The following is a 132,776-nucleotide window of genomic DNA, read 5'->3' on the forward strand; positions in this document are numbered from 1 at the left end:
AAAGAAACAATTTGAAAAAAACTCCTATCACCTGAGACCATTATTTTGATTTTCTCTTCAAGATGAAATTAGTCCATTAGGAAATTAGAGAGGTGCGCATCATTACAAGTACTCTCAAGGCCCCTTTGTCATTAAAATGAAATTGAAGCCAACGAATGTTTCAAGGTGACGACTTTCTCCTTTCATATGCCATTAAAAAAGTGATTTCTATTCGTTCCTAGTTTCTTAAGTATTCCATAATTCTTATTATGATTAACCGGATGTTTTACTTCTTTAGACCCACTAATGAGTCCTCACTAATATTCTAATGAAAAGAATTCTCCGAGGACTTCAATGAGCATATACCCGGATTTTGTTGGCTTATTATTTTCAATTTGTGTAGACAGCATAAAAAAGTTTAGCTCTAAAATATATTTTTTAAATATGCCTCCTTTAAACTCAATCTTAGCCATTGATTAACAAAAAGATATCTTTACTAATGGATTATTTCACAGACTCAATACCTGAGGCCCATTAATAATTTCTCAAAAAACACTATCTCTGAGTCTAATCTGAGTCTGAATCTAAGGCCTAATCATACCCAAATAAAACAGGCTCACCTACATGAACAGAGAAAAAGACAGAAAATAAAGATTTTATTCAAGTTTACTTACGATCATTGCGCTTCTCCGCTGACGTAGACCCCACAAGAGACCCATGAGCAGCAGGGTGGACGTAGTAGCCAATGAATAGTGCAAGCAAACGGCATCTCCAGGAACAACCAAAGGGATGAAAAACGACGAGTCATCGTAGGGTGTCATCCGGTAGAATTCGATCTAAAGAGTAATACTTTAGCAAAAATCAACAGCCACGCAATCGCCCACGAATGGTAATATGCGGGGAAGATTCATGGTTCAAGCCTGCAAAATAATAAAAATGAGACATTCAAATCTACATCCATAGATAATAGTGGTAAGAAAATCTGTGCGTCTCAAATTTCTCTGTTTGACTTTAAACTAAGTGATATCCTGTAATGTCCTTGTTCTCAAACACAAACAAAGGCTTAAAATTCGGCGACCTCCATGTACGCAAAAAATATTAGAGAACAGCAAAACACAGAAAATGAAAACAAAGAGCAGTGTAACGATTTCCACTTTGACGGCTGATGAGGACGACTTTCATTGTAGGAATTCAAATCCCATTTCCCAAAAAAGTAAAACTCGCAAAAAAATTCTTTTACATTATTTGAATATTACGGCAGCAATCAATGCGGATGAAAACACACATCTCTCGATTCACGGCTTCCAAAATTCAATTTCACTTTTAGCATTCTCAAATACTTTCATAAATGGAAACAATTTCCTACGACTATTCCTTAAGTGTGCCTTTCACTAACGTTAGGGATGTAATATTATTATTAAACGTTAGGGATGTATATTAATTTTGGCGACGAAAAGATGGAATTTCTAGCCGTTATGACGGTTGGCTTGACATTATGCCCTCAGACGGAGCGAAAGTGGCTGGGAGAAGGGAGAGCATGCCATTAATATATTCATGTGGAAATATCTGACAACGACAGCTTCAACGGTTACGAGGGAATCCGGCAGGACCTTGAGTTTCTACGCTACTGCCCGCGATTGCTTTTTTTACCGCCAAGATTGCAATACAAGTGGCCTCTTAAAACTTGACGTCATTATCCCACCGACGACAGACAATCGGTCTCCTCTCACATAGGCTAGAATACATAATCTTCGGCGTTGGTGTTTATTTAATTCATCCAAATAAGACGTGTTTGAAAATACATTTATGTATTTACAAATTTAATGCCATTCAGATATTTCTTTCCCTGGAGAGATTCATTCAAAGGCAATTCCCTATAACCTGAATTCATATAAGAGGCTGAAGTTCTTTACAAGGGTTTTTTCTTAATTTTTTGTGGGATTATCAGGTGACGCGTTTACATCTATCCGGGTTCTCACCACGTTGCTGACTTTGACTCCTAACAATTTCTTTGAATATTCTTACAGACAAAATTTCACTCAGCACTGAGTAATATATCATTTTCGACTTGAGTTTTTTGATTGGGATTACAAGTCTCCCATTTAATGGAATGCGCTTATTTTGAGGGCGTGTTGATCACATTTCGTCAACCACTTACTACTAAAAATAACTCGTTAAAAATATCAGAAAGAATAACACTAATAAGCAATTAGGATCCACGTTTGCCAGTTTGAAGATAAAACAGCGAATAGTAAATATACTTAGGAGTTGGCAGTAGCATCCGATGCCGAAATTCGATCGCGAGATATTATTTCCAATTTTTAACGCAACATCAATAGCGGCGGAGCAAAATGAAAAGTTGTCACCCAGTCGCCTTTTTATGACGCGTATTGTCGTTAAGAGGATACCAAGCGCAAAGCCATGAAAGGTAACCGACCTCATGAACACTGAAGTTTGTCTTAATCGGTCGGTTGTAAGCTCATTCGGTCCTAACGAGGGGAAAAATTGAAGAGATATGAGGAAATAGGGGTAGCGTCAATTGTAATGCATGTGCTTCGCTTCACTGACTCGTCGTTGACGGCAGCTGGCCCTGAGGTTATTTCAAAAACTCTGAAACTACCTCGAAGCCCGCTTCACCGCTGAATAAACTTTAATTTAATTAATCGAAGCCCGTTTCTACTCTAAGCACTGCACTGTTCGCCGGCAATGTTTAGCGCTTCCTGAACAAGGCTTCTAACGCACTCACCGGTAGGAGATGCAAAAGGCAAACGCTTTGATTGCATCACCGTGGCAACGTACACAGCTCTCTAGAGCCCTAAAACAGGCACTCCCGTCAAGTCTTGCTTCCATTTAGGAACACAGTAGGGAGTGAGACAGAAGGGAGGAAGAGGTCCAGCGCGTGAATCAATGGCGCATGAATTTTGGGCACCCTGCGAACCGAACGAACGCCGGATGATCATTAGATGTGCACGGATGTCGGAGCAGGAAATTACGCTCGAAATGCACGCCGAGTTTAGGTGTGTGCTGCCGTCGCGGTCATGAGTCTGCGTGAGCCTATGATTTCGACGGGAAATGCAGCCGAGAATCCACTCTACAGGGGAAAGATGCATTGAGAGGTTACGATAAGGGAATTTATTTCCTCACACTGCAAATCTAGACTATCCCTCGTTACGCGCTCACTCCGCCACCGCCTTTACTCCCAGCTGAATTCATTGCTGGATATTATTGATCCGTTTTTTTCTGCTCTTAAACTCATTTGTCAATCTCGCCATGTACCATTCCCCGACGAATAAATAAACCCCTTTCTCTACCTCCCTTTCCACGTGTCTTTTACTTGCATTATTTCACATTTTTAGCCTGTACTCTTGTTTTCATTGTTTACGTTTATATTTTCTTTTTGCTAATGCATCACTGTAAATTTTCATAAATTCTGAATGTGAGCAATTACTTAAGTAAAAAATAAATACTTTGGATTATCAGCTTTGACTCAAAGGTTAACACTCTGAAAATCAAAATGGGTACAACCTTTATTCAACGTGTTACGGATATGTCGACTTTATTCTCTAATAAAGAAACGAATAAAGTCAACTGATGCAAAATCAAGATTCATTGATCAATAACATCTCACTCACGATGCAATTAGCACTATTCAGTCTACTGTTTCCTGAGAGAATTCGTGGAACAGCATATAAAATGATATCGAACAGTGAACTTAATTTATTAAAAATTTTATTTCACATCTTTATTATATGTTTTTCGATTGACTTGCAACCATTACCTGGCACCTGATGACGATTGCAAGCTAATCGAAAATTGTGTAGTTTAGTTGTGAAATAATTTAAGTGGGATATCTTTGTTTATCATTTAGCACTATTTAGGCCTGGATGGAACCTGTGAATGAAAAAGTATATATTTAAAATGGTAATGAAAGTGGAAGATGACCTGAAAATTACGATGTTCATAAATATTGCTCGGTAGGGTATAGAGGTAATGAATTCTTTCGAAAAAGTTATTTCTACTCATTCAAACTGCAAATCAATTGAAGACCCAGTACTGAGTGAAAGTCATCGGTCAAAAAATTGAGAAGAGTATCAAGTTGCTTAGCTAATTTCTGTACCAATAAAAAAAATTCAAATAAATATGCCTTTCAAATAAAAATAACCTCGTAGCTAGTAATTTTAAATATTTATAATATAAGAAGTGGTTATTTAACACTTTAGAAAATGTTGAATTGATTTGACTTGGATGATGCAAGTAAACTTTATTAAATAAATATTTTAAATGCGTCATAAGAGGATGGCTCTATGAAAAATACGATGTTTTAATCATCATCACACATTGAAAATCGTTATTTAAACGTTTATTATCACTACTGTGTATAAATAAAAGTGAAGGTGGAACATGGTTTCATAAAAATTTTATTTTTTAGTGTTAACTACCAAGAAATACGACTAAGGTTTCACAAAGAGACAGCATAATGAAGTATATATGTTGCCATTTACACTGATATCATTATACACATGCAGCAGAGGCAGATATAAATGCATCATATCCTCTCAGCCATCCAGTCAGCAAACATCTCATCTATCACCATATATTTCCTTTAAGTTCGATGTAGGGACTTTACGCCTTACTCATTCATCTCCAGGACTTTTCCTCCAACGTCACCCAATAACCTTCTTACAAAAATGGTTTCAGAAAGACCCATCATCCCTAATAGTTCAATCTGCCTACCTGTCCTTAGATCTAATTCCCTATGGCAATCACTACCAAGTCCACTTCTCGTTCATTGAGAACGAGAAGTGGACTTGGTTTCGGCTTTGGTCTATTTTATTTATTCCTACATCTATTTAAGAGATTAAAAATATCTTTCATTTCCGCCAACCGCGTCATATTATGTCACCAAGGCACTCAAATTACACCGACGATTGCTGGCATGCCTCATCTGCTGCAATGCGGGTAAGGAATAAATTAGTCGAACACTACAAACACGAGCGGACCTGCGTCTTTTACCTTGGAATACAGTTTTTCGCATGAAATGAACATAGCAGTGTATTTAGCCTGAAAAAACACACTTAATACCCATTATGAATGTATTTAGTAACTTAAGTACGTAAATGGAGCTGATCATTGTTCCTACATCAAGGAGGATCATCGGCCGTGAAGTGCACCTCAAGTCACGAGATCCTTCACGTTAACAAAGTGGGACTTGAAAAGGTCTCGGCAACTAATTACTGAGAAAATAATCAAAGACGTGAAGTTCGTGATGACCTGGCTCGTTTTAGCTACGTCATCATGAGCTAAAGTAATTTTAACGTCTTTCGCCAGGAATTTCATCTAGAGCACCAAATTCTTCAGCTAGAAGCAATTACTTTCAACTCCACGGGAAAAAATGTGCCGCGAGAGAGGTAAAACGATGAGGGACGAATTTTAGATATTTCAGAATATTACAGCTTCAGGCATAAAAGGATGGGGAATGGGAGTTTTGAGACCTAGCTTATGAGTAAATGTCCTTACTTTCACGAAAGTCATTCTTATCATCATTCCTTACTAGACAACTTTATTGGCGACCGAAAATATTTTCGTGTGCAATTTTCTCGTCATCTTAATCTAGTGAGATTCTCAGGAAAAATCCGTGCTGCTCTCAATTGAGAATGTCACTCTTTAATCGTTAACCACAGGGTGCACTATGCCGGGTTTATCCCATAATAACGGAGTCGGTACGTATTTATTTAGTTTAAAATACTCAAATGTCAGAAAATGTTTTTGAAAATTATGTAAAAAATATCCAAGAAACCGATGAAACCAGGCGAGACTTGCTGAAAGACTATGTTCATTCATGATAACAAAGACACAGGAGCAAATTCCACAATTTCATATTTATTGTACGACCGGTTAATAGCATCATGGCCCCATCTTGCCTTCCTATTTAAGCCTTTGGACACCTTGTGTAACGCCATTTGTAACCCTCTTACAACTACCCAAGCTAAATCTCAGAACCCAAAAGACGAGGGTAGTACCGCGTTACATAAATTTGCTCGCGACTAGCTAACAGTGGAGAAATCATTTAATTAAAACTAAAAGAACCACGAGGATTCGTCCGGGACACCTCACGCAAGGGATCAATAAACCAAAAAAAAGAGAATCATTTCTATAAAACAAATCGTACCACAACTTGGGCATTTATTTGACAATTGCACCTTTTGGGTTTTCTACAAAATGACAATTGCATTAAACAAAATAAGAGTTTCCCTGGTCCACACTAACGACTCCAATCCACTGACCCCCAAAACATCACAAATACCCCTGCACTCGACGAACCTCACACACATGAATAAATAAATTGGAGACAAATGTCCACTGAATAGTCCCAAATATGGGTGCCCCCAAAATTACGACAATAAATTGATCTTTCCCCTTAAACCAAAATAGAACCAACAGCCACATACCTTACGCTAACACACACACAATCATACAACCCACATACTCCGAAGTCCATGCTTCAACTCTGAGAATTATTTCAAGTCAGGAGAGTTCAAGTTAGGTGCGTCCAGCGGGAAGGTTGCAGGCCGAGAGAGCGGTCTCCTTCGCCACGCTGACTACCTAGCACCCACAGTGTTGCCGTTTTTCCCAACACCGCGTAGCAGACGACACAATTTGTTGTCTGTTCGGCCCGCGCGCGCTCTTCTCCATACGCGCGGGTCTTTAAACTGGCATCGCAGTTGGACCGCTGGCCGCCCGTCGACCAAGTTACTCCGCCGTGGTCAGCCGCGGAAGTAAAGTGGCGATCTTCTTCAAGACTGCCCTCAGAGAGGACCAATCTCTTCGCTGCAGTCCTGCGGCATGCCTGTAAACTTCCAATTCATCTCCCTCTCCTCTCAACATTCATGCTCCACAAACACATAAAAGAAAACAAAGAAAACACATTAACACACATCACACACGTAACGTAAGTGGCTATCTGGCCTCAATGCTCCCCCCTTTTGGGACACGCGAGACGATACCGAAGAACAAAAGAAACAAAGTTGGTGGATTGAAGTCCCAAAAAGAACATACATATACATAGTTACAATTAATAATCTCTTTACATTATTTCAATACAATATATACATATATATATTTTTTTTATACATTAACTTCTCCCACCTGCTCTTCGACCTCCAACCTTCCCGGACGCACTTTACACATTACACTTGTTATATGTACCTGATGATACTATATGCTAAACCGGTCGTGCAATAATTATAAACCTGTGCAAATTGCTCCTGATTCTTTGTTATATTCCGTTTCCACTCCATCTCGCCTGAAACTCAGATTATATTTATTAATGATAACTAAAAAACACTGTTTACAATACTGATAAATTGTGACAATCTTGGGTCGAGTTTATCCATTAAAAAGATACGATGTAGGTCGTCAGTCCGCGTGATTAAAAAAATCAATCTCTGCCAACGTTTCGGAATTCAATGAATTCCATCTTCAGGGCTACATCGAAAAAAGCACGAGGGTTCAACATCTACATAAAATAACTACATTATGTAACTAACTTATTTTCTTTATTTTTTTATTGTATTAATCACTAGTCGAGAAGATACGGTAATCAACTTTATCTTCCGTAAAAATCGTAAAATTGAACAGCCAAAAAGTAACCAAAAACTTTTGATTAATTAAGCAAGGTACAATATAAAAGATAGGATGAAATAACGCTGGCTGTTTCGAGCCATTTACTCTATCATCCCCTTCCGAATTCGTCCATCACTAATCTCCGCTAATCCTCCTCACTGAGTAGCTTCGGATACCTCAGTAATCTCCTAGGCGTTACGTGAAATACATTTGCTGATTTTTGGAACTTAGCCTGAGGCAGTTCCGAGCCCTTGCATACCTATGCACTCCCTGTGATGAATAGGATGGTAATAGCTTGATATTCAGTCATTCTCGAGAATTTAATGAGTGAACAGCTTTTCACCAACAACATTTTTTTTATGAGAATTTAATTAATATTAATCTATGATTATTTTTGAACTACAAATTAGAGCTTGAACTGTGGAATGAAAAATGATGTAAAAACAAATAAAACTTAAATTAAATATTTTTACACACAAAATCATACTGTCATTCTTCAATATATCTCACATTCAGAGTTTCAAATTGAAATTTCATTGGAAAACCGTACATTCAATAGATGTAATGTCTGTTTTTCCCGGCGAACAACGACAGTGAAGATTTCTCAAGTCTCGCATCGGATCATCGATATCTCCTTCCGATGTTTAGATATGCAACTCGCCCATTGTCCTCAAGGATTCAGGAATTCACTCCATTTAATTGGATTTCTGAATCCCTGAAGACGATGGGCGAGTTGCCCATCGAAATGTCGAATGTAGATATGGAGACCTAACCCCGAGTAATATTTAATGCGCACATTCCACTACTTATGCAGCCATTTAAAGAGCTCAATGACGATATCATGTTCCTTCAACCTGAAATCAGTTTTTCCTGCCAGTCGATCTTCTCCTCCCACTATTCCCTCGATTCATGCAACAGTCAACTCATGAAGTCCTTCCTTTTACTTAACCTTCAATTTTGATAGCTTTTCGGAACCGTTCCCACATGTTGTATGAGCAATCTCCACTCCTTCGTTATCCTTTTTCTCGTTTTCCGGACCCGAATGCATCGACAGCCAAAATAAATTCTATATGTGATCGTGCGCCCGAGTAGCTTAGCAGGCCAACATACACAGCACTTGATTGGGGGATGTTAGGCCGCTATCCAATTAGCCCAGTTCCTCCTCCTTCTCTTGCTCCCGTTCGAGTCCATATGCTCTCCACCGAATTGCAATGTATCAATGGTAGGTGAATGGAACCAAAAGGATATAGTTAAAAAATAAAATCGTTAGGATAGAAGCGTAGTAAGAATAACTTTCAACTTCGATTAAGTTTCCCGTTTGCGTTTTATTTCTTTCGACCTTGATTGATTTGGCCGCTCCCCTTGAAATAAGGCTTTTGCAAGTAGACGGCGAAAATATTTCCTGCATTGATGGTCTAGAACTGACAATTTTACAAACGACTATGAAACCGAATGAATAGTACCAGTAGAATGCACCAGTGCAATGAATTCGCATACCCGTTTGGCTGGTCTACATGCGAAAAATACGTTTCCTTTTTTTCTATTCACTTTTTCACATAAAATCGCAAATTTTAAATTGAGTTCTGGGTCAGTGATGTGAAATACTTATAATGAAATTGCAAATTATTTACTGAACTTCATCTACACGTGTTGCTACCCGTTATACAGTTCTTGAGGTTGAGTGAGCATGGAAATCAATTCTGACGGAATTGGATATGGTGACAAAGCAATTTTACGAACCTATTTATTGCAAAGCGTTGGAGCAAACGACTTCCAACTTCCCCGTTGGAAGATTGATAGAGTATTCGCAAATTTGTCTCCAATCATCATAAAGACCATAAAAGTTTTGCGAATCGTTCTGGTAATAACTAGCAAGTGTTACTAAAAGGAGTGTTACAATATAGTCGATACTCCGACGGTACATCGAGCAGTAATAAAGAACGGCCAATAAACCTTTAATTGAAGACACATAATTATTGAAAAATCAACAATTATTGTTCTTTTAGGCATATTTGCATCCATACTTAATACAAAAGAGTCCCTTGCCACGAAATAAAAGTAATCGTACTCCACAAAGGTCTGAACCAAAACTGTAAACCGCAAGCATCGATCACACTAAATGACCATGAATTTCAATGGATGACTATTACAGCTATGGATGACCTAGGCTAGGAAAGCTCCCACGCTACTTGAAACTAGTTAAATTTGATCAATCAATATGAGGTCCAATACTTTAAAAAGCAATGTCTTGCTTGAAATCGATTTTGCATCGACAATGGAAAATTAAATTATAACACCTGTCTAATTGGTAAAAAAAACAATTAAATTAGGTTAGGCAATATTGGAAGCAAATAAATTAAAAATATCTTGGATACCTTCGTTTCACGTCATTATATTGCGCCGTTAATATCATTTCCTCCACAGATTACGCCAGGGACAATCATTCCAACTGTCTACTTCATTGGATGAAAAGTTCTCGGGCTTTTCACCGGGTAATAAAATCCTTCTCCGCCGACGTTTCGATGTCCATCAGGGGCATCATCCTCAGGGCAACTGAGTGTCGATACATAAATTCGAACTCCATTTATAGGGACGGCCAGGTGGTCAGGTGCCGTGTGATTGGTCGGCGTCGCCGCGTCGGGTCATCGTGCGCTCCCATTGGTTCTTGGCCGGTCTTCAACACAGGTTTCCACGGGCTGCTTAGGTTGAAACCAATATCGCGATTGAAATTGTCTACTTCATTTATTCTACCTTTCCCTTGCTCATCTCTGCCTCGAATGCTCTCTAAGTGATAACACAAAGCCACCCTCCATTATCCCCAACCCACCAACAGAAACACGATTTACGTTAAGTTTTTCAATTTTCTTCAGAGGTGCTTCGACTCGTCCCTTCCTCGGTTGTTTGAATATCTGCAAGCTGCAACGCCCAGAACACTGACAATGACCAGGGTCAAATACTATAATTCTGAGAGTGTAACACTAACTACTACTCTTACTATCTGGTAGGCTATTCAGGATACCAAGTTCAGATCCCGGTCAAATGTAATAGATATTTATAGTGATTCTTTGACATTTTTGTAGCATATATCGGCTTTTGCACACTCGTTCATTGTTTAACTTGAATTATATTCCGTAGCCTCGTGCCATTTAAAAAGGATTTCCCAACATTAAACTAGCTACACAAGTCTATTTCCCTTTGAGGAATAAAGTATGAATGTAAAAAAATATCAAAATGGAAAGAAACCTGCTTCCCCAACGGAGGCAAAATCTATCTTTTTCAAACAAAGAAGACCGGCGAACGGCTTCAGCGTCTACTCCGTCGAGGGAAATTTGTCATCCCTGTAAACGCTGTTCCACGAAGGTAGTAGACTTTCCAGATTGACACAGCGCATGCGTTCCTATAGCCCCGCCACAATCGTCCTCTCTCTACATTGAGAATTGTAGTCGATATGTGTAGGAGAATAAACTTACTGCAATTTTTAAGCAAAAGATGTGATTTTAGACTGCTGTTTTATTTGCAGCAGGACGGATTACAACAGCGGCCACCATAAAACTGGATATACCCAAGCTACCTCTCTCCATTTCTCTCTGCTGAATCCTCTCAGCTCACTTCTTTCCATGGACTTCCCTCTGCAGACTACCTACGGAAACATTTGTGGAGTATTTCCCTTCCCTTCCTGAGGATAGCTGGCGTAAAAGTCTCGGACTTAGTCAGTAATGGATACAGGAAAAACTGAAGGGGAGGGCGCGAAAGATATTTTGAGCTACCTATACTTTTATCTTAATTAAAAATAATCAAGTTACACGCAAAATTTAAAATAGTTTTACTTAAACTGATTATACGCATATTCTGGACAATGCTGTCTTATGATATAAAACAGTTGTAATTATTGTTCGGCAATGTGGGCAGCCTCGCAAGGGTGCTCGCACGCCGCCTGCGCCCCCAAATGTATCCGCCACTGGACTTGGTTCCCGGAACTCAGGAGTGTAGCCCCGCGAGCCCGCCCTGAGTGCTCGATCCAACTGCCCTCTGCTGATTACTCTCAGGTGACCCCTCTCCAAAGACTGGTCTCAGCTGATTCCTCGATCGAGGGTGAATTTCGCCTCCGCCGCCCCACCAACGACAACCGCCGGAACTAAAAACTCCTGCGGCGCAAGAAGAGCTAACCATATGAAAATATTACCTCGTTGAAATTTGGTCAATGTTTAATATTTTTTCGTAGAGATTTTTCAGATGCTTAAATCCTGATGTCGGGTAAGGAGAAACATAATTTCCTTACTTTTTCAATTCGTCTCAACCCTGCTCATCTCTTTTCCTCCCCCAACAGCCGCAGCAGCCCTCGGAGCCGACGACGGAAGACCCCGTCGCGTCGGACGTCGTCCCCAAGGACCCGGGCGCCGTGCTCTTCGAGTTCATCACCAACGGCGTGCTGCTGTGTACGGTGTGCGCCCTGGGCCTCGTGGGCAACGCCCTCTCCGTCTTCATTCTCTCGCGGCCCGCCATGCGGTCCTCCACCAACCTGCTGCTGGGCGGACTGGCCCGCTGCGACGCCGCGCTCCTCACCACCTCGCTGTTCCTCTTCGGTCTGCCCTCTCTGCACGAGTACCAGCAGCACCTCCGGGCCACCCGCAGGGAGGCGCAGCTGGTGGCCACTCCGCACCCGGCCCCGCCGCATCTCCTAACGCCGCCTCCAGACCCTCCGGACCCTCCACCGGGACCCACCGTCTCACCCGACCTCGAGTACCACGCGCAGCAGGGCGGGATCCTATTCGACTACTACTACCGCCTCTACCCCTTGCTGGCGCCCGTGCTGTACCCGCTCGCGCTCACCGCTCAGACGGCCTCCGCCTACCTCACGCTGACCGTGACGCTCGAAAGGTTGGTGCACATTTCTTTTGCCTACGCAAGTATCATCATTATCATAACTGGTTAACAATCCTGAAGCCTGATTGACACGATCATTTTTTTCGTCCCTCTTTATGCTTACTCGAGCGATCGCTTTTCGGGACCGGAAAAGTTATCTCCCGATACATCACCTTTTCTGTGGAGATTTTTCTGTGGAGAGAGTGAATTTGACAGTAGCTGAATTCTTTTTGTGGAAATTATGCGTAGTAATGATAAAAGGCACTTAGTACTTTCTACACTGGTTTAATTATTGGCACCCGGTTTCGACATATTCTACTCGTCATTCTCAAGTACAACTGCATCTTCATACAAGCCATAGCTCTACTTGAGAACTTTGGCTTGAATGGAGATGCAATAGAATATGTCGAAACTGGTTGCCGAGTATTAAATCAGTGTGGAAATTATGAAGTGTCTCTTATTGTAACTATCACTTTTTTGAATTACACGGTCATTATTTCCGCCACTATATCCATCACTCCTTCTGACACTTTTCGACGTTCTCACAGCTAGACGTTCACGTTTACCTATGTCGTTCTCACGGTTTTCAAACGTTACACTGCAATCGCTACATACGGCCATACGTTCTGATTGGCTGATATGCGATTACAGTAACGGTTTCAGCGACGGGCCAAGAGATGAAAAAAGTGATGGGAATCCTTTTCATTGGAGCCATCGGTAATAGCAATTGCGCGAAACTTACATTTCCGAGTGATGACTACATGCATTGATCGCTCGAGTGAGCACTCGACAGTGACGAAAAAAATGATCGTGTGATTCAGGCTTAAGACTGGTTTGACGCTGCTCTCCTCTCAATTCTCCTATCTTTTCACACCTACACATTTAGTATCTTTCAAATCCTTCTATACCTGTTCCATACAATTTGTTCGAGGTCCTCCTAATCCGTTCTTGCCCCTCGACGATTGTCTTCATCACGTCATAATGTCTCAAGATATGGTAATTTAAGTTGTACCGTCTTCTTATCAATGTTTTCTTGAGGTTTCTCTTCTCTTCTACTCTCCATCGGACCTCCTCACTACTAACTCGGTTGATCCATTTGATTCTCATTCTTATGCACAAAAGACCAGGCTTCATTACAGCGTTTTGCATCGCCAGTTGACGGTGATGACTCTTATGGATACGAGTTATTCAGGTCCTTATATTCTTCAAGTCCTTATATGTCCGTAAGCCGTCTGAGGCGTTGTTGAAAAATCAAGATATAGAGAAATTTCCGCTAATCAATGTATTAATATTTCTTTCTATTCAGAAAGAGACGTCTCATTACTGGACGAAATATATTTTCCATAAAGCATATAAAAAATTTATTTAAAAAAATATCTTTATCTTACGCTGCAAACGCGGAAGTTTTCACTCAATCTTCATCATTCAATTTCCGCCAACTAGTTCTCTGCGCTGACTTAAAGCTTAGAGAAAAAGTTTTTTTTACAGAAGAAGAGCACGTTGATCTCAGCGAAGGTGATTAAAATACGAATTAAAATCGCAGTGGTACCACTGAACAGAAAATAGTAAATTTTATTTTCAAGAACAATTTTTCTGAGATAAGAAAGGCAGTTAATTTTTGTAGCAGTTCTATTAATAACATTTTCCAGTATCATGTAAGCATTTTTGGTACCACGAAGCTGATTTAAAGCATATGGCTTCAAATGTTTTTAAATTCGTTTAAAAAATATTGGAAGATATTTTCCGAATTTTGCTTTGTTTTGTTTGACTAGACATCACATTAATTAAATTCTTGGTCTCAACGACATTACCTTTTCATGAGAATATCGAGAGATAAGTTGATTTCAACAGATTTAGCACACATAATAAATGATCGTAGAATTTGTATCCAAGACTTTAATTTCTTTAAATTATGTTGCTCACAGTATATTTTTAGTAAATATTTATGCGTGGGACTTAATTTTCAAGGAAAAATTTCGCAAAAAGTTTTTTAGGCCATAAATGTCATTTTTTATACAACTAAAAGATTTCAAGAATAGTTTTACCACAAAATAAGCCGCAAACATTAGGCCTAAGAAATATTCTTTGAAGTACATACATCCATATGAAACCATGGCGCAAAATTACATTAGAAACCACTAAATATGATGATCTAAGGAGAAATACCTCAATTCAATTTTCAATTCACGGACCCCGTGCTTAACGTTGATTTCTAGCGAAAAATCCGGTCACGAGCGAGCGCTTTAAAAGTATAAAGTATACGTTAGGCGTGATAGTATCCAGCTGCCATGGGAACCGACAGCATAAGGTATTGTCTATATCAAACCTATGACGTATATTTTCGAAGGTTAGACACATGAAAGCATACAGTTATTATTGCATGTATCATTATTATAAAACAAGTGCTTATTGTTCCGATATGAATTTTATCATTGCCACAACACCAATCCCTTTACTTTCAATAGTACTATTAGTGACTCCCTCGAATATCTTTTTTAAAGTGTAGAATACACTAACGGGAAATCCTATTCAAGATATGCTTACGTTCTGCCACGCCGCAGTGGTGCTACGTGTGGCTTGTTTCCTTGATCAAAAAATCTACAGGATTCCAAACCATATTTCAACAGTTTTTTTCCTAATCCTCTCATTGGAATAAGATTCTAAGATGGTAACTACAATACTCCCTGCCTTTAAGTGGACATACTGCTAAAAAATAAATACCAGTTCAGGAGAAAATCAGAATCTTCGCCCAGTGCTCTTTCGAAGTTCGAAATCCGAAAATGCCCTTCTGCTACAACCGAACCTACCCTTTAACCAATTCAAGCAATATATTTTCTTGAGCCTTTCCATAGTTTTTCTATGAAGTTAACACCGATAATAAATTTACAAGCGAATAAATATATGGAAAACTGTCCATTTCTATAACGATCTCCAAATAAATAAGCATCTGTTCAAAATTCTTTACTCGTTCTGAGATATATAATTACCGAGCTCCATATGCTCGCAGCAACCCTAACAGTCTTCCTGCTTGTATAATAAGCTCTCCCATAAGTATCCAATACAATTACTTTTATTATTACATAATCTACTTTTATTACATAATACATTACTACTATTATTACATAATACATTACTACTATTATTACATAATACATTACTACTATTATTACATAATACATTACTACTATTATTACATAATACCTTTAGGACTTAATAAGAACCGCCATATACACTTTCCTTCCTAATCGTTCGAAAGCACATTCTTATTCATTTCCATCCATCTGAACTTAGCATCATCACCTACTGCCGCACCCCATGGACTTAAGTGAATGAGGACGATTAATAAATTAAAGATGAAATTTAGAAATAAAAACATTTTAGGCCAGTTTTATTAAATAACTTAAATCAAATTAAAACTTAAGTCAATGAATTCTTCCATATCTGACTAAATATTATTTCAGGCTGCTTTGATTTACATTAGGTGTCAAAATTTTAAATTTCGTGAACGACTGCATCACATTCCGATAAACGCTAGCCAGACATTATAAAACTGACCACTAGTTTATTATTTGGGGATGAAAAAATAAAGACCTTAGAATGAGGACTTGGTTCATTTGATGTGAGCCATAAAAGGAGTATAAACACAGAAAGAGGCTATAATATCCCTTCTCGTCGCCATCAATAAGTCTTAAATAGGACAATCACTATACAACGATATTCAAGGAACACAAAATCCCGCTGACACTCGCTGTGCCCCAATGGACGGTAGTCTAAAATCCATTGAGTGATTTAAAAGAGTAATAAATTCGTCGAAGAGCAGTAACCTTACAGACGAGTTTGAATAAAATGGTGGAAAACGTCCATTTATTCGGTACCTTTGGAGGCAACAGCATAAAAGCGATTGAGTCAATACAACGCCGAAGTAATAGAACCCGAACTCCCTGTTTGGTAGCTTTTGGGGGTAATTCGATTAGAAATCTTCTATTCGTGGACGGAATTGTATCGGTGAATCCGACAAGAGACGAAGTAAAAGAGACACAAAAATACGCCAAAACGTTTTACGTGTGATTGGATTGTGCCCTTTAAAGTAGTTTTCAACTGTCATTGATTAGAAAGGGACCTGAATAAGGAGTAAATTCCAGCAATGAGTGTCTTTAGCTGAATTTCCTTTCAACAAGAGATCAAAAGAGCTATCACAATAAGTGCTACTGTTGATGCGTTGGTAACTATATCGACAATAATTGCATAGAGAACAATTCTAGACTACAGCAAAATTTCAAAACATCTAATGTCATAATTCAGCCAAATTCCCTAAGAATATATATAAATCGTGGTTAAAAAAAAACAAAAAAACGAGATTATGCATAGAAGTATGTCCGCCATTCAACAAAACGTAATTTCATTCCGCAAAATGATTTTAAAATTCTAAATTTACTAAATTATGACGTAATTTAAGCTGAAATTTTTCAGTGTGCTTGAAATGACACAATCTGAATGCTTTCCATGTGAGTTACGCAGAGGAAACGCTTTAACTTGCCAAAAGGGCGACTTCCCTCGCTGAAGCCAGGGTTCGAAGACTGTCCGTCGGGCGGATTTATCTGTAGAAGGCATAATCCCATTTGAAAGAAATATGGGGAAAACGATACCAGAATTCATTCCAACGAAGAGGATATTAAAACCGTAAATCCCGAAAACTTTCCATATCTATGGTTTTTGCTATTACAGGCCCTTATTTTCTTCTCTCATTGTGAGATCATCGAGTATGAATAAGCTCCAACCCATAGTAAATTACGAGATTTGCCAGTTTCTTGATTTGAATTACACAGTGATGGTTAATTCGACTCGCAATACAATAATTACGTCTAGTAAACGCTATTTCACCAATAAAAGTAATGGATTAACATTTTTCAGCTGATTTAAATTATTTTGAGGCTTAAATATTTTTTTTATCGCAAGGGCTCACTATTACTGAAAAAGACAAAGAAACCTTATTGAAAATTAAATCAACTCTGGCATTGTGTTTTAGTCTTTCCCACTCCAAATTGAAAGCAATGTTTAAATTAAACGTGAACAATTTATCGAATACAATATTAATAATTGACATTATTTAAAATTAACTGCGGTACCATGAAGGTGGACCATCGACTTTCACAAGAATATTTAATTAATTTCAGCAATTAATATCACACTACAACAAACACTATGAAGACCTATAGAGCCGATATTTTGAAATGCGTGTACCTACATTATCAACGGCTTCATGGGTCCACTTTTGGCGGGATCACATAAACGCATGGTGATTTTTCCAGCCAGAAACTACTTCATACAGATTAATTTCCCATAGAAGCCACAGAATTGGCGTCAATTTCCCCACTCCAAATCAAGCGTTTCCCTCGTAATGATTAATTAAAGTAAGTAGAGGTCAAGCGGAACATAAGAGCATAGAGGAACTAATTAGCACTGCCAAACCTTCCCCGCAAGGGAAAAGCGAACAGTTAGCGGCAATGACACATGACTAGACATAATACGTCATTGGCATTAATCAGTTAATTCAATTGAACCATTCTAATGATAATTTTCCCGCAGCACCAATAATACTAAATTGAAACTTTCAATTACTAAGTATTAACTACATGCTTCTAGCAATGGTTTTAAAAATTATATTTCATGTTAAAACATGACAATAGCATAATTGGGGATAAATGCTCCATAGAAACGATTTATAATCAATAATTACTTGATTGGAAGCTTCCTGACTCCTGTATGCTTTATTTAGGATTATCCTTAGTAGCCAAATCTGCTACCATTTATGAGGACTTCATTGAGGTAATACTTCAACACGGCACCAGAGAGCAACAATATTCAATATGTCATTGTGCGGACTAAAATACTTATTAATTTCTTTTCCCCCAGCGTGCATAGCATCATTAAGATCACCCTTCTAGCATCTCATTCAGGAGCCCTAAATTCTTTCCTCTTTTCTCGAATCCTAGCTATCGTGTAAATAACTATAAACCTAATTACTTCAACTTTCTTAACACTTATTAAATAAATTGCAACAAAAAAGAGTCTTTACAATTTTAAATAAAATTCGAAGATTCAAGCGTGATGGAGTGGAATTTTTCCATTTTGAAATAAACATCAAAACGTAATGAAATTACGAAAAGTAATGAACTACAGTAAACTAAATTTTAATTGATAATTTCATTGTTGATAATATAGGTCGTCTTACTGAGGGAATGGAAAAAGTTGTTTCTTTTCCACAGAAATGAACTGATAAGTCATTGAATGCATGATGCATACCAACTGTATTCTTTACGCATTATGCTCTCGCATACGCTTGAAGACGCGATCAGTGTACAAACCACCTAACAATGGTGATTGTTTTTCGGGTTCACTCCGCGTTGACTCATATTTTGCGGACGACAGTTTCGGGCTCGAAAAACCCGAATGAACCCGAACCCGAAAAACAATCACCAATCAACTCACCGCGGAAGCTTCCGTAATAGTGTACAAGCAATGCTTGATCACCAATATTAACCGAGGAATACCCTGAATGAATCGTCTCTTCCACGTACCTAACACTATCGTGACCACGCGGGCTTTTGAAATTAAATAAAAATATGCGGGAAAGTTCCCGATTCCGTATTCAAATATTAAAGTTATTAAATCCAGTAAACACTCCACGGCGACAATAGCAATAACAACATTTCAGAAGCTAAATTGAGTAGTTTGGGAGCCAAGGGTACAAGTGATATCTTTTTTTTCTATACACAGTTGGGTACAGAAATTAGGTATAGAAAACAAACGAGATAAATTAAATACTTGATATTGTGCATTTGATTTTCCACTAGATGTCAGCACAGAACTGAAACTCACTCGTTTCCCTTGGCAACCAATTTTTGTGTCTTTCTTCTAACAATTAACTTGACCTAACTCTGTTGAGAAAAAAATCAATTGTACCCCTTGGCTTCTCACCACCTCCATTGTCGATACAAATCCGAAATGACCTGGCCGCGTATCAATTCGATTAAAAGTTAATGAGTTCAGATTCTCACCTTTCACAGATCATGAAAGGTATTTTCGTATATTTTATCTTAATTTATAAAATCGTTGAAGTGATAAGTCGTTCTCGACGCTTGCAAACAGCACATCTTCGTCAATATAATCAGAAGACTACTAGGTCAATTCAATATCCGGTCAAGGTTGAAGGTCATGCGGCACCCAACAGGTGATGCGAGAATGGAATACTGATTCCACAGCCACGGGTCAAGTTCACCACCAATACGAGGGACTCTCTGAGTCATGATCTCATTCATACCTAGTTTCAGTCCCATATCTCTTCCAATTCAAACGCTCCAGTGCTAAGAATTCATCCTCACTTTATTGCAGAAAATGCAGCCAAAGAAAAGATTGCATTCCCTACAAAATCCCAAAGAAATACATGAATTGCAAATAAACCGCTGCGCTGTATATTGCTTCTTGCAATCATTAGATTTCATTTTCACTTTGACCAATTTTATAAGTTTTTCTTTTTTTAATTAAAAACTTAATGAGCCAATCCACCTAAATTCAATAAAATTTTCTATTTGGGGCATAGGACTTGGATGAAAACCTTTGTTTGGGTCCATATCCACCTCAAACTAAATATAGGTATAAAAATTTGATCAAAATTTCTGGTGATATTGGGGAAACAGAGAAATAATTTTCCTTTAGTTTCAGCTAACGTTTCGGTAGCTACCGAAATAAAACACTTCGAAACCGGGTATCTCGGCCATTTGCAAAGACAGTAATGATGATTAACGCCTCGGAGCATAGGTCTGAGAATGATATGAAAAATTGTTTGCCAGCGTTTCGATATATTTCTTAAACTTTCTTCAGGGATTATTTGCAGAAATATGCTTATTTGATTTTCTTTCTGATTGTTATGAGCCCTGAAGAAGATATAAGAAATATATCGAAACGTTGGCAAAAATGTTGCATATCATTCACAGACTTATACTCCGAGACTTTAAACATCATTGAATAACCGGGGTCAAGAGAAAGAAATCGTTTTAAGGACAGCAATCCATTGAGTGTATGAAAGTGAGTGCTAATGCTCCCTTAAGCCTGAATCACACGATCATTTTTTTTTCGTCACGAAAGTAATCACTGTCGCGATCACTTTTCCCGTCGCGAAAAGCGATCGCTCTAGTGATCATTTTTCTGAATCACACGGTCACTTCCGCCGTCGCTTTTCGCATCATTTCCGATATCACAGCTCATTGTCATAGGACCCACATCACTAAATTATATAGCGTGTTTGCTTATCTACGTCTTTCCCACAATTGTCAAACGTTGCGCTGCAATCGCTCCATACTGGAATGCGTTCCGATTGGCTGATATGGCGTTTTAGGGACGGTTTTAGCGACGGAAAAAACGACCGGACGAGTGATGAAAAATAGCGATGGGAATCCTCATCGCGATCGCGAACGCGAAAAACAATTGCCGGCGACGATCATTTCGCCTAGTGATCGCGATAGTGATCACTTTCGCGACGAAAAAAAATGATCGTGTGATTCAGGCTTTACAAACATTGGGAAAAACGCACTGATCTGCGCTCATATCCGCGCTGCGAGAATTTTTTAAACAACTTTCACAATCACTGTGTATGTCTTCCGCAGGTGGGTGGCGGTGTGTCATCCGCTCAAGGCAAGGTCCCTCTGCACCCTGAGGAGGGCCCGCATCCACGTGGCCATCGCCATGGCCTTCTCGCTCCTCTACAACCTGCCGCGCTTCTGGGAGGTGCACATGGTCAAGCAGACCCTTTTCCTCACGGGCCCGCCACCCTCCAACATCACCATCTACGAGCTCAAGGCCTCGCCACTCAGGGCCGACAAAACGTACATATCCGTGTACGTCAACTGGTCGTACCTGATCGTCATGTACGTGCTGCCTTTCGGCGGACTCGCCTTCCTCAACGCAGCCATCTATCGACAGGTAAGATGAATGAGGCTGGTTAGAGAAATTTACTGGTATGGTATTTGGAGGAGACGACCGACAGCTAAGGTCATTTGCGCCATGAGGGAGGGGTAGGTGGGGAAGGGTGGATAGAAACCCGGCGTCGGCATTTGCCTGCTCTTAACGAAAGGCACCAAGGGGAGCACGACTTAATGACCCATCCGACGGACGAAGTGTTGCGCTTGAAATGTCCTCCACGCAACATTCAAGCAGAGATCTGCCAGGGCAGAGAGGGCAGTCTCTGAAAATTCTCTTCCGCTGCCAGGATTTGAACCCGGGCCCACCGGGTGGGAAGCCAACACTCTAGCCACCACACCAACCCGATCCCCGAGAAACTTACTACGAAGTAATTTCATGAGAACTTCAAACACTCTATTCTAATGGGCTCGTTCGCTTATTTTATTTTCAATTGTGATATAGTTTTAAAAATGAATAGACCCATACGTGAGATCTTAGATTCCCAGTTCATCAGGTGCAGAAAGGGATCTCGGGTTCTCCGCCGGGTAATTGGCTGAATTCCTTCAGACGTTTCGATCTTCACCCTCAAGGGATCTTCTGAATGCCGTCTCTCCATGTGGTCCGGACTTTATTTTATACACGCCGTCCACGAATTTGATGTAATCTGACTGGCTCCGGCGAGTTCTGCTTTTCTCGCCTTTTTTATACATAATGGACGTCATGATGGGCTCCAAGCATTGCTGACATGGAATCTGCAGTCTCGGTTGACGATGTAAGGATTTACAAGGATCTCAACGTCTTCCTTGACAAGGCGGTCCATATATCTATGTGCACGACAGAGCAGTTTTGCCGCCTTCCATTTTATGGCATGGTCCTCGTTGATGCTGAGCTCCGCTACTGCAGACTTTGGGCTCGCTGGAAATGCCTTTGATGTTCTTTTAACCGAGATCTAGCCCTCTTTTCGAGCTATTCGTGACAAAAAATCAATAGCCTTAACCATTCCGCAGAAGTTGATGACGTCATGAATTAATGCCGGGCATGTCGCCGCTTCTTCGGTAGTCCTCGGTCTGTTGTACGATAGATTTTCTTTCCTTATCTTGATTGATTAACTTCTTCTTGGAAGGTGACAGAAATACTAGACACATCATTCAACTTAAGGAGAATATGTGAAGCGGTGAAGTGCCTAGAGATCACACAGAGGAAGCAATAGTTTTTAGAGAAGATGATAACTAAAAAGGCGAGCTACAGTTGAAAGAACTGCTGATTAAAATATGGGATAAGATGGCGAGTAAAATGAAGCGTTATTCTCAAGGGATTCTCCCTATTGCGGAATGATATTTAATATAAAATATTTGCCCATTTGGCCTTCCTTCTACGAAACGAAAAACCCAAAACGATTTTTCAAGACCATCGTTAAAATCCAGATCCAAGTTAGCGATAATGTAATTTTAAATGAGATAAAAAAGCTACTGTAATAGCTGCGGAAGATGGATTCAAGGTAGCCGTCAGGGACTGAGAGAAATCAACATCAAATGCCAATACAATTAAATATGCAGCAAATACTCATAATTTTCCAGGATTAAAAAAAATATTTATCTGGAAGTGATATCCGAAGAAAGTTAAGGGCACAAAGGTTAAGAAAAGACTTAGCTGTTTCACAAAATAAAATAATACTTATTTTATGAAACAGCTAAGTCTTTTCTTAACCTTTGTGCATCATGAAGGAGTTTCACCATATTACGCCAATCACCATCGCATTTATTCAAAGTTAAGGGCTAAAAATGTAATTTTCAAGCGTTTTTTGTCATGAGTCGGTTAATACCAAGAGCCAAAAATACATTCATAACGGACTGACACAAGTAGAAATGGGTAATTTAATCAGATGGAAGCAAAATTAGCGGTCGCTTTCTTGAATGGAAAATTATTTTGCAGCAGAAGAGCTATACCCTCCCATAAATACCGTTACAATATAAATAATCCCTAATTTTAATATGAGGATGATCGATGTGAGATAAAGATATCCCTACGTTCCAGAAAATAGTATATTTGGCTATGAAAACTTAAGCCATTAACAGAACTAGATATGATTATACTTTAGGTAAGTAGTTAACTCTCACATATAAAATTTAATATAATTGTACATGCAGTACCATTTTGATGCTTGATATCGTATCCCCATAGAGCTTGTCAACTTTCATACATTACGTCAACAGTTATAACTTTTCTAACCCCAGTATCAAAAACAAATTAAAGGAAATATAAATTTAAGGCCAATTAAAACATGAAATCGACAAAATCGATAGATAGAGTCTGTCGACATAAAATCTGCAAACACATATGAAACGATAGCTGAATCAAGACGTCAACTAAAACCTTCCGGGCGAGATATAAATTTACTTTGGATCCCGGGCTAAAATCCAAACCTCTCTCTCCACGTGAAATACTGTCGCATATTCGATATTGCGTTACGTTGCACAGTCATCAGTTAATAATTACACGCAACTCATGACATCCATGACACAGAACGAAAAATGTCTCTTCAATCGCATTCAGTAATCCAGCAGTATTAACGTTCGACCTGCAAACGCATCTACCACTGTATTTCAATTTTAGAGAATTCAATATTCAGAATTTTAGGATGAATTGTAGATATTGCAAAAAATAGGCTGAAATCCTGAAATTTTTCCGAATTTAAATATTTTTTGGATATTTACATCTCGAAGATATGATAATACTGTAGTCCTCTTTGTAGCACCTTCAGTTAGAACTTCCTTTGAATTCAAATGTACGACGAATCCTCATTTTCCTGCGAAATTCTTTCCACTTCAAAAATTTTGATCGATCATGAATGCTTATCTTGATACTTCACGTCCATTTCGCATTGCCGAACTTATATTTGAAGCCACCCGCGACAAAGGGATATTTTCAATAATGGGGAACATGCATGAAATTTGTTCATCATGCTAGTAAGTCTCATTGAATAGAAAATTTTCTCGTGATTCCAAATATATAAGCCAAAACTCTCCTGGTACTCCACAAACGTCAATAAATGCTAATTAAAAATGCTCAAATATCGCTTGAAGTCACGTGACCTGAATCGCCTTCTGACGTCATCGCACGGTACACCATGCACTTCGCTAAGAGAGAAGAGTGGTAGAGCTTTCAATGCAAGATATCGAAGTAAAAATCTTCGTCAAGCTTTGTTGTAGTTCCTAAAAGGACAAATTGACTTAAGAGGGATTTAAGAAAGCAAAATACCTTAGTTTACTTTTGGTTGATTTCCTTATGGCGGCTGCTTTTCTGAAAAACAGTGATTGCTTCGTCACTAGCGCGATGCGGGAGTAAAATAAGGCAGGTAAATAATTATGCTATCAATGAAAATTATTTTACGAACGTTTTTACATATTTATTTATTGTCCATTAAGACTTAATATATCCATTTCTAGCTGAAAATCTATGTTATGTATTTACTTAGTTACCTACCATACGGAACTAAGATATTCTTCCCTAATCGGCCGGAGTTGAGACCTTAATGATCGTGAAAAGGTAAAAAAAATTATTTGACAGTCACAGAAATAAGTTTTAAATACTATTTACTCTGTACTCAAGTTCCTGTTTTTGAACAGAAACCCACTGTATAAACGAGACGAAATTTTAGATTTTGCGTTGACATGCAGCGAACTTTATGGGCATCACAGAGGCAAATACTTAGTTTACCTTACCAAAACCCACATATTTCTCGTATACTCCTTATTTTACCCGTGGTTTAATCGTTATCAGTATTTATTCTTATGAATAGCCACCTTCCTTTATATGTATAATGCTACAATCGGTGGACTATTAGGTACATTTCTAGGGTTGTTTACAAGGTGAAATGAGTGATACATCCTAAGTTTGGTGACCATCCGAGAAATACTGGCGATTTGATAAAACCCTACGGTAACCCTGATTCAAGAGTGTACTTACGTTGAGAAATATCCCGTTGACAATGTAAATAAAGTATTTAACTCCATTCCGTAGGTCATCAACCACTTTCTTCTCTTATTTTTGTCCTTTGGGGCACCAGCAAAAATCTTTTCCGGCGAGAAAATAGAGGTACTAGTGCGGCGGACCACTAAATGCGATACATATGGTTTTCTCACGTTTGTCTATTGAATATCCATGCTACAATACACTTATTCCACCAACCAAATGATGTGAGTGTCCAACGTAGATCACAATCTGCAACCAACTTTTTCTCATTTAATCTTTCCAAATCTTCCCAAACAATCCCCTTTATTTGTTTAAACAAAGCCTTGGCAACCTAAAATATTCACAGTCTGCATTTTAACGTTAAAACAGCAATTATTTTCGCCTAATTTGCATTTGAGCTCTCGATTTTCTATACACTTCCTCAGTCTGTCATCAGTGGATACCGAGCCGTGACGTCAGGCCCCGATGACGTCGTGTTTTCAAGCAGCCGATGAAGGTCTATTTTTAATGACTCATAACTCTGCTAAAATGCATTATTCGTCCGCGAAATTTTCGGCGAGTACATTTGAGGCAGGGAGCATCTTATTCAAGTACTTTAAAAAAATTTTGCATGTTGCCCATTAATGCTGCTTTAGGCATCTAGAAACTTTAATTAGGGAACTCGTTAAATTGCGAATCTAATTTACTAAGACCATGCTTTGCAATACATATGCTGCAGGTAGGTCTCGAATTTAGGAGGGAACTCTGGGAGTTTCACGTGTTGTTTAATTAGATTCCGCGAAGTGTAAGAGCTGCACACCCTCCGCCCGAGTAGTTAGCTGGGTGTAGGTGATTTAGCCGAATTTCCCACAGTGAAAAAATCCTTTTTTGATTGAGGCGGAGTGCAAAGAGTTCCAAAAGTTGTTCAGTAAATTACTTAAAGACTACAAGGTCAACTGCAAAGTCGCACCCTTTCGGTTTGGCCGCGGATTGATAAAATTATTAATAGTAACATGGGTTTTTCCCTCTCTTCTTGACCTCTTATTTAATAGCATATGAGAATTTTCTTTGAGTGCAGTCTTTTGTTGAATAAATAAATTTTTTTGCCAGTGTTTCGGAAAATTTATTTTACTACGTCAGGGGTGGAAATGAAAATGGATATAATTTTGAGGTATGTATAAAAAATTAAGGGTTGTAACAAAGTTTTGCAAATGATTTAGAATACTTATTTATCTTATTTTTATTGTTTATATTATTCTCTAATTTTGTTTAAAATATTGTTGTAAGCCAAAATTTTCTTTGTACCTCGATTTTGTATCCATTTTCATTTCAACCCCTGACGAAGGAAAATAAATTTTCCGAAACGAAAAATTGCATTTTTTGGTTCAATACAAAATTTCATGTAAGTGCTAACTGTTGTTTACAGTAGGAATAAGATTCTTCTCGTATGTATCTCAGAGCGCTAAAATTCCTAATTTACGCCATAAATTCTCATCAAACAATGTTAATCATGAGAAATATCCATGACAAATATTATTCCTTCAGGTTTCCACAATGAATAGAAATCAACCAAATAATTAGAAATCTCCTGAAGACTCGCGATTATTTGACGCTAAATATTAACCACATTAAAGGTCAGCCAATAAAATAAGGAAAAGGTAGAAATTTTAGCATAAATACGATGTCAAGAGTTTCTTGATTGAAGAAGGAGCACGAAGCCACCGGACATGCAATCGACTTCGAAAAATCAAGAGTCATCGCGAGGATAAACATTTTAAAGCTCGACTCATCCGCGAGGCCATAGGAATAAAGGAGAACAAGAACAACTATAATAGAGATACCGGATTAAGAATCAGCAGTACTTGGAACCCAGTCATCCGCAACTTTTCGTAATCTTCCCCCTCCAGGCCTAACTCCTCACATCCTCCGCCCACCCCTCCCACCTGAAATATAAAAAAGGCAGCAAAAACCAATCCCAGCATTATTCCCTTGAAAAAGTGACCAGCAGTCGGTCGCGAAACGTCGGGGCAATCTCTAGTACGACAGGCGGCTTACACCTGCATGTGACTTATTTTTAATCAAGATATCCTATAGATTCTGGAGTTTGCGGATTTACCTTAACAGATCGAGTGACGGTGCATATATTGATTTAAATTTATAACTGAATTTGGGTAGCGTGAAATCGCAATCATATCGGTCCCCAACCACACTTCACCTTTAATCATGAGCGTTTTTGCCACATTGTTTGACGCCCCGAAATTTCTGATTCCATATCAACTAAATTCTACAAATTTTTAATCACCCCACGCCAGGGGCTTTCAGACTGTATAACGATCGTCTTTCAATGTTTCATACGTCACGTAGGCGAGTTCATATTTCTCTAAACACACTCATAAGCATTATCGACTCACAAAGATACGACAATTCCCTTATTCCCGACAATTCCCAAAGGCTTATTGTAGAGGGCGTAACTGCATTGCGAGATGAAGGAAGGATTTCAGGGCTCTTGATATCTATCTTAAGAATCAATTACAACAGTACGAGTCGACGCTATTATTTTATATACGCCGCGAAGTTATCCCAAAATGAAATATTATCCTTACTGTAAGGAGACTGGTTTCTCCCAAGAGAGGCTTAGCATCATCCGAAGTTTTGAATCTTATCTCCCTTCAACATTTGGAGATCTGAATCTATAAAACACACATATTTAATTGACGTTGATTTACATTCTTACGAATAATTGAATACCCTACTCATTCAAAGTCATTTATTTACTTTTACTAAATTGTCATTTACAACGAATCACAGTCTGAAGGCAGCTTTTTTCTCAATCAGAAAAGAAAATTCAAATATTTTCGTCTAGCTCAAAAGTCGCAAATACAGGTCTTCAGGTATTCAAAGGAACGCCAATTCTTAACAAAATATCAATATCTAAATATGCTCAGAATTGAGCAGCGAAGAATTTAGAAAAGAACAATTTATATTTGCGGCTTCGACTTCCAATAGACCATGGTCATCAAAACAGAGTGCTTAGTTACCATACTAAAATACTTGCGACCCTTTCCAGTAGATCCAATGAGTTTTAAAAATCCTCAAAATTGGAATATTCGCTTAGAATACCATGAATCTAAGTGATCGTTCATTTTCTCCAAGCTTTTGAAGAATATAGCCGCATTCAAAGGTGAAAGTCTGCGTGGCAAATATTAATGTTCATCCATGATAATTTGATGAGCTATGTATTTCCTCCACACTGATTACCGATATTTCTTGAGGAAAAGTTCCCTGCTAAAAAAGGAAAGAATTCCGCCTTCAGGGTTTAATGCCATGAAACTTTGAAAACTCCTACCGCCACATACCATAAGGAAAGTTTCTTTCGGAAGATGCGTGGGTCTCTTGCGCTCCAAGCCGTTGATAGCAGCAAAACTTTAGCAGAGACAGGCATTTTATTTGTTCGGATAAATTTTCTGGCTGAGGAGGAAGGACAGGGATTTTATTCCCTAAAATCCTGAGATTACTTTCTAGATAGAATTTGGCGAATCCCACATCATTAGGGTAAAAATTGTTATTCTAGAGGAGTTTTGAATTCCCATTAAATAAAGCGAACACATACATGGATTGAGCTAAAATAATTATCACAATGTACTATAGCGCTAAATTATATTCTACAAAATTTTTTCTCATTCGCAATTTTTGCAAAGGACAAATAACATAGTGGACACATTTAAAGACAAAAAAATACTTAAATGCAAAGGTTGCGTAAACTAATAGCGCACAATACTTGTTGCAGTCATAGAATGTTTAAAAAATCAAATGCAATACCAACACAGTTAAATGAAATCAATGCGACATTTTAGGCTGAATCCTCTTTACTCTGATTATTTACATGATTGTGCAATCCCGGGCAGAAAAATCTATCCTACCAACAGGCGAACATTTACGAATTGACGCCGATTTGACGAATGGAACGAGACTCCTACGGTGGGCTCGCAAGGATACACTCCTGGGGCAGGGCCTATAAGCGCGAGCTTTTCACCTCTGCACCGCAGGAGGGGGAGGACGGGAAGGAGAAAGGAAGGAGGCGCCGCCGCGATAGGAGCCCGACGACGCCTCCTGGGACGGGATAGGGAAGGAAGGGATGGGACGAGGAATCCCGCACCGTCACAAAGGCGGGCGCGTCCTACCACCAGCGAAACCAGGCAACAGCCATTGCTATTCTAACGATTTTGGAGGATTATCCTATGAGAAAGAATAATCCAATGATCAAATCGTTAGAGACCATCGCCGATTTGACAATGTCGCTGAGCCACACGACCCCGTTGAACAAAATATCAAATACTCCGAGCATCAAGCGACGGCCTTCATTCCCACCCCTTTTCCCCCCGCTCAAAAAGTTTAGAAGCCCATAGAGACGTTTGGATCCGTGATTTTCATGGCGATGCATCCCCGAGGTGGTGAGCCCTCACCTCTAACCCCTTACATCCCCTTCGCCTATCATCCGAACATAACTCTTTAAATCCTGTACGTCAAAGGAAAGGGCCTGGAAAGGAAAAAAGGGAGTGGTTTGCCGACGCATTAATTTTCAAGGACTGCATTAGTGAATCAATACTATTCTCAAATTGCTTTAGCATAAATGAGATGTTGAAGTTTGTCAAGCTACCAGCAATTTCAAAATTCTTCAATATGTCGGAAAACTGGATGCCTCTCCCGGGAGGCCGCTACAATAGAGCTTATTTACTTTTTTCAATGTGTACTAAATTGCTTTCGCTATACAATGAGAGATACCGATATTCAGTTATGAATGGCAATTAAGATACGTGTCCGATGAGTCATAGTTAAACAGCTCTACGATTAACAAAATACTGAGCATATGTCTGTGCTATTAATATTTTTCATACATTTACTTGGTGCTATACAAGTAGCAAATACATAATATCCACCCAGTTATGATAAGAAGCAAAATAGACTACATACCGCACTCCGAAGCAATAAATTAAAAGGCAAGGAAGTAATTTCCACCGATTCAATCATAATATCAAGTTTTAGAGACTCTGAAAAGTGACTTATTTCTTCTATGAGCTACTGCTATGTTGCTCGAATATGTAAATATATAGTTAAATTTAATGCATAGGTGTCGAATGCATCTTCTTCTTGAATTTCCTCCAGAGATTCTCATTTGCAATGACAAGGTTTCAAAGCCTGCATTGGTATCCGAAACGCTCAAAGTAATTTTGACCCTCTCCCGGTGAAATACCCGAGAGAAATTCACTTGTGATACTCATGTACCCAGGCTCAGTATTTGCTGGAGCATGCATAAAAATAACCCGTATGAATATTTGGCAATGTCGCTGAACCATTGCCCAGCTGCAAAGAACAAGAGTCTTTACGATAATCTGAGAAACTGAGTTCACCAAATGATTGAAGTAACAATTTAGTATGCATATTAGCGTATTGATAAATTCATCTTTCCTAGAGAGCAGGTCACAGCGATATTTTACCCAACTTCCCACGCAGCGCTTTGCTGTGAATGGATGGAAGCTTTAGAGTCGAACTGACTTTATATTTCTATATGAATGAATGAGCAAATCCCACTTTTCAGCCGCCCAGGATACACTATCACTGTAATGAATCGCTAATTATTTCATGATCCTCATCATGAAAACGTACATACTGTTTTAGGGCAATGGGCAATAATACTCCTCAGATATTCCTTCGTCTTCGACAATGGAACAAATAGACACTTTGGCATGTGAAACTAATATTTTTCCGAGCTAAATTTTTTTGTGAATTACCGAGATTGCCTTCGAATACCAGTTTATAAATTTTAGATTTTTACCACTTCGTTTCTCAACTCCGTTGAGACTTCCCACACACACTAGAAGTGAAAGTTCCGACCAGTCGCAGGTCAAAATGACTTTCTCGTTGGGCTTCAAAACTCTTTTTGATTGGCAAGGAAGAAGGCCTTCGCTTACTACACGGAGTGTTTTGATGACCCAAGAGAGAGAGTTGAGAGTTCATCAAATTTTTGTGTCCGGAAGTGTTCTCGCACAAGTACCTCAGCGGGTAAGCACATTATAAGGACTGTTACGTTGTTATTACACGAATTCATTCGCATCAGATGCATAAAAATACGTAAATAATATCGAAAATTCGTTAAATAAAAATACGTTTCAAACATATGACGCCAGCAAAGGAAAAAATACAGTAACAATGGAATCAATGAGTTAGTCACGGGCAATTGTGACTCACATCTTGCTTCCTACACGTTTTGAATAGCTAATGAAATAAAAAGCTCATATGAGTATTAATATTCCAAGAAAAAAACGGTAACACTGGAAAAAGTATGAAAAGGAAATCAAACAAGACCTCCGACTGCAAGTCATTTCTCGAATGAGTTTATCCCTCAAGTTAGGCAAATAGCAATGATTATGAACCACGGTAGGTTGCATACCTATCAAAATTACGGGAGATACATGAAATTTACACACCGAATTGGAAATACGCATAAAACAAGAAGTCACCATTCCTACCGAACAATTTTTATACAAATCAATTATCAATCGATAGAGAATAAGTTTTGGAAAACTTTTCTTTCCCAGGGCATATCACTTGTGCGAGAATATTGACGCGAAATGCTATTTCTCATTGCCATGTGTACGATAATATGCGAGAGTTTTCATCCAATTACAATTTAATTACACACAAATCTGAGGCGAATAGGTTAGTTTAGGGGTTCCAACCTCCTCGAAATTAATCCAACCTGAAATTTACCCCATCCAAATAAAACCCCCTACCAAATTTTTCCTGCCTACGTCATTGATTAGACAGCCAATTATATAACAAGGATTAAGTGTTAACTACTGTTAGGTCACACGTAAAAGCAAGATCTTTTTCATGCTCTCACTTATTTGGGAAATACTTTCTTGATGCTCAGCACTTAATTAGCTTAAACGACTATGGATATCCACCAATTAGACATTTGATAAAATAAAACTTTTTACTCAAAATGATCCACGGCATAATTTTTTTAAAGACGAACTTTCCTCCTGAAGTTATGACCGCAACAACGTAGGAAATATCAGGTGGTATAAATATTTAAGAGCCCCATATTCCTCCATCTGAAAATTCCGAAGAAATGCAAAATATTTTCATTCGAATCGCCTTCTGATTCCCACATGAGATGCGGCGGTCCTGAGGGACAGGGAAAGGAGTCACAGATCTCTAGTCGTACGACTCTTGATCCTATTTATCCTTTCACGCTAAGTCGCGGGATTCAATCGGATCGCCGACAACGAGGTCCGCGTGTGCCCGTGACAACATGGCCTACCGCACTGCGATCGCTAGATGCATCCATCACGGTCCTCGCCTCGCCGCCTACAACAACCGTCACGAAGAAGCCGATTCAATTTCCGGTATTCGCAAGGCTTCCGAACTTAGCGCGCTGCTTCGAGGCTTATTGGGCTCAACGTCATGATTTCAAGCGTATCTGTCGGCTGAAGGACAAGAGGATTTCTCATTCAATGAGCACGTACGTTTCAATAATCCACTGTTTACCCGTCCGTAATAAGACCGCGTACTGAATTATTTTATGATAAAGGATGAGCTCGGTATTGGGCAATCATTTTGCTCGTATTCTCACGAATAGCTCATCTTCCCAGTGAGAGATTTCCCTCTTAAATAAGACGATAGTGAATCCTTCTAATTCAAAAATTCATTAAAAATTGAAAATCTGGAGTTCATTTTCAGCTTCATTTTCATCCCAAGTTTCCAATGTCACGTAACTCTACCCACGCTAAATGTCTTTTACATCCGCTTTTCAAATCGCAGATAGAATGATTTCGTGCCATTTTTCCTTCAACTTCTCATTCTCAAAAAACTTGTATTTATATTTAGAACGTATACTATATGCACCAATAATTGCAAAAAAAGTGGGAGCGCTTTGATTTGGCCTACATTCTATAAAACATGTCTATTCCCGTTTTTATCCACTATTAAAGTCACTTGAAACGGCATAGGTATTCCATGTAACATCACAATCACTTTTAAAACTTCTTTCTACAAGTTTTCCCTCTGTCGGATAATTCACTCCATGATGAATTAATGGATATTAAACTGATAAAAATTATTTTTCTAACCAAGAGAGGCTGGTTCCTAGAAAACACCAAGGAAAATCTTTGCCCTGCTTGCAAAAATGCTTCATCACCACTCCCATGGCACTTATAAATCGCAGCCATGAAAAACTGCCAGCATCCACCAATAATACGTACCAAGTCGAGAGTTTGGAAACATGTAGTTTCGCTGGAGTTTTTCCGTATTTTCTGAGAAAAGAGAAGCTATTTTTTGAGGAAAAAAGTGACAAATGCTTTGCAAAGGGAGTTCCCATGTTTGCGCTCCAGTTACGTCACACTTTTCATGTGTTTTTTTTTCAAAACTCTCGGAAAATAAAGGACTAGTGAAGAGCGAAGGATTCACGGAAACATTCCACACAACAAGTGCACACCTTCTTCAGCAATCCTTTCGACAGCGCTTTGCAACTTTTGTATAGTGCCGAGAAATTATGGGGTAGTGTTACTCCAGCAAGGTGCTACACAGTAAATATCACCGATTCCATGGCAAACATAGCTCATTTCTCTCAGCTCGTATTAACCAATTTTATACTTCTTAGCTCTTGGAAAAGCAATGTTTTAAGGCAAGAGATAGGATAAAAGTTAATGATTTAGGTACCATTTCTCTACGTGTAAAGTATAGCATTTTAGGTCCAAATTTCTATTCGGAAACCCGTAAATAAATATTACACTCGAATCCTCTGTAAAAAATCGTTTATGAATTTATCGGATTATATCTAATAAAATCAATGCCCTGGGTACTTATGATACCATTAAAAACATATAAAGCCCGATAGCCTGTAAGCAACACACATATACGAAATGATAAACTCTATTTTGGCAATCAGTAGACAAAACGTGATGCATGATGGCGTAATAGGGGAAAAATTAATTACGCATACACATGGAATTGCTTCCAAAAGCTTCAAACAATATTTCTCGAGATTCAATCCTTACAATATAATCCATTACATATAATCAACTAGTGACCTCCCCAAGTTATCTCTCGAGACCATTTTATTTCAATTACCTTGAAATATTAGGGAAACATTTTTTACAATAAAAATACCCTCATTCTTACAAATATATTTGGACAGTAATACTCAATTACCTACGCAGACTTAATGCCAAAATTATCCTTGACACCAGAAAAGTATATCTTATATAAAAAAAAATGCCAGTTGTTCAGATGCTCACCCTGTAGTTTACCCGCAGGCTGAATCCCTGTCATGAGTACGGAATATATATCTGTATTAGAATTAAGGCGCTTAAATTTCAGTATTAGCATTCGCATTTCACTTAGAAAATACTGCCGGTTCTACTGTCAATGTGAAAGTGAAACTAGAGATGCTTAGGTCTATAATAAGTAAAATATGCAATCTCTCCTTCTGATCGGAAAAATATTTCCTTCGCAGAATTATGACGCTGGACCTCCCAAAAGATTTAAACCGAATGCTAAGCAGCCGTTTAGGAACCCTTCGGTTCGTCATATTCGCCGAACCGTATCGAGAGGATGGATTAAATGCGATGGTGGAAAGAAATGTCTCAGCACCAATGTCCTTCACAATGTTTTGAAAAAAAAGTCTACCCGTACGACAACTAAAACCAGATTTATATGGAATCATTTCATTGAAGGCATTTTTGGCAAACAAGCGAAATTAAAAATTCGTATGCGCCGTACAAAAGATAAGAGTCCTGCAAACGGTATTTATTCCATGTTTATTTTGAGTTAATTGTATCTTCGTACTACGAACTTGTCCTCATACAACTTTGAATCAAAATCTCAAACCCGAGGGCCAGAAAGAACATTCTGTCTAAATTAGGGGGAATAACCCATGCATTATCGTTTATCCTCTATATTATTTTTACTGTATAGATACCTTTTTCTCAACTTATACGCAACCAAACTCTTCAAATGAGGTACCAAAATGCACAGAATTTATCTGGGAACATGCGACGGCAAAGCTTACTTCCTAAATATTGCTATTGTTTCCTAAAATCGGTTTTTAAAAATAAAAAAATAATAATCGATAAAAAAATAATCGATTCCGGCAAGATTGACCTCATCCCAAGAATACAGTTAACGCCGTCGGATCCCACCATGCCTTTTAATTTGACTCGCACACAATTTTCCATCAAGGTTTCCTATGCGCTGACTATTAACAAGGCTCAGGGTCAGACTTTGCAAAGAGCTGGCTTATTCCTGCCTGGCCCTGTATTCTTTCATGGTCAACTTTATGTAGCATTCTCTAGGGTAAGATCGTTTCAAAATATTTTTGTAAATATTAAGGAAAACGCTAAACAAGTATTAACAGAGGATAGTGTAATTACTTCCAATGTTGTGTTTAAAGAGGTCCTCTGACCTCAATTTGTACATGAACATTCCAATTAAATTTGTACATAAGACCCTGCCTTTTTTTCTACATTTTAAAATTAGAAACGTGCCAATCCCTCTGTGGACCTGCATTGAAAAGAGCGGGGGAAGCCCGCTGGGAGCGGGCGCATCACGCTCGTTTTATAAATATATCCATAACACGAGAAGTGGTAATTTTATAACTCTTTTACTATATTCTTGATTACATCCCCGGTGTGTCGTTTTCTGACAACGTCAGTATGCTTGTAAATGGTACTGATCTCCTGTTTAAAGCGCTACTGTTCCCAGCGTGGAGTTCTAGACCGAGGAGATCGATGAGGTACCAAATTTCTCCGGAACGCTCAACGCCACGGGGGACAGATAGTTCAACGAACCGCTTCCAGCTCACTTTCCCTTTCATCGGAAGGTGATTTTGCACCTGTTGCTCCGTAACCATAGAAATGAATGATGCGGAATAAAATCATGAGTGGGGAATATTTTCCAACATCGGCGTTTTTCTCACAAAATTTGGCTGGAAATGGTTACCAATTCCATTTCGCTGTAACAGCTGCAAATTGCTTTAGTAGATATAAAATTCCCCGGAAACGTATTGAGCAATATTAGATACACTCTTCTGAATAGCGATGAAATATTTTCCGCACTAACAACACGCTTTCGTCAAAGTGTTTTTGTTCCAGACGTAATTAAAAAATCGGAAAAATTGTCAAGAATTCAGCTTCCACTGATGTGAGCATAAAAATGTGAACTTAAACTGTAAATAATGATTGCTGGGTTACGTGACTAAGTAAAATAACTGTAAATAAATATAGTAGTCCAAAATATCAAATTATGCGTGAGAACGTTTCTGTAAAATCAATTCTCTTTACTTGCGCAGCGTAGGTATGCACGGATATATGACCCGACGTTTACGCACAAAACGTTTATACTACTAATTCCACTCTGTTGATATTCGGATAATCCATACCAGCTTATCCGGTAGCGTCCAAATGTCTGCAGGTAGGAATGACGCCTCGGTAGCTTGCAGCTGGCAATTGCACTCGACCGGAAATCCGGAAATCGGGGGACCCGAGTTCGAATCCCAATCAAGGCGAATGATACTTTTTCTCAGTGGATTTTTCGCACAATTTGTGCATTGCATGTGACTCCCTTAAAATTATCACCCTGGCTAGTCCCAGTATTCTGAAAACTAAAACAAACCGATACAATTTTTTTGCATCTACTTGAGGATGAGAATAGGGTAGTTTCCTTCATCAAAGAAAACGAAAGGCATTGATTGCGATTCGTTACCCACCATTAATGTATTCATAATATACATATTATTTGGTTATAGAAATCCCTGTTAAGACGAATGGAAATGGTCAATTTTAACCGCATTTGAAAAAGGCCAGATTGGCGCCCATGCGATGACACTCCACGTGACGTCACAGGCACCTAGATGCGAGTCAGGAGTAGTCAGGAGTTTTACATCGTCTGAGATTACCAATGAATGCATGAGGCACAGAGCTCAGGGAAACATCTTTTAATAATCACCTATTAAAACTGCCTACGGGTCGGAAAGCTTCCCTCGTTTGATAAGGTATTAATAATCCTTATTTAAGCCAAGTGCTACCTCCTAGGAGGGTACTCTGCTACCTGCTAGCAGCCTGCATCACAGCGGCGCACATATCCTCGCCCCAAGGTCACCTCACAGGGCGGCAGCGGGAACCAGAATGACGTCACACGGGCTTTTCCCAGCATTCATACTTAAACGTCGCGTTTTCACGCGCTTGAAATTTTTCACTTTTCATTTAATCGCGAAAAATAGATATCGTCATTTAAAAATCTAAAAGCTTAAAAAAATTTAAAAATCTCCAGGAGTATTGATCTTTCAATTTAGGCAATAAAAAATAATAGGAAACCATCTTATTGTTTTCCTACCACAGTAAAACCCTAGTGGCGCAACTTTGGAAAAAGTACTACTTGAAGGAAACGCGTCCCTTCGTAGCTGTCGCGAATTATTCAAACGGTTCGTTCGTTCTCTGCAATTTGCTTCTCAATGTGCAGCAAGAAACTACGTCGGCGGCGAAACGTTCCTAGGAGTAAGTGCGTCTGCAATTGCGCGAGAGGCGGAAACTTTTGTTCTGATGTTAAGCCTGAAAGGACACCACGAAATCCACACTCACTCCTTTTTCAGGGTAGTTGAAACGGCCGAACTTCAAAACACGCTCTCGCTCTAGATCTTCCAGAAGGCAATAAACAGTACGGCACCTCCAGGAATCACCCCAAAAGCACCGAGCCCAATATTAATTCCGAGACCGCTTCCACCGCATTCCACAAAAACCACAAGCTTCGCGAAAACGGGGATATGAGGCTTCCACTCCACGAGACAATGACCCCCCAACTAACCGGAATTGCGAGTTCGCGCTGGCAGAATACCACTGCTTTACCGAAAGTCAACTTCCTCCCCTTTTAAGGGTGGGAAAAACTAATCGTTGCTCAGAAATAACTTTGCGTCATACACTACGGCGCGGTGGGGAGTTTTTCAGGATAGCGATGGTAGGAAGATTTTGGAGTGGCAGGAAGGGAGTGGGAGGAAAAGATGAGTTAGCGAGGTGAACTTTAGGGCCAGAAAGGAGCAAGAATTGGGCGTTTTCCACGAATTAAATTGTTCATTGTTCTCCAGTTAAGAGTGAGGTAAAATCATATTCATATTACCAGCTAAGCTTAATTGTTTTGACTGGAAGTCCAATTATGATCAAAACGGAACTATTAAAAGAGTTAAGAGTGAGGTAAAATCATATTCATATTACCAAGTAAGCTTAATTGTTTTGACTGGAAGTCCAATTATGATCAAAACGGAACTATTAAAAGGTAAAAATTTATGCAAAAGTTCAACTTTTCAGCCTAACGACTTGTTCAACGAATAAGCATACCTGAATAAAAATACTACATTAAAAACAGTGTGCATTTTACTGATTGAATAACTTGTTATGGTAAAAATTATAGGTAAGCACCCGTTTGTAATATCATTTAAGAACCTGTTTTTCCACGGCTTCAGAAAAGCTAACCGTTTTGAGAGTTTTTTATTTTGAAAATATGCTGCTTGATCGCAAAGAAACTTATTTTAATGGTAGCTGTAATTTTACATTAATGTATTCTAACTTTGAGATTGTATTTTTTTACTAATCAACTATAATTTGTACGAACGACAACAATCTTTTTTTCAAAACGAAAATGCGTCACATTAATAAATAAATATAAATGGAAACAAATAGCCATTGATTTCACTGAAAATTGCAAGCAAAAAACTATTCATGTGGAACAAATTCTAAAAAAGAGAATATTCATATACTTCAATAAGCTACTACTATTCAAACACCTAAGCCTGGATGAAGATTTCATTTTGCGACATTCACCCGTCCACCTATTTATAATAGCCTTCGCTGTTAAAATATATCTCCAAATAAAAACACTAATTTTTACCAAAGTTTAAACAAAAATATATAAGTGAAAAAATTACACAGGCCAACAATGAAAAAACTTTTTTACTGCAAATACCTTATTCTTATGTTTTTAAAGTTGCTGAATCCAAATATGATGGTTTAAAGTTGTATCACCCACAATTTATTCACATTTTACAGCTACATTTATGAAATCAAGCAATATTTTTAGAATTTAACAGCTTTTTTATAGTTATAATAAAATTGAAAAATTAGGTCTAATGAACGAAGATAATGGGGGATTACTCTTGCTACTTCACCGAGAAGTTCAGCAAGCGATTCATCGCAGAAAAAGCTACACAAGAAGCTTCAAGGAAAAAAGGGAAATAAAATGTAGACCAATTCCAGTTGACAAGTGAACCCTGTATTATCACGCTGTAGTAAATACAAACAATTTTATCACGATGTAGTGAACAGTAAATACAAACAATATTATGATGTAACACAGTGTTTCATTGATTTCCCTACATATAGTGTTGGGGAATAAACTAAATATTAAATACATATTACTTGGAAATTATGGGTGATACAAAAAAACTAAGGCCAGGTTTGGATTTGGCACATAAATATCTATAAAGATCAGCTATTAAAAAAGAAAAGGTTTTCAAACAAAATGTTTTGTTGGCCTGTGTTATCTTTCAATCTCTAAAATCCAATTGGACGCACTTCAGTCCGATATATCAGTCAACAAGTTATTTCACTATTTATTGGCATCTAGAAATACTAATGGAACTGAACATCATTTCCACATTAGGAAATATTTTCTAATTTCTGTCTTACTTCTTTTAGATCTTATCGAACGCCATTCTTTTCGCTGAAGTTTATTTTTACTACTTGTCGTTCGGGTGAAAGGCGCATCAAAACCGAAAATTATTCATTTTAGAATCAATTCACAATAGAAATTATATTTTAATAATCAACCCACTTTAAAAGGAGTAATTTATTACCTACATAAGAAGGAAAAATTTCTTGAGCCAACTAATCGCCTAAGCAGGCGATTCTCAATGAAAAGTTATAATTTTTCTAAATAATATCTTTAAAGAAATTGAAAAGGTATTCTTGACACCAATTATAGTTAGTTAATTCCAGTTGAATTCTTGTAAAAAAATCAATCATACAAGTTTCATCAATTAAATTAACTCGGAAGGGTAAGCTAAAAATATATTTGGTGGCACCACCCCAAGTGATAAAAGAATGGTATCCACGTCATACGAGGATCTTCCAGAAATCAATTCACACTCATTTCTCATTAGTCGAGCGTCGTCTTTATGGCGGAACAGGCAGTAATCCCTTGATCTTCATAAGAGGTAGCACAGAAACTCAGGGGGTTCTGTGTTAATATCTATGAGGAGATAACTGGTTGTGAGCAGAACCACAACAAAGCAAGAGGATACGCGGAGAAACACGTTCATTAGGTAGCTAAAACTTAAGATCCAATCTAATACGTATAAAATTATACAACCCGTCGTCATGGCTTCCATGGAAGAGATCGAAGCCTTCCGAGTTATTATATTTTTAGATTAAATTATTCCCAGTGCGCGAACACTGCAAAAGAAATTGGACGGATGATATTCATTAGTAAAACCACGAATACCCTGAGAAAATTAAAATGGTAATACCAAAAGCTCCCTCCCCTAAGTACCAAGGAAACTCCTTATCCTCTCCAACTCTGACTCTCTTATTCGAACGCAAAAGCTTAAAATCATTGAAGGTAACTTCAGTTGGGCTTTCCTCTAATTGCAGCCGACGAGCAACATTCGGCCTGTGACGGTGTTTGAAAACTTTAACAGCCAGTATTTATAGAAGCTTTAAATTTAATAGAACTTAGGTAGTAAAACAGTTCAAATAAAAAAGCTTTAAAAACTAAAAAACTATGTGCAAACTCCACTGCGGTAAAATATTTGTCTTGACCGGGTCACAAATTTTCCTACGTGAAAATTTACTTTTTTCCGCCTTCGTGTAACTTCTAAAATGTACGCTAATGGACAGTATGCAGTTATTATCCTAAAAAATAAAGAAAATTCTGATAGGTAACTTTTTATCGTAATTTATGCGAAAATATAATACTTCTTTTTCACAGATTTAGTTGCAGCTTAAGAAGTTAAATATTTCCAATTAAAATGTGCCATTAAAAACGATATATATATATATATATATATATATGCTAAACTACTCAGTGAAAATAATTTGCCTTATCCGGGTCAAAAACATTTTCTGTGTCAATTTTTAGCAACTTTAGTTCGCCTTCGTGTATGGTACGCTATTGGAGAGTCTGCTGTTATTATCTTGAAAAATAACTAAAATTTTGGCAGGTAATAATGTATTGTTATTTATCGTATGTAATAATATTACACTTTCTTTTCACAGAATTTCATTCTGATTAAGTGGCGACTCTATTAGTTCACGTTGTTATTATCATTACTCCCAACTCATTATTTATGTTTCATACGTTTAAATTTCATAATCACAATTATTGCATTTCATTTTTTTTTTTCAAATTTTATGCTGTCTTCTTCATCAGAAGCCTTGATCATTTATCCATACTCCTATTAGGTCATGCTATCGAGCGATTTTTCCAGGCTTCCTATAAAGCCAAACGCACCAATCAATCCCACGCCATTTCAAATCGGCCTGCTCCTCAAACGCATCGCAGAGACTGCCACGGCGAGGTAGAGGGAGAGGAAATACTTCTATCTGGCTTTGCGTTTCCAGGACACGACCATCGTCGTGTCTGAATGGGTCAACGAGCCGCGGGAGATATCGCCACGTCTCCCACCGCAGAGATAACTGCCGCGATCAACGCAGAAGGTTAGAAGCCCTGCCTTAATGGCTGCCCTACAAAGATCGCATCACCACAGCTCGACTGGGAGCATTTCATTTCTTATCCTGGAATATTTAGCGTAAAAAAACTTCCGCTGACTACCTCTAATAATCAGGTGGTTTACTCCTGTCAACATTTAACTCTATTTCGAACATAGAAAATTTATATCCATAAGATAACAAGGAGGTAAAATTTTAAATTTTGAGGCAATGATAAATATTGACATTTATCTACTCTACTTACGATGAGAAATTAAAGATGATAATTTTATTTAACCACCCCGGCGTTCCAACCGGAAAAACTGTCATATCAAATAATAAATAAATTAAAATGCGGTGAAACCCAGAAGCAATGCAGACATCTGTAATATTACGTTTTAAATGAGAAATACGTCATGAAGAGAGATGCATCTCTTGAGACTGTCCTGAGAAGATGCATCCTCCCACTCCATCCCTCCTTCTTGGTCACGTAATACTTACGTAAAAATTCCGCAAACCTCTTAATATTTTTAGGATATATAGATTTAAACCTGTCAATATAGTCCATATCACAGTCGAATATTCAATCTTAACACTTCCTCGGATGGAAAAATATCATATTCGAGATACAAGCAAATGCTGACAAATAGAGTGACTAATGTTTTCCGAAAATTTAAAGATGAAAGCTTAAGTTAGGAATCCAGGGATCCTAGTTCACATACCTTTGGCTTAACATTTGATGAGCTCTATCCTCACCTATCAAGGTCAATCTTTGAGTTAAATTTATGAGCGGGTGAGCGAAAGTTTAAGCGAGTAATACGCCGAGAAAAGAAACAAACTACGATCGGTTAAATGGAGTAATGTGTCCTCTTAAGGGAAGGGGCAAAAGGGGGAAAAGAGCTACTGATTAAAGGGTCCCCGATTCAAATTCCTGGTGATGTTTGCATACATTTGAAAATGAAACTATCGAACAGCAAGGTGGTCAATGGAAAGAAACTGACCACCCTACCTTTTGCTTAACATTGGGTGAGCTCTATCCTCGCCTATCAAGATAAAACTTTGAGTTAAATTTATGAGCGGGTGAGCGAAAGTTTAAGCGAGTAATACGCCGAGAAAAGAAACAAACTACGATCGGTCGAGATGGAGTAATGTGTCCTCTTAAGGGAAGGGGAAAAATATAAATGAAAAGGAGGAATGAAGGAAACGCGAAGGTAAGGGAATTCAGGTCAACACGGATCCGCCAGAAGCATAAGCAGGGCAGGAATGAAAAAATCAAAAGCGAGATTTCCAAGGTTTTTTCTGTTCACACATCCAAACTCAACGACGCGGCGTGATAAAAAAGACACGATTATTATGCATGAAATATCCATGCATGATGACACGAACGACAAGAATCAAGTTCAAAGTTCGTGACAGGAGAAAATTTTTATAACACACTGCAATAAATACATCCACTAATTCGCAAACAATAACCAGAATAAACGCATAAGAAAAAAATAACGTGTAAGTAGAAACATGCAAGGGAAAAAAACTTGAAAATAGAAGAAGAAAATCAACTGCTACTCACCTTATTCGTACAGGCGTAAAAAAAACAAGACAACTCTCCAAATAAGAACTGGGAAATACAAATAACATTACTTATTTCTATGCTTCTCCAGTCGATGAGGATGTGTAAGTAAATTTTAATAATAAACTTAGAATTAAAGAAATTTTTAAGAAATATATTGTAGAATTTAAGAAATAAAAATTATTACTGGCAGACATGATAAAAAATTTTAAACGTTTGCCTTAAGCAGACTTCCAAAGAACGTGTGAATTTTTATGAATGAAGAAATAATATCGCAAAATATAAATAAATCCTTTCTCAGACATTTATACATACAACATGCCGTTTAGCATAGTATACGTGACGGAAAAATTATATCCCGCTAAAACCCTCTTTAGATGGTTTCTATAATAATTTGTGGGTATATATCGCCCTTCGCTATCGTAGCCAGATCACGCAACGTTCCTCAGCATCGGGAATCTATGATACGTACGGAATTAGTGACAGAGTCGGTTCACTGACTGAGTACTGAGGAACGCCGGAAGAGCAAACACTACAACGATGGGGCAATATTGGATGAGCGCTAACCACCACAAGTTATGCCGCGTCGCAATGGGGCGCAGATATCATGCTACCATACTAATTCCGCTCGACGATTTCTGAGACGCACGAGTGATCCTGACATTCCATCTCCCGATTTGCTTGATTCTGAGCTCACTTGTTTATGCCCCAGGAAATTCCAGGCAAGAGAAACGCGTTTAGAACGTGCTGAAAGAGAAGTGGGTATCAGTAGAACTGTTAATAGGGATTGGGGGAAAGTTTTATTCAGTCCATTAAGTAGACGGCGTCAATTTTTATCCCCGATTCGAGCCGATACACGAGGGTATTACATGTAAACCCGCGACACTAACAGGAAATATTACATAAATTTTAAGAAATTATTTAAATACACACTATTGACATTAAAAAGAAGAACTTTGTGCTTTCACTTTTTAATGTTAATAATGAATCGCTTTCACCAAGTTACGCCTCAAACAATCAATTTTTAAATACATACGTTTTTATTCGAAATAAAAAGAAAAGAAAAAACATCCTTCTTAGGCCCAAGGTCCTACGTTTGAAGTTTACGGATAAAGCTTTCGACGGAAAAATACACATCTCTTTGTTTTTAAAATCCTGCCACAGTCGACAATTATGGAAAATTGGTGAATGAGCCCTTTCAGAACAGTCACAAGAAGCAGCGCTAGAGATTACAAACTGATCATTCCTGTTCGTTCATGCCTCATGAGCCACGCAATGTCAACACAGGCAGGAATTTCAAGCCCTCTCGGTCTGTCCCACACTGCACTTCCCAGATCTGAGAACGATTTCATACTCCCCTTCATCCACGAATATGTATCATGAGCAATTTAAATCTAGCAAATTCTATGAAGGCAAATTAGAAATTATTTACAATATAGTGTCACAAAAAGATGATGAAATCAAATTACAGAGTAAATTATGAGAAAATTCTAAGAAGAGTACGAGAAAAGTCCCATGAAAAAAACCTAAAGACGAAAACGTGGCAACTAATCGGACACATCATTAAACATGATGGTCTGATGTAGGCAACCGTCGAAGGGGAAAAGGGTGGCAAGAATGGAAAAGGAATGCCTCGGATGAAATGTTAAGAGAAGACGATAAAGGTTGTAAAAGAGAAGAATTACATAAACACGAAAAGATTAACCATAGGAAGCATTGAGTGAAGAGGCAAGTCAAACTTATCTTAGGATTATTAACCGGTAATAATGAAAACGATATTTTACATTCGATCGTAATTAAACCTTCAGGTCAAAAGACATACTGTAGGTATGATTATTTTTTATCCACCTTCACTCATTTTTCACTGGTTTTCATCATTTCTGCAGTAATGTATCCATCGCACATACATATTTCGTTACTTGGAAACGGTACACTTCATAATCTTTCCATGATGTCACCAATCACGTCCCTCTTCATGCAATTAATAACAATAATATTAACGTTTCACGTAAATTGTTACCTTCGACACATCAACCGACGCGGTAATATCCGACAATGAAAAATATCATCGCACACCGCGGAATTCTCCGTTCTTCCAAATTTTCGCGCATACTATTATCCTTGCCATTAATCGCACAAATTTAGAACGCAATATACTTTTGTTGGTCAAGCTCAAATTTTCGAACGATACGGCAGAAAAAAGGTGTTTTTAAATACTATAACATCTCCATATTGAGTCCAATCCGTTCTCGTTCCCGTACACCTTCCCCCTCTCAATCTCAGATCTATTTTCGAGAAGCTCCACAGCGCTCAGGTTAACCTCGAATTACTCACACACATATACGCGCCTACCACATCATTTTTCATTTGGGCGAGTGGGTGGAAGATGAGCTTGCCTCCGTACGAGGAATCCATAAATCCGCCACCAGCCTCCCTCTCCAATAGTCCACAACCCCTTTTTTGTGAGCAAGGATCCCACATTGGCATATGTCAGTAGAAGAGAGAGTTATCACCTTCACCGTGACCTCAAAACCCATTGGTGAGACCGAGCTAATGCCTGACGCCGCAGCTTAAAGATTACGCGCCTGCAATTGCCTCCGATTCCTCTACGAACCCAGTCCCGCAGTTTTGATGACATGATAACTCGTACATGTGCGGATTTTACATTTCTATCCGAGGATTTTTCTTTGAAATCGGAAGACGATGGGCAGAAGAAGTCAATTATACGCTTTCAATTGTCACCTAAATTTCTCAACACGATCAATAACCGCTAACGGCGGAATGGCAAGAGAAATAAATTTTAATTTTAAAAATCACACATATCGATGGCTAAGTTCTAACAACACGTATCTCAAAATTTGGCCGGTCTGAGTTAATACTGCTAATGCAGTTAATAAAAAATAAAATTCAAGCAAAAACAACTCTTTGTTCCAAATGTATGCTTCTTTTTCAGTTTTATGTACTTTTGGTTTTTAATTTAAATGAAAATTATATTCAATTAAAGATATAAATCGTTTTTTTTTCTCCTGAAAAGTTACTATTTTTGAGATACGTGCTGTTAGAACTTAGCCATCAATATGTATTATGTATATTCATATATGTTTCACATTAATATAAATTGATTTTGCAACAATTGCCATTATATGCTGTGATGGCATTATAATGGACCGAATACCATATTGCAACCAGATATATAACAAGAAGAGTAGTTGTGATTACCTCAAAAGTCAAACATTGATTCTAAGTACAAATTGTGGATCTAAGGAATTAACCTCACCTCTATATTCTACTTTCTGAACTTAAATCGTTTCAAAAACAATAAGCGAAGCCACAAAGCAAATCTTTGGCAATATAACCAACATAGGGTTGGTTCACTATAACTAGAGAAACTGATAGAAATTAATAATGTCATTGGATGCTTCTTTAACTCAATCTCTTTGGTTCTCGTGCAGAAGCAAAGTAATTGAAAAATAATACATGAAATATAATGTAAAACTGAGAAAGCAGGCACGAACGTAATAAATTTTGAAAAACTTAAATCTTCAGCAATCTTCAGGTTAACTAAAACAAATTGAATAATTAAAGCAGCCTCTTTACTCCAATGCACTTAACTGATGATAATCTATCAACTGAAACTAGTCGTACGAAAGTAAGCTTGAAATATGGCACTTTTATCCATAGCGGAAAGTTGATAACACAGGACGTAACACCAAAGAAGTTCTAATTGACAAAATAATCTTGAAAAATTCTGACTTCTGAATGAATCTTCATTGACAATAAAATTTTGCATCAAATGTAAATACGTTGCTGAATCATTACAGAACAACGTAAATAACCAAAAATCCACAAAAATCATGGACAAAGCATATAAAATGAGTGATGCCAGGAATTACCGTATAAGCTTATGTAAGAGGCGCACACGTGTAAGAGGCGCACCCCTATTTTGAGGATCGAAGCTATAAAGAAAAAAAATTTTGCGACTTTTTTTGTCCTATCGTGCGGTGTTGCAGACGTATGCCTGGAATTTCGACAGTTATCGAAATGTCCTCTTTCAGTACTATTTGAAAAAGGAAACTGCGGCGGCATAAGAGGGAGTAGAAAGAGTTCCGATCCTCTCTTTGCATACGACATCGCTCTACGTTGCTTGTCCTACTCACGAACAATTTTGTTTAAAAGCTCTCGCAGGAGTATTGCAATAGAATTGCAGCCGTGGAAAATTTTAAGGCAAAACACGACAGGCAAATGGCATGAGCTTTCCCAAGAGATTGAACAACAATCGGGGCAACCTCAGCGCCGTAGGATAATAACCACGTCGTAGATTTAAGGCCCCTTGCACACACACCGATTTTGGACGGCCGGTAAAATATCGGCCGTCCACATTCCAATGGTGAACAATGGGAGAGCATTGGAGCTTGCACACGTACCGACCACACGCCGGCACCGATAAAATGCCGTTTAGCTGCCGGCTATTGTCACTTTGGATCGCCGGCGCCGGCTCAAAAACTTAGCAACGTATCGTTTGACCGGTAAAAATCCGGCGTGTGTGCAAGCATCGCTTCGCCGGTAAAATATCGGCCAATATTTTACCGGCCGTCCAAAATCGGTGTGTGTGCAAGGGGCCTAACGGAACTACACTCGGCTCTCCATCAGCTAATGCCTCTGCCGTTTTTATCCTTTCCGAGACTCCACAGGAAAATATCAAGTTACATGGGAACAATGGAAACGTGTTTCATCCCTACCCCATTCCACCAACTGACCTTTTTCGGTCTACCAGGTTCAATTCCCCGAGTTTCTGAAGGTCAAATGCTACGTGAGTCACCTTCTGAGCTCGAAGATATCTCGATATCTTTCAGCAATTGTAGGACACGCACGAGGTTCTAAAAAGAATTATACCTAACGCGACGTATATCTTACAGCATTTAAGTTTTTTGAGCTCTAATTGATTGACACAAAGATTTATAGCTAAAACAAGGCTATTAATATTCAACATAGTCCAAACAGCACAATTCGGAAGAAACAAGCGTAGCATAAGCGCATTCAAACAAGACGAGACGGCCTGGAAACTCAGGCAACGTAAACTGCGTATATCACATTGCTGCGCCTTCGCCCCTTCGCTTTAAAGGCAACGACGTCACATGCAAGATCGGACGTGTTCTTCCCTTTCTCCTTCGCTCGTAGCTTTAAATACGGAGGGGAGGGAGCCCTCTTCCCCTCGACCTCTCCTTCAGCGCTCTTCACTTATAAGCATTTCCGATTTCTTCTATCCACCATTAAGTCCAACAGTGAGCACACTCGTTCGAATTTTTTCAACCGCAGGTTTTGACACCAATATTACTATATGCAGTATAAATGCCGCGGGATGCCCACTCGCGGCAATAAATTTAGCGCGCGCTCCGGAGCGAGTCACCCCGCGCGATCTTTTCAATGTTCACCTCTGGGGTACCGACGTGACGGCGCGATGCTTGCAAAAAATTCAAACAGGAGCATTTTAAAAATACGTCACTAAGGGAGAAACTCCCATGCCTGCCGCTTGATTTTGACCCAGGGTTTCAGATGACTGACTCACGCTGAAAACCAAGGCCACTCAGTTCCCCTTGAACTTGCAACCGGTGAAGGGGAGGGGGGGGAAGATAAGAAGTTTGTGTAAGAGGCGCACCCCCATTTTCGGCTGCAGTATCTGGGGAAAAAAGGTGCGCCTCTTACACGAGCTTATACGGTAAACCACGTGCTTTGACCTTCAATCCACAATCTTTCTCAATCCAATAAGCCAAAGCTCATTACAAATTTATTCCATTGGCAATTTTATTGAAAACAAAATGAACTTCTCGAGATTTAAAGAGAAATAAGATAAGTGAATTGTAACCCCACCGTGCGGGGCACATTCGGGGAAGGGGGGTGTTCCGACGGTGGACGTTTGTGGCGCTGATGTAGCGCGAGATAGTGCTGGGAGGCAGTCACGCCTAGTGATGGACTTGGTCGGTCATTCTCGTGATCCCAATCACGGTCACCATTCATTTGAGTGACCCTGTCATGAACGGCAGGTCATGAATGAATGGGTCATGATTGTGGAAAGTGGACGGCAATCACGACCGAGTAGGCAATCACGACCGAGTAGGAAATCACGACAGCGTAGACAATCACGACCTCGTAGACAATCACGACCTCGTAGACAATCACGACCGAAGGGGCAATCACTACCCTGTTGTCAATCATGACCCGCTGACCGCTCTCTTCTTAAGGCAATATTGCCTTATTATTAATTATTATTATATTAATATTTATGTAGCTTGTTAAAAATAAATTGAATGTATTATGAATAGACAAAAACTACATCACGTGGCTGCGCTATCCATTAAGTAAATGCGAGTAGCAATCTTCACTTTTAATAAGACAATCATACTATATCTTTTTGCCAAAATTGCCGAATGATGAATAATCCAAGAATGATCTCGAGACACGCGCGATTAAAAATTTCCTTTATGCAGGTGATTGTCTTAGAGAATGAAACACAAAAATGCTGTGATTAATTAATCCATATTTTTATTTGCATTGCACAGCAAGAGAAGTACCGACTATAAATGTATGAAATATGGAACTTGCTTCCACAAATGTGTATGACACTGCAGGTAACATATATATATATATACATACATACATTATATATTACGTAGTACATTATAATGATACATTAAACATCGAGGGGGTTATTTTCTTCTTACACCAAGGTATTTTTTCATTTGATTCTTACAAACAATTTTACAAAAAGTATGTAATAATAAGTATTTACATGTATATACCTCATACAATCTTAAGGTAATTATTTCGTCTATAGAAATCATTTAAAAAGAAAACTACATGAGCCCTGAAAAGAAGCTGCCTCGCTGAGCCTTATTATCGGAGTAGAATTTTCAATGAAGACCAAGAAAACAACCCAAGTAGCAAAATCTTATGTAAAATTATTTTAAAATTTGTCGCGAGAACATTTTGAAATGACTTTAAAATAATTTTGATATATTAGCTCTCTCTGTTTCAACCTAACAAATCTTTTTTTTCATTATTTCAAAATGATTTTAACATAAGTTTAAAATATGTCTAACTCTTGCAGGAGCTATAATGAATTATACTTTTTTAAATTGTTTTAAAATATGCCGTCACTAACTCACTCTCTTTTTAAAATGATTAATTGTTATATTAATATGATATGAGTCACCGCTTGAAATTACGAACTGTGCCAGAAATAGCACGAGAAATTTTCCCACCTAATAATTATTTTTATACCTACATGATAGCATGATAGTTTGGCATGCAGGAATACTTCGAATGAAGTAGTACGAGCATCATGGTGAGAAGTGAAGAATCTCCTTACCTTCGAGCTTTCACCGATTACCCACCACTACCCAAGTTAACCCGAGCCTACATGTCAGACGCCCTTGCTAGGATTATGAGTCATTTTTAATCCTATGCCATTAATTCAGGCCTTTTCCCTTTTTAGCATGCAAAAAAGCACATACTGAGAGTGTTTTCAGGCGTTGCTTGATTGCATTCTGAGATCATGCAATGTCAATTTTTCAATGATGCCTTCTTTTTGGGATATTTTTCCATAAAGTCATTATTTTAAATTTCTAGAAATGTTATGGAAAACTGCCAAAAAATACCATTTTGTGGATTTCAAGAAGTTCTGAAAACCACGAAATTCAAACTCACTTTAAAAAAAAGGGATTCATTTTTGGTAGAAGAAGTCTCCAAGATCATCTGTATTACTTGTTTTATGTATATAGCTACCTGTAGTTATCTAACATTCACCTCAAAGGAATGACAATGTTTATGCTGGTTTATTTTTTCACATTGGTATGACTAAATTTTTCTTACTAATGAAAATTTATATGAGTGTTTTAAAAATATTTCAAAATAATTACATAATTATTTCAAAATTATGTTAAAATGATTAGAAAATAATTATCAAATTATTTTAAAATGTGTGTAAAACAATTTTGAAATTGTTTTAAAATAATGTTCACATAATTATTTTTCTGTGAAACTAAAAAAGGGTCATTTTATGCAAAAAATAAGCCATTACTTCTTACATATATAACCATATATATATATACTATCAACAAAATGAGATCAAATGGTGCAAGACTCAAAAAGAGCAACACTTAATACATTATATTAAAATTATTTTAAAATCTTGAAAAAGTATCATGAATTTAGACATCTTATGATATTTGGATTTTAAAATTATTTGAAATAATTTTAAAATCATTTTTCATTGTTCTTTTGCTACTTTGGAAAACATGCCTTTGGAACAAATTCAGAATATAAACAATAACAACAATAATGATAATTGGACAAAACAAAAAAAAAGTTGCATTCGAAAAGTTTCCCCTTTTATAAAAGGGGAAAAAGTATCTCAGCTACTTATTATAATAAGAGCCTCTATCAGTGATTGCTCCATCTGCTTTTGAAAATATTATTTCAGAGGGTACTGAAGTCCCAACTACACCAATAATTTTACAAAAAGAAAGAAAAATGTCAGTATATACCTCATAAAATATTAAAGTAGTAATTTCCTCCATAGAAAACTTGAAAAAAAAAACGGAAATTATTTGCCATGAAAAGAAACTGCCTGGCAGAGCATACTTTTTTAGGATATAGGATATGTATTGCCCATGAGATAGGTACCTCACTAAGTGGATTTGAAGAGGTGAATACTCGAAAGTCCGAACAAACCAAAAGTTGGTCCAAGTTGCCTCAAAGTATCAGCAGAGTAATCATATATAGGGTTCCAACTTGTATCGTAAATGAAATACTGGATCATTGTCTATTATATGTCTCACAAAGATTAACTATAAAACTATACTACTATTAACTATAAAACATTGGGTCACTTCTTTGCCTGCTGGATATCCTTCCACATTCTTCCCCATCGGATTATATTACAACTGATTCCCTCAAAGGGACAGATCAATAATTTCAGAGTATTTCTCTGTATTTTTATTTAACTTTAATGTTGGAGTAGAATTTTCTATGGAAACTAAGAAAGCAAGTACATTATTGGGGAACAAATGTGGAATGTTTGTAAACAACAATAATGATAATTTGAAAAAAACAACATAAAATTACATATTTGCATTTAAAAAAACTAACTGAGATACTTTTTCCCCTTTTAATAAAGACCTCCTATCAGTGATCGTTCTACCTGCCTTTGAAAATATTCTTTCAGAGGGTACTGATGTCCCTACTACACAAAATCTCTTCTTTGCCAATTGAAATAGCCTTGGGTATACTAGCTCCCTCTCTTTCCACCATTGGAGAGGATTCGCTTGTCTGGGCAGAAGACGTTCTTCTAGATATTTATCAACCTCAACAATGGCACTTGCAGTTGGGTCAGTATTTTCTACTATACCACAGACTTTGGTGTCAAAAGAGTGCCAAAGTGACGGGGCACTGGTAGCTCTATTGTGAGGCTGTATGGGTGTTGCGGATGCTGTTTCCAGCACAGTTGTATGTCTATGTTCAAGACCTTTCACTCTTTGAATAATACTTTTTTTAGTTTGATCAAAACAATTTATATCATTGAATCCATATTTTTTGAATCTTGGATCTAAAAATGTGGCAACTGCAAATACTTGATTTTCCTCAATCTGGTGGAAACGCTTTTGAATAACTTCTAACAACTTCTCTGTTAAAACTTTGGCCTGACTGGGAAGGTTGGCTCTTTGAAGAAACCGATTGCACCAATCCCTTAACCCCCGAGACATAGGTATAATTTTGGAAACAGTGACACATTGTTCACTACTTATTTCTGTGGTGATATCATCAAATACCTGTAAAATTTCACAACAATGTTCAATTACGTCGATGTCATCATTAGTCAATTTTGGCAATTCAGTATTATCGACTGCCAATGATGAAAGGAGGGACTTCCTGGTCTGCACAATTCTTTTTAACATGTCAAGAGTGGAATTCCATCTGGTGGGTGAGTCCTGCTTTAATTTTAAAGTAATCTCATTGAATTTTAGTTGCATGGTCTTTAAATCGGTGCTTGCTTTTGGGCTTCGCCTGAAATGCTGAACTATTTCTTTCACCACGTCCACTATTTCTCTGATGGAATTGTTTATTCCATATTGAACAATTAAATTTATAGTATGTGCAAAGCATGGAATATGCTTCCACCCAGTAAATTTTACTGCAGCTACCATATTTGCTGCATTATCCGTTACAACAGCTTCAATTTTCTGTCCTATTCTCCACTCATTTGCTACACGAAGCAGTTCTCTAGCCATATTCTCTCCAGTATGCCTATCACTGTATTGAAAACAATCTAATAAATAGGATTTCATTTCTATTTCATCTGAAATAAAGTGAACGGTCACTGATAGGTAGGTCTCATTGGACCTCGAAGTCCAGCTATCCGTTGTCAAACAATATGAGTCCCCTTTCTTTAAATTGTTCCTCACAGACTCTGAAATTATGCCATGAAGTTGTGGTAATAATACATTTGAAATTGTCTTTCGGCTAGGCAGCTGGTATGAGCAGTTTAATTTTGATACAAACTCTTTAAAATATTTGCTTTCCACCAATTGAAATGGTAGGTAATTTTTTGCTATGGTTTTCACCAAGCTAAAATGTATATCTTGATTTTTTCTGTCAGACATAGGCCTCCTAATGTAGCTGGTCAATGTAGTTTGCATAGAAGCAGTTCCATAGTGAGTGGGTGTGTCTGTTGTCTCAATCGATTGAGATGTAGAAGGAGTTGGAGTATCTTCTACCAGGGCTTCCTCATCAGTACCATGGGACACAGGTGGGGAAATTCTTGGTGTCCGTATCAGAATTGTAGGGTGCACCAGCTTTAGGTGCCTGGTCAAATTACCTGAAGCTCCTCCTTTGTAAGATAATACTTTTGAGCAAAAACTACATTTGGCTCGACTAGAACCCTCATCTTTAAAAAAATTCCATATGTAGCCCGGCTTTGTTTTTGTTGGTGGAGGCATTTTCACAAAAACCTGAAATGAATGTTGAATCATTAATGTCTTTAAATTGCAGGGTATAGTAGCTATAAGTACATCAGGCCATAAAGTTCCACAAGGCTTACATCAACTAAATTGTGCTTCTCATTCTCTCATGCGATGAATATTAATCACCAATATTTTACCAAAAAGGAGGAAACTTTCATTTTTTACAGTTTTTCGAGTTTGGAATTAAAATTTGGATAACAAAATGATGATATGATGATGATTTTTCACCATTTAATTTTTTTTTCAAATGCAGTCATTTTCAACTATTCGGACTGCAACTCTGTATACATTACCTATAACCTCTCTGCTGTTTAATGAGAAAGAGACTTTTCCATAATTATAATTTTCTACGAATTCGTTTTCACTCCATATTTTTGACTTAAGAGTGTAGAAGTGTTCTGATTATGTTTCACGGTTAAATGTAGTGTTAAAAAAATTAAACTTTGCAAAAAATATTAATTACATCTAAAAAATATTTTTTTAAATAAAAATGTGCCTCACTTGCTTAATTAAAAAATAATACGTCACGTGTTTTAAAACACAAATTACATTTCAAAACATTTTATTTGCTGTAGTTTTCTTGGTTAAGAACATATATCAGAGAAAAAAAATTTAAAAAAAGACAGCATTAAAAGGAAGCACTACAAATTCGGTCTCAATTGAGGTACCTTAAGGTATGTATGAAATAATTATCCTGGAACATCGAAAAACATTAATTTTGCTCGTGTAAATTTAAAAAACGAGGGCTTTTTCTGGGTCAGAAAACCGTGGTGCAAAGGAGATGGAAAATGTCGATATCGGCACTTCTGAAGACTTAGTGGAATCCAGGTGAAACTACAGTGAACCATATGACAAGTAGCGTGGTGAAAACCCAAAAGATCAACGAACCAAGGACAGCATGGTAGACTACGAGATAACAAAAGAGACAGTGCTTAGATAAAGTGACTGAAATCGTGGAATAAGACGCGTGAACCTGAAGGAGATAGAAAAAAACGCCTTCGGAATGTGTCGCTATTTATTTCATTTTATATATCCTCTGAGTTTGTGATTAAACTTCATGCAGCGTCTTAGTAAGATGCCTTCTAGAGACCAAGCGTGACGGGACAATGAGACTGACATAGGGAGTGCCGGTCGACCCAGAAATATATCCATATAAACATGTTCAATGAGTGCGTTGTATAAAATATCTATGGAACATGCAGACTGGAGGGATATTGAAGGAAAACATCAGAAAAAGAGACGATCATGGGAAAGCAAGACTGCTTGAAAGCGAACGAGTTAACAGTGGTTGTTAATATCCATGATCGTTTGCATGACACAGACAACGATCAACAGATATGCCTATTTATAATTAATTGGATTAATATTGCTCACGGAATGCTGTAAGGATTAATAAAATATCCCTCAGATGGCCGTAAAACTCACCATTTTGAACAATTAATCTGAAAATTTTTCTGGGGGAGGGCCCCCGCACCTCCCGCTTACCCTAGCGGGTATACCACACCCACAGGCCCCTCAGTATTAGTTGCGCCTTAAACCCCTGTAGCCTTAATTCCTAGCTGCGCCCCTGTTCCCCTGGCGCTCACAGACAGCTACGCAGGCAACGCGGCGCGCAGGAGAAGCGGGGATGCGGCGGCGCCTGGCTTGGTTGGCAGCAGCGACGCACGAACGCAACAATGAATTTCAGCGAAATGAATGTTCATCACTGCCCATAAAATGATCAGTAGTCTTATACAGTAGTGACTCTTTACGATGCGGTCTGACGCTCAGGGGCATACTACCTAGGTTTTTCTTACGTGTCTATCCTTCACATAAACCGTGAAATCCCAGACAGCACAAGATTTGTATTACAACTGCATTACCATCACAATACGATCAAGCATCAAAACTGTTTTAAAGACATGAGAGTCAAACTATAGCATTCGTGTGTGGTAAAGTGGACGCTTTGATATATGTCGGAATTGACACCAATGGTCAGCAAAGAGAGCTGAATTACGGTATAAAACACAAAAAAGGTCAATTTACCGCTCGCGGTCATTCTAGGTAAAAGCTGACATTTCTCTGGACATGAATTCCTCCCCCCAACCGAAAAAAAACTTCATTTTCAGGTTATTTGTTCGAAATGATTAAAAGTCAATAAATCTCAGCATCATTAAACGGAAAATAACGAAATTGTGCGCGAAAGATAAACGGTAACGGTCAATTGACCGCCCCCGGTCATTCTAGTGACCACCAAATACTCACCTTGTTTGAGTTATGAGATGACTTCAATCGAGAATAAGCGATAGGTTTTTACTTGGAATTTCCTAGGACGAATATCTTAAGTGAAGCAATAAGTAAACTGGTTACCACTCAATCCTCAATCACGCTGTTGGTGTAGCATTCCCTGCAAATTGATAAAATGGTAATCAAAAAGCTCAGAAAAAGGTCGATACAAAATATTCAAATTTAAGCAATTACTTTCAATAGAGCGCCGATTATCAGACGTTCATTTTTCTGCCAGAGAATGTGCTCTGAGATAGAATAGACCATCCACTCACTTTCCCCCCACTTTCGCCTTATACTACAACCAGAGGCCACATCCACGCCCACGTCCACAAAAATGTTACATTCTTTTCATTACTTTTTAACGCAATACTTTCCTACCGAAAAATTTATTTTTCCTGAAGGGAGATTTTCGTGCGAATGTTAAAACGAGTTCTTGGTAGCATTGCTAAGTTTTTGCGCGACCCGAGCAAGGTACCTAGCGTATTATTCCGTCTAGTTTTATTCTACATTTATGACAAAGTTTCATTCTACATTTAAACTGACCGAAAATATAAAGCGTTTCGTGTACAACGGGTCTCAATCAGCATGAGGAGGTGAATTGAGATGATGCGCTTTAGGCCGAGCAAGTGTGAGTCTGCTACCGTCTGCTTCACCCCCATCTACTTCGGCGCTCTACTGTAATTCATTATTGTAAAACACTTTAATGTTAATTACTAAGTTTAAATATTGCTTCGCTTACCTTGGAGCTGACGACTCCCAGGAGAGGACACAGGAGCAGGCGTTGGAGGTGTGAATACAGTAAACCTTCTCTTCACGGCTCTCTCTATCCAGCAACTGCCCCTCTATATGAAATGCCCATAGATTTTCACCGTGTTCCTTACCCCAAGTCAAAGACCACCCCTCATCCCAACCAATCATTGCCGTGTTGATAGAAATTGTCCTCACTAAACGATTCCCTTCTATCCTAGACGCAGGGTTATTCCCAGTTCTTTTATGAACCACCAGCCTGAACCCAGCAGAACAATATGGAGTATTGTTCTGCGGAGTGTTAAGTCTCCTTCCTAAGGGAGGCACCCCTTCTCGCTTCTAGCATCCTCGATGTGAGTCGGAGACGACTCCTGAGGCCTTTACGAATCATGCATTACAAATATCTCAGATACACTTCAATTGCAATGGGACGAATGTAATTTTTGTTCACAGTATTGATAACTTGTTGGTTTTCTTACATTAGTGCCGGTTAATTAGAAGATTTATATTACATTGCCTCCATTTACATGCACGCATATTTCTAATGATTATTTTTGTGCTTTGACTCCCATATTTTGCTGTGGTTACACTCATTATTCATCCATAGGTTTTCGCTGGTTTTTCACTCTCCTTTCATTTGTGAGTATTTTCCTGCTGCGCGTTTTTTTCGATAATAATATATCGATCACTGTCTGAGTGATCAGTGCATTATTTCCGATCGTTTTTCCCACACTTATGTATTCCTTTCTTTAAACTTATTTAATGTATTTTTGACGACGAGTTACATGGAAGTGGGAACTGCCCCATACCAGTGGCGGATACAGATGGGGGGCGAAGGGGGCGCGCGCCCCCCTTACGGGGTCGCTCGCATTACCGAACATTGTAGAACCACTTAACTTTTTTTTTATATCATAAGATATTGTCTTATATATGTGTATAATGATTTTAAATCAAACTTCCTTCAACTTCGCACGTGGCTTGACCAATTTTTTATTACGATAAAAGTAAATGGTAGTAGCTCAAGATATCTTTTGCGCCCCTGGAGTTTTTCTGTATCCTCTACAGCCCCATACTCTATCTCGCCCAAATAAAGACGAGTTGTTATTATTAATCTATAAAGTTGTTTTTCATTTATTAAAACCAGAAACTAATTGATTTTTATCTTAATTAATTACTTTCAAAACATTTACAAATACAGAATGTGCCTTAAATGTTGTTTTTTACATTTATTATTTTTCAAGACACGGAATCAACGCTAATTTCCAATGATTCGTATGACATAGGGTTAATGATCAATATTTTATTGTGGAAAGTCAATATAAATAATGGAACTGATTGAAAGGCATGAGAGAAAATTGGGCTTTCTCAAGATTTTCGGCATATCACCTGAGATATGTACGGCATAGTTACCCTGAAATGTTTATTATAGAAAAATTTACAATTATTACGAACATTGCTCCTAAAAGTGATTGCAATACCATGTCATTCATCACCACGAGTGAAAGAGCAGTCAAAAACGGTCAATTCAGGTCGCGAGTGACGATCATCAACCGCGACATCTTCGAAGAATGATAGCGATTGGACTGTGCTTGAGAATGACCTATGCAATGAGCGATCACGAATGACCTAATGGTTGGCGATTGACGGAGAACAACCACGATCACGAATGACCTGCGTCTAGAACAATCATGAATGACCTGCGTCTAGAACAATCATGAATGACCTGCGTCTAGAACAATCATGAATGACCGACGATCGCGACTGATGGAGAACGTCCACGGTCGCGAACGACCGACGGGAGGAAATGACCCTCTCGGTCATCTGAATGATCCCGTTCACCGATCAATCTCGGAGATGACCCTGGTCACATGATTCGATCGTTCATGACCGACCCATCACTAGTCACGCCTGAACGATGGCAGGGAGAGGTTGGGCAGATTCCATGCTCCCTCATTAGTGACTCAGTTTCAAATGTATTCTTTGTTCGTGGAATCCTGCGATGTGAATTGCAGCGAAGTAAAATTATAGTGATACAGTCCACTATCTTTCATTACCGCAAAAAACATTTTTTGGTCCTTCGGGCCGGATTCTACAAACGAAGATTTACTCTAAGGGCGTGTTGCTACGAGTGAGCTAGGCCATTTCTACGCAGCTCCGACGGACCTTGGCGGACAACGCGCGTTCTCGGCAGCGCTAATCTCCACGCTATCTCCCAGTCGGCGCTATCTCTATCATTATCTCCTTGTCGGCGCCTCTACGCTCCATACTAGGAGGGCGAGCATCTGCTGTTGGAACTCATCGCGGTTCATCGGCTGTGGTGTATCAGCGGCGGGCGGCGATCGTGTAAGCTAAGTCATACGTTTAGTCTGGTTCTTTCCTTGTCCTTTTCCTTTTTTCTTTTCCTTTACTAGACAAACACCTTACTCCCTATTCTCTTAAATTTAAGGATGGATTCTAAAGGCAAACATATGCTAATAAAGACTCGAGGTTTGGTAAAGGCGAGTTTGACCCGAATGAAGAATTACGTAGATAAGTTTGACGAGGGGTCAGATATCGTCAACTTAAGGCTTCGTATTGAGAGGATGCCTGATATCCTTCAAGAATACAACGAGGTTCAACGCCAATTGGAATTGGGTGACGATGATGACGATCATTTACAGGATAGAGAAACTTTTGAGGAAATGTACATGGAAGTACTCGCAAAAATGACCTCTATTTTGGAAGAAGAGCAAGCAGACTCAAATCGTTCGGTCCAATCTTCGGATCACGGTGGAGGTAGTTCACGTTCAAGACAACTGAAGCTACCAAACATTAAGTTGCCTAATTTTAACGGAAATGCAACAGAATTTCGGCATTTCCACGATATCTTCACCAGTTTAGTCTTACACAATGATGACTTGGATGATATTCAACGCTACTATTATTTACTGTCCTCTCTTAGTGGTGAGGCACATAAACTATTAGAGAACTTGCCCATCATTTCCGACAACTTCAAGGTAGCTTGGGATATCGTTTGTAAAAGGTATGATAATCCCAAACTTATCGCCACAGCGCATATCAAGCGTCTCTTTTCACTGACAGCAGTGAGTAAGGACTCAGTTGTTGACATGAGAGCATTGATCAATCAGTTGGTTAGTAATTACAATGCGTTGCAGGCGCTACAATTGGAAATTCCTCTGCATGAAATCCTTCTTTCACAACTTGTTCTTGAAAAACTCGACGAACCTACTCGAAAGGAATGGGAAATAAAAATGAATTCTCATCAATTCGCAAGCTTAAATGAATTGTTAGGATTTCTAGAAAATAAATGTCAGTCGTTGGAAGTGATTAAGGCCAATCAGAACGTGAAACATGCAGTAACAAGTTCCAAGCATCAGGAACACGATAAGCAATGGCGGACAAATGCAAGACAAACGTATTTAGCTGCCAATGATCAGTGTATATTCTGCAATCAATTGCATTCCCTTCATAAATGCACAGAATTTACCAAGCGAGGTGTTCAACAGCGAAATGAATTTGTGAAGCAACATTCGCTTTGTTATAATTGCCTCCAACCTGGACATAGAATGAATAAGTGCAAGTCAGGTAATTGTAGGTATTGCGGCGGAAGGCACCACACTCTTCTGCACGAGATAGAAGGCACCAAGGTCGTGTCAGGACAGAAACCTTTTTCCACCAATGGATCACCTCATCATTCACAAAATGATTTGAAAGAGGACGCCAATGGAGTACAAACGAGCAATTCTTATTGTTCTTTGAAGAGAACGTCAGAAACTCAAGTACTTTTATCCACTGCTATGGTCAAGGTACGCGACAGCAGCGGAAAATTCCACACCTGTAGAGCACTGCTAGATTCGTGCTCTCAGTCTCACTTTGTGACAGAATCACTGGTGCAGCGTTTAAATTTGAGGAAAACGAGAAAAAACACACCAATTGAAGGTATCAACACGCAAAAATCTCAAGTGAAACACTGTGTTACTCTACAGATCCAGTCTAGAATTAGTTCTTACAACATCACAGTTGAGTGTTTGGTTCTACCAAAAATATCAGGAGACATACCTTCAACGTACTTGAATACAGCAAATTGGAATCTTCCAAGGGAACTTCCTCTTTCAGACCCTGCGTTCAATGAACCGGGAAAAATAGATTTGCTGATAGGAGCAGATATCTTCTTTCACATTCTCAAACCTGAGCGGCAGATAAGACCAGGACCTTATCCTGTCATGCAAAATACGGAGTTGGGATGGATTCTAGCTGGACGTTTTCATCCTCAGGAGGAGGCAGTGTCACCTTTTCTTCCTAAAAAGACATTCTTACTTGCAAATTCGCTTAGTCTTGATGATCAGTTAAAACGATTGTGGGAGATGGACAACTTTACACAGCCTCCACGATCAAAGGAAGATGTAGAATGCGAGAAGCATTTTGTCAACAACACGACCAGAGATGACACTGGACGATATGTGGTTCGGCTACCCTTCAAGGAAAATCCTGAATGCTTGGGAGACTCACTGAAAATGGCGACAGTGAGACTTTATCATCTGGAAGGACGTATTGACAGAAATCCTAATCTACGTGCAGACTATGGAGGATTTTTAGCCGAATATGAATCACTTGGACACATGAAGGTCATTCAAGATGCGGATTGTGCTAAAACAATTTCTTGCTACCTGCCACATCATCCTGTTGTGAAGGCTTCTAGCACAACTACAAAGACAAGGGTAGTTTTCGACGCATCTGCTAAGACAACTACTGGAAAGTCTTTGAATGATATCCTAATGGTGGGTCCAACGGTTCAACAAGATCTGCAGTCGATCATACTTCGATTTCGGATTCACCAAATCGGGTTTACTGCAGACGTAGAGAAAATGTATCGACAGGTACGAGTAGATGAACAGGATTGCAGGTTTCAGAGAATCTTATGGAGAAACTCTACGACAGAACCTATAACAACCTTTGAGTTACAGACAGTCACCTACGGCACATCGTCAGCACCATTCCTGGCAACTAGATGTCTGCAACAATTAGCCCAAGACGAAGAAGGCGATTATCCAAAGGGAGCAGAAATCCTTTCTCGTGACTTCTACGTAGATGATTGCATATCCGGAGCATCGGATCTCGACGAAGCTCTTGAATGCCAAGACCAGCTCATTAAACTATTGAAAAGGGGTGGATTTAACTTACGCAAATGGTGTTCAAATCATCCAGCATTACTGGAAACTATTCCCATAGAACTTAGAGAAGTGCACCTTCCACTTCGTCTGGACAGTCAAGACAAGGTGACTACTTTGGGTCTTCTTTGGCATGCAGCAGCTGACCAATTTCAGATCATCAACGGTCTTCACAAATATCAACAATCAAGATTTAGGAACCATACCACCAAGAGAACGGTGATAGGAGTCATTTCTTCCATTTTTGATCCCTTGGGTCTTATAAGCCCAATAGTGATAACTGGCAAGGTTCTCTTGCAGCAACTTTGGTTAAAGGGAATAGACTGGGACGAAGAACTACCGGACGAAATGCTACAGCAATGGCAACATTGGTTCACTCAACTTCATAAAATTGACGAAATCTTTATTGATAGGCTAGCAGTTGCAAAGGGAAGCCTTAGGGATCTTCAAATTCACGGTTTTTCAGATGCTTCCGAGAAGGCATATGGTGCTTGCATCTATATTCGATCAACCAATGAAAGGGGCCAGACAAGAGTTAAACTACTTTGTGCTAAGTCAAGAGTGGCTCCAGTGAAACGGGTCTCGCTTCCACGGCTTGAATTGTGCGCAGCTTTAGTGTTAGCACGTCTATTCGAAAAGGTGACTACTGCAGTTAGCCACATTAAATTCAAGACATTTTTGTGGACTGATTCTACGGTGACATTAGCATGGATAGCAGCGTCACCAAGTAAATGGAAAACATTTGTAGCAAATAGAGTGGCAGAGATACAAGAAAAAACGTCAGACGCGCAATGGTGTCACGTTTCATCAGAAGATAATCCTGCAGATTTGATTACCAGGGGATTAAATGCAGATAACCTTACCCATAATAGAACATGGTGGAACGGACCTTCCTGGATTCGCAGAATGCCATCTACATGGCCGAACTCAGGTAAACAAGTAATGACAGAAGAAATTCCAGAACAGAAAAAGGAAAGAAAAACCTTCGTAAGCTTGAAGGTTCAAACGTCTAGTATCATAGAAAGGTTTTCTAGTCTGAGGAAATTGCAACGAGTGATGGCGTATTGTCTACGCTTCAAAGAGAATTCCAGAACTACCCGTGTAAGAAGACAAATCGGTGAATTAACTCAGGAAGAAATAGAGAAATCACTTCAGCTTTTGATCAAGATGGCGCAGTACAGTGAATTCTGTCAGGAGATACACGACCTGAAAGACAATGGGGCAGTTAGTTGTAAGAGCAATTTAAAATCCCTGAATCCAATTTGTTATGAGGATGGAATTCTACGGGTAGGAGGCCGATTGCAGCATTCCGACCTTCCTTTTCAACAGAAGCATCCTGCTATTTTACCACAACGACATCATTTGACCAAACTCATAATCCAAGAGGAACACAAGCGACTTCTTCATGCGAGAGGTCAATTTTTACTGAATTCACTGAGAGAGGGATTTTGGATTCCCAATGGAAGGAATCTGATTAGAATGATAGTCCATCGCTGTTTGCCTTGTAGCAAGTTAAGGGCTCAAGCAACGACACAGTTAATGGGACAGCTTCCGAGCTACCGAGTTAATCCCTCAACACCTTTTAGAAACACAGGGATTGACTATGCAGGACCTTTTTTCATAAGATCAGGTTCACCACGATCCAGAATAAGAGTTAAATGCTATACAGCAGTGTTCATATGTCTTGCCACGCGTGCTATACATTTGGAGGTAGTTAGTGACATGACAGCTCAAGCATTTCTTGCAGCTTTTAAGAGATTCATTTCTCGTCGCGGGAGGTGCCAAAATATCTACAGCGACAATGGGACTACATTCGTGGGGGCCGACAAGGAGTTGCGAAGCTTACGTGAGACCGTCAGTACAGTTCAAAAACATGATTCTCTGACTGAGTTTTCAAAAAGAGAAGGGATACGCTGGCACTTCATTCCACCCCGAGCTCCTCACTTCGGCGGAATATGGGAGGCTGGTGTTAAGTCCTTCAAGTATCATCTGAGAAGAGTCATGGGAATGGCGTGCTTGAGCTTTGAAGAATTCACCACTCTTGTTACCCAAATTGAAGGATGTCTCAATTCAAGGCCTTCAGTTGCTCTTTCCAACGACCCAAACGATCCCTCTGCATTAACTCCCGGCCATTTTCTCATTGGTCAACCCATTACTTCTATCCCAGAACCAGATCTAATTGACGTAAGAATTGGCTTGCTTTCTAGATGGCACAGATGCAGCGGCAGTTGCAGCAGTTCTGGAAGAAGTGGTCAAATGACTATTTGGCTACGCTGCAGCAAAGGAACAAGTGGTCCACGGTCATAAAAAACCTTAATCCGGGTGCATTAGTAGTTGTAAAGGAAGACAACACACCTCCTATGTCCTGGAACCTAGGTGTTATTGAAATAGTTCATCCTGGTGTCGACGGACTTGTGCGTGTGGTAACAGTACGAACCAAACACGGAACATATAAGAGGCCCATTAATAAGATTTGTGTTTTGCCTTTAAACGAAACTGATGTTTAATTCTAATTACATTGTATTTTGTGTTATTAAAAAATGGGCCCTATATCCATTTTTTGGCGGGCGGTATGTTCCGACTGTGGACGTTTGTGGCGCTGATGTAGCGCGAGATAGTGCTGGGAGGCAGTCACGCCTGAACGATGGCAGGGAGAGGTTGGGCAGATTCCATGCTCCCTCATTAGTGACTCAGTTTCAAATGTATCTTTGTTCGTGGAATCCTGCGATGTGAATTGCAGCGAAGTAAAATTATAGTGATACAGTCCACTATCTTTCATTACCGCAAAAAACAGGGGGATTGGAGGGCAAAAGGGGAGGGCAGAGGTGTAGCGAGGATATTCCGTGCACCTGGGGCGAGGGAATGGGATTTTGGGAAAGGGTAGGAGAGGGAAATTTAGGGGTGATGAGACCTGAGACAGTAGCGTTCGGATAAAGAAAGCCGTTCGACTGCGTAGTTCGCTCAACATAAATTTAATGAGTTTAAATATGATCATTTACAAATGCAAGCAAATCAATAGCAAAAGTAACAATTAACTTCTTCTCCTTGAATTCAATGAAATACAACGCATAATTCACTATGCTGCACAACAGAAAAATTTCAGTCCTTAACCTAAACCCAAAAAAAAATCACGCTACACGTTTTCACATTCATAACCCATACAAAAACCACAAGAAAAGGGGACGGATAAAAAAAAACAAAAAGAAACGGGGGGAATGGAAATGTGAAACAACGAAATAGATATTTCACTGAAATTCACACGGTAATAGGGGAAAGTACTGTCCTCTTCTCTATTTGTGCGGGGGGAATTTTATAAACGTTTTTAATGAATTCTCTTCTTGACTTGGTGAAGTGGGAATTTTCTTCTGTTCCTTGAGGGGGGGGGATTGGGATTTCGTGGCTTTTTCTCTTACAGTTTGTTGAATTTTCGGGGCTCTCGATCTGCTGATCGTGGCGATTCCGTTCCGCGGCGTAGGCTGCTCTGCGTCCTCTCCGGCAGGTTCACGAGTGGGAGATGGCCTCTATGCGACAGTTGGGAGATCTTTTCATCGGCACCACGAGTCTTCCGTACAACTCCTACTCGCATTGGGCACCCTCTCTCTCTCTCGGGATCTCTCCACCAACTTTGTCTTCTCTGCCTCCCCACACTCCGCCTACTCTTAGGAGCGTTTTTTTGTTACTTGGAACCGCCAAAAAAATAGAAACCCTTTTCCTCCGGTGCACCACGTTATATAGCCATTGAGGGGAGGAAACACCAGGGAGGGAGGGGTCAGGGGAAAGAAAGGGATGATGCACTTGGGGCTGGACGGTCACTTCACCAAGGACACGGGGGGGGGGGGGGGGAAACCACGTTCTTCTCCGTCTTAATAGTTCGATTTGCACACTTTAGGAGGGGAAGGGGAGAGCATTACACATCAATGTTGGGAGGAAAATAGGGAAACATCAAATGGGGACTCAATGATTCATGACACACACTCAAAAACCCTCTTACACTCACTCACACATTCATACGAACACATATCTAAAGGAAAAAAACGGCCTTCCTTTACCTCGCACTCCCGTCTCATGCGTCACTATGTAAGCGGGCAGAATGCACCGGTTACAGAATATAATGGCCTAAATTCCTCAACGATAGAAGCCTTGAAAACACTGGGCCTCTTTCGTGGCTAGAGTGCTAAACCAGCGGAAACATTGAATTTAAATAGGAAAGTAATACTTCTTTTTTACCTTCATTCATGCATTCGTCCCTTATTCGTTTACGGTTAACCTTAAGCGTGAAATCCGCGAGGCAAGGACCAGCAAGACTTGAAACTAACCTCCCTTACTCTTCGGCGAGATTTTTTCAGGACGATAAGGGGGATAACATAAGACGACGCGGTTAATACGAGAGCTCCACGGAGCACTGGATAAAGAAGAGGCGAAATGAAGGGAAAGAAAGCCAAACGCGCCTTTCGTACGCTAAGAATCCACCAAGGAAGTTTTGCTTTTTATCCTGGCAGAAACTCGTTATTCTTCCTAAAAATGTTCCAGTAATTGAGTTTAAGGACATTTCATTGCGCCTGAAAAATTCCCCAAGGCAAAAGCCAGCTTTTGCCGTTCGTGCGGCAGATTTTACACGGCTGAGACTTAAGGAGAATTAATTTTGAACGCTCGAGGAACGTGACTGGCGATTAATTTTTTTTAAATAGCATTTATGCACGGAAATAACTTCGGAATAAGGCTGCCGACTTCCATGACAATCCCATTTGTGCCCTAGAGCGCGCGCATAGAAAACGCTATAGGAAAGGTAAAATATTTATGGCCTAATATACCGTAATTATTCGGATCAGCTTGAGATATTGGGATTATCAACTTGATATTACGAAAGTTTTAATTGAAAAATAACAACACATTCTTCGAAGAGTGCGTAAAAACTTGGCGAGAATTTTTTTTACGTCATTTCACCCCTTTCACAATAGAGAGTGCTTCGTGCCAATTTTCATGGCATAGTTATGAGTAAGCTAGCTGAGATTTATAAAAGATACACTTTGTGTGAAGGGATTAAAGAGTTATTAATATACTTAAATACATGCGGATATCAATTTGAAAGTCGACGGACAGTGTTTTTAGAAGCTATCATTAGTATTCTCACGGGTAACGCTGGTATGCGGCAAAAAAGTTTGTCCTCACAAGAGTCATCGTAATGTCCAATTTAAATTTCAGCCAAGTAAGTACATTCACCAGCACTTTCGATAACAGTAATTTTTTTTGACAGTCACATATTCAGAGATAACAATTGTCTCAAAATTATACCGACAGAAACCGAACAAAGAGGAATGCATCTAATAATATGCAGTCCAACGGGTACTCGAAAGAAAAGAGCAAATAATGTAGATGCTCGGTTGTTCACCGCAATGAACTGCTATCGTGGTGGCTGGTCTGATAACATACACGGTTTAAGACATCTCAAGGAACAGCCAACAACCTTCCCGCGTCCGATGCAACCCTCTGGCGGCCATATTACATTTATATTTTAATTTTGTTAACGAACTATAAGCTGCCGAAGTTTTTTTTATAGAAATGATAGGGCCACTACAATCGCTCGGCTAATTTTACAAAAAAGATCAAAGGAGGGAAATGCTCGCAAGCTACGTGGAAAGCTAAAAATTTTAATTTTATGTTTCATTTAAAAGCGGGAATGAAATATTGATTTTTCACTTTAAATCTTCTGAGTCTCAGTACATATCCATAATGAATAGCGTCAAAATTTAGCCAGGATATGATATTTTAATAAAATCGCAAGCCTATATTCATGAATCCCTTATTCCCTTATTCAGCTTAGTGTTTGAGGTAACGGAATGGATTAAAAGGAAAATATATCTTTTGTTGATAAGAATTAGCTATCAAGGCGTTCCCATAATGCATCATTAGTCCAAAAACTGTAAATACACGCAGAACGTGGAAAAATCGTTGGCAAGGTTCAGGAAAAAAATGGTATATCAAGTCGAGGAAAAGCGGACATGGAATATTTAAGCATGCAAAAGATTATTTTTAAACATACCCAAGCCTATATTCATAAATCCTTCATTCCCATGCTGAGCTTCGTGTTTGCGATAACAGAATGAATTCAAAGAAAATATAACTTTTGTTGATAAACGTGAGGTATCTTCTGAGAATAAAATGACTAAAAATTGATCATTTATTAATAAAATATCTCTAAAAATTCAAAGAAATCGGCGTTTGGTCCAAAAGACAAATTTTGTATTTCTTTCATGACATAGAGCAATATTTCGCGCATTGATGTAATTTTACACAATACAGTCTTACGATAATTGGTGGAAGCAAGAATAGCGAGCATTAAATTTACAAGAAAAAAATTTAAAAATAAAAAGTTGATCTTTTGAATTATCACGATCAATACGAGTACAAACTATCACTATCAGGCTAACCTAAAAACAGTAAGTGACAACCAGGAAAGTATTGATTCGGTAGTCTGTTTATAGCCCTTAATTCCTCACTGTCAGCTTGAGATCAATTCTCCCGTAGCCTTTGTTCATTCGGTCCTGTATTTTTAAATCGTTTTTCCTTACTGAGATGTAAATCAACAACACAAAGGAATTTTCTCAGACTGTTCGTCAAGTCCATTTTCCCTAGCACTGTGCCTTGCAATCTTTCCTCCACCTTCCCACCGCAATGCGCCGGGATTGAGAGTAGTAGACGATACTAAAACTCATCTCAACGGTATCCTCAAAATAATTCTGCTACGATCATCCTCAGTACAATGATTCACGCATCCCTCAATTCACTGATTACACAATTGGCGGGTTGGAATATTCAGCAGGTCGATCCCTGTACCTCCGATCATGTAGCTCACCTAAATCTTTACGGCGCGCATTCCATTAATTAGGCTGTTTTAGTAGGAGTTGGAGGTATTAGTACTTTGCTGCTTCTAAGTGACATTTCCTTCTTTCCCACCATGGTTTCGTCACAGAGTATCATTATCAAGGCGTCGATGATAACTTTGATAATGTTACTCTGTAACGAAACCAAGGTCGGAAATAATAAAACATCATGTGGAAACAGCAACTATTTCTTAATAAAGTAATTCTTTCAACCCCTACGATAAAGGATTTCCACTAAGTCACGCCCATTACTATTACTCGTCTATGTTTCCATCTCAGAGAGAACGTACATGAGAGCGCTAAAGTTGGCTGTGTTAGTGCCAAAACCCAAGGCCAACATTCAAACCCTAACTCCATCATAACCATGGGAAATTGAACATTTTGTTAAATGAATATGATGTCATTGAAATTTTAATTTTTCTCCTACTTCATGAGGATTAAATTTATTTACAAACTGCCCCTGTCGGCCATTTATAATTACATATATCTAGTTGTGTTTTTGAGTAAAGACTATATAGATTTATGCATTACATTCACGGCTTATAATAGCAATTTCTATAATATTAACATAATTTATGTTTAAAGTCTCAACGGTTAATTTTTCCCATTCATAAAAATTCCCAGAACTGATGGAGGTAATAAAATGATCGAGCGTCGGTTAGAGGATCAAAAATGCATTATTATTTCACCATCACTACAGAAAAAAATATGCATTAAGATGTCATTAAAATAAAATGTTCATTTCTGATAAATAACATGAAAAAACCCTGACCTTGTAGTCAACCAATCAGGCCCCGAACGTGATGTTGGATTATACCACTCTAATTTTGGTGTCATGCGCAGAAGCCGATAATTCCTCGTATACTACATTTTTACTACTATGAGGTTGGCGTTGGTGTCGCGCCGCCCTCTCCTGAATTCCTCACTGAATTCGGAATCAAAAGCTGCCAATACCATTTGACCTCGTTCGTCAACGGAAAGGGTAGCTGATGGCATTCGTATCATCTCAATCATTATCCAGCAATGTTCCCCAAAGTGAGAAACGAAATCCGGGCAATGAAACTTCCGTTCCTCCCACACCAGCAGGGACCAGAATACCAGCTGGTCGCCCGCGGATATCAATCCCCCGTTTTAACACTGAGTCACAAGCTCGCAATAGTTTCCGCATTTTAGGAAAACGATATTCCCAAAATTCAAAATAGAAATGGAGAGATTCGTTTCACACGCGCCAAAATCCAAACTGTCACGGATCTTTTTTGCATCCTATCGAAATAATGCCGCCACCTGAATGCATGGCGATGAAAATTCTTTTGAAATCTGAAAGGTCTTGCAATGACAGCTATGCGCGAGTGGGAGGGAATAGAAGGCCTTGCGGCTCGAAATGTGATATACGCGAAGTCATCATCAAATGAAAATGTCAGTTTTAATGCATGGGGATCATGAATGCATGGCAGGTTACAAATGGGGAATGAATGACATTAAAAAAATAGCTTGCACTCCAGTCTCGCACGAACTCCCCAGCCAAAAATGTTTCATTCTCAACATCAATACGGATCCAAACACGTTGCTTCATGCACAGCTATGAGTAATTCAACTGCTATTGCCCATTAAAATTGTATCAATGAGGCATAGATCCGAACATGCATATACCTTTTGAGGGATGAAAAGAGTTTCCCCCGTAGAATAAAAAACCAAACCATTGCATTTTGAGAGTCTTGAACAAAATGAAAAGAGGACCTGGGCTTTGAATTCCTCATTTTAATGACAACCTTTTCTCGTAAATAGAAAAGAAATAGACTCCTCTGAAAGAAATAATGATTTAATTCACACAAAAGGACGCAAAGCAGATGGTAAGCCGCTACTACTTCGCGAGGGAAATCCCATTTCCGGCCAATCAACGAAAGTTACATCCATACAAATGCTCCGATGAATTGACAAATAAAAAAACCGAATTCCAAGAACTCAGGCATTAATGACCTCAAAACTTTTATATTCAACAGGAAATGTTAACAAAAACGGACCTCTCCTACAAAAATAAAGAATAATTTCCGCTAATTTTAGCTATGTAATCCATTATACATTATTAATAGGGTGGTTTCCTATAATTTTTTAATCGCCTAAATCGAAAGATTATTACTCCTGGAGTAAGTATTTCTCGCTTTTAGATTTTTAAATGGCGATACATATTTTTCCCAATTAAATGAAAAGTGAAAATTTTCAAGCGCGCGAAAACGCGACGCGTAAGTATGAATGCCTGGAAATCTCTCCGTGTGACGTATTTCTGGTTCCTGCTGCCGCCCTTTGAGGTGACCTTGAGGCGAGGCTTAGCGCTGATACGACGCAGGCTTCTAGCGGGTAGCCTAGTACCCTGCTGACTGGTAGCGCTTGGCTTAAATAAGGATTATTAATACCTTATCAAACGTAGAAAACTTTCCGACCTTAGCCAGTTTTAATAAGTGATTATTAAGACATGTTTCCCTGAGCTCTGCGCCTCATGCATGCATTGGTAATCTCAGAGGATGTATAACTCCTATCTTCTCGTGTAGAAACTAGGTCCCTGTGACGTCACGTGGAGTGGCATCGCATGGGCGCCAATCTGGCCCTTTTCAAATGAGGATAAAAATGGACCATTGCCATTCGTCTAAACCGGTATTTATAAAACGAAATAATTTGTATATTTTGAATACACTAATGGTGGGTAACGAATCGCAATCAATGCCTATCGTTTTCTTTGATGAAGGAAACTACCCTATTATTGGTACAACTTAAACACACCCTTAAGGTCTAACTTATAAGTATCAACCTTTTTAAGTTAGGGGATATTTAAAACATGGAAATTTACATTGGAAAACGTTCAACAAAAGAAGAAGGAGAAACAGCTAAGTCTTTTCTTAACCTTTGTGCATCATGAAGGAGTTTCACCATGTTACGCCAACCACCATCGCATTTAAGAAGGAGAATGGTTGGTAGTCTTATTTGCCATGTTAAGCGCAAATTATTTTGCATGCCCCGCAACCACCACAACATTTATCTATTTATGAGATCCCGATTTCAATTTCAAATGATATAATTTTAAATAGAACTTGTACCGAGATGTTTTTTTGTGACGTCATGAATAAAAATGTAACACCCGATTTTCATAAATACCGACACATAGCTCCCAGCATACAGACAGGAAAATATTTATTCGTTCCTTTCGATTCCATTCCACAGGTAAACGTTTAAAGTTCCGGCGGGCATCACAGTGGCGACAGCGGAGCTTTGCACACTTTTTGACTTTTCTTTCATTTATTTTGCCAAGACCGAGATAATTTTTTGTTCCTATGACCAACGGATCTGTCATCCGCACGAAATTTCGCATTTCGTCAGTAACGTGTCGATTCAATTTCAACAATCACACGATACTTTCGCAGAAAGAAACTATTCGTATCCATTGAAAGAATTTCTCTTCTATTTTAAAGCCAAAGTATGGCTTTTGGAAGAATTTCGAATCCAAATTCCCTAGCTGGTCCCTCGCTTTCCCCGAAAAAAATGTGCACTGCCCGTGACTTCTTAGCACTCGCTTTTTGATCATCACAAAATTTTTTTCAATATCAAGAGCCAATAAACAATGAAATATTTTTAATACTAAAAATTATTTTTTAAATGTATGTACTTATACATACACAGTGGCCGCACGAAGAATAGTTTATTAATTAGCTTATTTAACTTTACTACAGTAAAAAAGGAACTTGTACACGTAGTAATCAAATTCAACGAAAAATATTGTCAAATTCAACACTTTCAAACTCAAGACTAATTTACCTCACCCTCACGTGTCCAAGTCGCGAGCCCTCAATCAGCCGACAGCGCAGTGCGCGGATATTTTGATTCGTCATCCTCATCATGAGATAAATTTTCCCTGGAGTGATGGATAAGATTCTTAGACTTTTCCTTGATTTCCCTTACCTGTAACAACCCTCAAGAATACCCCATATTGGAGTCTCTATCATTTCTCGACACAACTGATATTTTTCATTTTTCTATTTCCCCTAGGTCCGCAAGGCCAACCGCGAACGCCAGCGCCTCTCGCGGCTTCAGAAGAAAGAAATCGGCCTGGCGACAATGCTACTGATCGTAGTACTCGTGTTCTTCCTCTGCAACGTCCTGGCGCTCGTCAACAACGTCCTTGAGTCCTTCAGCGGGATCATCAAGGACCAGTTGGTCAAGACATCAAATCTCCTCGTGACCGTCAACTCCTCGGTCAACTTCATCATTTACGTCACCTTCGGCGAGAGATTCCGGCGCCTTTTCCTCAAGATGTTCTGCGGCAAGCGGCGACGGAGAGGCAGCCGCTGCGCAACCGCCACCCGCTTCGTCCCCGGCGGGTCGCGAGGGGGGGCCCTGGGCGAAGCCCCGGCTTGTAGCCTCGCGGGCCCTGACTCCATAGGCGGGGCCAGTGTGGCGGGCGTCGACAACGGCGGAGGGGGATCCCTGGCGGTGCCCAGGAGAGCCGAACCGGACGAAGAGAGCGGCGACTCGACGCCGACGAGGGCTGGGGCCCCGGATCTACTCCGTAGGGCCCCAGGGTCCGCTGGACGGAAAGCTAGGATCGGCCGGAGGAAGCGCTGTTCCATGGCCCTCGTGAGGATCGTCTCGCCGCAGAGACGTGCGGCCAACGGCGGGCCACTGCGCAAGGCCAAAGACGGGGTCCCAACCTTCAGAGTGACCGACATGGATGAGATGACCGCGCCCAACGGGTCTTCGTGAGGGCCCAGTGAAAAAAAGACGCCTATACCCCGTAAACGGCTCGGCCTGCTTTCGCGCATCCGACTTTGCGTCGTCAGAGACAGCGACAGACGAAATCGACTAACAATCTGCGTATAGCTTTTCTGAAAGTTTTTGGTCCCTAAGGAGAGGTTCATTTTTCACTCCTGGCTAGTTTATTTAGCCACCAGATGTTGCTAATAAATTTTACGCCTCTTTATGGATTTAATCGATCCAAATAACCCTTCCTAGAAGCTAGCGCCCTCCATAATGGCGTACTTCAATCCTTTACAGTGCCATGAACTTTCGTGCAAGCTATAGCAGTGAGAATAGGATGACCCCCTAACTTTCTTCGTCACCTGCTTCCGCCATCGAGTAAATACTGAGTCGTCGTCCCGCAGTGCGGTGATGGGTGAATAGACTTTTTGGTGCCCGTGTATTTCCACTGGCGGTACTCAGGAGGGCGGAACCCGACGAGGAGAGGGGCGAATCGACCCCGACGAGGGCCACGGTCCTGGCTCTACTCAGCGGTGCCCCCGAAGGTCAGAAGGCCAGAGGAAACGTTACTCCAGGACCGTTTCCCCGCAGGGCCGAGCGGCCAACCGCGGACCCTTGGGCAAGGCCAAAGGCATGCCCTCACCCATCAGGGTGACCGACATACATGAGAGGGACAATGGGCAACGCTCCCTGTGATATGGCTCTCTGCAAAGCACCTCCCCCGCAAACGTTTCGGTCTGCTCTCTTGGATCCGGTTTTGCGTCGTCGGAGACGATTTATCAAACCGGAATCGACTCAGCCTGCGAGACAACCGGAATAGGCCGTCTAGAAACTCCCCAAATAACTGCGTCTGCCAGCAAGCTAAGAACTATATTTTGAACCCCATATATCTGTGAAGGGTAGTGCGATTTTTGGCCTCTAAAAATTACTGGCTGCCTCAGTTTTACAGCTTTGTCTGTAGTTCGTCGATCCTCTGTAGATTTATTTCGTAAGGGGAGTGAATTTGATGCGATTACTGAAGGTATCTTGAGAAATAAAGTCCTGGAAAATAACCTCCATCCACATACATTTCTATTTTTTTAAATTACCAATTCACTCCAGCAGCCAAAACTTCTTTCGGCCACGAGCCAAAACCATCCAATCGAACTCTAAGGAGTACTAATGAAGTTTCACATCCAAAATAATACGATTGTTCAGCTTATTCAGTAAAACATAAAATTGAAGGAAAATTTAACTCTTCTCTCGACATTTTTTCCAAAATTTCTCTTTTTCCGAATAAAATTTAAGAAGTTGGACTCGTCTGAAATACTAATTAAGGCTGCCTTCGTGATCTCTCATCCTATATAGGTATATAGATGAAAACTGGGACAATATACGATTCATGCCAAAGTGTAAACGCTACTCAAAATCGGATTAATAGTTTTGATATTCTAACTCTTTGGGGATCCGTTGCTCTTTCCCTGTTCAATGAAAGGCAACGCAACGCTATCTTTTGGCTCTCAAGGTCCTCCGAGCGTCCGATCGAACATTTCTCCCTATCCATTTCCTCCCGCAATTTCATTTCTGCACATTTCACAGTAGCCATTCCACAACCATACGGGAGCAGCCATCCACAGACCTCCCATTGCCCCAACATCAGTAGCAATATTGGCGAGACTTAAAGTTTGATTCAGAAATGTAAAACTTGCATTTCAATTTCTTCATTGTAACTACGGAAGTTCCAACATGAGGAATCTAAAAAAAGCGGAGGCATCTAACAGTAATTTCCAACCCGTTTGAGGGCTAGAGGTAAAATCGTTAATCAAAATAATGTTATTGATAAGATTTACTGAACTATAGTCTACCTTTATTCTTGGGGTGAATTCACGTTCCAACAGAGTTCGTCACCATCCATGTACAACATGCCCAAACCTTTCTTGATTCGAAGCAGAAATAGTGACAGCCGAAGAGTTCTTCTTAATATATATCCCTTACTAATTATTCAAGAATAACTACTTTTAGTAATTCCAAAAGTTTCGAAGATCGATCAAACTACCCCCACTGAGATGCCTGTGCAAAAATGGAAAATTAATAATGCTTTGAATCGTATGTTTACTCGAAGCAAGCATACCTAGGGTGAAGGCTTACCCATAGACAAAAATATATTTCTATCGAAATATGCATGCATGAAAGATTCACTCTTATACAAACTTGAGCACCGCTATTTCTGGGAGATAATTATTTTAAGCCCTAAAACAGTTTAAGACTTTTTCCTACATTTTCGCACCGCCGTCATCTTTGACGCTATCCTTATCCATTTTTATTATTCCTTCACGTTACAGCGAAGGTCTGTTGCCGTCCATACAAATCATAGAACTGGCCAACAGTTTACTTGCGACATAGGGGAGTTAATTTTAAATTAAAGGCATATAACGTGCAATCTCTAACTGTTCTTTTGTGCATTAGTCACTAAGCGCTTTCGGACAACACAGAAAGTAATCAAAATAATTAATGGCGAGTCCGCTAACCAATGTCTTCAGTTATGAGCGACTTTTCTTTGCAATGATAATTTAATTTCTTAAGTAAACTTAAGATATAAATTTATTATGAAGAATAATAACATAGCACATAATATGCTGATTTTACACCTTGGCAGAGCATAACTCCAATAAAATTGACAAACTACAAAACACGTATTAATAACCAAAACAACGCCAATACTTAACTATTCTACAAATTAGTGCACTCAATCATCAAATTAGAATATTTTCACATAGTAATAACAATGCAAATGAAGGAACTTGAAATAATAAAACTTGAGAAGCACAGAAGCCACAGAAGTTGACGACATATTGAAATCATGCTTCACCAGTGGCGCCGACTCCATGGCGCCTGAGGGGGCCCGAGCCCTCTCAAAAATTCGTTATTGGAGCGAGGAAAAAATTTTCCAGGCTTGCCGATTTTCCCAGGAGTGTCCAGATATCGAGATTCGAGCTATCAGGGTTCCAATGTTGATCATATGACTCTTCTAAAATGCTTTTAAAAAACTTAAAGCTCACTATTTATAAAATTTCCCGGGACAAGATCCCCTTGAAGGAACTTGAAAAAGGTTTGGGCCCCCCAATATTTTTTGTCGGTCGGCATCCCTCTGTTTCACCATTATGATAGGACTGCAATGACTGATAAGACCATATTAGTTTGAGAAAAAGGTAACCTTTGCAGCAATAACTCAATTCCTTATTTTATTTTCATCATTTTTTCGGAGCTTGACACCTTCCGTCGTCACTCTTTCTCACTGAATGGACGAGGTGACATTTGACGGCCTTTCACGACATTGCGGACTGAAATAAAAATAATGAATCAGATCTTACTCAAGCTACACCGTAAACAAAAAACAGTGCCCAATTATTTCATGCTTCTTCGGCGAAGTGTTACAAGTCCTGCCGAGGAGAAAAACCGGCTCAGCCCATTCCCAACTGGGTCACTGAATAAAACTCGCGATTTTTTCACTTTATAGCCGAGTCAATCTAACAGCTTGAGCCGGGACTGCCCCAGATAGTGTTTTCGATTCCTTTCTTTACCACTCAAATTCTTTTTTCTTCATTGTGTGAGGGCTTCTAACATTTTCTCATTTCATTCATTTTCTCCGGTACATTCCTACTTTTTATCTACTCTGCTTCCATAAAACTCGACTTCACAAATAAAGCAATTCATTAATATTGCAACCCTTAATTACAGTTTTGCTCAAGCATAAATTATGTTAGAATGTTCAGGAATATAAATCAACCATAATAATTCCAATGTCTTCATCAAAAACCTATAAGTTATATTTATCATAGGCATAAAGCAATTGAAATTCGTTCCGCAAAAGACATATAATAAAAGATATGTTGAATGTAAGCTCGTAAAGAGTTTGATTGAATTAACATCTTCAAGCACCCACTTTTTACCATTTCACTCAACCAGTCGCTAATTTACTCATCGTTAACAATTGAAAACTCGTTATTGATCAGGCTAACATTCTTACTCGGGAGATAGGGTCATCACATATGCAGCTAATCAAATGAAAATTACAAACTCAAGTTCTTCTATCTACATTCAATAATAGCTTTACATTTTAATTGTTATTTGGGACCTGGGTGCAATAAGAGCGTTTAAGGTTTACGCTGTTTTTGGACATTTTGGCCCCAATTTCCGACATTACGTGGCTTCAGCTACACTTTCCTACAGTAACAAGTTATATCCGACTCCCTAAATGGTCAAGAATGTAAATAAACAATCCACCATGTTTTTCAGCATTAGAAATTTCACACTAGAACCAGTATTTTATGAAAACACTTGAAGTCAAATAGCATTCTTAAGCAATGGAAAATGAGAATACACATGTCACTTATGGAGCTTGGACGAAAAAAATCAATCCACCCGGCAAATATCAAGAATATTTCAATCAAGATAAATCAAGGATGGTTAACGCTTGAGTGGCTTTACAGTTGGGAACATAAAATTCAACACCCTTCAATCCAATAGCCTCTGAAGCCAATCTATAAATATGTATTTTTACAAAAGCATTAAAAAACTGTTTCGTAAACCTAGTAGTGAGTAGCTTTAGATGTTGATAGTAACTATATACTTAGAATACCAGTAAAAAGTATAAGTGTTCTAGGGAAACTGCCAAATACGCTTAACGGTTATTGAGAAGATATCTAATCAGATATTGAACACATAACCAAAATCATTTGTAATTTAACTTGGTGTTAGAGCTAGTTATGTTAGTGCCTAAGACTCAAGATTTACAACGAGTGCTCAATGCGATGGCAATTAGTCGTTGCCGGTGGCACAATAAAGTACCAGTGCATGACTTTCTTCCCCATAAAATTAAAACAAAAAAAACACTAAATAAATTCACAGGAAAGCCATAGTAAAAACAATGGTTCACTAAATGAATAGAGAATACTTACTCATCCTGGTCTTCCATATCAACTTAAGTAGGAATGATCATTGCCAGCCCATTTTAATAACTTAATTCAAATACTTCGTTTCTCCGTTAGATTTCTAGATACCGTCGCTTTCCAGTGCCTAGCTGGTGATGAATTAACTAACAGAAAGTGGCCCATCTTCATAAAACTACGTACGTAACTGAGAGATACCAATTTTTCTAGCACACTCGGCTGATTACCTCAAGGGAGAAACATTTCATAAAACAATTTTCTAGTGTTTCAAAAAGTATTTACTGCTATTGCCCAATGGGCGTCAATGTCATGGATATTCTCCTGTTAAGTCAACCACTTAGGAGATCATTTCTCTATAAAATTTCAGTCTCAAAAAAAGAGAAAACAGAGAGATGATGTTTAATAACAGTACTTCAATTTATGAAGATAAAATGCAGATTTCTTCACTTCGTCTACTTAGTTGTCTATCTAAATGTCAAAAACAGCGTTAAACTTAGTTGTTCTTGTTGCGCCAGATTCTTAATTGCAATAAAAATAAAAATCAATAACTCAATGGTCACTAAATGAGAAATTGAGTCTGAAATATTCGTTTGATTGGCTGCTTATACATGCTGTATGATGACCATATCCCCTAAGTTAGAGGCAAGGTAGGTTCAAAAACATAACACACTCGAAATTAAATCATAAGCCATTTCTTCGCACGCGCCAAAGCAGATAAGCAAACTTTAATGATTTCAAACGAGCTCTCCTCAGTCTCATACGCTGCCAGAGAACCAAGTAGACACTGGAACCTATGAAAAGAAGTCGAACTCTGAAACTGTATTTTCTAAGTGCATCACTTTTTCAGCGGGGGCATCAACAACACTACTGCTAGTCGAAAATCCCACATCTCATATGGATTAAACATCACTGCTTTTCTGGTAATGTCGATAGGAATTGAATTATTAGTCTAACAAATGTAATGAAACGTTTTAGAGGATCGCTACAAACCTACTTTCCCCAAATTAAATGTCAACAACTCCTCAATTTTGACTTCGAATCGAAATACATCGTCTCATTATACTCTTCAGCAGTTCTTATTCTTTGAGATTGTGTCATTTCAACGACCAAACGCCTTTCACTACCCGTATCAAACATTATTTGCCACGCAATCGACTTCACGGTTAGGCATAGCACCGATGTGATTCTGAAACTAAGTTAAAACTCATTCCATTCTGCCGACGTTCTTGAATATTTCCCGAGCATTAATTAGTTGACCACCTACGGTCAACACTCGTCCTTCATTGCTCAAATGTCACTTACTGGCTACATTACGCTCATGACAGTGGCAACAAAATATAATATTACGGAAAACAATAAATCTCTGAGGAGTCCTTTATGCGGGTCATCTTCCTGCGATATCTATAAACCATTTAAACATTACACTTAAACCCACATAAATTTTATGTTTTGTATAACAGAGCTGTTTGCGTCCCAATTACTACGTGAAATTCAATTACTACGTAAAAGTAGCTATAAGCTCAACTTGGGATCAGTGTTCGATCATCAACATTTTCATCATATAGAAAACTATAAACAAAATTTAAACCCTCAAACCATAGGCTTATTTTTCCTTGATGCATCCCATCACTGATGCTGACGTCAAAAAAAGTCCTAGTGATAGTCATTATTATATTACAAACGAGAAATCAACCCCCAAGAATGCTCCATTTCCCCAAAACATACGGCCCACCGGTAACATAACTCTAGTTGTACTACTATGGCCCTTGCGTGAAGTAGATGAAGTAACAACGATCTATTCCCGTACTCACCAAGTCAGTGAATCCTTGTTGGCAGAGAGAGGACAAATTGATTAACAAGGAGAAATGGCAGAGTGATTGACTCGTCTAATCACACCGTCCGTTTTGATGGATGAGATGCTGAAAATGTCTCCCTGGCTCTCAAACATGGATGACGCGCATGTAATACATATCGAAGTTCCGTAATCCACCGAAGGAGATCAAAGCCAGTTATACATAGAGAAAAATAATGCCATATTTTTTTTCGAGAGTGTAACAAGTTTCGAAATGGCTTCCACCTAGCACAACTAACTTTTTTTCCTGTGATCACTCAAAAGTATCACGTATTGTGCAATACGCCATAGAGGGAAATTATGCATGATAGCAAGACCCTATCTGGCGACAGGGAGGGGTGGAGGGTTTCAATAGTCCAACCCTAAGAAATGTTTGCGGGGTGAAGTTATAAGTGGACCCCTTCCAATTCAACTTCTCCAAATGAAACTCGTAAATTTAAAATACTTATACTTGAACTTATACATGTAATTAAGGAATATTTATATCTCCCTCGCCACTTAATTCCACACTCTAAAAAAATCTATAGCTCTGGTCTTTCGTGATATCAATTCATAAATCTAATCTCATTTAATTCAAACCTAAGCCACCCACTGAAATATTATAATCTCATTTAATTGAAACTTGAGGGAAATGTTTTCGACTGAATATAGAGTCACACAAAAATTCACAAAAAAAAGCAATCATCCCAGCAGAAGCTCTAACTAATGCTTACAGACTACTAACTACAGACTAACTTTTAAAATAACGGCACAAACATTGATACAAAGTGAACTTTCATTGCGAAAAATCTCATTGTTTTATTATAAAATTATTCATTATGATGAGTTAGGATCTCTTCAGAATGCAATTTTTATCGCGATTATAACTTTAAATTTTCTGCAGCCATTTCCTTTTTCATAAATACGTGCATCACCTTTTATTACAGCATTCCGCTCTGATAAAGTATCCAATTTTCTCATACCCTTCCCACCAAACCAATCCTTAAAATCACCACAGTTCGATCGGATGCCAACTACCAATGACTGTCAGAGATCATACGCGATTAACAGCTCGAGAAAACGAAAAGATTAATTTGCTCAAAATAAAATAAGAAAACATAAAATCAAAGTGACTGAACTACGTATTAGGAGAGCATTAGAGCTAAATAGATGCACCGTCAGTCATATTATGTGATCATCTCCTGCAGTCACTTCAGAGAAATATGATATAATGGGTGCATATATACCACCCAGCACAGCAACTTTGTGATAAGAGAATAGGTAATTATATCATCTACTCTGTAAAAATGCGTTCAGACTAATAATAACGAGACGTCATCAATTGAAGAAAATTTTTAATTAATGTTTTCAGTTTCCTACTTACTCCTCGAATATTTTTCCTATAACATGCCCGTTACTTCTAGCGAAAAGTTGAGGAGTTCAGTCACAACATTGCGTGGGATGGACCAGAATATAACCAGACCAGAAGCGTAATATTAAAACATCCATCGCAGGAGAGCGACAACGGGATGATATATGTTAAACGAAAATAATGGATTCTAATAAAATTCATATAATAGTCATCTCCCCCCTCTAAAATCTCCAGGATAAAAATATCCAGGCAATCGCATTAGTTAACCTCCTACACGAAAAATGCCTTCATAATCTTCGAACTGCTGCACTCGCAACTGCCCGAGGATATAATTACGATTTTATTACTAGTGCGATTCAATTTTTCACTTCTTTGATCCTCCCAACGGGCCAAACGTGCCGAATTTACTTGATTCCGAAGATTAAAACTTTTAAAGCAGCCCTTCCGTTTCTTGCCGAAGTGGGGGCCGAAGCAGAAAATTGGGCTAAAGGTGTTGAAAATAAAAACATAAGTTTTTGGTCACTGACCGGCTGGCATCACATAAAGCGTGGGGTCAACCAGGAAGCGCATGAGTTTTATAACAAGTCTTTAAAAAGGCATCGCATCAAATAATGGATTCGAAGTGACATAGTTGGTACAAAAATAACTAATACTCGGGCAATAAAACATATGCGAGTGATTTGAACGAGGTTGGCTGGACTACACGCAACAGTGTGGCGAATATTTTTCCCATATTCCATGACGAGGATGTCAGAGGATCGGGGGAAGAGGCCCCGTAATGTAGAGGCTAACAGACGTCACTTCGTCAGAAAATGCCTACGTTTCGAGAGCCTTTAATCTCACAGCGTCATAGACGTTAGCACCACTGAGTTAGATAATGGCTGCGTTTCGGAAAGGGGACTTGCCAATCACTCCTCGGCACTACTACCTCTGTATGAAAATATTAAGTGCCAAACAACGGGGGCTTCAGATGCAAGCTGAGCGAGTTTTCTTTCTATCCCAAAAAGTCAAACACATTGGGCCCAGATCACGCTGAACACGGATATCAACTAGATCAATAGATATCAATATATGTAATGGTTTGAGCCCTTGCATCTTCACTAACCCGAAGATGAGTGACAAGATTCTCGAAATAAAGACATCGCAACACTGCAATCGAAGACAAACTCGTACTGGTATGTTTCTGCCATGAAAAGTTCCATGATCCCCATTGGACCGCAGTAAACCCACATGGAAGGCAGGCAGGACTTCCTCTAAGGTGTGAGAACAGTGGATGTAAATAACACTCTGGCAGACAGTATTGAAACGTTTCCCAACACCCAGCTGCTCATTCTCCCCACCGGTTCTATTTCCGTATGCCTCAAGATTTTTTTTTGTCCACCGTGTACGAGTGTCAAAGAGGCAGAAGAACAAGGTGGCTTGCGAACGTGACGGCCATGAGCAATGTGCTGCACACAGACGCTGAGTTCGGCCACGTACAAACATGCCCCGAGGTGAACTCACCACGGACTTCCCCAGACCGCAAAGGAGGGAAAATTTGATCTCTTGTCTCGTGTATCTATCCTCATAATTCGGGAGACCTTCAAGGAATTCCGATATGTACGCTAACATTGGATGGTGGGGCATGAAGATGGGATAAGGGATGGGAGGATAAGGCGACGCCGCGCTGAATATTTTTCTCGAGGCCAATATTCAGAGTGAGAATTGACAATGTCAGGTTTCCAAAGGGAAGCGTTCAGTTCCCAAGTTCACAATCTACAGAAACTGTTGCTGATTAAAGTTCTTGCACGTGGCGTTACCATCGTAACTGTTTTCATTCCTCGCAGTGCACCTAAAATTTTGTACACCCCTAAAACGTTATATTCAAAAATTGAAGCAATACTCATTTCAATATTTTTTCAATTTTAAGGTAGCCGGAGGCTATTCCGCATATCCTCTATCCCTTGGAATCACCATAAATGTGGTTAAATTAGAAGGGCTATATTTTTTAAAGGTCTCCTCCCCCATAGTAAGAAGTCATGGATCCTACACTTTCATTATATTTCGACTAGGGTGTCTATACTGTACGCTACCTACAGGAGTGTCAAGAAGTATCGAAACGACGCGACGGTCGTTATACTTAAAAAGGGTTTAAAAGCACACATTACTATGAGTGAGATCACTAATTTCCACGAATAATCCCACCTACATCCCCTTTAAGTTACAAAATTAAGTTACGATGGTAAAAGAACGTACGCAAATGAGTAGGTAAGTGCAATGATTAATTACGAAGAGTCCGGGATCGTGAGAGATAACTAGTACTCCAATCGGTGAAAAACAATTCCCAACTGATTTCGCTCAGGAAAATGAGATACAAATAAGAAAACAAATGGTTCGATTTTTGAAAGCAGCTCGGACAGCAAGGAAGCCCAATTTTAAGCGGAAAACTTACGAGAAACGTTGGAGCGAGCAGCTTGACTTCGCTCCGTGCGCTTCAGAAAGGATTCCGTCTGTGACTCCACAGTTGCCGAGTTCTACGTGTTGTGTGACCTCGGCGGATCGTGAAGCCGATTGCAGCGTACCCTCGGGGACAGTCTCTCCGTCTCTGTGAATGTCACCGCACTTCCCCCCCCCCTCAAATGCCACCCATCACCGTGGGAAACTGCAAGTAAGCGTACCAGACAGTGCGCGCTTTAAAAAAACTCTGCTTTCTAAATAAAAGAGACTGAACATCAATTCCCGCAGATTTCCTTTTTCCCAAGTGAATCGAGTTCATTGTGCTCAGAATAAAAACATTGTGTTGCATAAGTGTTTAAGTACAAAATATTCCCTGGTGTAAATATAAAAATTTCCAATTTAAACATATTTTGGGGGAGGACCCTTTTAAAAGATAAATTCTACTCACTTGTTTTTTTTTCAGATAAAAGGCAATGAGCATTGGTACGGTAATTCTCTTTCATGCCTATATCTATATTTTTTTCGATGGGTGATGAAATACCGACGCATGAAATTCTCAGTGTTTTATCGAACTAGAGAGACACATAATTTCACTGTAAATATATATATGTTTCAGGAATCATATCAGGTAGGATATTCGACCAAGATGCTGACTGGTGCTCCTTCTTGAACTTCTCCAGGACTATGCTATGGCTGAGTTACAATCTTTGATTTGGGATTAACGCTGGCTGATGATTATTTCTGTCAATACTCTTTTATAGTGACGTTCCTCTACGTTGGTGTACTAATGAATTCCAATGAATTAAAATAAACCAAAGAAATTGTTTCAGGCTTGGTCTTTATTGCTTAATGGGCTTGATTTCCAAAGTGAAGCCCATATGAGATTTATCATGATACGGTTTTACACTTCGCAACGATAAAAGTTTCAAAGGTATTGAACTATTAAGTTAAATCCTGATACGTGCCATTTATTACTAAAATTTTGTGCTAAGAAACAAAATAATACGCCATGACTAAGTGCAATGAAAGCCTCTCCATAAACCGGTAGGTATTCATTATTCGCATACGAAAATTTTCCTAAAGGGCAATAAATTAAAAAAGGACTGAGCGCTAAGTATTTAAGGATAAAATACATTAAATAGCAGATATAATTACCCCATCTTGTATCAAGCATACTATCAATCGTGCATTATCATTGAGTTTCCATAAAATTAATTGATGCTTCATAAGAACTACCACATCTTCTACCCTTAATGTTGCTGAATTTAATCAGAAAGAAAAAGAAGAAAATCATGCGGTAGTACTAAGGTTGTTTCTCTTCAAAATCCGGAAAAGATGTTACATGGTACATAGGAAGAATAATGCACTATCAGACAGCGATGTTCCCGCGAGAGAGATTACGCCAGGGATGGCAGATCAAGCTTTCACGGCAATTTAATATTTTATCATTAATCTAACGCACTATGTAACATATCTTGATGAAAATAATAATTAAACATTAAAAATACCATTACCCAATAACATTTACATTATCATGGTATTATGCCATTGATTAATTAGAGCAAAGAATTCTTAAAATTCATTTAATGATTCATTATACAGGCAAGTGCCAAACATAGCCAAAAAAATATATAAGGTATTCCTATCTGCAGCATTTTGAATAGATACTTTAAGGAAGTATTTCACATGAGAAAGACGCATAGTATAATAACCAAACTGAAACTACAAGTTACAACATGTAAGGGCACAAGTTGATACACTGAAGACAAGAGGGTATAGATAACACGATATTAATAGATGAAGAGATGAAAGCATTTTTTTTAAACCTACCAAACATCCTAGAGGTGGCTCACTTTTTATTATTTTAGAATATTTATTATTTAGATGAGGAAATAAAAATGGGATTAGCCCTGATAAATAAAATCAGATGGCGATGCACAGACGGTACATCAAAATCCAAAGGTAGGAGAAGTTAAGAAAATATAATATTGAATACGAGGACCTTTTGAAGGATTTAGAATTGAATCAGTGCTCAATACTTTAAGATATGCCTGTAAATTAATTTTTTTCGAATTGACATTGAATTGGTTGAATTTACTCCAGTACAAAATTAAGAAGACTAAACAGTAAACTTCCATAGAGCAACGTAGCGTCCAAGTAAATGGTTCAAATTCAACCTTAAGAGGGCTCACATTCAAACGAGAAATTTCATTTTGTATTCCAGTGAGCCAAAGTTGACAAACAATATCTGCACTTCCCTTTGAAATAAAAAATATTTCCAATAAGTCTACAAGAAAATAAAATCAACGGAAAACTTTCCTTCCCTCGTAAAGTTAACTTCTCGAATCGGAGGAGGCCAAGGAACTTTCTGAACTGCGCTCCCAAAGAAATGCGGCTTCTTTCTTAGCCAATTTTCGTTGAATTATTTGTCCGCACCTTGAAGATACCTATCGAATACAGAAGAAAACAACTTATAAAATGATATTTTTTGGCCCAAACACTTACATAAATATTGTCCATCTTCATTGAACACATAGACTTAACAATGATTCTATGTAGCAAATCACTGAAATTTTAGGACAAACATTAGGTGAAAATTCTACCGCTTATTTACTTATCATGCATAAGAAGCTAATTCTCGAGCATTTTCATGAACCCTGAATAATTACATTAGGACCACCACACAGGCCAAAATACTTGGAACGAATATACAGTAGAGGAAAAAAGCAGTATTAAAATGTAATGACTTATTCGTAGTATTCAACTAAATTTTAGAAGGCCAATTTTTTGATTGAATAATTGAACGATAACATTAGGTAGTGTCTTTTATGGACAATTTTTCACAAAATATAGCAGGTATGAGGAACAGAGAAAAGGTTAACGTTGATGTCGTAGCGTTGACATTACTCGCAGCGTGAAGTAAAAATCAGGTGATGAAGGCGCGCCTTAGTGTAAGTACCTGAATTTAACATCACTTAATGAATATTCTATCATTTGGCTTGGCATTAGCTCTTCATTATTCCCAAATAAAAAACAAGGTGTATATTCTAAGAATTCAAAGGGAATAGTGAAAAAGAATCTGATCCCTTCAAGGTATTTTACTCTTACCCCGCACGTTCATATAAGCATTCAAATACTTCAACAGAATTTAGCTTTTCTCGAAATGGAAGCGCCTACTCCATGACTTCAAGTATCTCCGGAGTGCAACGGTGTACTTTGCACTCCGGAGATACTTGAAGTCATGGAGCTATCGAACACCTTTGGGTATTTCAACAACACGGGAGAGAGAGTAAATAGTCTTTAAATAGTACAAAGACATAACTTCGTGCTCAACGACACCAGGGGTAGAGCGAATATATTCTAAATTTCATTATTTTTTCCAAAATCGAAAAAGAAATATTATCATCGTTTAGCTCTAGCCAATATGTGCGCGACTATTCAACCATAGCGAAGTAGCTAAAACATCGGTTTCCGTGAACAAATTTTTAATGAATCTCTATTTTCAGGAAAAACAACATTTTCCTCCAAGTTTTTTGACTACTTCATCTACATTACATTTTGACTACATCCTCACTACAGCTCAAAGTTGTATTATTTTCAATTCTGCTTTCATAATTAACGCTCTAAGAAAGCCACTCCTCTGCCCTGCCCTATGGGTAAGAGAAACACTTACAAGAATAATCACTAGAAATTAAGAAGTGGAAAAATATTGGATCATCCGATGCATTCAAAGGTAAGAATCTGATCTTTCACCGATGTGCACTTTCTTTCATTAAAGTCGTCAATATATTTTAGAGAGCGAGAATATTAATTTTCAGGCTGCATCAAATAATATTCAGATTACGCGCAAAAATATATATCTGGGTCATTCGACCTCAATTCAACTAAGGTTTATCCCTTAGGGTATTATATTTCGATAAAAATTTTTGAATGGGTCAGTATCTCATCGTTGAAAAACAATAAGTAATAGCTTATTCGACCATTATGGCATGAGTAACTTGAAAATTATGTCATCCTAGCATATTTTCTGATCCAAATCTTCAGTACAGCTCTTGAATTAGGTTTACCAATTTTTTTTTAGTAATTTGTTTCAGTTATTAATATAAATAAGAAGCGGCGTTGATAATTTATAACCGAAGTTGTGGTCAAAATAATATGGTCTAAAGTAGCTCTCTCATCAAGAGAGATGTATATAACCCTATGGTATGTATTTCAAATGCAGACGCCGAAACGCTGAGGGGGAGAAAAATTTAAATGATTATTATTTTTTCCAAAACTTCATTTATGAGTCTCTACTAAATTATAATTTTGGAAAAGCATGGTAGGTAGTCAAGATAAGGAAATAAAAACTTGAGCCAATTCCGAGGAACGTTTGAGAAAATTTTATCAACATTTTCAAAATATTTTAATACAAGAGTAATAAGATAGCCAAATCATTCAATTGTAGACAAATGTCTAAGCTTAAAAATAAGCCCGTTATGATGGTTGTACGACAATAACGCTCTTTTGAAAAAAACGCGAAAAATTTTAAATGCGCATAAAAAGCACAATTTTTCCTAAAACGGTTTCGGAGCACTCAGCTTGAGGTGAATAAAGACCCAAATAGAAACATTCATCAAAATCTGATACCATAAGGAACGACTGAGGTGGAATGACACACCATAATCATTTTACATTAACGATGTAACAGTATCTAAAGTCATGGAAAAAACTTAATTATCACTTGATTCCCATACTTTTCATGAGTTGGTTGTGAAATCTTTCCAGGATTAAAATACGCAAGCTCCAAGAGTTTTCCGATGAACTTTAGTTATGCAACCATAAAATCCTACGTCGCTTTTCGTCAAATTTTTATCAAATTTATCGGACATAAATTTGTTTGCAAGCAATTAGCGGTCACTGAAAAAGGATACTAAGGTTAGATATATTTCATCCCTACGGAGTAGATTCCACCATAAACTTTATATTATATCGAAGGTCTCGCGATTCATTCATTAACCCTTCACCAGTGACGTAAAATATTTTTTACACTACCAGTGACGTGCGGTCTGGAAGGCCGCAATAAAACAAAAATTCGTAAAACGTTGCAAAGTAATTTTTATTATTTATTTTAATGTTTCTTTGACTTCTCAACCATTATAAAACTTATATTTAATGTTATGCATTCCAAACATACGAAACAACTTTTTCAGCAAAAATCGTAATTTGATACAGAATCAAAAAAATTATATGAAAAACACTTGAGTTATTATTTTAACTATGGTACTTTTTTAATCAAGTACTTTAATTATCCACGTTATGCAACTAAAATGCTTCCTTGCACATCATTCATTACTATTATTCTCTAAAAATCAGTAGGAATTGTTTCTTGACAACTTTTTGAATTATCTCCACCAGCATTACGTTTATTAGTTTATTCCAATTTATTGACGTGAGGGCTCACAGGCCGCTACTAAAATTCAGTTGCGAATTTTTAGAAATAAAAAAATAAAAACGTTGAATTTAAAGAGTGCTCTATGTCCTTATTATACAAAATTACGACGCTCACGAGGATTATAGATGTTTTGTGATATCAATTTTGAAAATATTCATAATTTTAGAAACGTAGCGGTCTCTCAGACCGCACGTCACCGGTTAAGGTTTAAATCATCGTTTTAACCCCTTACAGCGGGAGAGACGTAATAATTTGAGATGCTGAATTGCCTGTTCTTCCAAATGAACCCTCTAGATTTCCAGCATCATTGAAATACATCGACGTTCCAATGATATCGGTCACCATGCTCATCCATAAGAGGACTAAATAGACATTTAATTCGGTGGCGCAGTTCGAGAGATCACCCAGTGGGAAACCCGAGTACCATGAATAATGTGAATTCATCCGGAAAACCGGATATCCATAAATAGCTCTCAATGGAGATTGGAGGAATCAAATAATCGTATCCTGGACGTGACGCAACCACCATTACTCACTCGACCTTCGCCCATTTTATTCCGACGCTGAACAGGACTTGGGATGATAGGGGACATATTCCTATCTTTCGCACCACGTGCGGCCTCGATAACATTAAAGATAATTCTCAACGATATTTAGAAGGTTATAAAAGAATAGTAGGTAACAAAGAAAATCCTAAATTCAACCGGTAATCTTCCTCTTTTCCGCTGGTTAAATCAATCTGAAGGCCAGTGCTTCTCAATTTTTTCTGATATTCCAATATAACAACGTAACTGCCAAAATTAGGCCAAGAATGTTCATAGCGATGTCTTCAAAATGAGAGAAATTTGAAATTATCGATAAAATGTTACTACTTCCACAATAAAAATTATAACATAAGTACGATCAAGTCTTCGGCCTTCGGAAAAGGGGATTAAAAATATATCCTAGTTAAATAATCATCAAAATAATAAGGGAATATAAAAAATTCTTTAATAAATTGATGTTCCACCCCGACCATATGGTATAGTTGAAGATAAGTATCACAGTGCAGGGATTGAAGAAGAGCGGTTGACTAAGGAATGGGAGAGCGAAGGGATGAAGGTCACGAGGACATCGATCACGCCATCATGAAAGGGTCAATGAGAACGCCACAGTTGCCAGAGTGACTGTGAGGTCGTGTATGAAAGGAAAGCTTGAGGATGAATGAAGAGGCCAGATCATAATCTGTAACTTGTTCAGCATTACATAAAATCTTACCCTCTATCAAGAAGACCAAGATCATGGTACTTGATGCAGGCCAATAGGGATGCAGGAAAAAAGAACCGTAGAAAAAAAATGAACTGGTAAGGAATATGGGGAAATAAAGGGCAGTAGCATATCAACCCTAGAGTTTTAATACTAGGTCCTTAATTGATAAGGAGAATGAGTCTATCCCTTTAGCTTCAGTCACGAATGGAGAAGTACTCGAAAATCGCGAGTGAAACAGACTAGGAACTTTCATATGGGCACAATAAAAATTAGCAACTTCTTAATTTTAGCAGACATCCACTGACCAGCCAACCATGAAATGTTACTGAGCCTAAAATACACCACGGAACGAGTAACTTTTAAATTCGCGTTTACGGGTGCAAAATTACTTACTTCAAGGGTGAAATTCGCCATGAAAAAAATTTTATTTTGTTTAGCCAGTATTCCAACCCGGATTCCCCAATTTCCAGTCAGATATGCTACTAGTTACACTATCTAGCTATACTTCTCATCCTGAGTAGAATTCTAAGTACGAAAATTCATAAATAAATCATTCGTTTTACCCTGGATTTTAGCCAAGATTCCCCTATTTCGCTGCGAGAGTTCAACCAATTTGTAATTTAATGTATATGCAGTCATGTATTGATAACTGGAAGCTTATAAAAAGGTTTTAGCTAGTACATACAAATTGTCCATCAAATTACCTACGAAAATTTTTAATTGAAATTTTATTTTAATGTACACTGAAATTCAGTGGCTGCAGAAAATTCTGCAATCATAATTTTCCACCAGTTAAAGCTATGAACTCATTGAATTTATAAGACGAAATTGAAGGGTTCTTGTACTCTACGGCTGTATGGCCCACTCATATATTCAGACTCAAGGCTTTCATTGAACCACAGATTATTATTGTCTTAACGACAGGTATGATGGTCTTAAAATGATATTTTACCGCGAAAGCTTATCATCTGACCAATTTCTAAGAAAGAATTATTGAAGTTAGGTAATATACTTGTGTGAGCGACCGACAGCTGAATTAAACTTCAAAAATAGGAATAGGTGGTCGTTTGTTTAAGGAGGCTGTAACATAGACGCTATACGCATCCCGACATGAGAGTAGGCATATTTCATATAGAAGGGTATTTGTCTCATTTCAACGACATGTTTTGTCTGTTACCCTTCTTTCGACAAAAGACGTATGCACAGTTAAATGTATGTAGGTACACGAATTGATTTTTCATTCTATGTATAAATTATTTTTGAGAATAATCCTTTATGCTCGGGTATCTAAGTACCTCCAAAAATGTTTTGGTTCAGTGATTCACGATAAGAATAACTTCTGCCACTATAATAACAAAATATGTAACTTTATTTCCACCAAAAAATCTTTTGATTCCTAAAACACCAAATGAAACCGAATGAACTACATCAGAGTAATCTCCAAATGACAGCACTGATTCTCCACGGCGAGTGCAGTTAAATAGACCGCGCCACCACGAAAAGCCTTGTAAATTCCGAAAAAATCGAAGGGAGTCGCGGGTTGTTTAAATATACCTAAACGCATCAAGCGAGTCGATGTGATTATCCTTCACGTTTAAACCTGAAGTTTAAATAGTTTTCGTGAAGAAGAAATCTAGATTAATTACCAATAATGTGTTATTATGTGATAGTCGATGTAAAATTCAGCGTTAGTTGAAATAACTCTTTCAGAACCAACATAAATACTTTACATAGAAGTTACTTTAGCCTTGAGAAACACCCTAATTTTTATGATATCAAAATATTCTGCAAGCAATGCTATATTTCACTCTGAACGTAGGTTTTCGCAGCGGGAGGCATCTTTGCTAACGGCTTCCGGGTGCAGCTGCGTGTTGCGCTTTGTCGTGCAAGCTTTCGCGACCGTTACAGGACGCATCATCAGGCGATGAATGAAGGCGAAATTACGGAATTGGTGGTCAATTAATATACTCGTCCAACCTCCCCCATCCACCGGAGTAGTACCCTATATTTCACTCCTTGCATTTTAATGTATGCACTTGAGAAAAAAATATTTTCGTACGACTCGTTCATATTTAAGATATCGTGACTTCGTCGAAACTTTGAGGACTAATCAAAAAAACTACTTAATACATAGATATTTGTTTTGCTATTGTTTATTTAAGAAAATAAATATATTATATCACTGCATTTGCAAATTGTAAACTTATTTTTTAAACCAGTTTTATGTTCAAAGCCTCCCGTTCCACCTCTTAAAAAAGGTCTCTTGACAAGTACTAACTTAGTTCCGATTCACCATTACGACGTATTTCCACTGAGTCAACCTGCCAACGATTGAGTATAAGCACAAATGAACTGACAGAAAATTCGGGTTTGAGAACAGGGACGCCGACTTACAAAAAATATTGGGGGGGCCCAAACCGGGGATCCTTCCCCGGGAAATTTTATAAGTAGTGAGTTTTAAGTTTTTTAAGCATTTTTGAAGAGTCATATGATCAACATTAGAACACTGAGAACTCTAATCTCGATATCTGGACACTCCGGTGAAAATCGACAAGCCTGACACTTTTTTCCTCACACCCATAACGAATTATTGAGGGGACTCGCGCCCCCTCAAGCCCCATGGAGTCGGCGCCACTGTTTGAGAATATCAACTCCATCTTTCCAAGTACACGTAAATCTGCGTGATGGTTTTGAAGAGGCGACTGAGAATGAAAACGTGACATTGAAAACTGTCTCCAGTAAAAAAAGTTGTCAGCTACGAGGCGAATTGACTTCATATCGAAATAGAAACACCATCCGCTAACTTCTTAAATTGCTGAACATAGATGATGTTCAAGCGCTTATACGTCACCGAAATGGAGGAGTACAAAAATGAGGTTTTCATAGCTGAGCATAGATGATGTTAAAGCGCTTTTACGTCACCGCAATGGACGAGTAAAAAAAAATTAGGTTTTCATCAAATTAGATAATGCTCAAAATTATGCCGAAAAATTTACCGGTAGATTTTCTTCCCAGAATCCAACTTACAACAAAAATCGAGAAACAAGTGGTAAAAAAATAAGTGAGCTGACAGCTGCCGATCACGAAGTATACAAGCGCTTCCGATATTTTAACTTAGGCGCCAACAACGAAAATCAAGTCACCGCGTTGGCTAGTAGATAATATTTCCACAGTGGCGCTACTTCCAACTCAAAGGTATGTAATCTCGAAAAGCTTTCTAATCATATCGGTCATATCTTTCAAAGTCGAGCCAAGAGCACAAGTGTGGCTACAGATAATGACATCGGGTACACAGAAAGATTCACCCTGCTAGCAGAAAGATTCACACAAGGCTGCCAAGCCTCACCCGGTAAATTGAGGATTCTAAACTACATTTATCAACAGTACTAAAGAAATTTCAATGACAGAGCAAGTACACAGGCTCTTCCAACCGAGAGCTGAAGGCTTCAATCGGGTAAGTTTTTGAAATTGCACCACTCAGGATCTTATTTTCTATCCGCATCGGTCACCTCAGGCAGGTAGGCAGTATCTTCGGCGAGAGTAAATTCGGAGGAACTTTATTATTAACAGAAGCTGTCGATAAGACTAGAGCAGCAGTTCGTCTCGAAAAAAGTGTAATCAAACCAAGACATGTACTATGAGCTCAAAATATCTGGAGGTGAGTTTTGCTTAATTAGGTACCAAGTAAATGGATTCTACAATAACATTTACTCCAAGACATTGACAATAACACGTGAGGCTCAATCGTGCTCAGTGGCGGATACATATGGGGGCGGAGGGGGCGCACCCCCCTCCCTTGCGGTGATGCCCGCATTGCCGAACATTGTACCACAATTGTAACTTTCCTACACCATAGATAGCATAGTCTTATATATGCGTAAAATCAGTTAAAATAAAACTATCTTAAATTTTGCATGTAACTTGACTATTTTTCATTACGATATAAGTATAGGTAGCTCAAAATATCTATTGCGCCTCCCCCTTGGGTTTTTTCTGCATCCGTTACTGGTCGTGCTCGATCTCAATTCAAGGAGAACCGAACCCGAACTTACTTGCTTAAGTAACAAAAGATGTGATAGAAAAATTCACGACACAAGCGGCTCCCTTTGATTTTCTTATCCAAAATTTATTAAAAGATGTGTGACATTAAGAAATTTGAAAATGACAGATAAAGAGATATTTTAAAATGTATTCCATCTGGGTAAAATGACTGATTTTCTTGTGGAACGAACGCAGTTTGGGTGAAAAATATGCTATCGTATAACGGTCGCAAATATTGAGACTAACACCAAACGTACCACTTAATTAAAGATTAATTAGCAGTGATGAATAACCGGGTTTCGAAACCAGATGTCATCATAAGGTCTGGACAGTAGGGCGGATCGCAAAAATCGATTTTTTTCAAATCCATCTGGCCCAATGAAAAAAAGTTGTGGGACCGATCAAAAATAAGGCCTGAAAAATTTGAGACCTGTACGTGAACCCCTGACCCTCGCTCAAATGCAATTTAGGGGGGGAGGGTCAAAATTCGAATAATATAAAATTTTATGGTCATTCCCTATAGATTTTGCCGAGTTACTGCCCTTTTCAGGACAAATATTTCGTGCATTTTGACGTATCTGCCACCGTGTAGCCACAAAATGCCTAATTTGAGTCCGCGTCCGCGAAGAAAATATTCCAACGCCCACGCAGCGTCGCGGATACCAGAGCCGCAGGCCGATCCCTTCCCCTCCACGCTCGCTTCTCCCCCTCCCACGCCTCTAACACAGCAAAATTCATCCCGCGCATGCTGCTAGGAGGTCGTTTATCTCAGAGTCCTCTGGATTGTTGATAATACACTACAAAGTTGAGTCGTCGCATCCTACCATCTTTGTTCTCTGCACTCGTTGTTTACGTTATGAAAGTGAATGTGGCCGGCAGTTGCTCGGCAAGATTTTCCGTTATTTGTAGTAGAAATACGGCACAATAAGTTGTAGTTCGGCTCCTAATTGATACATTAGCACCAAGGACGTGTTTAAAAATTTTATTTTCCCTCAAAATATTGAGAGAAGAGCGAAATGGCTTCAAATATGCCGAAGGGACAAGTGACACCAAACAACGTCTTCCCGCCTACGTGAGGTAAGTTTTTCTACACATAATGGTTCCTTTAATACTATTACCTTAAATTTTTAATAGTGCTGATCCACATATTCCAATTATTAGGTTTGAACTGTGTATAAGTAGTAATTTAAAAAAATATGTATTCCGGTTCAGATAATCCGGCGAGGTTCTTGACGAGTGTTTTTGTGCTTGTATGTTTTCTATTCATCAATAGAATATGTGAAATTTTGTGACTAAAATATAATATTTAGTCTGGGTTGCAGAGATGATTGACTTAGTTCTTTACTACGTACCAGAAAGTGTAACAATAACTATTAGTGCTGCTAGTTTTGTATTCAATAAAAATATTTGTTTTTGTCAATGCCGGTATTAGGTAATCTTACGGTCATTTACAACAATAAAGACAATTACGTTTTTGACTAGAATCTGCATATCCGGATACATATTAGTGGGCGAAACTCCGCTTTTCATTGCTTTATTTGTGTGTTGTTCATGAGAAGAATGACTATTATATTTCGAAGTAGTGTGAATGCTTAATTTTAGGATGCAATTAAAATCTCGACGAGTCGCTTTTGCGACTAATCTTTTCCTTGACTATTTCCGAATTTTTAATTCCAGTTTTGTTTGAAGAGGATTACATTCCTAGGGCTGGTTAAAACGGAAAAATACATCAACACCGAACTTTTGTCGTGGCCCAGTGCTTATACTGCTGTCTGCTCCTGTGTACTTGAAGTTTCAACATCTTTGGCCGAATATTTACTTGTGGTACGTATTCGAGCTTAGTAACTAATTGTAAAATATGGAAATATATAATTAATTAGGTTTTTCTGAAATGGCTTCAGTGATTATCAAAGAGGACGGTACCATTCATGCCTAATTATTGAGAGTTATTAAAAAAATATGGCTATGGATAACTAGGAGTTTTTGATTATTTCTTCGTACACCATTTCAATTTCAATGCGTTATTGTCAGTGTGTATATTATTCATGTACATTTCTCTAGAACTTATTGTTTTACTTTTATATTTACTTTTATTAAGCCTGTGCGTTTAATTGTGCTTTTATAAATCTTATATAAATAGTGATTATTAAGAGTGGAGTGGAAGCTTATTGTTAATGTGTAGATATAACTTATTCAAGACCTGATGCGGTATTGTGTGAAAATAATACGGTTTTAATGATATCTTGGAGATATCATGATTTCTGTTGCAATAAAAACTTCTTTAAATGCATTTCTTAGTGATATGTTGCGATAAACCTAGGATATTGTACTCCTAAATCCATTTATGGTGTTTATCCTAAGCCGTAGGGGGACTTTCTGCCATTTCCTTTTGCGTTGATTCTATATTCTAGTGATTAGTAATGTTTACCATTGCAATAAATTAATAAATTTGATTTGCATTATCACTTGCATGTTGCTGCTGCTGTTCAAGCAGGTTCCAAGGGTGTCATTTGGCGAGGGAGCAACATAGGAAGAACTAGTGCACGATGCTAAAATTACTGATTGGGCAAGTTCTACATTTTACACGAAATACCCTGACATTGAACGTTCAACTACCCTTTCTCACCAGTATGTATGAATAGGGAACCACATTGCTATTTATTTGTTTCTTAAGGGTTGAGGTTAGTGTCTGTAGCTTTGAATATATTTGTTGAAGGTAATTTGATGTTAAAGGTATTTGTTGAGTTCCTACAGGAAAATGGTGCACTGCAAAGTAAAAGCCAAAAACCTCATAATGAAAGTGGCATATAAATATTAGACACATTGGTTCTCTTTGAGTTCGAACTTAACTTTAATTGTAGTATAAGCTTTACTTTTTTTATGCATCACTGATTGGCTGAATTTTTATCATTTTATGATTGGCATCATTCTTTTCGAAAGATATTATGGCTTCATCGATAAACATGCAGAAGATAATTCATATTTAAATGTAATTTTTGGGTTTCTTGTTTAGTTCTCGTATTTGTTGTATAGAACACCGAAGAATCATTTTGTCTTCAGTAGATTACATTATAAGGGCCTACTATACTGTATGGTTGAAGTACAACAGAGTGTTTTAAGCATGCTGTAGAGTTGTAATTCTTACTTTCAATTTTCTACTTCAGCATATGGTTAAAATAATTTTGCAATAGGTCATTGCAACATGGTTGAATTTTTTAATCAATGATATTGTAAACCACATACTATGAAGCCACTGCTTTTTATCCTTCAGTCAAGTTTTAAAGTTCCAGTTACGAAGTACCCCCTTATTTTTGCAGAGGAAATTAGTATGTATGAAATGTTATTATATTCATGAGATTAATGCTGAAATCAAATTATAAATAAGTGCAACAGTCGTTCTTAGAGAGGGGGAATTCAAGCCAAAAACATGTTTAATCAAATTAAATATTGCAAGTAATATGATTCCATACTCAAATCCAAGTCGATATTTGGCTTCACCAACAAGTTGTCTCTTCAGACTCCTCTGTCCTCCATAATGTCAACCTTTTCCCCAACTCATCCCATGCCCTCAAACACTGGGTCATTGCATCTTAGTCTTGGTCTTTCTTGTGGGTGTCTTCCCTCTGGTTGACCTCTCCACACTCCTCACTTCTTCTTACATGACCAATCCATGCAATTCTCCTACTTCTGATCACAGTGACAATATCTTGTTTTATGAAGTTTCCTGCTCTATGTTTTTCAGTATTCTCCAAACCCCTTCGTCAAACGTTGGACCATATATCCTTCTCGATATTTAATTTCCAACAGTTATTTACTTCTTCTAAGGCTGCTGTGTTAGGGTCTTTACCTCAGCCTCATTTAAGAGCACTTGCTGTATTATGATAGTATACATTCTAATTTTTATCTATCTTGAGTTGATATATACCTGGAGTTGGTATATTAAGAAGTTGAATCTACGATAATTTTGATAGGCTCCAGTAGCATCTATTAGCTTAATTTATCCCCATTTGTATCTCTTCATCTATTTCATTTTGGCAGTTAATGGTGACTACCAAATACCAGCAGAGAAATGTTAGGCTCTGCCACTCTTCCAATTTTCATATATTTAGTTTTATCTTCAATTACCTGTAATCCTACTTTTATTACTATTCTACTTGGGCTACTGATTTGAGGTTACTTTTACTATAGGCTTTTAAGGCTACATCAGCAGCATAGGCCAATATATTTATTTTTCCTTCGATACTTGCCCTTCTTGGTATAGCTTCAGTTGCTTTCAAAGCTTTTTCTAGTGCCAAGTCTCTTCTTCATAATTGAGAATACTTCTTTTGATGGGTAAGTTTAGTTTTTTTGTGCATTAATGCACTGCAATTCAAAGATTCCTCCTTTTAAGTTAGTTTCTTTCCAGAAGTGTGGATTGCTTAATCCTTTTGGCAAATTACTACATTATATGTTGTACTTAAAGGAATATATATTCCATGACGGTGTTAATGGAGAGTGTAAATGTTGTTCATCTCATTGATTTGAGGGTACCATGAACATTGACTTGAACCCTTCACTGAACAGTTTTCTGGGGTTGAAATCTGTTCTTCATAATTACTAGTGTCTCTTTTGATAAGCAAGTTTGGTCTTGCTGTGCATAAATTCACTACTATTCTGAGATTCCTCTTATACAGTCAATTTTTTTCCATAACTATTGACTACTTAATCCTGGTCTGAATGTTATTATAATGGATGTAATACCGGAGGAAACTGTATGACACATTCCATGATGGTGTTAATGGAGATAGGTAAATGGTGTTCATCGTTATAATGAGGGTCATTAATTGGGGGGTACCTTCACCATTGACATGAATTCTTTGCTAAACAGTATTCTGGGGTTAAAATATGGGATACGTTTGAGAATACCTATTAAATGTGAAATCTATGAACCTATTCCGCTGTTTGGAATGTTTTAAAATGTAAATATTTTTTAAAGGGGGAGAGCATACGATGGTCGAGATTAGGCAATGGAGTAGTTTAATATGACTGTATGTCTTCAATTTGATAATATTTTTAGATGATCTGATAAATGTTGAAATATTTGTGTCAAGGAGTAATGGCAATGGCGTAACTAGGAATATGCTTTGGGAAGGATAGGATGGCCTGGGGTGGCACCCACCCCCCCATCAGACAACGAATCAGTCCAAGAAAATTTTTGAAGAATAACATTCCTGGAAATACATTTGAAATCATTTTGGCACTAAAGATTTAACTTTTAGTCGATGCAGTTCAATATATAAAATAATTATAAATAATTTTTTTATTTCTCTGAGGCTTTGGGGAGGGATCTTTCCCTTCCTCCCCCCGTAGATATGCCACTGAGTAACAGTGTTGTGGAATGTTAATGTCATATTATTCCTTTTTATAATTTTGTATGCTGACAGGAAGATTGCCATCTTGGTAATAGAATAAATTTCCCGAAAGCTGTCTGCCAATTGAAATTTAATTTATTAATTTCCTATTGCTCAAACCATGAATTATGATATAGAAACAAGTGATTGCATGTTTAATAAACATTTACACATTATAGAACTTTATCATGACTGTTGATTGTGAGAATTTGATGTATCACTGAGATGCTGTTCTTTAAAATTACTTGTGAATTAATGCTTTTGGTATAATTAACGAAATTTTATTTATATTTTTAATTACAGAGGCGGAATTCTGTACACCGTACCGACGATTGTCGGTGTCGGTAAGCCGGTCCTACCGATAAGTCTCGGTACGAGCGATTCAGGAGACACGTTTTACCGACGATTGTCGTTATCCCACCGACAGTTGTCGGTAAACCCGTCGGTACATACCGACGATTTCAAAACGCTCGGTAGGACCTACCGACAAATTTTTAGCAACATGGCGGACTTTTGTTTACACTTTTCGGCCTAAGCTGACGATTTTAAATCATAATCTACGACGCTAGATCCGTGGAAGCGCTCTAATTGTATTTTATTTATAATAAAAATGATTGATTAAACACTTGAAACGTAAAATTTACATAGTGGGAGCAGTATTTAACTTAACCAATGTTACACGTATATTACATTATGCGTTCGAATAGCGTTAGGTATTTTATATTATAAATATTCCGTAATTTTAAGTATGTAACGTATTGCTTTGCTTTTAAATTACTCACAACAAGACACGATAGGTATCTATTGTTGATTCGTAAAGTTTGGATCCGAAATTAATTTATATTTTCAATAAAAACGAATGCCTATTGATGCACTTTCAATGAAATATATACGTGGACATTTCGTTCACTTTTATATTAACTTCAATACCCTATGTGAGTGTCTGAGAATGGGGTTATTAATGAAAATAACACTCCTACCTTCGTAAATACTCTTGAGAGCATCATACAGCAACGACGAAATAGAAAAAGCATATTGCTACTATATTTTAGAAGAATATAAATGGCATCACTTAACTCCTCTCACTCTTTGACGTCGTTACCGGTGCACAAAACTTCCCGTTAAATTAATTATGAATTTACTTCAACATACTAACCAAACACCGTACGGGACTTCAAGATAGATTTTCATTATTACTATAAGAGCACTGAGTAGGTACGTACCGTGTATTCCATCGGTAGAAAGGGGCAAATAAAAATAATGATTGCACGAAACAAGGAAACATTTAATGAATTATTCATCATAAAACTACAAAAATTTCATTTCAACACGAGAAAACCTTCATACTTCCAACGGTATATCACAAATTAACACTGATCAAGCATATTTAGTCAAAGTCATATCAACGCAAAGTTTGAAATAACACACAAATGGTATCAAAATGCAAAAGTTAACACTTCCAAATAGATAGCGTAAAGTATGTCACTCAAGTTCACAATCACAACACTTGACGAGATGATACTGATGATACCTTCCGTAACATCCGCGGAATCTCGGTGTTTTTCTCAACGAATGTATTTTAAATAGCCCAAAATTTGAATTCAAGCGACGAAAATGTTTTCTAATTAAATAATTACCCTCGTGGAAGTATCGGACTTACGGCGAACAATGAGGCAAACGATGTAAACAAGCCGTGGCTCAAGATGAAGGTGCATTGTTACAATACTAATAAAAATAATTTCGTCACTGCTAATCGCAAGAATACGATTATAATAAGCGTAGGTGAACAATTATGTAGCAGACAAAGTCCTCTTCAAGACAATTATACTTGAAATTCCAATACATTGAGCACCAAATGTTGCCGGTCTTCTTCTATCAACGACCGTTGAATCCTTGAATATAAAGGCTTTTTTACTTGGGCTAGAAAAAATCCGATGGTAAATACAGCAAAATCTCGGAATACAAGCCACATCGCACCAACGGGAGTAAGAAATTGTGTTCGCAGAGTGATTAAATATCGTAAATATCTCACAAAGCAGTGATCAACTCTTTTTAACTTCTTCGCGGGCTGACGAATAACAAATGGCGTTTTCGGAGCCTCATTTGTTTAATGCAAATAAAGGAGAAATATGATTGGTCGAGGCGCCTAGCCTCGCGTGCGGGTTCCACTTTCGTACCGACAAAAGCATTACGTCACGAATTTGTCGGTTGCACCGACAATCTGTCGGTAGCGGCGCTTTGTGAATCACATTTCTATCGGTGCTACCGACGATCGTCGGTAGCTACCGACACCGACGATCGTCGGTATCCGTGTACAGAATTCCGCCCCAGGTTCATATACTCGAGTAGTCAATGTCATTGGTGGTAAAGGAAGATAGCAAAATTGAGAATAATGCAAGATGTGTGGCAGCTGTCATCACCTGTACATCATTCTCTCCTACTAATTTGAATCCATTTTAATAGAAATGTTACATCATGTGCACTTCAGATTTATTTATTTTGTTTATTTTGCATTATGTAAATAATCTTAGTTTCAATGAAATTGTTAAATCATTCTGGAAATCTTAAAATGTAACATTTCTGGTGTGTGTACATTATATACTTTGGAAAAATGTGATTTTTTCCTTTATATACCTCCTTTGATGATATCTTTTATGATCTGCAACTCTCGTGAAAAGTACAAAAATTGCATGTCAGCTTGTGACTTCTGTAGTTTTTCTTGTCTAATTTTGGGGTAGGATAATATTTCCGATTTGTCGGCACTAAAAATTGACCAGACTTGTCCTCAAATTCCTCGTATAATATCCATCGCGCTGTTTTCATGGAAGTTTACTCGGATATTACATGCGACATCTCTTCCGATCAGAAGATAACAATTCTCTCTCAGCTGATATTGGACTTTTCAAAATCTGAAATTATTCCTTTGACGAGAAAAAATCGCTATATAGTAGCCCTGAGAGCAGTAATAGTAGTTTTGGAAATAATTTACCCTGTTTCAGACATAAATATGAGAGTTTCATATCTAGAAAAACGTCCTGTGAAAAGAATCAAAACTTAACTGAAGCGCGAATATTTGTTATTTTTCACGATTTATAATTTACAAATTGATAGTAAAGTGTTCCTAGTACCTCAAGACTGAATATATTACAATTTATAATTACCGAAAATGCGACAGGAATCGCGTATTTATGAAAAAACTGGCATTATATCACTTTCCCCCATAAGACTCTATAGAGACGGAAGAACTAAAATGGCGGACGTCTCAATTCCCATAGTGGAAGTGTATGGAACGACTCGACCCTATGAGGGAGTAGTGTAGAGAACTGCCATCCAGAGGACTCTGGTTTATCTTTGATAATATAAATCAGAAGAAGGTAGAAGGTAAAAAGCGATGCGTAGTGAGACGACTTGTCCCTTATTTGGCGCCTCGTCGGCGTTAAACAAATCGATGTTACCAACTTTTAGAGAAGTGATGAAATAAATTTAGATCTGCGCACGTAGAAAAGGAGACTACGATCTTGAAGACGCCTCTCGAGAGGCTATGAAGGTGTGCGAACTATGGTGACGCGCTTTTCTTCCATTATGAATGTGACTAAATGGATTAAGCGGTACCACAGGAAGTACTAAAACTTACGGAAAATGCGAATAGGTCAAAAGTAGGGTTTTTGTTGAAGTACAAAACTCAAGCACTTTTGAGGGAACATTTTAAGTCATGCGATACTTTTGCGTGTAAGTGCAAGAAGAAGCATGAGGTTCCCCCTAATGAATAAGTATATTGAGATACCAGCGGACGAAACGAAAGATGATGGCTGCTGGATTGAACCCTAAAGAAACTCGACAACTGAGGAAAAAAGGGAGTCAAAGGAGAACGTTGAGTCATCATCGTCAATTCTTGGACGAGACAATAGTATCAAAAATTTTCTTCATCAATTCATCCGAAGAAAATTAAACTGGCGAGAAATTAGCCGATTTGTATCTCTATTTTCCTCATGAAATAAACATTAAGGACTATAACCTCAAATTGGATCATCTTCGGGGAAAATGCGTCTGCCAACTATGATAGAGGTATATGCAAGAACCAAGCAACAGCAATGATCGTTCCCGTAACTTTAGCTGACGCAAAAGTCATAACTTCGTAAGATATATCAAAGCTAGTGTACCAGAATTACTTACGTAGACTGAAAAAGATGCTAATTACTGTGAATAAGAAAAGAGAGGTGTCATCAAAGGGCCTTATTTTATTGGAATAAAAACTCTTGTCTGATGAAAAAAGGAAAGAGGACTTATCAATACAAGTTTAGAGGGGAATCTGTGGTGTTAGTTGAAGAAACAGGGTCCTTTTTTTGAGGTTTGCCTCCCCCGTTGGAGGATTGGCAAAAGTTATAAAATGTGCGATTATCGATTCCTTTCCGAGTGAAAATTAGATACACAGAATTAAAAAGGATTTGATTATGATGGTACCAAGCAAATACCGCCCAAAAAGGAGGCATCATCCCTTTGCTATAAGCATAATTCCAACATCCCTTGCAGTGTGGGTAAACTCTTCTCGGAATTCTCACCGGGTTAATTTTTCCATAATGGCCAACATTTCAAGCTCCGACTGAGGGCTCATCCTAAGGGATAAATTTTGTTGAACCCCGAAAGAGTTTACCCACATCATTCGCCGGGGAAGCATCAAATCGTATTTCATCGCTTACAGTGGTCTTTTTGCTAATTGCACTATGATGACTTGGATTTGCGACATAAACGTTGGGAGGGTAATGTAGGGACTCAATTTGCGTTTCTGCAAGGATGCGTTTGGCGACCAATCCGAGATTTTTTTAATTGCTGGATTTTAATATCGACATAAAGGCTGATGATGTATTGGAGAGAGACTCCGGTTCCTTCGGCTATATCTGAGCTTAGCGCTGTGGAATTTAAAAATCTATTGATGAAAGTTCAAATTTAAATTTCAATATTCCTTTTATTATACATACGGACGAGAGATTCACGAAAGAATTTACCAAAACTTTGTTGACAGCAGCAAAAGACGAGGAATGACACTAACATAAGAAATACAGAATGGAAAGCAGGTAATTGAGTAATTCCTTCGTGATTGTTCCTCACTGGATGATGCTGATACATCAAATATTAGTAATACTAACGAAGAAAGACGCACTTGGTGTGAATTTTGTTGCATCTGGAGCGTTCGAGAGGGGAGCGGGGAGGGTACGCCGGCGGCCTTCACCCTTATTCATCCATTTAGTCACAGCTGTAGGACAATACCGGAATAGAAATGCATAAACTAAGTTCACAAACCTTCATAGCCAATCGAGAGGCGTCTTCAAGATCGTAGTCTCCTTTTCTACGTGCGCAGATCTAAATTTATTTCATCACTTCTCTAAAAGTTGGTAACATCGATTTGTTTAACGCCGACGAGGCGCCAAATAAGGGACAAGTCGTCTCACTACGCATCGCTTTTTACCTTCTACCTTCTTCTGATTTATATTATCAAAGATAAACGACCTCCTAGCAGCATGCGCGGGATGAATTTTGCTGTGTTAGAGGCGTGGGAGGGGGAGAAGCGAGCGTGGAGGGGAAGGGATCGGCCTGCGGCTCTGGTATCCGCGACGCTGCGTGGGCGTTGGAATATTTTCTTCGCGGACGCGGACTCAAATTAGGCATTTTGTGGCTACACGGTGGCAGATACGTCAAAATGCACGAAATATTTGTCCTGAAAAGGGCAGTAACTCGGCAAAATCTATAGGGAATGACCATAAAATTTTATATTATTCGAATTTTGACCCTCCCCCCCTAAATTGCATTTGAGCGAGGGTCAGGGGTTCACGTACAGGTCTCAAATTTTTCAGGCCTTATTTTTGATCGGTCCCACAACTTTTTTTCATTGGGCCAGATGGATTTGAAAAAAATCGATTTTTGCGATCCGCCCTACTGGACAGGTTTGAGCAGGATTAATAACCTCATAATGGCATACGGCTTAAAAAGCCCAATTCGTGTTTGCTACAAATAAATGCAGAATTACTAAGGTCTTCTCGCATTTAGGACAACTATTTTCCATCAAAATAAGCTGGAAACCTTAATTTTCGATTGAAGAAAATTTTTGCTCGATTGGTATCATATTTAAGCTTAATTGACGAATTCGGATAATATCCCTCGAAAAAGTTTAAAACAAGCTCCGATATGATTTCTCTCTTTTTCTTCGAAACTCTTGGGAGCTATTTTTCTCTCCTAGACATCTTTATTTTGGGTATACAATCAATCCACTTGATTTCAAACTTCCTTCCGTTACACCATTTATTCTTCAAAATTCTCCTTTCTTAACCACCATCTTCCATTTTTACTGCCATGGAGAAGAATGCGCCAAAGTTGAGCGTTGTAATCTGCCAAACAGAAAAATGTAAAGTAGCGTTTCCCCAAACATTCTAATCGGTTATATCAAAATTGAGTTTCTTTTGTCATTATTTCAACAGATTTAGTACCTAAACGGTCAAGTGCCGAAGAGAAAAAATACATGATATTTATGTGGGAAACGTGAGCATAGATCTAACCCATTTGACATGACTGCAATAGGCCTGAAAGTGGTACTTCTGGGAAGTTCAGGCGCTGGAAAGACAAGTTTATTTGAAAGATTTGTCCACGACAGCAGAGGTGGACATGATTTACCGGTAAGTACGTCACACTTTTTTTAGAGCTCTGTGAGTTACCACCAGCTTAACAAAAGTATATCTCACTACTTAATACCTCCAATAGATAGCACAAGACAGCAATGATAGTACTATTCCATGAAGTTAAATTTATTAGTTTCTATGAAGGTAATGTTTCACTTGAACCTAGTATCCCAACTGAGATGTTACGTCTTACACCCATAAACAGCATTCGTCTCTGAAGTTTTCGACTCGCTTGCCACAAAGGTATCAAGAATCCTAATTATTAATCATTCAGCGATATTGGAATATTTTCTACCACAATTATAAGATAATGACGCTTATTAGAATTTTTCAGCGGTGAAACTGCTTAAATTAGCACTATGAGTAAAATAAATCAAAAAAGGTCTGATGTTGCGCAGAGAAACATCAGACCTTTTTTTATTTAACTTTTTTTTATTTTGATTAGGAACATTTGTAAAAGTACAATTTCGGAATCAACTTTTCGGCTGAAATTTTTCTGCGTTTGTCAAATAATTCTCAGCAACTCACCTACTATCGCGGCTCACATGAGACAATTTTTCGGTACCATAAACATAGAATTAAATAAAGAACGCTCATGATAATATATAAACAATCAATGCCAATTTCTATGAAGATATTAAGTCTCTAGCGAGTCAGTCAGTCTGCATTTTGCACAGTCACACTTTAAGGTTTATCTGAGCCATATCAAGTGCTAAAGGGATGGGTTTTGGTGCGCAGAATCTCTGCGCACACGTTTTAGACTTGGTCCCAGCGCTTTAGCTCGACATTGCGTTAAGTGCAACAACGATCAAAAACGGACCAAAAACAGCCAGCCCATTAAACGGGAGACAAACAGTGGCAAGCCACAATTAATTTCTATCTTCCCCCTGCAGCGGTTCCCTTTTCAAAACTCCAGCAAAGCTAGGCACTGGAATGCCACAATTAATTCCATGTCCCCTAAGCCCCCGTGACTATTACTCGCAATCGGCCCATGATTCACGCGACTGGGCCATGACAAGCAACAGGGTAACAACCAGTAGCTCAGCAAGGGTAACCTGGGTGCAGAGCACGCAGGTGGGCACTGCTAGTCCACACATTAATGTATAACTCCACTACCGGCCATGGTTTCGACACTCAATGTCATTTTTATTGCCATTTTCACCTTGAAAATGACATAAGAGTGTCGGAACCATGGTTGGTAGGGGAGTTATATATTTAAGTGTGGAAATTACCATTTGCTGTTTATATTTTACATTTTATCACGGATGTATTGTATTTCCACCACGCAAAGCCTGAAACGATTTTAAAGAACTCTCATTTCGCTCTTTTCAATCAGCCGCTAAAAATCCAGGTCGTTATTTCTCTCACCGTAGGCAACACTTCGTCAAATTCCCATCCACCGCATACTCTGAGGACTGCAGCCATGCTCTCAGCAACTTTGAGTGCTTGAAACAATTCTTCATGATAACATGTTTCCGAGCTACATTCTCCTTTCATCATCATAGCATAAAAATTATATATTTTGCACTTAGTACATCTTTCACTGACTGACCACCTCGTTATTTTCTTGAGGGGGCTTTCATATTCTCAATTCGCGAGAATGAAGAAACTATTATAAAGTAAATATCTTTTTTCAGACTGTTGGAGCTGACTTCGCGAGAAAAACGCTTATTTCATCGACAGGCAATAAGTACGTGCTAGGACTTTGGGACACGGCAGGTCATGAAAGGTATCTTTTTTCTGCCCTACTTAACTTTTCAATTCATTTTCATCACTTCCAGTCAATTTCATCAGTACGATATTTCTTCTCAGATTTGATTCAATGATAAGACTATTTTATCGTGGAGCCAGTGCGGCTATAGTATGTTTTGATTTATCTAGCGAAGAATCTTGGGAGAAAGCCAAATCCTGGATGAGCGAGCTACAAGCGAAGGAGGAGGTACTCGATTTAAGCCTGGACTTTTGTATCCCTCACTAATGACTTTCACTAATTAAATTTACTTTTCACAGGCATGTAAAATATATTTGTGCGGTACGAAGCTAGACCTCTTGAATGCGAAGCAAAGACAGCAAGAGGCACAAAGAGTAACGTTATTCGCCAAAGGTGAGCTTTTCCCAAAATTTTACACGATTTGAAAATGTCCTTTCCATCAACCACCACGATTAAGATTAATAATTGACCCATTTGAAGTCGTTCCAAACCCGGCCAGTAATCAAGCATAATAAGTAATCGAACTATCGGCGACGATTGCTTCTTGTTGGAATATTGTTTCAATCGATGCGTTTTACAACAGTAATTCTTCTGGCAGGAACCTCCTAGATCATTTTGATAAATCGCTGCATTTAATAAATCATTATTGCCGACCTGCGGCGGCCTAAGTCCTCGCCTGCTAAACCAGAGGTCGAGGGTTCGAGTCCCGACTGGTTAGGTTACTTCCAACCAGGGCATAGGTGTTTGTGATAGTGTATGGTTAGCTGTGTGAACCCCCTATATATAAGCCGTTGTGCGTTATAACCTGCTCTCGGGGTACTTCAAAAAAATCAATAAATTGCACCAAGCATCCACAAAATTTACGATTTTTGTTATCAATGACGCCTATTCTATCGACTACTTTCCTCCATTCAATAATCGCGATTAGCTGCTATTCTGATGCATATATATATGCAGACATATTTCGATTCATATCCACGAAACATCATCGATATATTGATAGAGAGAGTACATTCCTTTCGGATTGAACGCCGGAAATAAATGTTTTAGTGTGCCCGATTCTTCAGCGCGCGTCTTCTCGAGATGAACTCTAGACGTAGCATGAGTCTGAAATACCGCAGTCCTCTGTCTTCATGAAGACACAATGCAGGCGACACACAGTCAGTAATACTTACTTTACTGTGAGCAAATTCCCCTTTCGGATAACACCCACTATGGGGGTAATTGGCAAATACTCAGCCCCCCAATTCGGTTCCTAGCGTAGATAACTACGACTAGAATTTAAGCCGCATGACTCTCATGCACGCACACTCCAATAATCCAAACTAATTAATGGTCTTTTCAATTATTTTTCAGAAATCAATGCGAAATACATAGAAACATCCAGCCACACGGGAAAAAACATAGGTAACTTCAAGCATTAGAATATGCATTTTTAAATTATTGATCAACTTTGTTTTCATTGTCTCTTTCTTTCCTCACAGGAAAACTCTTCCAAATTATCATTGAAGACTTTGAAAATAATCCATCCGGCAAGGTGATAGAGAACATACTCCTTACAGGAGAAAACGTGGAGAGGAAATGCTGCTGAGTGACTGAGACTTTACTGAGTTCAAGAGGGCCCGAAACATGAACTGAAAAATTGATCTCTTTTACAAATAATTCTCAAATATTTTAAGAATTTTTCTACAGTGTTACGAATTGCTAACTTATTTTTAACATAATAAATTTTTTACCATTGCGACGATTTTTGACTGAATACCAAGATAAGAAACCGATTGAATATTGGCCGTCACTCTATGGAAAGGGTAGATGAGTAATTTTTAGCATGGGCACTTAAAAATAAGGCTCAATACCTGACCTGGCTTGATTTCACTTTGTAATTAGAGAGAAAGTCGAATCATGTACACAATGCACATTGTACGGCTGAATTTCGACATTCATACACTGTATTTCGTCGTTGAGTCAACAATAGCTATTAGAGTTCTAAATTTTTCGCAAATATCCGTCTCTAATTTTAAAAAAAACTAATAAAAGTATTCGTACTGAGCGAAACGGTTCGATTAATGGTCGAAAGAAACCTGATGGAGAGAACACGGCATTTGGATTGTTGAACAATGCTTTGAGATAATCTCTTACAACTGGGGTACTAAGATATAAAACCTTCATGCACCGTCTTTTAAATCACCTGATACGAAATAACTCCCATAAATAGGATACCACTATTAAAATTACCACAAAAACTAATGAGATATATTACGAACCGTCCGGTAATTACGATTAACTCGTGAAATAAGTTAATGCGAATGTATTTGACGATGCGAATATTGGGCGATCCGCAGCGAAACTACCTCAACTTCTTCATAATTTGTACATGTTTTGTTCTGAAGAGTTGCTAAATTTTTAAATATATTTTATAATAACAGAATACAATGCACTTTTTCAAGCGTAATCGACCGGAAAAGAAAGAAAACATCACCGCTTATTATTTCTTTTCACTCGCTCTGTCCAGTGGTAAACTATAATGCTACAAATGTGAGAGTCTCCTGCCCTCCAAAAGCGAATTGCTCTGGAGTATATACAGTCGAGTTCAACAGAAATTGCAATGAATCAGATGGCGCTTACCCAAAATTGGTGTTAACGAATAAATAGCATTGTACTAAGAACCAAGAGGCGAAATAATAAGTCACATCCATCGTCAAAATCATTTTCACTGCATCCATAAGGTTATCAGATGCTCAAATAGCCGCTGATAAGATTCTCTGAACAGTTGGTATCAGATATTGGCCCAAGACTAAATTAGATAATGATAAAAATTCTAAAATCTGTCATATTTGATGGAGATAAATCCTGAATGTAACTCACTCCTTTTGTTATGCCCCTAAGTTTATGAAAAACTGTAAACCACTATTTATTATATGAATACCATCTCATGTGATACTGAAAGGTGCGAATAGTACGTTCTTGCAGTGACAAGAGATCCTTCCAAGACTTTATATTTGGCTAATTCCACTGCACAAGCCGACGGAATTCTGGCTGATCAGCGACGCATCAATCATTTTCAGTATAATTAGAGAGAATGAATTAGGAGAAAAAATATATTTTTTACCAAGAAACATGAAAAATCATTGCCAATGCTATTTGTAGGACTTAATTATAACGTTATGAATGGATGCCCGAAAACCAAATGCATGCATGTATAAATGGGTTTTCCACTTGCATTAGTAAAATCATCACATCATTGCAACAAGGACCATTTCTGACGATAGGAGGGGGACAGCCACAAAATAAACTCAAAAAAGGACAAAGGTAAGAGTTTATATTTTAACCCATTACCTTATGAGACTCAATTTCTTAATATATACGTCAGTGGCAAAACTATGACGGGTGTGGGGGATAGATCCCCCCAAAAGCCTCAGTGAAATTAACAAACAGTAGGTATACTAATTTTTTCCCTGTTGTGATGATTTCCCGTGGAACTAAGAGTGAAACCCAAATTTAATTTTAAGTGCCAAAATGATATAAAATGTATTTCCAGGCACGTCATTTTTCAAAAAATTTCGGCTTGCGGGCCGGAAAACCTCGAGCTAACCAAAGTGTCACAAATTTTTCATTATCGATTGCAATAGAGCTTAAAAGATAAAGAAACCCATGCTTTTCCGTTTCTCGATCCACCGCCAACTTCTCGAGCTATTCGCGGCGAAAATCTACGACAATTAATTCTATAGCGGATGAGCCGATGACGTAATGCGCTCATGATACTTCTTCGAAGTATTCATCACATTCATTTATCTCCTCGCATCGCCTCGCGAGATTCTTTGCCGCTTCCTTTCAGTATAAGAGAGATTCCTTTCATTACAAGCGGTTCTCTGGGGACGAAAACCGGCATTATAATGACGTCACAACTCATAAAAAGTGGACGGAAAATTTCGCGTTTCTTTCAGGGATGGCAATTGAAACTAAACAAAAGTCAAAACCAGTAAAATAGTCTCGAAACTAAACTAAACCTCAGGGACGAAACAAAAAACAGATTATTCGCACCAGAGGGACCACGTCCTTCACCGTTAGTTTCGACCCACTCAACGAATACGAACCACGGTTGAATGAAGTAGAGGTTCGGCGGGTTCGGCCTACCGCCATTAGATACATGGGACACTCATATTTTCACCACATATAGGAGAACGGTGAACGCAAACTGGCCATTCGATTTTTAAGTTCAATGCTTTAACCTCTCTATATGCTGTCGTGAAATGGGTCGAAACTATTCCCTCTTATCCCCCTCCACTCAACTTCTGGGATCGAAACTTATATGTGAGCAGCGGAGTTTCGTTTAATGTAGTTTCGTTCCTACCCACACAGCACACGGACACCTTTCGGACATCCGGTGATTGTCCGCCAAGTGGCCTATGGACGTCCTACGGACGTGCGAATTCATGCCAAAGTATGTCCGCTGCAAGTCCGCATGTCAGTAAAAAAGGTGGCCTACGGACGTCCTGAAAGTGTCCGCTCCGGACACCTTCAGGACACGTTTAGGTTAGGATTGCATTTTGTTCGATACAAATAAATAATAGGTCCAGACAAGAATTTAAATAAATAAGGCATCAATTCCATGCACAATATTTATTTGGCTTCTTAAAATAATACAATGCAAGAAACTACATACATATTATTTAATTTTCTTCTTCCCCTGCAACCGCTCCTTGGCGTGCCTTAGCCAGTTTTGGATGGCAATCTCCACATCTTTTTCAGCGGTCATGCTCTCCTGCACTGCTCCTGTAATAATGAAGTATATAAACATTTCATTGTAGCAAGAAATTGTATCTTGTAAGTAACAAGCAGATAACATAAGACAGGACGCTACAGTCTTATTAGTCACGTGTTTAACATTCTTAAGGTTTCAAAATTAGGAAACCTGTCCATTACAGGCTGAATACATTTTACAAACTTTTCTTTGACTTTTTCTTGTTCTTAAATAAGAAAAGATTTTGAGTAAAAATATTAATATGTTAGTAATGTATATATTATGATTAAGAACATTTTTCATAGAACAATTGTTGCACTAGATTTTAATCCCAAATATGAGAAGACTGTTTGCCTGTTAGACCCTGGTGCACCATCTAGCAAAAAATTCTTTGATCCATCCTTGCCAGACAGCTAAGTAGAGGTCTCGAAAAAGATATTGGAAAAAGCATTCAAATGGAGGATAATATTTCTGAACAATTGGTCTCTGCTTGAAGATTATGACTACACTAGAGTGAATTGTGGAGGTAAAGAAAAGTGTTACAAAAGCTGGAGCTAAGGAAGACTAATGCAGAAGAGCTGAATATGATATAGGAGTAAAGGAAACTAGAAAATTTAAAGGAGGAAGTTTAAGTGGACTAGATCTCTTGGGATTAGTGTGAAAACAGCCACACTGATTTGGCACACAAACCACTTAGCTGCATTGGCCGAGATGCAACTTAAAAAAATAGAAACTTTGAAAAACTTGCTGTAGTTAAGGCAATTCCATGATTTAGATCTCCGAATTCTTCCAATCTTAATAATTAAAATAGATCTTCTAATGTAGTCTGGTATCGAGGCAAAAGTGACAACCTAGCTCACTGGCAATATTCACATTTCGACAGAGACATAACAGGGGAATAGCAGCTAAGGCCTGCTGTGAGCTACTGAAATTTCTATAGCTCCTACAATAACACCTACTTCAAAACACCTTAGTTAGCTAGAGCTACTAGAAAATAGTAGCTTCTGTAGTACTGTGCAACTACCATCCCTGTTGAATAAGTTATCCCATTCTTAAGTTCTACAGGTGTTATACATCGAACTTTTATAGAGCATGAGATCCTTTTCAACCATGTTTTTGGTAATTATACCTCCCATATGCAGAACAAAAATTTTTTCAAATGTTTGAATTACTTGGTAGTGGAATCTGCATCTGAAAATAATACATAACAATACTATTTTCTCTACCTTTAGCATGGAAGGGTGAACCTTGTATTACAAGATGTTTAATAATTATTTAAATTTACTTTATATGAGCTCCCTTAACAGGAGCAACTTGCCAAAAAAGTATCCAGACCAAAATTATTCCTCCTTGCCCAAACCTATATAATAATCAAACGAATACTTACACCTCTCTCTCATGCCTTGCTTTAGCATGTTCCAGCCAGCTCTTCACTGTAACTTCCACACTAGAATTGGTGGCTGTATCGTCCTGGTTCAGTGCAACATCTGTAAAGAATGAAGACAAATAAGTATACAGACAATTATAAGAAGAGAGACGTACAAACTTATAAATAGAGATAGGAACTAAATAAAAATACAGATAAGCTATTTTTATTCAACTCCACTACATGAAAGCTATAGTCAGTAAATGCCTCCAGGTAAATATATCAGGTTCACGATACTCTACACCAAAATGTGTACCGATGGCTGTACGAAAAGATGCACAAGTTCTATTTTCTGGGTATAAGATTTCATGCAGCAGTTTGAGCAAATAAATGAACCATGAAACATAGCCGTAAGGTTTGTTTACATAATATATCACTTACAATTAGACCTTGTTTAGATTCATCCCGAGTTTCTTACAGTCGTCCTATAGTTTCCACTAAATTAAATGCATGGATGACTAATAGCACAGTTACTTAGTTTGTAGTTAAATTAGTTTATAGTTTAGTAGGTTAGCAAAGTTTGGCAGAAAAAATATATTAAACGCAATAAAGTTACGTCGGCATTGTAATTTTTTAATCCCTAAGCCTTATCTTTACTGACATAATAGATCATTTATTTATTTAGGACCTAAAATTTTTAATTATTAACCTAGTTCCATCAAACAGATAAAGAGTATAAAAACTTTTTGTAAAAAGGCTAAACATTGGTGGTTATCCTATCATAACATTAATGTTCTTTTTCGATGCGTGCGTGAATATACATATCGAAAGAAATCACACGGTGTAGTCCGATTTCAAAGAATTAATAATTTACGTGAAACCTATTAATCATACATGCGTGTTGCAAAATCCCCCGGTTAAACGTAAATACAATTCCTAGTTATATTTATTGCCAAGAACCCTACTTGATTTGATTTAGGAACGGAACCAAACGGACCGTTTGGACTTCAAAACAAATTCAGCCGTAGCCTACGTTATCAAAACAACAGGTTCTATTTTATACGCTAGCACTTACATTATTTCCTATACGTTCTCGCGTACAGAGACTATAGTACAAGAACTTCCACTTTACATTATATCATGTAAACAAGGAACAAAAGCGAAAATTTCACCATGAACAACGGAAAAAGACGCTACCTTTAGTTGCCAAGTAACGGTTTTACCCAGACGGTCATGTTGTTCCAAGCAGAGCCATATTTTTCCTCGAGATGTTACAGGCTGAGTTATAAGAAATATAAGGAGCATGCGGAAACACTATACTGCCGCCAGTGAACGCCAAGAAAAATTATTTAGATGTCACATCAAACTTACTTGGAATTCAGCTGCGTCTTTGTAACCGCCAAACCACCATGCTGTCTCCAGTATTCCGTTCCGGTTCCTCTGTTGGAAAGGAGGAACGGAGGAATGTGGAGAACCATGGGAGAACACCTTCCTGTATCGCGGAGTAGCGGTAGATTCAAAATTCGTTCGCCACCAAAAAAACTAGAATTTCAATATAAAGTAAAGGTACGGCAGTACTTACCTTCTATTGCCTATCCTTAAATTGGACAATTACAATGTCTAATCTGGGAATGAGGCCATCGATGCCGTGATAATTTTAGGAGAATTCTTACCATTAAAAATTAAAATAAATTTAAAGCGTTATATGTTTCATTAAAATACTTTCCAATCAATCGCCTCTGAGATTTTTTAATCCCTAGAGAGTAAATATTAATTAATCAATAAGTTGAAAGAGTTCATTTAACCTGTAGGAATGGAATGTCCCCGAGACGGCTACGCGACGTCCGCAGGACATTGGTACATAATATAAAATTTCAGTAAAAATCGATAAATTCCATTATTCCTGTTGTTAATTTTTGTAAAAGTTGCTAAATTTGTTTAAATTTAAGTAATTTTTATAATCATGAAAGAGTACGGGTTTATTGTTCATCCAACGCTTCTCAATCGTACAACATGCGGAAATTTTTAATTTTTTGAAAGTTGCTAAATTTGTTTAAACTTTAAAAATTGTTATAAATAATATAGAGAGTCATAAGTTCGTTCAATTGTTGTTGTTTAACCCGTAAGGCATGTAGAAATTTTTAACGCTCGTAAATGTTACTTAAATTGTTGCTAACTTTGTTTAAACTTAATTAATTGTTATAAACAATATAAAACTTAAAAATAGCGTACATTTGTAGTTCTTAAACTATAGAAGCGGTAAAAATGTCAAATTTTTTTTTTCGTTAAATAGTTTATAATTTCCTCCCAGAGTCCACACTCCAACAAGAGGATTACATTTGGTTACCTAAAATAATCCTCAAAATATCTCTTCCTCCACGAAAAATTTCCTCTTCCTCGATCGGGAGGAAGTATTCTGGCTTCAGAAACGAGAGAGAGTTTTTTTTCTTTCTCCCTTCTCCTATACTCCCTACTCGGATGAGGATCCTTTTTCCTCTTAAAACACTCACCTCCTCCTTGAGGAGGTGAGTGTTTTAAGAGGAAACCAAAACTCCCAAACCCTGCATAATGGGACACTAGCTGGACGTCCGCTGGACATCCGAGATAGGACAGTGTGCGGACAGATGGCCAGGACAGCCGGCGGATGTCCTTTGGCTGTCCTGAAAATCCGCGGACACTGAGAGGACGCGACGGACGCGCAGCGGACGTCCTCTGGCAAAGATGTGCTGTGTGGGTAGGAGTAAAGTTTCATCCCGGGTCGAAACTTAACTCCTAGGTGATTTTAATTTCGTACGGGAACGAAACTAAACCTAGGCATCATATTTTCATTTCCCTATGGGAGGAAACGAAACATTTTCGTTTTTTTCACAAGCCAACCCTGGTTTTTATATGATTCTTATAAACATGCTTCGCCTGTTTGTCTGTTTCATTGAAGGAATCAATAGGATAGTTTCCTTCATCAAAGAAAATGAAAGGCATTGACTGCGATTCGTTAGGTACCACCGTTACATGCGCGTACTACCCAGCGAGGGGCAGCTCTCCCCTCCTCCCCCAGAAGCAAAAATCGTAAAATTTCTTTAAGGAAAATAATATTTTTTCAAGCATATAATTTTAAAAACTAACAAAGAGCTGTTACAGTTTCCTTAAAATGTTGATTTCATTCACCTTATGCATGCTTAAATCTTACCTACAACTTGAACAACCATGGCTTGCCCCCCCCCCCCCTAGTTTTGATCCTGGACACGCCCTTGCACCATTAAAGTATTCATAATATACAAATAATTTGGTTTTAGAAATCCCAGTTTAGACGAATGTCAGTGGTAAATTTGAATCTCATTTAAAAAAGGCCAGATTGGCGCCCATGTGATGCTACTCCACATGACGTCACAGGGACCAAGATGCGAGTCAGGAGTTGTCAGGAGTTTTACATCGTCTGAGATTACCAATGCATGCATGAGGCACAGAGCTCAAGGAAACATCTCTTAATAATCACCTATTAAAATTGCCTAAAGTCGGAAGTTTCCTTCGTTTGATAGGGTATTAACCCTTATCTGGGCACCTCAAATTTCTAACGTAACCGGGCAAGCAGGGCCCAATGGACCCTCCTTATTAATTTTTTCTTTTTGCTCAAGTGGGCTAACCTGCTAGCATAAATATTATTGTTTTTTGTCAAATAGTGCACATCAATACAAAATCAATGATTCCAAAATATTTTTTAATGTTCATAAATGAAAATTTTACATGTAAATTAGTAACAAAATATTGAAATATAAAAAAATATGATTCATCCTTCATAAAATTGATCTCTGGTGGAAATAATTAAAATTTAGAATCAATTAACATAAGGCATAATTGAATATTATTTACTTATGAAACGAGACACTGTACAACATCAAAACTTATTGTTTGGGGGAGAAAACAAAATTTCATCAACGAGTACAGGATAGGCTACCCCTCAAAGCTTTTATCACTTTTGTTTGCACGTTTTACGTCACTATGCTCATTGCACACCGATGCTCACAGTTGTTACAAATTTGTTTTTGTTCATAATATTTTTGCTATGGGCATATAAATTGCCTCAGTTTTTTGTTATTCTATAATTTGATGAATGTCTTCACTCAGAAGTTCCTTCATCAAAAAGTCCTTAGCCTGTGTTCCAAGGCAAACCCAAGTTGAATCGTCTTTCAATGTGGACCTCAACCAGAATATTGGATGCAGTTTGAATTCATAGTCTTCTTGAATAATGTTTACTAGTATTTCAATTTAGATCAATATTCAACCACACCACATACGCTGCTACTCTACTCACGTCTAAGTCACTCATGAAAAACGCAAAAGGCCAACTAATTGTGCGTCTTTTACTCATGTGCGTATTACCAACTGGTCAAGGAAATAGACTTCTTCACCTTTAGTGCAGTTGTAGTGACTAATAATTTCAGGTTTAGCATTGACGGCTTCCATAATTTTATTATGATGCATGATTCATAGAAGAACTACCGGCCAAATTTTCATCTTGGGCAATTACACAAACATACAATTTTTGGTGAAACCAAACAATGAAGAAACGACTTTACCACTTCTGTTGGCTTGAAAATTTCCTGGAATAAATCGTTTATACTTTCCTATAGTTCTAACATGATTCATAAAGCTCTATGCAAACTTTATAACGGAGAAATTCTTTGTCATTAGTTTCATTTCTGTTCGTATTTTGATATGGTTCAGTGAGGTGCTGTACAACTCTGCAATCCAAACCAGGCAATTCTCTTTATGTCAATGTTATCTTCATTGGAACTCTCCTCTTCGATAGGCTGGTAATACAAATCATCGTCACTAGTTTCTTCAATGTTCAGCAGTTTTTGTATGCCATCTTGAGATAAAAGCTTTTGTCTAGCTATGATCTAATAATTATGAAAAAATATGATACTTCATTGAATTTCTATAAAACAACGAATTACTTCCTTAGTACTCATCTATTAGAACTTACCTGGATATGTGATGTCTTCGTGAAGGAAACTTGTAAATATTTGCCATCACTCTGATGGCTGTGCTACTTCTACCCAAAGAGAATTGCATATTGAGGCGGTAGTTCCGTATAAAAGCCCATATTTTCGGAATCATTTATATGCAAAATCTTATATGCCTTCATCTAAGTTGCTCAGTAGCACTTTGCTAGCACACTACTCTTTTGCCATACATGCCGTAGTTTATATGGGGATGAAGGATGGAGGATGTAGAGGCGAAAGGTGGTGGAAAAATTTGCGGGGAGTGGAGGAGAAGGAGAAAACAGGGAAGGATGGACTGTCATCAGTGCGTTAGGGTTTGGGAATACCGGTGGAGGATTTTTAGGAGAATGATAATGAACAGGAACGTTCAAATTCGAAGCGACATCATCTGCATGCTTTCAGTATGGCAGGACATATGCTTTCCTTTACCCCTAATGTCGTTGGATCAGTGTTAGGAAACAATTGGATCGTTTCAGTGACCATTCTCTAGGGGTTTCCCGGTGACTCAACCCAACTGAAGGAAAATTTCTGTTAGCATATGCCCTTCAGCGACCGCCACGGTACAATAGCAATAAGCGAAAGAATGAAAAAACTGTCCCTATCCTTCATTTATGGATACTGATGATGATGTTTGTTCCGTATTGTTCATTCTTCTCCCATCTCACTATCCTTCACCATGATTTTCCATCCGTGATGCATCTGTGATTCTCCAGTGACCACCCTACTCTATATTACCTTTTCACCTTCCCCGGTATCTGCTCCCATCTTACCACCCATGCTACCTAGAATAACATTCTGCGTATATAATCTAGTTATGTAATTTACACTAATTACATTTTCCAGCCTTGATAGCAAAAATAAACTTCGTGATTGAAGCTAACACAAACTGGATATATATGCTCGTAAGTATCCCGTAAGTGCAGCGTGTTGCATAACTGGTAAACACTCACCTCCTGCCAAACGCCACTGTATTAGGGGTTATTTAGATGTATATGTGAACATTCCCAAATAATACTTGAAAAATGACAACATAATTCCTTTTATATTAACCATCTAATAATGTGCAACTGATCGCGTATGTGAAGGGTCCATCAGACCCAGCTTGCCCGGTTACGTTAGGAAAAGTTTAAATTTGCCATAAACAAAAAAGAAATATTTTTTAAAATTTAAAAATATATTTTTCTTATTCCATTTATCCGTATGAACAAAGTCACAGAAGTTCACAGCACTGGGATATTTTATTCTCATGTTATAACCTGAAATAAAGGCTGTAGGGTCCGTTGGACCCTCCTTGCCCGGATAAGGGTTAATAATCATTAAGCCAAGCACTACCTACTAGCAGCCTGCATCGCAGCAGTGCTCATAGCCTCACACCAAGGTGGCCTCATACGGCAGCAGCCGGAACCAGAATGACGTCACACAGGCTTTTCCCAGCATTTATACTTAGCCGCCAAATTTTCGCACGCTTGAAAATTTTCACTTTTCATAATCATGAAAAATAGATATCGTCATTTAAAAATCTAAAAGCATGAAATACGTACTCCAGGAGTAATAATCTTTCGATTTAGACAATAAAAAATAATTGGACCCCCCCCATTAACTAACCAAATGTCAATATGGAAAAATACTCTTTAATATTCTCAACACATGGCGTTAGTTATAAATTTTTAGCAGAAATTTCTTTAACAGCTCTGGTTAAATTGATTACATAAAAGTTGAAAAGAAGAAAATAAAAATAAAATTAAAACAGATATTTAAAAAACACTTTTTTCAAAAACAGTGTACTGTAAAGAAAAAACTAAGATTTTCATCTCGGCAAATAAAGCGTAGGTGCTGATTAGATATAATTATTAATATTGCGTGTCAATCCGCACTCACCCATTAGATTCTTCTACACTCATTTCTGATAAACCTGATCAGCACCCAGGCTTTTTTCTAGGAATGATGAAAAGCTTATTTTATACTTTATAGTGCACTTTTTACTGTTTTTTTACAAGACACAACTGAGGGTTAGGCTGATAGGGAATTTTTTTGTTGTTGTAAGTTACAATTAGTTTTCCCTTCCATATGGATATATAGATATCTACTATATCCTTTTGATGAAATTGCAATTGCGCGAAAAATCCACAGAGAAAAAATCATTCGCCTTGACCGGGATTCGAACCCGGTAGCCTCGGACGCCTCGGTAGCTTAACTGGCTAAAGCACTCGGCCGGAAATCGAGGGATCCGGGTTCGAATCCCGGTCAAGGCGAATGATTTTTTCTCTGTGGATTTTTCGCACAATTGTGCATTGCGGGTGACTCCCGTAAAAGTTATCACCGTGGCTAGTCCCAGTATACTTAAATTTGCAAATTAAAATTTTCACTTTTGATTGCTAAAATGTAGCAATTACTCTCACTTACCTTGGAGCAGATTACAAGTAAGAATTGCTTTTTTTAATGCATTTAATATAACTAAAAATGACCAAAAATGTTATCGTTAACTGTAATTTGATTACTTTTACTTTGTTAAATCACATCACAGGTGAATGATACCTATTAATTCCAGGCATATCTGGCAGTGTCTACAGCAGTCTCTAAGGAGGATACTGTCAATATTTATAAATTTTGGTAGCTTTATTTTTAATATCAAGCTTTCTAAACAGTTTCTCATAAAATTCATGTATAAGTTAATAAATTAAATTCATTAATTTCAAAAGAATTAAATATAGCTACTTAACATTTTGAATAGCCATGTCACTGAAAAATATATCTACTCTGAGGAATATGAGGATATTTTACTATCTGCAGAGAGAAAAAGTTCCATGTTTGGTTGCAATATTGCAGAATTCCAGTCACCATATGCAAAACCTAACTCAATGGCCCTCCTAAGGTAGATTTATCTCTATGCAAGAGTAATGGTATTAAGTTTGAAAATTCCTGGTCATATGAGCACATTTAGATGACCAAATTGTGTGAGACAGATGTCTTCAAGTACTCTGTTAGCTGGCCGCATTCAGGCACTCGCCTTCATATATCCATCCAATTTATGCCTATTTTCTTAATAATTCTCATACCTACCTACACCTATCCTGAATGTTACCCACGCAATGGCTCTTCTTGAATACTGGTGCTCATGAAAATTGCAATGAAAAGATAGGAGGGGATACAGAATGGCCATTCAGAAATTATGTGATCCAGAGCATCCAAAGGATACACAAACCTAACAGAATATTGACCCAACACTAAATGCTTTGTGGACAATGTCTGGGTAAGTAATCAAAAGGTCAACAACATTTAATCAATTGAATTTGTTGGTGGGAAACTGTACTCAATACTAAATTCTATGGTGTACCAGTAAACCATTAAGCTAGTATCAAATAAGCATTAAATCAAAACAGAAAAGTGAACATGCGAGGATAATAATTGATTATTAATAATAAATTGATTCTACCAACATATATAGGACAAAAGAACAAGAGCAGGGTGCACAGGGAATTGGAAAAACTGCAAAATTAAAGAGGTGGAAAATCAACATGTAAATCATCAATCATCATCAAAGATGGAGGGACTCTGTGAGAATGATTTGAGGGAGAAGGGTTTGACTGAAGGGATTCTCAGGATTAAATAACTTAGAGGCGACTAGTTAAGAACAGCGACTCCTAATGGGAACAAAGCTGCAGAAAAAGAAGACAATGAACATATAAGTACCTACATCAACATTAAAAAGCTATTGGTGAGAGCAGAGTGTTGTGCATTAATTTTGAGCTGTGTGTATTGTATATTGTATGCTTCGTCTCCAATGACACCTTTGCCTATCTGCCATGATTGAATAATTGCCATAATGGACATTGTGCTGTTGATGGTTTCCAATAGATACATCACCAAGGCAAAGCATTACAGCACCATAAGACCAGGCATAGCTTTCACCATTGGAGTCATCAATGGTGGAAGCATAGCATAGCGTATTAGCTCAACAGTGTTGCTTTATTGGATAACCATTCTGGCAGATTTCTCTCCATACCGTTAGTGTTGGCAAAATGACCAAGACTGGGTTTCATATACAGAGTAAGGTCAGATGAGTACATATATTCCAGCCACACAAGTAGAGACTCTATTGTCCCTGAACACAACATCCTGGATTGTCAGGGTTCCATTTTATCCTTTGCTCCATGGAAGAATTGAAGAACTTAAGGCCTTGAGCACATTAAATTTTGATCCTACGGAATTTCTTCACAAGACACTTTATTTTTATTCAAGTTCCCCAAAGCACTTTAACAGATCCTCTGATCTTCAGAGTAACTTTCTTCTAAGAACATTGTTGAACATAGATCTCATTAGTTTCTGCTACGTTAGGTCTTTCTAATTCTTGATATGGCTTTGTCTTACAAGATTACTATTCCTGAAGTCTCCCGGATAGTACTCACATTGCATTGCGACCGCTAAAAACATGAATCTGGGCTGTCACTTGCTTGCATTGCTTTCCTCATCGTATATCCAACACCACAGCTTTAGGCGCACTTAGTCCTCTCAGTCTGATGCTACCACACAGGGCAGTTGAGAACATTGCAGTATGCAGTGGCGCAGCAAGGGGGGGGGTTTTGGGGGATAAACCCCCCCCCCAGAGCTCAGAGAAATTTTTAAGTTTAATCCATTTTACTTAATTGGATTGATATTACCAATAGAATAATTAAGGATTAACAAAATATCCCTCAGAAAGCCATAAAACTCACCATTTTGAACCATTTATCTTAAAATTCCGCACTTTCTTATTCTCGCACCTACCACATATCCTGGTGGGTAGTCCATACCCCCACACACCCCAGTATAAGTTGCACCTAAACCCCCCCCAGCCTTAATTCCTAGCTGTGCCCCTGGCAGTACGTACTGCCTGTCTGGGGGAGGAGGCTGAGGGCACATACAATTCGGCACAACAACTGCATTCCCACCTCCTTTTGTCTCTCCTTGCATGCAATTCACATCGGGTGTCAAGACCAGAGGATTTACATCATAGCTTAAAATCTGAATAGTTCCACCAAGGGGAACGCAGGTGGTCATTGCAAGTTCTCGGGATTCCCACTCGTTGAGCTCTCAAACATTCTTCTTATGTTAAGATCAACTCCAAATGCAATAGGAGGGGCTGTAAAATTTTAATTGGTAGTAAATAAACTACTTTGCTCAATCGGTTACTTCCCTGCACTGAACCTGATGAGGGTGTGCGGAACAACCTGAATGAATCTGAGGGGAACAATCTCAATGAATCTTGCAAACACGCATTCATTTGTGGTCTTAGCTTATTTCCGAGAACATCATCAGAATAAAAGGTACTGGAAATCTGGGGTATACGTGGGCATTGAAGATACAAGAGTGTTAGTGGTTGAGTCGCAAGAGGGGAAACTTGAAAGACAACACCTACTCCAAAAGAGATATGGCACTAGTAGTGGCTTAGCCAGGGGTGAACGTGTCTCTCCCAAACCAATCAATTTTAGGAGAAAAACATAAACCTATAAAACAAATTAATGCTACTCCACCAACATGTTTTATCAAAACAGCTTCCTGACAAACCATAAAATTGTGTAATTTTAAGTGTCAAAAATGCTAGGGGGGGTAAACCCTGAATCCGCCACGAAGGAGGGCCCCATTAGCCTCAGTCAAGGGCCCCAAATCACCCCAGGCCACCCCTGAATAAGGCTCCGAGTTACTGATCTAAGAATTCCAAGTTGAAATATGGGTGAATCATTTGTACCCTCCCAAACAATAACCTTTGTGCTGCAGGTGATCCATAGGAAGGAGCCGACCCACCCCTAGATATGATATAGGAATTACACAGGGGGCAGCATTTATCTGCAGTGAACTCCACTCTTACGCACTATATAAACTAACCTTCACATTGAATCATGAAGAGTGGATGTGACTCCAAATTCCTGAAGGTGAGAGATTTATTAAGAACAAATTCAAGACTCAACTGAAGCAATTCACCTAATTGACCAATAGAAAATACCCAGGTTGAATACAATTTACTTTCACGGCCCTGCTTAAAGAAACAGATGCATCAGGATTTGAGGTTAGTCTTCTTAAAGTTGACAATAGGCTGCTTGTTTTTTAAATGCATCCATCATCACATTTGTATTTTTTTGAGAGGAAATCCCTACACCAATTCCAACTTTTATGATACAATAGAGCATTCATCATCATATGTCAACAATCATGTGATTGGTTTGACACAGCTCTCCATCCTGCTCTTCAATCTGTTAGCCTCTCCATAGTGACATATTTCTTATCTTTAACATCCTTAGCCTTTCTGCTGCTGCTCACTCTCCAGAAACCTATCTGTCACATGTGGGGAAAGTGCACGGTAGGGGGAAGAAAAGGCACGCTTGCAGCAGCCTATCGTGCGAATGTACCAAGTATATTCATAACAGCAAAAGGGATAATAACCTGCCCCATGTAACTCATTCGAGGACATCCCCTTCCCTTTTTCCCATCCACCTGTCTATCGGTGATTGCTTTCATCAGGCCATCATGTCTCACAATGTGGCCAAGTTCTCCCATCATCTCCTCAGGGTTTTCAGAAGACTTCTCTCCTCTCCCACTCTTCTAGCACTTCTTCATTACTTGCTTGGTTGGGTCCAAATTTTATCACAGCTACTCGGTTTTTATATAAACTACATATAAACAATTCTACAACCATTGCATAGCACTTCAATTTCTTTCAGAATTTAATTACATTCCACGTTATTAAAGGCCTTCTCCAAGTCAACAAATGCTATGAATGTCAGTTTTTTATTCACTATTTTCTTCTCCATGAGCAGCGTAAGGGCCAAAACTGCTTTTCTAGTGGTTTTGCTTTTCCTGAATCTGCATTGGTTCTCTCCCATCAATTCTTCTTCTCTTCCTTCTATTATTCTGTAGATGATTCTTGTCAGTATCTTTGCTGCATGTGTTATAAAGGTCCAAAAATCTTCACACTTCTCTGGTCTTCTCTTTTTAGGAGTGCATACAAGCAATGATGTTCATCTCAAAGTGACTAGATATATCTCCTGTGGAATACATTTTGCAGATGCTTTTGTACAGCTGAGTTGAAATGAATGAATGAGAATGAAATCCAGGCTGCGCAGATATACTTCAGTAATTCCACTTGATTGCAAACCTAGCCACTGAACAATTTTTAAGAGTCATAGGAATAATGTATAAGTATGTACTATTCACTCTGATGCTCATTATATTCAAACTTCCAAAATAGAATAGAGTTACACCCAAATGATATTCCAAAGGGTTATTTATCAAAAACAAGATCCCAGAGTGGCATCCCAGTATTGGCCCAACATAAGCTTTCGACCAGCAATATATCAATCAAACTTTAGCTACCTAGATTGGACCTTCCTTGGCAATGTATTAATTGCCAATGTACAGCCAAGAAGAAGCCTAAAACCAACATAGCCTGATATATAGAGCCCCGATATTGTATAAATGACGGCCTGCTATCATTTTGATTTTCTGCCGATAGAAGACCACTATCAGCCCAACAACATGCAAATAGTGGCCAGCCCGAAGCATTGATCAATCCATTATCAATAGATAATTGATCAATCAATTGGCAAAATGCCATTTCTACATTGGCACTGCAACAGCCAATATTCAGCCAAGGTAGATTTAAAAATCGTATTTATTAATTCTCACTCCTTTCTCAGCTACCCTTTCAGGGACTTCTCTCCCCCAATCTTCCTTGCTTTGCTACTTACTCCCACCTCTCCATTTCTAATGGCCTCTCTTTCACCCTGCCCTTTCTATTCTTCTCCACCCCCTTGGCCTTCCCATTTCTGTGGTTCTTTCTGCAGTGTCGTTATTTTATAGTTATGACTAGAGTCCTCCTTCCACCCCTGGGTTTCCTGTATCTCTTAAGTTTTCTCACTGTCTCCCTACTGTATGCCTGTTTTCCACTGCCCTTCCTCACACTTTTCAATCCTCCCCATTCTTCCCTCAAGGTAAAAAAGTGATGTTCTTATATATGTACTAAAGTGTCTATTGTGCCAGATGATGGCTCTGTGAGACGAAGCACATCATACGAATGAAATTATTGTGAAAAAGAACAACTACCTTTCATTTATTTCAATATGCCAAACTTCCATCATACAATTCCTGAATCAGTTGAACTTATTCACAAAAAAAATATCGCCTCTAAACTTTACAATTCCTAAAAACTCTGTAAGTCCACCTTTTTTAACTGCTTGGACGGCCATGGCCAGAGGGTGCCAGCACTATGCAGGGTTAGGACTACTGGGGGCCTGTGGGTGTGGAATATAATAAATAAAATTTGAAATTTTAATCCTTACCATCTTGAGATTGAATTGAATCCTCTGATATCAGTATTCTGACTGTAAAATTTGCCAGTTTCGGGACACGAGAGCACCAAAGATTTCCACGCTAGAGGGCACACAAGGATATGTCCCGGTGTCCTGGCGACCCAGCATGGGCCTGACATCAATGACAGGGTTAGAGCTGTCGATCTCTTGCTGTCCGTAACTTGAGGGAAATGGATAAAGGGAGGAAAGATATATTTGGATTATGCGACGTGAGGTGGAAGGATGGGGGGACTATTCGAGTGATAGTTATAGGGTTATACATAATGGTGGAGAGGAAAGCCAGCGAGGGGTAGCTTTAGTATTAAATTAGGGGAATATGGGTGAGAATGTGGTTGGTATAGACCAGGTAAGCAATAGGATTCTGGTGGTAGAAATTGAGGCGTGACCCACTAACCTTGCGGTGGTTCAAGTTTGCATGCCCACTAGTAATCATAGGGAAGACGAAGTAGATGAGGTGTATGAACAGCTCAAGGAAATAAGTAGAGAAACTCCAGGTAAGAAAAATCTAGTAGTGATGGGGGACTGGAATTCTTCAGTTGGGGAAAGAAGGGATGGGAATGAGATAGGAAAATTTGGATTAAGAAGGCAGAACGACAGGGGAGAGAAGACGGCAGAATTTTGCAGAAGAAACAAGTTTTTCACCACAAACATGAGGTTCCATCATCATAGAGGGTGAAGGTACACATAGAAAAGTCCAGGGGTATGAGAAGATATCAGATAGACTACATTATGGTAAGACAGAGGTTTAGGAATAGAGTGAAAAACTCGTGCAGTTTCCCTGCAGCGGATGGAAGGAATACATGGAGGATCTGTACGACAGAAGGAACAGGCTCAGGAGATTGACAATAGAGGAGGATAGTGCAGGGGAGGAGGACAATTTTGGGTCGGTGATCTTAGATTCAGAAATCGAGAGAGCACTTCATGACATGATGGCTACAAGAGCAGTGGGCATGAACAATATCCCATGTGAGCTCCTCAAGAATGTAGGGAAGGATAGTAAGAAAAGGTTTTTCGAGCTAGTATGCAGGATCTATGAGGAGGGATGTTGGCCACAAGATTTCGTGAAGACGGTTCTAATTCCACTACTGAAAAAGAAGAAAGCAGTGGAATGTGGAGATTATAGGACTACTAGCCTAATATCACATGCAACAAAAGTGGTGCTGAGGACATTGAATAGGCGGGTGGAGGTGAGGGCAAATGAGTATTTGGGCAAAGATCAGTTTCTTTTTAGGATAGGGAAGTCAACTCATGATGCAATAGCGATAATGAGGTCCCTCGTGGAGTGGAACCTAGAAGTCTGACCGAGATGCCTGTTTCATAAATTTTGAAAAAGCATTTCATTAAGTGAACTGGGTAAAGTAAATGCATATTCTCAAGAAAATAGGTGTAGATTGTAGAGATAGATGACTGATTCGTAATCTGCACATGGCCCAGATTGGGCAAGTGAGAGTAGCGAACGGAGAATCGGAGAGGGCAAGCATAGGCCGAGGCGGGAGAAAAGGCTATCCTCTATCACCGCTACTTTTTAACCTGCACAATGAGGAGATGGTAAGAGAAGCATGGGACGAGTTGGAAGCCGGAGTAAAAGTGGGGAGGATGATGCTTAAATCAGTAAGGTTTGCGGATGATCAGGCGTTGATTAGCCAGTCAGCGAGGGGACTGCAGGCTCTTGTGGATGCATTAGACAAGCAGTACGAGGAGTATCAGATGAGGATTAATCACAAGAAGACCAATATCATACGGTTTTGTAAAGCATTACGTGTGACGAATGTGAGAATTAAGATAAAAGTAGGTGGGGAAAAACTTGAGCAGGTAGAGCAATTGAACTATTTAGGCAGCACAATAGAGGAAAACAGATACAGTAGTAAGGACATTAGGAAGAGAATTGTATTAGCAAAGGAGGCTTTTGTGAATAGGAGGAGCTCATGAGAGGATCGTTATGTAAGAGTTTAAAGAAAAGGTTAGTGAAGAGCTTAATCTGGAGTGCAGATCTCTACAGTGTGGAAACGTGGACACCTAGGAAAAAGGACGAGAGAAGACTGGAGGCATTTGAGATGTGGGTATGGAGAAGAATGGAGAAGGTGAAGTGGACGGAGAGAAGGAACAATGAAGTGATAGACATGGTGGGTGAGGAGAGGCAGCTTTTAGATGAGATGCGGAGGAGATAGAAGATATATGCATTGACGGAGTACTTAGTGGGAGGGGATGTTGAAATCGGTGTTGGAGGGTAGAATGCTGGGTAAATGAGGGAGGGGAAGAAAGAGAATGGGATATTTAGATAGATTGAAAGGGAGTAGGCCTTATTAGAAGAGGGCCGTGCTTGAAGGAAAGGGAGGCTCCTAGAATACTTCTTTAGTACTCCATGGAAACCTACCTTAACCCTCTCCTTCCTAAACCGCCCGAAACCGGCCGTAAACATTTCCCCGCCATGCACGAAGTTTAAATACCCATTTGCCCCACTGGTAGACCTATTTTTCTCCGCGATGAGGAACTGACGCAGGTTACTTCAATTAACTTGCAATAACTTGAAAGATATTTAAGTGTTTTATTTTAAAATTTGTATGCATTTTAAGAATATATTAATTTATTTAAAGAAGTTGGCCTTACCTTATATTGAATTTAATTCCCTCCTTCAACTCCATTTTCTTGGTGATATTGATGATAACATCCTATTTTGCAAAGAGGTAAATCGCATCCGATGCATTTCCATGACGTTTCTATGCTCCGACCAGGAGGAGTTTTTCTTTTATTTGAGCTGCGATAGGCGCACTTTTTTTTTCTCCCCACGATCTTTACAAGAGAGTGTTGCTGTCTCAGTGAAAATGTGCCCATCGGAAGGATTCTTTTACGTCCCACTACCTTACGCGAGGAGAATTTCCCTATCATCTGCCTGTAAAGTGCTAAACGAAAATTCTTCTGTGTTACTCCATGCCTAGTACTTGAGGGTGAATTGGTTTCTTTGTACAAAATAAAACTGTTCACTATAGCCGTGTTTACGACGAAGGAAAATAAATATTTCCACCGCTTTTTTGTTTTCCTACCTAAGCCATAGTAGCACCTTCTTTGATCAGCTCTGTCAACACCACCCATGTATTTGGTGTACAATGCAACTGAATTTGGACAGGATACCATAGTTTGTTTGTTCCCTTTTCCTGTTTTTCTTTGCACATAGACTTTGTTATTGGGATCGCAATTGGTTTGAAGGATACAAATATCCCGATTATCATGCCAAACCGTTGTAGAAACTTTTCCGCTCTGTAAATTTCTACTCTCTCCTCTTTGGAGTCTAAGTTTTTTTTGGATATTTAAATTCCTCAGGCCATTCTTTACGAGATGATCTTGTAGTAGCGCATGCGTATGTGTTATTCATAAGTAGTAATTTCATGAGAGACACACTCGAAAAAAAGCTATCAAAGTACACATGATGATTTTTCCCTAAATGGTTTTTCATTAAATTCATTACAACTTGCGTCCGAGAAAATTTCACGATTTCTTTTATCTTTTTTCCCTAAGTACACATTTCCCTGCAGAACGTAGCCATGGGAGCTTGCTAAAACCCAAACTTTAAATCCCCACTTCGTTGGCTTTCCTTGGATGTATTGTTTAATGTAATGACGCCCTTTAAAAGCAACCATCGCCTCGTCAAAACTTAATTCCCTACCTGGTTTATACTTTTGCTGAAAAGTTTCCATTACATCAAGAACCGGCCTAATTTTATGCAATACATCAAAACCCTCCTCTCCCT

The 132,776-nt window shown here is 38.5% G+C and overlaps 2 protein-coding genes and 1 long non-coding RNA gene across 6 annotated transcripts; all 3 read left to right on the top strand.

Annotated features, from left to right (window-relative positions):
* Positions 1 to 11,501: 11,501 nt before the first annotated feature.
* On the top strand, positions 11,502 to 77,430 carry LOC124164979 (FMRFamide receptor). Its single transcript, XM_046542218.1, has 4 exons — positions 11,502 to 11,648; positions 11,930 to 12,480; positions 21,129 to 21,444; positions 73,813 to 77,430. The coding sequence occupies exons 1-4, from the start codon at positions 11,502 to 11,504 to the stop codon at positions 74,524 to 74,526; spliced, it is 1,728 nt and encodes a 575-aa protein (XP_046398174.1). The 3' UTR covers positions 74,527 to 77,430.
* A 17,018-nt stretch (positions 77,431 to 94,448) lies between these two features.
* On the top strand, positions 94,449 to 111,320 carry LOC124165952 (ras-related protein Rab-24-like). Of its 4 annotated transcripts, none has more exons than XM_046543498.1 (8): positions 94,456 to 95,223; positions 95,340 to 95,427; positions 107,671 to 107,865; positions 109,506 to 109,597; positions 109,681 to 109,807; positions 109,879 to 109,972; positions 110,936 to 110,986; positions 111,064 to 111,320. In XM_046543498.1, exons 3-8 carry the CDS (start codon positions 107,758 to 107,760, stop codon positions 111,168 to 111,170), a joined length of 579 nt encoding a protein of 192 aa, XP_046399454.1. In that variant the 5' UTR covers positions 94,456 to 95,223; positions 95,340 to 95,427; positions 107,671 to 107,757; the 3' UTR covers positions 111,171 to 111,320. The 4 variants fall into 4 exon arrangements, with proteins under 4 accessions (XP_046399456.1, XP_046399454.1, XP_046399455.1 ...); XM_046543499.1 differs by having other exon boundaries at positions 94,456 to 95,118; positions 95,284 to 95,427; XM_046543497.1 differs by lacking the exon at positions 95,340 to 95,427.
* LOC124165953 lies at positions 97,568 to 103,586 on the top strand. The gene is made up of 3 exons (XR_006866364.1): positions 97,568 to 97,634; positions 98,305 to 98,438; positions 103,532 to 103,586. It is a non-coding gene; the product is annotated as an uncharacterized LOC124165953 (long non-coding RNA).
* Positions 111,321 to 132,776: the final 21,456 nt, after the last annotated feature.

Source organism: Ischnura elegans, chromosome 9, assembly GCF_921293095.1.
Source record: "Ischnura elegans chromosome 9, ioIscEleg1.1, whole genome shotgun sequence".
Lineage (NCBI taxonomy): Eukaryota > Metazoa > Arthropoda > Insecta > Odonata > Coenagrionidae > Ischnura > Ischnura elegans.

What these genes read in the sequence shown, in the direction of transcription:
- LOC124164979 (XM_046542218.1), top strand. Translation starts at nt 11,502, where the DNA reads ATGTGGGCAGCCTCGCAAGGGTGCTCGCACGCCGCCTGCGCCCCCAAA. An exon ending in CTGACCGTGACGCTCGAAAG is followed by an intron (nt 12,481 to 21,128) that starts GTTGGTGCACAT and finishes TGTCTTCCGCAG; the next exon opens with GTGGGTGGCGGTGTGTCATC. An exon ending in ACGCAGCCATCTATCGACAG is followed by an intron (nt 21,445 to 73,812) that starts GTAAGATGAATG and finishes TATTTCCCCTAG; the next exon opens with GTCCGCAAGGCCAACCGCGA.
- LOC124165952 (XM_046543498.1), top strand. Translation starts at nt 107,758, where the DNA reads ATGACTGCAATAGGCCTGAAAGTGGTACTTCTGGGAAGTTCAGGCGCT. An exon ending in GAGGTGGACATGATTTACCG is followed by an intron (nt 107,866 to 109,505) that starts GTAAGTACGTCA and finishes ATCTTTTTTCAG; the next exon opens with ACTGTTGGAGCTGACTTCGC. An exon ending in AGTAACGTTATTCGCCAAAG is followed by an intron (nt 109,973 to 110,935) that starts GTGAGCTTTTCC and finishes ATTATTTTTCAG; the next exon opens with AAATCAATGCGAAATACATA.